The sequence below is a fragment of the Heterodontus francisci genome, chromosome 1, assembly GCF_036365525.1.
Source record: "Heterodontus francisci isolate sHetFra1 chromosome 1, sHetFra1.hap1, whole genome shotgun sequence".
NCBI classification, from domain to species: domain Eukaryota; kingdom Metazoa; phylum Chordata; class Chondrichthyes; order Heterodontiformes; family Heterodontidae; genus Heterodontus; species Heterodontus francisci.
The window spans coordinates 270,881,844-271,008,745 of record NC_090371.1 but is presented as its reverse complement, the minus strand read 5'-3'; the positions used below and the strand labels follow the sequence as shown (position 1 = coordinate 271,008,745).

At 43.8% G+C, this 126,902-nt stretch overlaps 3 protein-coding genes across 5 annotated transcripts; 1 reads left to right on the top strand and 2 right to left on the bottom strand.

The window, feature by feature from the left end:
• Positions 1–6,115: 6,115 nt before the first annotated feature.
• Positions 6,116–61,353, bottom strand: helq (helicase, POLQ like). Of its 2 annotated transcripts, XM_068044821.1 has the most exons (18): positions 60,592–61,353; positions 56,955–57,762; positions 53,701–53,879; positions 50,403–50,603; positions 45,706–45,778; positions 41,644–41,741; positions 38,519–38,617; positions 37,696–37,841; positions 34,636–34,875; positions 30,993–31,134; positions 22,940–23,044; positions 18,815–19,040; positions 18,004–18,161; positions 15,779–15,877; positions 10,580–10,753; positions 9,159–9,272; positions 8,356–8,490; positions 6,116–6,645 (listed from the first exon to the last, which is right to left on the bottom strand). In XM_068044821.1, exons 1-18 carry the CDS (start codon positions 60,808–60,810, stop codon positions 6,538–6,540), a joined length of 3,324 nt encoding a protein of 1,107 aa, XP_067900922.1. In that variant the 5' UTR covers positions 60,811–61,353; the 3' UTR covers positions 6,116–6,537. The 2 variants fall into 2 exon arrangements, with proteins under 2 accessions (XP_067900922.1, XP_067900931.1); XM_068044830.1 differs by lacking the exons at positions 56,955–57,762; positions 60,592–61,353 and having other exon boundaries at positions 50,537–50,603; positions 53,701–53,786.
• Positions 61,354–61,458: 105 nt separating this feature from the next.
• mrps18c (mitochondrial ribosomal protein S18C) lies at positions 61,459–85,866 on the top strand. 2 transcript variants are annotated; one of them, XM_068044791.1, is made up of 7 exons: positions 61,459–61,564; positions 65,539–65,600; positions 67,819–67,902; positions 70,120–70,177; positions 71,108–71,167; positions 74,955–75,054; positions 82,263–85,866. In XM_068044791.1, the coding sequence occupies exons 1-6, from the start codon at positions 61,534–61,536 to the stop codon at positions 75,029–75,031; spliced, it is 372 nt and encodes a 123-aa protein (XP_067900892.1). In that variant the 5' UTR covers positions 61,459–61,533; the 3' UTR covers positions 75,032–75,054; positions 82,263–85,866. The 2 variants fall into 2 exon arrangements, with proteins under 2 accessions (XP_067900892.1, XP_067900882.1); XM_068044781.1 differs by lacking the exon at positions 82,263–85,866 and having other exon boundaries at positions 74,955–75,116.
• abraxas1 (abraxas 1, BRCA1 A complex subunit) lies at positions 77,065–119,378 on the bottom strand. The gene is made up of 9 exons (XM_068044770.1): positions 119,246–119,378; positions 108,420–108,510; positions 103,979–104,015; positions 97,945–98,011; positions 93,955–94,148; positions 93,705–93,824; positions 87,986–88,070; positions 83,240–83,354; positions 77,065–81,421 (listed from the first exon to the last, which is right to left on the bottom strand). The coding sequence occupies exons 1-9, from the start codon at positions 119,333–119,335 to the stop codon at positions 80,976–80,978; spliced, it is 1,245 nt and encodes a 414-aa protein (XP_067900871.1). The 5' UTR covers positions 119,336–119,378; the 3' UTR covers positions 77,065–80,975.
• Positions 119,379–126,902: the final 7,524 nt, after the last annotated feature.

The window sequence follows — 126,902 nt, the reverse complement described above, 5'->3', positions numbered from 1 at the left end:
GATCTAAATCACTGGATTATGGTGTTTGGATCAGTCAAACTTTATTTTTTAATTACACAGTATTATAGGCATGGTATTTTCAGGTTAATTTCCATACGTACTTCTATGGAGATTGTACATCAGTGATTATCATATCTTTGTTTAAACATGTGATTAATTTTATCTCATGCATTTCCCTAATGTCCTAAATGAAGTAAGCTGTGTAGCAGTACCAGGGAGAGGCGAGGGCAGTGTGGTTAGATGGTGTCTGGAGAATGATGCTGGGAGAGGGGGAGGTGCACTGGATGTGGTAGTGGGGTGGGTGAGAGGGCAATGTTAAGATATAGTGGCGCAGTGGTTAGCATCGCAGCCTCACAGCTCCAGGAACCCGGGTTCAATTCTAGGTACTGCCTATGCAGAGTTTGCAAGCTCTCCCTGTGACCGTGTGGGTTTTCGCCGAGTGCTCTGGTTTCCTCCCACAGCCAAAGACTTGCAGGTTGATAGGTAAACTGGCCATTGTAAATTGCCCCTAGTGTAGGTAGGGAATATGGGATTACTGTAGGGTTAGTATAAATGGGTGGTTGTTGGTCGGCACAGACTCGGTGGGCCGAAGGGCCTGTTTCAGTGCTGTATCTCAAAATAGAAAAAATAAAGATATGGGATCAGTGAATTGGAAGCGTGGGAGTTTTGAGGAGAGAGGGGTGCTGTGTGTGGGAGAATTAATCATAGAATTAGAAAAAATTCCAGCAATGAAGAGGCAGTTTGTTCCTTCATATCTGTGCCAACTGGCAGGGACCCTTCCAGCCTAATCCCACTTTCCGGCTCTTGATCTGTAGCCTTGTTGGTTAAGGCACTTCAAATGCATAACCAAGTACTTTTAAATGTTATGAAGGTTTCTGCCTCTACTATTCTTCCAGGCAGTGAGTTCCGGATCCCCACTACCCTTTAATTGAAAAATTCCTCTTGAATCCCCTCTAAACCTCCTATCTCTTACCCAAAATCTTTGCCCCCTGGTTTGGGACCCCTAAACCAAGGGGAATTGGACCTTCCTATTATTCTATCAATACCCTCATAATTTTATACACTTCAATTAGGCCTCCCCTCAGCCTCCTCTGTTCCAAAGAAAACAACCCTAGCCTATCCAATCTTTCCTCATAACTAAAATTCTCCAGTCCAGGCAACATTCTCATATATCTCCTCTGTACCCTCTCTAGTACAATCACATCTTTCCGATAGTGCAGTGACCAGAACTGCACACAGTACTCCAGCTGTGGCCATAACCAGTATTTTATATGGTTCCAGCATAACCTCCCTGCTCTTATATTCTATGCCTCAGCTAATAAAGGCAAATATCCCATATGCCCTGTTGACCAACTTTTCTACCTGTCCAGCCACCTTCAGGAATCTGTGGACATGCACTCCAAGGTCCCTCTATACTTCTCTGTATCCTACCATTTATTGTGTATTCCTTTGCCTTGTTAGCCTTCCCCAAATGCATTACCTCACAATTCTCCGGATTGAACTCCATTTGCCACTGTTCTGCCCACCTGACTAGTCCATTGATATCTTCCTGCAGTCTACAGCTTTCTTCTTCATTATCAACAACACAGCTAATTTTTGTATCATTTACGAACTTCTTAATCATATCCACTACATTCAAGTCCAAATCATTGATATATATACCACAAAAAGCAGGGGACCTAGTACTGAGCCCTGAGGAACCCCACTGGAAACAAGCTTCCTGTCACAAAAACACCCATCGCCCATTATCCTTTGTTTCCTGCCTCTGAGCCAACGTTGCCTTGGATCCCATGGGCTTTTGCTTTTGTGAACAGTCTGCCATGTGGGACTTTATCAAAAGCCTTGCTAAAATCTATATATACTACATCATATACACGAACCTCATCACCCCTCCTTGTTAGCTCCTCAAAAAATTCAATCATGTTCGTTAGACATGACCTTCACTTAACAAATATGTGCTGTCGTTGATTAATCCGTGCTTTTCTAAATGAAAATATTTTTGTGTCTCTCAGAACTTTTTCCAATAATTTACCAGTGAGATTAGGCTGACTGGCCTGTAATTACTAGGTCAATCCCTTTCTCCCTTTTTAAACATTGGTACAAGGTTAGCTATCCTTCAGTCTTCTGGCAGCACGCCTGTAGCCAGAGAAGATTGGAAAATGATGGTCAGAGTCTCTGCAATTGCTTCCCTTAACAGCCTAGGATACATTTCATCCGGACCTGGGGATTTATCCACTTTCAAAGATAATAAACCCCTTAATACTTCCTCTCTCTCTATGTCAATTTCATCTAATACATCACACTCCTCCTCCCTGATTGCAATGTCTGTATCATCCCTCTCTTTTGTCAAAACAGACACAAAGTATTCATTAAGAATCATACCTACATCCACCACCTCCACACACAGGTTACCTTTATGATCTAATAGTTTTCTTTAGTTATCCACTTGTTCATTATGTATTTATAAAATATTTTTGGGGTTTTCCTTGATTTTGCTTCCAATATTTTTTCATGCTCTCTCCTTGCTTTCCTAATTTCCTTTTTAATTTCACCCCTACACTTTTTATACTCCTCTAGGTTTTCTGCAGTATTGAGCCCTCGGTATTTGTCACCAGCTTCCCTTCTTTTCTTTAGCCTCTCCTTTAAGTCTCTTGACATCCAGGGGGCTCTGGATTTGTTATCATCCTTTTTTCTTTAAGGAAACATACTTTCTCTGAACCCTCATGATTTCTTCCTTAAATGCCTGCCACTGATTTACCTTCAAGTAGCTGTTTCAGTCCACTTTAGCTAAATCACATCTCAACTTAGTAAAACTAGCTTTTCCCCAATTGAGAACTTATATTCCTGGCCTATCTTTGTCCTTTTCCATAATTACCCTAAATCTAAATGAATTATGATTACTGCCACCAAAGTGCTCCCCAACTGATATCCTTTCCACCTGTTCAGCTTCATTCCCTGAAACTAAGTCCAAAACCACACCCTCTCTTGTTGGTACTGGCTAAAAAAGCTAAGAATTTAGCTCCCTCTGTGCTTTTCACACTAATTCTATCCCAGTTAATATTAGGGTAGTTGGAATATTCCACTCTTACTGCCCTATTGAACATAAGAAATAGGAGCAGGAGTAGGCCATTTAGCCCCTCAAGCCTGCCCTGCCATTCAATAAGATCATGGCTGATCTGTCACAGGCCTCAACTCCTCTTTCGGGCCTGCTCTGCATAACCCTTGACTCCCCGAGATTTCAAAAATATATCTACCCCCTCCTTAAATACATTTAGTGACCTAGCCTCCACAACTCTCTGAGATAGAGAATTCCAGAGATTTACCTACCTCTGAGAGAAGAAATTCCTTCGCATCTCAGTTTTTTATTTTTTATTTTATTTAGAGATACAGCACTGAAACAGGCCCTTCGGCCCACCGAGTCTGTGCCGACAATCAACCACCCATTTATACTAATCCTACACTAATTCCATATTCCTACCACATCCCCATCTGTCCCTATATTTCCATACCACCTACCTATACTAGGGGCAATTTACAATGGCCAATTTACCTATCAACCTGCAAGTCTTTGACATGTGGGAGGAAACCAGAGCACCCGGAGGAAACCCACGCAGACACAGGGAGAACTTGCAAACTCCACACAGGCAGTACCCAGAATTGAACCCAGGTCGCTGGAGCTGTGAGGCTGCGGTGCTAACCACTGCGCCGCCCTTAAATGTGTGACCCCTTATTCTGTAACTATATCCCCTAGTTCGAGATTCCCCTACCAATGGAAACATATTCTCAACATCTACCCTGTCAAGCCCCTTTAGAATCTTATATGTTTCAATATAAGATTCATTGAATTATATTGTTTTTGCACTTCTCAGAGATTCGCCTATATATTTGCTCTTCTAGCTCCCTCTGTTTGGGGGTCTATAGTACACTCCCAGTAGTGTGAATCCCCCAGTTTTGTTCTTCAGTTCAACCCAAATGGTCTCATTTGATGGTCCTTCCACCATATCATCTCTCCTAACAGCTATAATTATTTCTTTAATCAATATTGCGACCCACCCCCCCCCTCCTTTTTATCCTTTATCTCATCTGAAAACTCTAAGCGGGAATGTTGAGCTTCCATTCCTGCTCTTCTTTCAGCTATGTCCCAGTAATAGCTATAATATCATGAACCCATGTGTCAGTCTGTGCTTTCAGCTCATCTGTCTTATTCCTCAGACTTCTTGCATTGATGTATATTTCATTTAGCACTGCCAAACTCCCTTGTTGTCTATTTCCTTGCCTTTGTTTCCTCTGCCTTCCAAATGTGCTTACTAATTTTCTGACTCCATTTCCAACTTTTCTCCCTTCTGAATCTACTCTCATGTTTCCAACCCCCTGCCAAGCTAGTTTAAATTTTCCCCAATAGCATTATCAAAACTCCCTGCAAGGATATTGGTCCCAGCCCTACTAAGGTGTGACCTGTCCGGCTTGTACAGAGCCCACCACCCCCAGAAGTGGTCGCAATGAGTCAGGAATCTAAAGCCCTCCCTTCCTGTACCATCTCTCCAGGCACATATTCATCAGCTCCTCCTATTTCTATACTCACTAGCATGTGACACCAGGAGTAATCTGCAGATTACCACTCTGAGGTCCTGCTTTTCAAACTCCCTCCTAACTCCCTAAACACTGCCTGCAGGACCTCATCCCTCTTTCTGCCTATGTCATCGGTGCCGATATGGACCATGACCTCTGGCTGTTCACCCCCTCAGAATGTCCTGAGTGACATCCTTGACCCTGGCACCAGGGAGGCAACATAGCATCCTGGAGTTAGGTCCTGGCTGCAGAAGCGGCTGTCTGTTTCCCTCACTATCAAATCTCCTACCATTATTGATCTCCCACTCTTCTGCCTCTCACCCTATGCAGCTGAGCCACCCATGCTGCCATGTATTTAGCTCTGCGTGGATTCCTCAGAGGAACCATCACTCTCACCGGAATTCAGAACTGAATACCATTTGGAGAGCGAGATACACTCTGGGGGACTCCTGTACTACTTGCCAGGTCTTCCTTGACTGCCTGGTGGCCACCCATTCTCTCTCTGCCTGCACACTCTCAAACTGCATGCTGACCACATCCAGAAATGTGCTAACCACAAAACGCTCAACTTCGCAGATGCACCATAGTGATTCCAGCCACCACTTAAGCTCCCAAACCCAGAGCTCGAGCTGTGTTAGCTGGCGACACATTCTCCACATGTGGTCACCCAGGCCACGAAAAGCATCCAGGATTTTCCACATGGCACAGGATGTGCATTTCATGGGGCTGAGGTGCCCTGCCATGCCTTTACTTTCTATGCCATTAACTAGAAACACATACCAGCTACTCACCAATCGGCTCCTTCCCTGATTGTGACGTCACTATAGCTATTTTGCAGATGTTGCTTTTGTTGTTGGTGATTTCATTGGAGGCTGTCTCCCCCACCCCCCTTAGTTGCTGAGCTCAGTCTCCCCCCCCACCCCCAGGTCTGCTGACGCATTGCTGCCGGTGAGTCTCTGGGCTACCTCTCTCTGCTCCGTTTTAACCTAATCGGGAGAGGGATGTGGGCAGGGAGAAAAATAGTGGAAAAGGGGTTGTGGACTACCACTGAGAAAATCAAAAGGGTTTTTGTGCTGTAGACAGCAATGACAGCAGGGAATGTGGGAAATAAATGATGCTTACATAAGGAGGGAGGGGAGCTAGAAGCGGTGAGATATGGTGGCAAAGAACAGCAAAGGGTACTCAGCTTCATTTGGATTCTTTCTAATTGATGTATCCTCTATGTCTCCCACTAATGTACTGTGGATTAACCGCTTTAATTCCCTTACTCCTTCTCTTTCTTTAACCTAGTTGATCATTTTCCAAGATTGGACCAATTCTTTACTCTGATATTCGAGATGCGTTTACCTCATATTGTATTGTGTGCTTGTAAAAAAGCTGTCACCCACCAAAACTACTAGACTGCCCCTTCCAGTGAGCCAGATGGGTTGGAAGCACAAGCTCTCTAAACCAGTGCATTGCACTGCAGGCTTCTGCAGCTTTAATATCAACTTACATTTTTATTTCGTTCCCCAAAGCCCTCACTAAAAAATTCCAATAAACAATATTAGAAATTTTCAGTCTTTTATTGCACTTGCTTTTTTGTACTTTTATAAAAGGAATGTATATAAAGGATTGAATAAACAAACCTAATTATTTACTTGATGGTACTTCAACACTCTTTCTACACTAACAAATCTGTGGACTGTGGTTTACATATCTCAAGTGGTTGTATTTATGCACTCAGACAACTGCTCTACTAAATCATTCAACAAGATAGGCTATTTAATCTAAAACTTGGTCCAACCACTAATGCAGTTACAATCATGTAATTGTCTGCAGTAGATACAGACAGTCTGATGCAGTCAGTCACCAGGCAGTCTCAGCAGATACGGGCCGTAGTAGGATATCAACGGGCAGTATCAGCAGATACAGTCTGTAGCAGTAAGTCACTGGGCGGTCTCAGCAGATACGGGCCGTAGTAGGATATCAACGGGCAGTATCAGCAGATACAGACTGTAGCGGTAAGTCATCAGGCAGTCTCAGAAGCTCTTCTACTTCTTCTTGTAAAGCTTCAGCTTTCTCATTTAGCAGCATCTGTAAACAGATAACAATTAAGCATCATTTTAAAATAAAAATATAAAAATCTGGAAATGTACAAGTCAGTCAGCATCTGTGAAGAGACGAGACAGGTTTTGATGTTCACTACACTGTTCATCACGTTGTTCTACTGACAAAGTTAATTCAAACCCCCCGAATGATCTTGACAGTGTTTGTTCCTACAATGAACACAGTATTGCAAATGCTGGTAACTTGGGCTTTTCTCAACTGTACTTTTGCAAGTGGACAACTGCAGGGTTCGTTTATTGATTTGGTTTAAAAATGTTTCCCCTTTTTAATGCATGCTACAATGGGGTAAATGCAATTAGAAAGAGTCTGACTAGAGGTTCAGTTTATTTTGAGATCCTATTCTTTGAATCATTGACCTCTATGTAGGTACAAACGTTCAAACTTCAGCACACATTTAACCCATTTTCAGTACAGATATGGAACCACTATTCTTTCTTCACCTGCAGTCAACTTGTTTCCACGCCTCTGTAAACTGAGGGTGACTCTCCCTGGGAGAGGGTACTGTATTTTTTCTCATGCTCATACAATAAGGACTTTATTACATTAGATTTTTTTATGCTGCACATACACTTGCAGCCATCTTAATTTTGCAGTAACCAAACCTCACTCAGATTTGGCTGCTCAATCTCTGCTGAGGCTCAAAAAAGGTGACTCAGCAATGTGTCAGAAATCAGCAACTGTGTATAATTATTAGTTTACTGGTATCAGACCCACCGGCCGTCCATGTCTCCGCTATAAAGACGTCTGCAAACGCGACATGAAATCGTGTGACATTGATCACAAGTCGTGGGAGTCAGTTGCCAGCATTCGCCAGAGCTGGCGGGCAGCCATAAAGACAGGGCTAAATTGTGGCGAGTCGAAGAGACTTAGTAGTTGGCAGGAAAAAAGACAGAGGCGCAAGGGGAGAGCCAACTGTGCAACAGCCCCGACAAACAAATTTCTCTGCAGCACCTGTGGAAGAGCCTGTCACTCCAGAATTGGCCTTTATAGCCACTCCAGGCGCTGCTTCACAAACCACTGACCACCTCCAGGCACGTATCCATTGTCTCTCGAGATAAGGAGGCCCAAAAGAAAGAAAGAACTCCATCTCAGAGAACCATGTGCATCATAAAATCACATAATGCTTATCTATTTAGTAGCACAACACCATGATGTTCTGGAATGGAGATGGAACTTTGAAATAATACATCCAAATTTGTTATAGCAGAGCTTGGGAATAAATGTGAAGGTGCTCATGGTGCATTTGGCTGCATGTGACACAAGCACATAGGTGTGGGAAAGCTGGGTTCATGCATTTATCTGCTCAGAGCAAGAGGTGGCTAATTAAAGAAAGTACTGGCATTCATATAGCACCTTTCACAACCTCAGGATATCCCAATACACTTCACAGCCAATGAAGTACTTTTGAAGCGAAGTCACTGTTGTGATGTAGGAATTACAGAAAAATGCAAACCTGTGATGTCATTGGAACTCCTGAGGTCATTTCCTTTATAACTGGGAGTGTAACTAGTGACAGGAGAACTATATGTCTGCCATTGTGGTACTCCTTCATGGCAACAGTATCCTTAAGCATCATTCCACACTCATATCTACTTAAATGAGAAACCAAAGTACTCGACTGATCACAATATTAATTATAGTCCAAACAATGACGTGAAGCTAGAAAATGGTGCTTACTTTAGCAGAGGAAACAATCTGATTAGCTTGGCGTCTGGACATATGTTCAATAGTCTTGACCAACACTTCAGGGTTTGCATTAGCCAGATAAGACAAAGATTTATAACCAGCATTGTACAACTGTCGAGCACGAGCCTACAAATCAAAACAGTTAAATAATTACACACAGCATTACACATTACTAATATATTAATGCTTTTCTGACTATTAATCAGCTTTACTGGAGTTCATAAAGGATGTTGATTTATGAGGAGTTGCAATTGGATGACTAAACGAAAAACCTGACAGATTGGAAATACATAGCAGATCAAATCAGCGTTAGTGGAAAGAAAAAACAAGTTAATGTTTCAAGTGTATCCCTGCTGTTACTTACACAACTACCGTAGTGTGCTAGAATGTAGTCATTTTAGAAAAACGTTACTTTGTTTTTGACATTTTTATTCCAATTCCACCCTCCGTTTAGTTCCCTGCATTTGTACTGTGATTTTGGTCAGCACATTTGAGCCTCTGGCCATGCACATAGACAGTAAATTCATGCCTTTGAAAACAATTGTTTAGCAGTGTGGAAAGTTAACTACTGTGCAATTTTTCCTCTCTCCTTCATATCACCTTTCCAGTACTTCCAATTTTCACCTGACAGGGTAGAATAACCCCGTGTCTCCAAGCTTTGCTTTTTCCTTTATGTCCAAACACAAATACCTCATCACCAAATGTGCCAGATACTTAATTTGCTGAGAAAATTTCATCCTGGTCTTATAACTAACTGCAGCATTTTAGAAAAAGAATATTGCAGATCTACAAACCTCTAGGACGCCTGATACTTCCATAAGGGGGACAAGTTCTGGTTTCACACAGTATGACAGTTTATAAGTAAGGTCTGTAAAGAGAGCCTGATATGCCCAGAACTCCTCTAATTCCTGTAGACAGTAAAACAAAATTTAAATCAATCTTAGTTAAAAACAAGCACTATACTTTATGTATATATGCATATATGTGCATAAGATGAACCAAAAACACCATTGTTGAAATTCTTTCCTCTACTCCTGAAACTCTCATCCATGCCCTTATTACCTCTAGACTTGACTATTCCAATGTTCTCCTGGTCAGTCTCCCCCATCTTTCATTCGACATAAACTTGAGCTAATCCAAAACTCGGTCGCCTGTATCTTAACCCGCACCCATCGCCCCTGTGCTTGCTGACCTACTCTGCCTCCCGGACTGACAACACCTCAATTTTAAAATCCTTATGCTTGTTTTCAACCCTCTCCATGGCATTTCCCCTTTCTATCACTGTAATGTCCTTCAGTCCTACAACCCTCCAAGATATCTGCACTCCTCTAATTCTGGCCTATTGCACATCTCCAATTCTAATCGCTCCACCATGGTAGCTGTAATTTCAGCTGCCTTGGCCCTAAGCTTTGGAATTCCCCCACTAAATTGCTCTGCAGAGCAATCCAATCAGTTCCATTCCCCAGCTCTAGCCCCGTAGCCCTGTAAGTTTATTTCCCTCAAGTGCCCATCCAATTTCCTTTTGAAATCATTCACTGACTCTGTTTCCACCACCACTGTAGGCAACGAGTTCCAGGTCATTACCACTCCCTGCGTAAAAGAGTTTTTCCTCACATCCCCCCTGCCTCTCTTGCCCAAGCCCTTAAATCTGTATATATAATGTATAAAAATAATATAATCAGCATTGGTGTTTTTGGAGCATGTTACAGCAAAGATATATGATATTAAGTGCTTTATGTTATTTTTTGAATAGCTTCCTAAAAATTCATGGCAATAAAAATAAATTTATACTCTAATGCAACATAGAAACAGGAGTACGCCATTCAGCCCCTCCAGCCTGTTATGTCATTCAATTAAATCATGGCTGATCTGCTGATCAAAAAAGAAAATTCTGTCCCAATGTGGTTCTGCCCAACAAGGACTCATAGAAGAGCAAGTACAGGCAGTGTTAAAATACAACATGCCAAAAAGTGCAGAATATATGATGTCCAAACTTCTTTTTAAATAGGCTGACTAGGTTGCTCATAATGTTGTTTAAAAGGTTGGAATTTAAGATGTTATTTTCTAGTTCTTTCACTCTTTACAATTAGATTTCTTTTACTTCTGTCAGGAATCTTTGAAGTTTATCAATGAAGATGCACTTAGTGCATTACAGAAGATTTTCGATTACAGAAAAAAGTAAATTGGAAATATTAAATAAAGGTTATACAAATACCTCACAGAAATGCAGCACACTAGAGGAGAAAGCTGCTGCTGAACTCAGCAAACTTTGCATAAAGCCACGAGACATGTTGAACTTCTGTGCCACAGCCCACATGTTCATCTCTTTGAAAAGGGAGTACAGCACCAAGGATAGGTAGAACCGGGCTACGACAAAGCCATCTACAGTCTACAGAAAGAAAATTGCAATAGAATACTTGCAACTGACACAACCATTTGTACTTCTCAGCAATTATGTTCTAGTGATAGTCTGTAGAGATGCTATCCTGCTCCTGAATGGGATATGTCATGAACTATAAACTTCACTTCTCTGTACAAAGTTTATTTATATACATAGTAAGTCACATTGTTAACAGAAACAACAACTTGTATTTATATTAAATGTCTTTAATGTAATAAAATGTCCCGAGGCACTTCAGGGACATTGGGCTGGATTTTACCTTCGACGGACAGGAATTCGCCACCGACGTGAAAGTTGGTGGCGAACCCGCTTCCGCCCAGCTCGGGGATCTGTCCCGCATTTTATGGGTCCCCAGGCATTAGTTGTCCCGAGGCGGTCCCGCCTCAGTGAGCTACCAGCCAATCAGCGGGCCGGCAGCTCTTAGTCCCAGCAGCGTCACTGGGAGTGGTGGCCACTGCTGGGATGGCAGCCCAGCCGAAGCCATGTATCCAGGAGGAAAGGTAATTAGGGGCATGCTTCACCAGGGGGGTTGGTCCTTTCTTCGTGAGAGTGGAGTGGTCGTTTGGGGTCCCGGGGGTGGGTTGGGAGGTGGGGGCAGCCCTCAATTGGGCACTCTGTGCCTGATTGCCATGACCGCCCCCCCCACCCCCAGGGCGCGGAAAGGCTGGCAGCTATCGCTGGCGGCCTTTCACGTCCCCAGCACGCCCACTTGCCACGGGTAAAAATACCCATGGAGGCGGGCAAGGGCCCTTAAGTGGCCACTTAAGGGCCTTGATTGACCTCGGACGGGCAGGCCATTTCCCACCCCCTACCTGACGCTGTAAACTTGGCCGGAGGCGGAAGCGGGGTGTGTAGGCCTCCCGGAGCCTCCCGCTCAATTTTACGCCGCCCCCACGCCACCATCCGACCAGCTGGGGCGACGTAAAATTCAGCCCATTATAAAACAAAATATGATGCTTAGCCACATAAGGCAATATTAGGTCAGACGAGCAAAAACTTGGTCAAAGAGGTAGGTTTTATGCATGTGTCTTTAAGGAGGAAAGCAAGGTAGACAGGCAGAGGTGAAGGGAGGCAATTCCAGAGCTTGGGCCTAGGTAGTTGAAGACACAATCACCAATGTTAAAGTGAGGAAAAATTGGGGATGTTCAGAAGACCGGAATTGGAGCAGTGCAGATAATTCGGAGGATTGTGGGGCTGGAGGAAATTAGAGATAGGGAGGGCGCAGGTCAAGGAGAGATTTGAAAATTGAGACGTTGCTTAACCAGGAGCCAGAGTAGCTCAGTGAGGATTTGGTGCGAGTTTGGACAAGGGTAGCAGAGTTTTGGATGACCTCAAGTTTACACAGGGTAGAATGTGGGAGACTGGCCAGGAGTGCAATTGAATAATCAAGTCTGTAGGTAAAGGCATGGATGAGGGTTTCAGTAGTAGAAGAGCTAACGCAGGGGTGGAGTAGGCCGATGTTACCAAGCTGGCAAATATTGGCAATAGAGACGTCATGTACATGTGGTTGAAAGCACATCTTGGGGTCAAATATGAGACCAAGGTTACGAACAGTCTGGTTGAGCCTCAGACAGTTGTCAGGGAGAGGGATGGAGTCGGTGGTGAGAAAGTGAAGTTTTATGGAGGGATCAAAGACAATGACTTCAGTCTTCCCAATATTTAATTCGAGGACATTTTTGCACATCCAGTACTGGATGTCAGACGAGCAGTCTGACAATTTAGAGATTGTGGAAGGGTTGAGAGAGGTGGTGGTGGTGAGGTAAAGCTGCTGTCATCAGTGTACATGTGGAAACTGACGTGTTTTTGGAATGTGTTGCTAAGGGGCAGTGTGCAGATGAGAAATAGGAGGGGCCTAAGGATAAGGGACACCAGCGGTAACGGTGTGGAAAAGAGATGAATTAGATACAAGAATCTTATTCCACAACAAAAAAAGGAATATGTTTAGACACCAAAAACTGAATATTTAAGTCACTTGAATCAACTGCAAAGTATTAAAACTCAAATTTGAGCTGAAATTTTAACTAAAAGCTAGAGCCTGGTCAAAGCCTGGGACTCAATTTATGAGCAGTCAATGTTAGAGATATCAGCTACTGAGGGTGATTCAATTTCAACATTTAATTTTTTTTTAAAAGCAAAATACTGCGGATGCTGGAAATCTGAAACAAAAACAAGAAATGCTGGAATCACTCAGCAGGTCTGGCAGCATCTGTGGAAAGAGAAGCAGAGTTAACGTTTCGGGTCAGTGACCCTTCTTTGGAACTTCAGAACTCCAGTTCCGAAGAAGGGTCACTGACCCGAAACGTTAACTCTGCTTCTCTTTCCACAGATGCTGCCAGACCTGCTGAGTGATTCCAGCATTTCTTGTTTTTGATTTAATTTTTTTTGTTCATAACATATTGATTTGTGCTTTTATTCTCATTTGTAAGCAAACATAAGAGTAAATAGTCAAGCCAGATTATGTCCACTGAGTTTACGGGGGGGGGGGTGGGGGGGTGGGGGTGGAATTTTATGCTCTTCCCTGCGACCAGGTTTGGAGGCAGGGAGAGCATATAATCAGGTGGGATGGTGATGGGGGGGGAGCCTGCACCTTCCCGCTTCCACCAAAATTAAGTCCGGAGCGGGAAGACCTATGAACGACCTACCCTCCCTGCCGTCAATTGAAGTCCTTAACTGGGCAATTAATGCCTCTGCCGCAATTAGCCGTGTGGTGGGCTGCCCTGTCGCTGCAGGCGAAGCACAGCAGGAAAAACTGTGCGGGCTGCTTTCCAACACCAGTGGCGGGGGAGGGGGGTGGCCCTTGTTAAAAGGCACTTAATGCCTGAACGAGGGACCCGGCATCAGGAATGAAGGGCCTGCTGACAGCCACCTCCCTGCCCTTGCTACCGAGCCCCCTACACCCCCCTCCCCCGTGGCCCCCACCCTGTGAGACCCCTCTCGCTCTGACCTGATTGTGGCCTGGGTCCAGTGCCGCCCCTAGGCCTGGGGTAGGTGCTCCACCGAACTGCCGGTCTCTGATTGGCAGCTCGGAGGGTAGGACTTCCGTCGCTAGGGTCCTTGATCCCGTGGAAGGCCTACTGATGTCCACTTAGGTGCCTAATTGGCACTTGATTCAGCGGGCTTCCCACAGAACAGGCAACACGGTGTTCCCAATGTCGCTTTCTCCGCATGTCGAGACCCCCATCTCCTGGGTAAAATCCCGGCCGACATATGCTTTGGGAAGATCACCTGGACACTCTGACTATTAGGCCTTTGATATTAGCACTAATTACATTATTGTCCTAAGCACTTTTAAGAAAACCAAATCTGTTAGTGCTGTTATCCTACCACTCTACAGAAAATGCTCAATGTTTGTCAATCAAATTATTCTACACTGGCAAAATACAATCTGAAGTCATGTAACAGTTGTATCCTGATCATAACTAAAATTGAGGGTCATGTATTATTTTAGTTGGGGTGTATTTGTATCCTGCTTAGTAAAATAGAATTGCAATGGGTGTATTACAGATTACTCTAGTTTTCAAATGTTATGGAAATCTCAATAATCCTTTTCCTTTAGAAGGTGAATTCCTATAGCCTGTTATTGGTTGAAACCCAATTACCAGCATTGCAGTTTTCCTCTTAATCCCCCTGAACTGTGTGGCAGTTCAGATCTGAATTCCAAGTCAATAAGTTAGGGATGGAGACCATTTATTTCATAACAAAACTGAATTTCAACAAAGGAGAAACCATGTTCTGTAAGAATCCCTGGTTAAGGATGAAAGAACTACATTTTAAATCGAGCTTTTCACATCCTTAGGACATCCTAAGTCATTTCACAACTGATGAAATACAGTCACTGTTGTGACACATTGGTGCACAGCAAGGTCCCTGAAGCAGCAAATAAGATAAATGATCAGTTAATATGTTGTTACATTAGTTGAGGGAGAAATGTTGGCCACAATACTAGGAGATCTCATTATTCTCTGAGTTCTATGAGATCTTTCATGTTCACTTCTCTTTGTAATACGCCATTCACTGTAACACTATGCAATGGTTTTCAGTTTGAGTCTGGGCAGCCGAGTAGCAGTACAGAAATGCCTAATGTACCCTCTAATTTTTTTTTGTACTGTGCAGGTGATTTTTTTTTAAGCGTGTGGGCCCTTTAATTTTTTTTGAGGGGCTCTGAATGTGCGGTAACTTAAAGGGGCTGACATGTGCAGCCTGCATGGGAATATCTGGATTGCTGCGCGGATGAGCAGCTTAGAGGAAACACTGGACACACCTTTCCCCAAGCGCCTTGAAAATATAGACCTTTGGACTGTATTCAAACTGTTCACTTCAAGAAAAAGAAATAAAGGACATCCCAAAGCACTTTACAATAACAGCTTGCATTTATATTGCACTTTTAATATGGTGAAATGTCCCAAGGACTTGACTGATTGTACTGGTTATCAACCAATCAAGTACTTTTTGAGCTGTAATGTTGGTAAATGTTGCACCAATTTGTGCACAGCAAGTTCACATGTACAGCGAGTAGATAAATGACCAGAAAATCTATTTGCGTGATGGTGGTTGAAGGCCAGGAAACTGGGAGAATTTCCCTCCCCTTCTTTACATAGTGCCATCCATCTGAGAGAGCAGACTGGGCCTTGGTTTAATGTCTCACCTGAAAGACAGTACTCTAGAGTGGAGTTTAGAACTATAATCTTCTAACTCCAAGGTGAGAGTGCAACCACTGAGCCAAGGTTGACACCTTACAAAAACCTCGTCATATGGTGATTTAGTAACTTACAGTATCAGCAGCGAGACCATCTGAAACAAATAAAGTGCCAAAAGAGATGAACTTTTAGAGCATATTTTTTCTGGCTGTGAGAAAGGTTGGGGAAAATCTTCTTTTAAACTTTCGGGAATCGACTTTTGTGAGGAATTCACAAAGGACAAAGGCACTGGATTCTCAACAAGGGGAAATTAGCCTGCTTGGATGCAAGAGCAATATCTCCTAATACATCTCAAGAGGGCAGACTTTAGTCTTACCTTCCTGACTGCTTGACCAGACGCCTTCTTTGTAAGGAAGCTCTCTGGTACACCCACAGTGGTAAAGACCTTCTGTTCAACTACATCCAACTGATGAAACTAGAATTAGAATAAAATATTTGTTGAAATTATTCTTCAGCAAACTGCTGTAACGTTATCACAAGATTAAATATTTCTCTGCATTTCACCAGGGCCAAAGAGACAACAAAAGCCCAATCAAAAACACTGATAACGGGCTCTAAAATTTGGACGTGCAGTGGATCTCTCAATAAAATTGTAAGTATATACACAGACTACTGTAAGTGAGAGAGCAATCTGGTACAAGGGAGTCAAGTGTTCATACAATACTGCCAATATAATTTCTACTCTATAATGTTTGAAGTTTTCCAATAATGTTGAGTGGAATCTTATTTTTTTTTGATTAGTTCTTGGGATGTGGGAATCACTGGCAAGACCAGCATTTACTGCCCATCTCTAGTTGGCCTGAGGAAGTGGTGGGGCTTTCTCCGTGGACTGTTGCAGTACATGTGGTGTTGATGCTCCCGTATGGAATTCCAGGATATTGACCCAGCGACAATGAAGAGCATTACATGTTCAAGTCAAGATAGCGTGTGATTTGAAGGGGAACTTGATGGTGATGGTATTCCTTCTTGTGAAATAACAGAGCAGTTTGTGAGAAAAGACGAGAGCAGCCTCATTACGACATTACATTTGATACTGTTAGTTCAGGATTTTGGGCTTTTGGCCACTGGACTTAAACTAGAGTAAAACTGGAGTAATTGGTCCTGACAACAGGTATCAGATATCATCATCCATATCTTGAGCCTCTCTCTCCCCTTTACACACATGCATTTGTGTGTGTATACCCACATTTATATTCTCCACACATTATTTCTTGAGCAGCTCACAGCCTACACACCGACTGTCCACAAAAGTTCCTTTTGTTGTTCAATAGCTAGATGGCAGGCTTAAAGAAGCAAGTTATTTAATGATGCACAGTCAAATCAATGGATGCGATAATAAGGATGTGGGGATCAGGCTGTGGACGTTGCGAGGCTATAGAAAAAATGGCAGTAATTTTCCTCCCAATTTTCTACTTTTTCCCTTTCTCCTGACTTAGGTTGAGTTAAGCTTATTCAGGGACTGTTCACCCTTTAGTACCTCACCCAGTACCCATATTTTATCTATGAGTCCATGAGTGTTTGAGGCAGAAACTGTGTCATTATTCAAGATTAGATTGATAGGTGGATGAAGGAACATTGAAACAGGATGGGTAACTGTGATTTGCTCATGTAGAGCGTAAATGTCGAGCATAGACTGGTTTGGTCAAATGTTTCTGTGTTGTAACCTCTATGTATTTCTATGTAGTGAATGTCAAACATTTATAAAAATAAAAAGGTACACAACTCCTCTTCTCACATTGGACCCACAGCAAAGCTTTAAGAAATTCTGACATCTAATGGTGACTGCTAGTTCTTTCAAACTAAGGTATTATGCACAGTAATGCTCAGTGAAAAACATTTGCAAATGCTACAACAATGTGTCAATGTCTTTGTGAATTGTTTATCCAAACTATAATCTTCATGGAATATGTATGTACAAGTGTAGAAAAATTATGAGCTCCATCAGCTGTCTGAAGTGTACAACTGTGGATTTCCTGAACTCTCTCAGATGGTAATACTGCATCAAGTGATACTGTAGAATTGAGGCATTTCAATAAATAAGAAATCCATTGTGCCTGTGCCAGCTACACAAGTTACTTACTCTGATCCTATTTCTCTTCTCTTTCTCTGTATCCTTTAATATTTTTCTTGGAGTGTTTATCCGATTCCTTTTTAAATCCTATTGATTTGGCATCAGTAGCCACTAGCAGTACAGCATTCCATGTTCTAAAATTGCTTTGAATGAACAAACTCTTCCTTTATACTTCGCTTAGTAATCCTAACATTAAACCCGCTTGTTCCCAACTCAACAGTGAAAATAATTCATTACTTATGTCTCAAACCTTTCAAAATTCCTATTAGATCCCCCTTAACTTTCTCTGTTGCAGCAAACGCTGCTTTAGTTTTTCAAAGTCTCTTGTTCCCGATACTTAACTGAAGAACACACAGACATTTTGTTCAATTTTGTCCTTATGAATAACGAGTAGGTATTGAGATGTGGATACTGATTCAAATATAGTGTCTGTGTAACCGTGAATGGTACACCAAATCCTCATGCCTTACCTGCCTAAAATAGACCATCCAATCTGGAGTGCATTGGGATACCATATCATAGGGTGTCACCAGATAGATGAGGTGAAGATAGTTACCAAGCACTAATCCCTCCAAACTCTTCTTCAAGTCCATGTTCAAAGTATCACAGTAAGCCAAGTCTATTGATCCTAGAGACAAACAAATATATCAGAGAACCTTTCCAGTACAGAGAGGTGATCTAACTGAAATGTATGAAATTCTTAGAGGGCTTGACAGGGTAGATGAAAAGAGGCTGTTTCTTCTGGCTGGAGAGTCTAGAACTAGTCTCAGGATGAGGTCAGTCATTTAGGACTGAGATGAGGAGAAATTTCTTCATTCAGAGGGTTGTGAGTCTTTGGAATTCTCTACCCCAAAGGGCTGTGGATGTTTAGACGATGGGTATATTCAAGACTGAGATCAGTAGATTTTTGGGCACTAAGGAAATCAAGGGATAGGGGATAGGGTGGGAAAGTGGAATTGATGTAAAAGTTCAGGCATGATCTTATTGAATGGTATAGCAGGTCCGATGGGCCGTATGGCCTATTCCTGCTCCTATTTCTTACATTCTTATGCACAGAGACTTAAATATGTACAGCAGATCCAGACTATTATATAGTAGGAAACCTATCCAGTGAAGACTCAGTTAAGTGCACAACGCTTGTCAAAAGAACATTCTCCTTAAAGGAAAAAGAATGCTTTCACAAAAGTGAGTTCGTTGCACTTCAAATCCAAGATTTAAAATTTTTAGGTATTGCCAAATAAGCGAGAGGTCAGTAGCTCAAAATGGGAGTGGCTGGCTCACCTTTATAAGTAGCATGACCCAACTTTGTGACTTCCAGCTTGTGGCACATTTCTTCCTCATCGCTACTACTTGATATTTTTCCCTTTATTAAACCTTTTTCCATCAACGGTTCCAGTGCCTGTTCTATGACTTCCAAAAAGCTTTTCCCTTTGAAGAGGTGTTGCTGCTGCACACCAAGCAGAGTGCCAGCCATGAACTCAACAATTTTATCAAGCGTCTGGGCAATCTTTGGAGGGAAAATAATACAAATTTAGGTAAACAGGTAATCTGAACTACCAATTTCTAAACAACTGAAAATGATACAATGTTGCTACACATCACACAACATTTTTATTTGGGTTTTCAACAGAAGAAAATAGCAATTTGACACACTAAGCTATTGATTCTTTAGAACAACTGAATGAGCCATTTAACATAACATACCGCAAACGGTTAATCTTAACTGTTGTATAAATGCGCTGTTTACAACTACAACCTGAAAAGATTTTGGAAGTCTCAGTGTATAATTAATAAATAATATTAAAACCTGTTTCATCCCAAAGCAAAACCTAAGTGTTCTATTACCACAATGAGGTAGACAGCTTAAATCAAGATTAAACTAAGTATGATATCCAATTGGGACACAAATAGTTTAAACAAAAACAAAGTCAATGGGGTACAGACATTCTTCCCATACACAAGCCACATAAATAATAAATCCTTAAAAATAAAGCTTTATTGTGTGAGCATAACATAATGCTACCAATATTATAGTTATGCAGAGACACCATTTGAACAGTATTTTCAGTGTGATTTTCAGTGATTAAAACAAGTAATTCAGTTCCCCTGCTCAATCCCCAAACAACTTCATTTTTGTTGACAATGAGGTGCCGTGATTCCTTCATTCTGCTGGAAAAGCAATATAACCTGAACTACCATTTTCTATATAGCTGACAAAGATACAATCTTATCTCATGTTGCAAAATATTTAGTTCTTTTGTTCAGACAATAATCCTTGTTGAACAATTCTTGTTGAACTTGGTTGCTACTGATCTGGCAGTCAATGTGTATATTACAGTTACGTTATAACAAAAAGGAAGTGGAAAAGCCAGTTAAACATAGATTAGTTAGCTTAAATTTGGCAGTAGGCAAACTGCAAGAAGGTCTAGCAATTTCTCCTTGACCTTCAACAGCACCATATAAAAGATGCAGTGCAGCAACTCACTAAGGCTCCTTCAACAACACCTTCCAAACCCGTGACCTCTACCAGAAGCTGCAGGGGAACACCACCACCTCCAAGTTTCCCTCCAAGCCACACACCAACCTGACTTGGAATTATATTGCTATTCCTTCACTGTGGCTGGGTCAAAATCCTGAAACTCCCTTCCTAACAGCACTGTTGGTGTACCTACACACAAAATACTGCAGCAGTTCAAGAAGGCAGCTCACTACCACCTTCTCATGGGCAATTAGGGATGGAAATAAATGCTGGCCTAGCCAGCAACACCCACCTCCCGCAAACGATTAAAAGTCTCCAAACATCACCATCAACATCACTGTGACCACTGACCAGAAGCTTAACCAACCATATCAACACCATGGCTTCCTGGGTATGGCAGAGCCTGGGTACAATGTGATGAATAGCTCACCTCAAAACTTCTCCACCATCTTCAAAGCTTAAGTCGGGAGTGTGCTAGGACACTCACTGCTCTCCTGGATGGAAAAGGTGCTCAAACACTCAACAAGCTCAATAATAACCAGGCTAAAGTGGTTTGTTTGATTGGCTCCCGGCCACTGGACTCAATATCCACCCCTCTACCACTAGTGTACGATCTACAGTCCACACTGCAGTGACTCCCCAAGCTTACTTCAACAACATTTCCCTGCCTTGTGACCTCAACACCAAGTGAGACAAGAGCAGCAATGTCATGGGAACACCATCAGCTCTATGTTCCCCTCAAAGTCACTGACAAACTGACTCAGATACATATCGCTGTTCTTTCATTGTTGCTGGGTCACTATCCTGATATTCCCCATTTAACACCATTGTGGGAGCACCATCACTACAAGCACTGCAGCAGTTCAAGGAGAAGTTCCACAATCACCTTCTCAGCACAATTAGAGATGGCCAATTTACATTTTACAATTTATATAAATGACTTGGATGAAGGGATTGAAGGTATGGTTGCTAAATTTGCTGATGACACAAAGATAGGTAGGAAAGTAAGTTGTGAAGAGGGCATAAGGAGGCTGCAAAGTGATATACATAGGTTAAGTAAGTGGGCAAAGATCTGACAAATGGAGTATAACGTGGGAAAATGTGAAATTGTCTATTTTGGCAGGAAGAATAAAAAAGAAGCACATGATCTAAATGGTGAGAGATTGCAGAACTCTGAGATGAAAAAGGGACTGCGTGTCCTAGTGCATGAATCGCAAAAGGTTAGTATGCAGGTACAACAAGTAATTAGGAAAGCTAATAGAATATTATAATTTATTGCAAGAGGAATTGAATACAAAAGGTAGGGAGGTTATGCTTCAGTTATACGGGGCATTGGTGAGACCACATCTGAAGTACTGTGTACACTACTGGTCTCCTTATTTAAAGAAGGATGTAAATGCGTTGGAAGCAGTTCAGAGAAGGTTTACTAGACTAATACCTGGAATGGGTGGGCTGTCTTATGAGGAAAGGTTGGACAGGCTAGGCTTGTATCTGCTGGAGTTCAGGAGAGTAAGATGCGACTTGATTGAAACATAAGATCCTGAGGGGTCATGAAAGGGTGGATGTGGAAAGGATGTTTCCCCTCGTGGGAGAATCTAGAACTAGAGTTCACTGTTTAAAAATAAGGGGTCACAGATTTAAGACACAGATGAGGAGAAATCTTTTCTCTCAGAGGGTCATGAATCTTTGGAACTCTCTTCCTCAAAAGGCGGTGGAAGTAGAGTCTTTAAATACTTTTAAGGCAGAGGTAGGTAGATTCTTGATAAACAAGGGGGTGAAAGGTTATCAGGGGTAGGCGGGAATGTGGAGTCGAGGTTACAATCAGATCAGCCATGATCTTTTTGAATGGTGCAGCAGGCTCGAGGGGCCGGGTGGCCTACTCCTGCTCCTAATTTGTATGTTTGTAAAGGAAATCCCAAAGTTTTCTATAGACATATAAACAGTAAAAGGGTGGTAAAAGGAGGAATGGGGCTGATTAGGGACCAGAAAGGGAATTTACACATGGAGACAGAGGGCATAGCTGAGGTATTAAATAAATACTTTGCATCTGTCTTTACCAAAGAAGAAGATGCAACCCATGCAATGTTGAAAGAGGAGGTAAGTCAGACACTAGAGAGGTTTAAAATTGATAAAGAGCAAGTATTAGGTAGGCTGTCTGTACTTAAAAGTGGATACTGAGGGAAGTGAGGGAGGAAATTGCACGGCCATAATTTTTCAGTCTTCCTTAGACCCGGGGGTGGTGCCAGAGGACTGGAGAATTGCAAACGTCACACCTTTGTTCAAAAAAGGGTGTACAGATAAGCCCAGCAACTACAGGCCAGTCAGTTTAACTTCAGTGGTGGGAAAACATTTAGGAAAAATAATTTGGGACAAAATCAATAGTCACATGGACAAAGGCGAGTTAATTAAGGAAAGCCAGCAAGGATTTCGTAAGGGAAAATCATGTTTAACTAACTTGCTGGAGTTTTTTAAGGAGGTAACTGAGAGGGTTGATGAGGGCAATGCTATTGATGTGTTGTACATGGACTTGCAATGGAGTACAGTAGTTAATCAACTGTTGCCTTTACAGCTGCTGTAAGCAAAAGAAAACCCTTAAGAAAACTATAGCATTCACAAGGGTGCAAGACATTAACCTAACATTCCTTTCTTCACTATTTTAGCCAAGATGATAACCTCTTTATTTTAAATGGGTAAATGCCTCTGCTAAAATAACAGAGAGAGGAACTTAGGAAAGATATATTAACCATTCCGCACACAAGTAATCCATGATGTAAATACTGGACTATTGCTTCTTATCATCTCCTCACAAGAACATGGTTTTGTTTGACTGGACAGATGGAAAAAAAATGGAAATTGTTATGATTTATTACTAATTTAAGTGAACAGTGCCCATATACTGTTTCATTTTTACAGTATGTGATATGTACCTTTAGCCCAATCAGGGATAGCAGCAAATCTTTAATTCCTTTTTCATTGTCATGAATGAGATTGCTGTAGCAACCTTCTAGAGGTCTACTTATTAAGTCTGTAACCTGTAGATGAAGATGCAAAAACATACAAGTTGTCACAATTTGATAAACGCTAAGCACCATGTAACAATGTATGTGTGACTGGAGTTGTGATTTGTGATCCTCCACAATTCCCAACCTTGGTTAGCCATTCAGCGGGAGACATCAATGTAGTTTTCCTGATAAAGGAAGATGTTGAGTCAACTCAAGCTCCTTATGTGCACCTCTTGTTAACCAGCTTGGTAGTTAGTAAAGCACTGACCTAGGGATAGGTCTCTCAATAGTAAAAAAACACATGGATAAAAATGGCATGGAGTTTATGCTTTGGGCACAATTGACAATCCGGAGGCAAATTGTGCCCAAAATTGTGCTAGTTTTGAGAAGTGTTTTTTTTTTCACTCAAGTTTTTGCTCAAACATATTTGCATATCACCAAATGTAAAATCTGCCATGAACCGGTGCAATCGAGCAGCATTTTAGAACATAGTTTTTTTGAGAATTGCTTTAAAAAGTATTCCTTGATATATTTAAGAGTGGTAACTTGGTGCAGTTTGATTAATACAGCTGAAAATGGGTTTCACAAAAAAAGCATTCTTAATTAGGGTCTAGTCTACCTTCTGAGTAATCCAATTTTAAATAACTGAAAATGATGAAAAAAATCTATACAGAACCATTTTCTAGTTATATTGATGTACAGTAATCAGTTTCTTAGTAAGTTAAAACAAATTATATTCAAAAACTTTTAAATGTACTAATTAGTGTCCTTGCACCTAAAAAAATGCTTAATTTTAAAAGCCTCCTTGAAGGCCCAGAAATGGAGGCTGCCTCAATCTGAGGGCGTGACTAGTTTTGTAGACGGGACCAGCTTCTAGCACAATGTTTTTTGAACTAGCTCAACAGATCGCGGAAACTCAATTTTCGCTGGACATAATTTGTGCTTGAAATTCTACTAACTTTGGCACTGGTTTGACTGATTTTGGCGAATTGCACTAAAGAAAACAGTGCAATCTAGCAGAAGCTTCAGGCCAAAAGTTTTAAATAGGAGGAAGGTATTTTAGATTAGTTTAGAGCTGCACATTGTTACAATTCAGCTTCCACTATAAAGCTTGCATTTAAAAGTAAGAACATAAAAACAGAAGTAGGCCATTCAGCCGCTCAAGCCTGTTCTGCCATTCAGTTTGATCATGACTGATCTGTACCTCAACTCCATTTTCCCACCATGATTCCAAATTCCATAATACCCTCACCTAACAAAAATCTATCGATCTCAGTCTTGAAGATTTCAATTAAATCCCAGTATTCACAGTTTTTTGGGGTAGAGAGTTCTAGATTTCCACTACCCTTTGTGTGAAAAATGGCCTAGCTCTAATTTGAAGATTTTGCCCTCTTGTCTTGGAAACCCCCACTATAGAGTCATAGAGTTTCTCCATATCTACGATACTAAATCCCTTTATCATTTTAAATACCTAAACACCTTAACTGAACAATCCTTAAACAATCTACACTCAAGGAACTACAAGCCCAGTTTATGCAACCTGGCCTCATAATTTAATCCTTTAAGCACTGGTATCATTCTGGTTAATCTGCACTATACCCCTTCCAAGGCCAATACATCCTTCCTGAGATTTGGTGCCCAATCCAGATGGAGTTCTTCAAAAATGAAGCATCACTTCACTTTTGAATTCCAACTTCCTTGAGATGAAGCTCAAAACTTAATTAGCCTTTTTTGCTTACTTTTGTAACTGTGCTTCTAGTGATTTGTGTAGGTAGGCACCTAAAACTCCATTGCTCCTCCACAGCTCCTTGTCACTCATCATTCAGAAAATATTTGTCTTTCTTGGATCCAAAGTGGATGATCTCGCACTTCTCCAAAATGAACTTCACCTGCTACAGTTTTACCCACTTGCTTAGTCTTTCATACGAACATACGAATTAGGAGCAGGAATAGGCCACTCGGCCCTTTGAGCCTGCTCCGCCATTCAATAAGTTCACGGCTGAACTGATTACTCCACATTTCCACCTACCCCCGATAACCTCCAACCCCCTTGATTATCAAGAATCTATCTACCTCTGCCTTAAGAATATTCAACTACTCTGCTTCCACCGCCTTTTGAGAAAGAGAACTCCAAAGACTCACGACCCTCTGAGAGAAAAAATTTCTCCTTCTCGGTCTTAAATAGGTGAACCCTTATTTTTAAACAGTGACCCCTAGTTCTAGATTCTCCCAAAAGGGGAAATATCCTTTCCACATCCACCCTATCAAGACCCCCTCAGGATGTTATATGTTTCAATCAAGTCGCCTCTTACTCTTCTAAATTCCAGCGGATACAGAGCCAGCCTGTCCAATCTTCCCCCGTAAGACAGCCCGCCCATTCCAGGCATTGGTCTAGTAAACCTTCTCTGTACTGCCTCCAATGCATTTACATCCTTCCTTAAATAAGGAGACCAGTACTGTACACAGTACTCCAGATGTGGTCTCACCAATGCCCTGTATAGTTGAAGCATAATGCTCCTACTTTTGTATTCAATTCCCCTCATGATAAACAATAACATTCTATTAGCTTTCCTGCTGTACCTGCATACTAACTTTTTGCGATTCATGCACTAGGACACCCAGATCCCTCCTCATCTCAGAGCTCTGCAATCTCTCACCAATTAGATAATATGCTTCTTTTTTATTCTTCCTGCCAAAGTGGACAATTTCCCACTTTCCCACATTATACTCCATTTGCCAGGTCTTTGCCCACTCATTTAACCTATCTATATCCCTTTGTAGCCCCCTTATGTCCTCTTCACAAATTACTTTCCTACCTATCTTTGTGTCATCAGCAAATTTAGCAACCATACCTTCGGTCCTTTCATCCAAGTCATTTATATAAATTGTACAAAGTTGAGGCCCCAGCACTGATCCCTGTTGCACACCACTCGTTACATCTTGCCAATCAGAAAATGGACCCATTTATGCCTACTCTCTGTTTCCTGTTAGCTAGCCAATCTTCTATCCATGCCAATATGTTACCCCCTACATCATGAGCTTTCATTTTCTGCAATAACCTTTGACGTGGCACCTGATCAAATGCCTTCTGGAAATCTAAGTACAATACATCCACTGGTTCCCTTTACCCACAGCACATGTAACTCCCTCAAAGACCTCCAATAAATTGGTTAAACATGATTTCCCTTTCACAAATCCATGTTGACTCTGCCTGATTATCTTGAATTTTTCTAAATGCCCTGCTATGACATCTTTAATAATAGCTTCTAACATTTTCTCTAAGACAGATGTTAAACTAACTGGTCTGTAGTTTCCTGTTTTCTGTCTCCCTCCCTTTTAGAATAAAGGAGTTACATTCGCTATTTTCCAATCTAATGGAACCTTCCCTAAATCTAGGGAATTTTGGAAAATTAAAACTAATGCATCAACTATCTCACTAGCCATTTCTTTTAACGCCCTAGGAGGAAGTCCATCAGGACCCGGGGACTTGTCAGCCCACAGCTCCAACAATTTGTTCAATACCACTTCCCTGGTGATTGTAATTTTCTTGAGTTCCTCCCTCCCTTCCATTTCCTGACTTACAGCTAATACTGGGATGTTGCTTGTATCTTCAATAGCGAAGACCGATACAAAGTATCTGTTCAATTCATCTGTCATCTCCTTATGATCCATTATTAATTCCCCAGACTCATTTTCTACTCAATGCTCACTTTAACTCTTTTCTTTTAAAAATATCTATAGAAACTCTTACTGTCTTTTTATTTCTAGCTAGCTTTCTCTCATACTCTAATTTTACCTTCCTTATCAATTTTTTCATCATTCTTTGCTGTTTTTTATATTCTGTCCAATCTTCTGACCTGCCTCCCACCTTTGCACAAATATAGACTTTTTCTTTAAGTTTGATGCTATCTTTAACTGTTTTAGTTAACCATGGATGGTGGGTCCCACCTTGGAATTTTTCTTTCTCATTGAAATGTATTTATTCTGTGTATTCTGAAAAATCCCCTTAAATGTCTGCCACTGCATCTCTATTGAGCTATCCCTTAACCTAATTTGCTAGTTCACTTTAGCTAGCTCTGTTTTCATGCCCTCATATAATTGTCCTTATTTAAGTCTAAAATACTAGCCTTGGACCCATTCTTCCCTGCCTCAAACTAAATGAAAAATTCAATCATATTATGATCGCTGCTACCTCGGGCGCCTTAACTGAGGTCATTAATTAATCCTATCTCGTTGCACAATACCAGGACTAGTATACCCTGCTCTATGGTTGGCTCCAGAACGCATTGTTCCAAGAAATTATCCCAAAAACTTTCTATATACTCCTCACCTAGGCTACTCTGCCTATCTGATTTTTCCAGTCTATATGCAAGTTAAAATCCCCTATAATTATCGCTGTACCTTTCTGACATTATTTCTTCCTTTATACCCCATCCTACAGTGTGGTTAATGTTAGGTGGCCAGTACACCACTCCCAAAAGTGACTTCTTGCCTTTATGATTTCTCATCTTTACCCAAACTGCTTCTACATCCTAGTCTCCTGAACTTAGGTCCTCCCCCTCTATTGCACTAATACCATCATTAATTAACAGAGCTACCCCTCCACCTTTTCCTAGCTTCCTGTCCTTCCTAAATGCCATGCACCCTTCAATATTCAGGTCCCAATCTATGTCATCCTGCAGCCATGTCTCCGTAATGACTATCAGATTGTACTTATTTATTTCTATTTGCGCTCTCAGTTCATCTGTTTTGTTTCGCATGCTACTTGCATTCAGATACAGAGCCTTTAGTTTTCTCCTTTTATTATTTTTGTAACCTCTAGCCTTATCTGTTGATTTACTCTTAGATTTGTACAGTCTGTCCCTTCCTGTCACAGTTTGTTTATCACTTCCCATATTAATACCTTTCTCTCTTGCCTTGTCTCTACTCCTTGATTTACCATATGTTCCCAAATTTGATCCCTTGCCCCCACTATTCAGTTTAAAACCCTCCCTACTTCCCTAGTTATGCAGCTCGCTAGAACACCAGCCCCAGCACAGTTCAGGTGTAGACTGTCCCAATGGTACAATCACCACTTTCCCCAGTACTGGTGCCAGTGCCCCATGAACCGAAACCCACTTCTATCACACCAGTCTTTGAACCACGCATTAATTTCTCTAATCTTATTTGCCCTATGCCAATTTGCACATGGCTCAGGTAATAATCCAGAGGTTATTACCTTTGAGGTTCTGATTCTTAATTTGGTGCCTAGTTCCTCATACTGACTATACAGAACCTCTTATCCTTGTCCTGCCTATGTCGTTGGCACCTACATGAACCACTATGACTGGATTCTCCCCCTCCCACTGTAAGTTCCTCTCCAGTCTTGAGCAGAAGTTCCTCTCCAGCACTGAGCAGATGTCCCAAACCCTGGCACTGGGCAGGCAACACAGCCGTCTGGACTCTCGCTCTTTGCTGCAGAGAACAGTATCAATCTCCCGAACTATACTGTCCCTTACTACCACTACATTCCTTTTTTCTCCATCCACTTGAATGGCTTCCTGTACCATGGTGCCATGGTCAGGTTGCTCATCCACCCTGCAGCCCCCCTCTCATCCAAACAAGTTGAAAGAACCTCAAACCTGTTGGACAATCACAAAGGCTGAGGCTCCTGCACTCCTGCCGTCTGGGTCCCCTTAGCTGCCTCAGCTACAGCCACACTCTCCTGTTCCTGACCACTAACCAAATCAGAAGACCCTATCCTAAAGGGTGTGACCGCCTCCTGGTACAAAGGCTGGAATTTTACAGTGGATGGATGGGAGCCAGACTCCGACGTGAATCCACCTCCGCCTAGCCTGGGGATCCGTCCCGTATTTTACGGGTCCCCGGGCTTTAATTGGTCCGAGGCGGAATTTCCACCCACTTGAGGAAGGAGGTCCCACCTCAGTGAGCTGCCGGCCAATCAGCGGCCGTCAGCTCTTAGTCCCAGCAGCGCCACCGGGAGCGGTGGCCACTGCTGGGACTGCAGCCCAACCGACGCCATGGATCGAGGAGGGAAGGTAAGTAGGGGCATGCTTCACCAGGGGGATCGGTCCTTCCATGGTAAGGCTGGAGTGGTCGTTTGGGGGGAGGGGGGTGTCTTGGGTCCCGGGGGTGGGTTGGAAGGCGGGGGTGACCCTCAATCGGGCACACCGTGCCCGACTGCCATGACCTCCCCCCCGCCCTCCCGGGGCGTGGAAAAGCTGGCAGCTATCACTCGGTGGCCTTTCATGTTCCCAGCACACCCGCTTGCCATGGGTAAAATACCCGTGGAGGCGGGCAAGGGCCCTTAAGTGGCCGTTAAATGGCCACTTAAGGGTCTTGATTGGCCTCAGGCAGGCGGGCCATTTCCCAGCCCCCTCCCCTCGCCTGACTGCCGTAAACTTGTCCGGAGGCGGAATCAGGGCAGGTAGGCCTCCTGGAGCCTGCCGCTCAATTTTATGCCGCCCCCATGTCATCATCCGACCCGCTGGGGCGGTATAAAATTCCGGCCAAAGTGTCCAGATAACTTTCCCCCTCCATGGTGTGTCGCAGTGTCTGCAGCTCGGACTCCAGTTCAATGACTCTGAGCTGAAGCTCATCGAGCCGCAAACACTTACTGCAGACGTGTTTGCCCTGGATCACACTGGCATCTAGAAGCTCCCACATGCTGCAGCCATGACACATCACCTGTCCTGCCATCCTTAATGTGTTTTAATTAACTACTTAATTATTTTATTCAATTATTTATTTTATTTTCCTTTTATTATATATTTTATTAAGCTTACCACTAGTTCCTTTACTATTTTAAATGTTAGGATTAGAATGGACCTTAATCACTTATCAGATACTCACCAAACAGGCAGCTTCTTCCCAAACCAATCACCTACCCGCTTGCCTGTGATGTCACAGCTTACCAGGTACTCACCAAACCGCTCCTTCCACTGCACCGAAGCAAGATCAAATAATAAAGGGTTAAAAGAGTATAAAAAAAAGGAAAAATGGAAAACCTCTGCCCCCTTCACCAAACTCACCACTCACCAAACTCGAATCTCCACACTCAGTTTTTAATCTGCACTCCTTGAGTCTAATAGATGTTACCCATGATAATAAAGCTTTGCCAATACTAATAAACCTTACTACTATTAGTAAACCTTACAGATACTGATAAGCTCCAATGATACTTAATACAGCTTATGTATTAAATTGTCCTAATTTGAACTAATACACTCACTACTGGTCTCTCTCTCACTCTATTATAAATTATAAAATTCGCTTTAGCTTTTAGTTTATATGCTAATAAATCGATCAAGTGTTATGCTATGTTTGATTTAAATTAAATTAAAAGCTTATCTGTATACTGACCCCAGTGGCTCTCTGTTTCCCTGCTCTCACTGTCGATTGTGATGTCACTTTATGATTTTTCCCTGCTCCTCTCTCGCTTTGTCTGTGTCCGGCCTTTCAATGTCCCTTTGTAACTTCCTGCTCCCATCGACGCAATTTCCTGTCCCTCTTAGTATAATTTGGAATCTTGGATATTCAACTCTCTATTCCCTCATCCAAGTCATTAGTGTATATATAGTGAAATATCTGAGGCCCTAGATCAGATCCCTTGGGAATTTCAATAGTCATATCCTGTAAATCAGAGAAAAAAAACCCTCATCTCAACTCTCTGTCTCCAATTAACCAATTAATGACAGTCTCCCATGTGCCTTTCCCACAGTTGCATAGTGACAATTTGAGAATATATAACCTATCCATTTTTTTCAGCGGGGTGCAGTGTGGAGGAATGCTGATCTCCCAGTCCTGTCTGAGGCTTTGAATTGCAGCTTAACTGAAACATATATTTTCAATTTGGATTTTGGGGATTAGTCTTTGAACATAACTATAGATGTGAAACCATAGAGTGCACCCAAAATACAATTTGTGCATGCATATGTAGCCTTCATTACAGTAAAATGTAATTTTTTAATGACATTACCAGCTTTTTGTCTTGCTCTTGTGTTATCAGAATGCTCTCTCCTTCTGTATCGATACCAGCTCGGCCAGCTCTACCAACCATCTGTTTGTACTGACTTCTCTTTAGGAAATCTCTGGCAACGTAAGGTGATCGCAGAATAACCCTTGAAAAAAATAAATAAAAGCAGCAAAATTGGAACAATTTGGACTATTAGCAATTGATTGTCTCAATGAACACCTGACAGTAACTTGCTCAAACAGCTCTCTCTCCCCAGTCTAGGCCTGCAGGTTTCATGCCTCACAGCCTAAGGTTTCCTCTTCCCCAACACTTTGTCCCAAGCTCTCCCAAAACTGATGCTGAACTGATTTTCAGTCGTGACTCACACCTGGAGTGGACACAAAGTCTTTTTTATTTTAAATTTACTGCTTTCTGTGGGTGTAAGTAGAACGCCACTATTTTTGCTGGGTGGGGTTACCATTACCGATGGTGCAGTTATTGTGCTAAGCTGCTGAGTTTGCTTCAAGTGCTGCTTGTCCCAGTGCTCAGTGGATCATAATATCATAAGAAATAGGAGCAGGTCATTTGACCCCTCAAGCCTGCTGCGCCATTAAATAAGATCATGCCTGATCTGATTGTGGCCTTAAGTCTACTTTTGTGACTGCCCCATAACCCTTGACTCCCTTGTAGATCAAAAATCTGTCTAACTCAGCCTTGAATATATTCAATGAGCCAGCCTCCACTGCTCTCTAGAGAAGAGAATTCCAAAGATTAACAACCCGCTGAGAGAAGAAATTCCTCCTCATCTCTGTCTTAAAAGGGAGATTCCTTATTTTGAAACTGTACCCCCTAGTCTACATTCCCCTAGAGGGGAAACATCCTTCAACATCTACCCTGTCAAGCCCCCTCAAAATCATTTGTTTCAATAAGATCACCTCTCATTCTTCTAAACTCCAATGAGTATAGGCCAACCTGCTCAAGCTTTCCTCAGAAGACAACCCCATCATCCTTTATGTGTAGCACAGTTATGTTCAGTACCTGATCGGTATTGAATTAGCTGCTGTCAGCTTGAACTGATACAGGGAATGCCGATATTGGTACCTAGTGATCACTTCTAGAAAAGCAAGTGTGCAGATGCCAGACAAGCATGGGATCAGACTATGCCAAGTTGGCTTCCATAGCTTGGTGGCATTCACTGTCTGCATTCACAGGAAATTACTTGGGAAAGACATTAGGAGGGCACGCTCACCAACAGAAATCAGCATGACTCATCATTTTGAGATTGGGTAAATACAAATTTTTAAACCAATGTAAGTACAGAATAGTTTTTTTCCAGCTTTCTTTCCCTTCCGAGCATTTCCACTCATCCAAGATTGCTGGGTTGACATTTGGATGAAGTCAGAGAGTAGGTGCAATGTGCTCAATGATAATTCAGCATATTATTTGTAATCTAACCATCCATCTCATTGTTACAGTGTTAGCAAGAATTGATATACACACACAGACATACTTCAAACAGTTTTAATAAGTCTCCATCACAGGAGGCTCACCAAGAAGGTAGTGATGATTCACATCCAATGTTCAATCTGTAGTTTTTTAAATGATTTGAAACAATCCTTAACTCCAGTTTGAGCACACCAATTTCCTGCTCTAGTAAGGCTAAACCTGAGGTAGAGCAATTGGCTCCATGCTCCTAGCCTTCCGTGTCTCAACCTTTTACAGGAAGCATCCCTCGGTTGCTGAAAGATTCTACAGTTTTCAAAACTGTGTTTCAATTAAAAATTATTGTCATTAAGTTAGGGTGGGTAGCTTGGTCTTGGCGAGTTAACTTCAAGGATCTGGGTTTAAACTGAGCATAGAATGATGGATAAAATTCTCATCTCTTAATTGGCTATGAAAATCTTGCATAAAATGAGTTTGGGCAGTTTCAATTTAATTCATAGTGGGTATCGGACCATTAATCTCCAGGGCTGAATTTTACTGGCCCTTTGGGATTGGGCGGGGAGGGGGCTACCCGACATCTTCCTGCCACCATGCCACTTTGCCAAAGGATGGAAAGCTGCCAGATCAGCCACCCGCTGGAAGGCCAATTGAGGCAATTAAGGGAAACCTCGCGTCTCCATGGGCATTTTGCCCAGGCAGGAGGGCCTGCCGCCACATGGGGAGATTACCCAGTGGAAAGGGCGGCACAGTGGTGCAGTGGTTAGCACCGCAGCCTCACAGCTCCAGGGACCCGGGTTCAATTCTGGGTACTGCCTGTGTGGAGTTTGCAAGTTCTCCCTGTGTCTGCGTGGGTTTTCTCCGGGTGCTCCGATTTCCTCCCACAAGCCAAAAGACTTGCAGGTTGATAGGTAAATTGGCCATTATAAATTGTCACTAGTATAGGTAGGTGGTAGGGAAATATAGGGACAGGTGGGGATGTTTGGTAGGAATATGGGATTAGTGTAGGATTAGTATAAATGGGTGGTTGATGTTCGGCACAGACTCGGTGGGCCGAAGGGCCTGTTTCAATGCTGTATCTCTAATCTAATCTAAAAATTTGCCAGTTTCCCAGCGGTCTCCGGTGGGGGGAAGGGTGCCCTCCTTTAGAAGTAAAGGCACAGCCTACCTTCAGCAAACCCCTCCCTCTCCCCAATCGGCACGGTTTATCCCTCTTTGAGGATGCCCAGTCATTGAAGTGCCCTCATCCGGCAGCTGCAGCCTCAGCAATGACTACCACTAGCTGTGCGCTGCTGAGTCTACTGAGCTGTCAGCCCTCTGATTGGGCTGGCAGCTCTCTGGGGCTGGCCGCCATCCTTAATAGGTTTGCATCCTTAGCAGCAGCCACTTAGTTAGCTGCTACCATCAAAACAGGACCCCAGGCCCCACAGCCTGCTGAAGCGGGGTTGCCTCCCACCTTTGGCCCCGGTGGCGGGACTTCTGCCACTTCAGAAAATTCCTGCCCACAATTCTGCAATCTTGACCAGAGAGGCCAAAAGGATGGCTTGTATGGGAAGAGGAAAAAAAAAAATCACACTGATGAATTTGCAACTGATTGCTGGGGCAGAGAAAAAGAGCTCTGCTCTGCATTAGGTTTATGCCGTACTGGTCTAAAAGTGGCATGTGCTAAAACAAGATTCCCCCAAGTCAGGAACTTAATCCTTTCATCAGTTATAGAGTCATAAAGTCTTAATGCACAGAAGGAAGTCATTTGGCCCATCGGGTCCAATCACCAAAATCAGAAGGAAGCCTGAATCTATGCTAGTTTTTTTAAAATCTCCTTACCCTCCAGAAGTTGACCACTATATTGGGATGCGGTTCTATAGACAATAATAGATCTCCAGATCATGCCCAATTGATCATGTGTTAGCCTGGGGTTGCCGATCTATTCGACTATGGAGACCATCATTACTGGACAAATTTTGTCCTGTTGTAAAGTGCACAAAAATGAATGTCTTGATTATTACAGGTAGACTGGCTCCACATTTAATTTGCCTGCTGGAACTTGACCGAAATATGAAGAATGGCCATCTGGAAAGCAATATGTCCTTCTGAAGCAGACCTTAAAATGTGAATGTGTTAAGACGAAAGAAAAATCGATAAACGAAATTGTACAACTGACCCAAAAAGTTCCACCTGTTCAAACAGCACTTTTTTTCCAATGGTACATTAATGATTTGGCACTGACCTCCGAGCGGGTAGGTTAACACCAGCAGCAAGTGTTGATGTACAAGTAAGCAAGCAGAGTATTCCTGCAGAATAGGCCCCCTCTATAAGCTTTCTTTCATCATTTGTCAGCCCGCTGTGGTGGTACGCTAATCCGTATGGCACAGTGTCACGTAAAATGGGGCATATCATACCGTTTCCAATGTTTTTCAATTCTTCAATAAGAGCACACTTTTCTTTCTCCTTTAGGGTTTTGAATGACCTGGGGAAAGCAGATTATTGAGAAGATCAAACATGCATACATGAGTACTTGAGCACTATTTCAAGATAATTTAATTTTAGCACTTAAGGTATCCTTTTGACTTACTACAGCGTTTATACTTGGAAATATATAAAAGTTAAAACACAGAAACAGGCCATTTGGCCCAACCAGCCCATATCAACGTTTACCCTTCAGATGAGTACATAGTCCTAATCATACTTACCACCCTGTTACCAGATTCCTTCATCCTCTTATTCAAGCTAATCTTGAATGTTGACATAGTTTCTGCCTGAAGTAAATTCCACAGCCTCACAACTGTCAGTGTCAAGAGGTTTTTCCTGCTCTCTGTTCTAAATTTATTTCATTTAAACCTGTATGTATGTATGGCTCCTTGTTTACAGACACCTCCACTACTGGAAAGAATCTGTTTCTATCTACCTGTCCCATCCTTTCAAACAATAGTAATCATTCAGATCAGATTATGTTAATATCTCAAAACCACTCCAAGGCATTTTTATAATAATGATTAATCTGACGTCGTTTTGGTTCAGCGTTTTTATCCAAGTATTTTCTTTCTTTCTTTTGGGCCTCCTTATCTCGAGAGACAATGGATACGCGCCTGGAGGTGGTCAGTGGTTTGTGAAGCAGCGCCTGGAGTGGCTATAAAGGCCAATTCTAGAGTGACAGGCTCTTCCACAGGTGCTGCAGAGAAATTTGTTTGTCGGGGCTGTTGCACAGTTGGCTCTCCCCTTGCGCCTCTGTCTTTTTTCCTGCCAACTACTAAGTCTCTTCGACTCGCCACATTTTAGCCCTGTCTTTATGGCTGTCCGCCAGCTCTGGCGAACGCTGGCAACTGACTCCCACGACTTGTGATCAATGTCACAGGATTTCATGTCGCGTTTGCAGACGTCTTTAAAGCGGAGACGTGGACGGCCGGTGGGTCCGATACCAGTGGCGAGCTCGCTGTACAATGTGTCTTTGGGGATCCTGCCATCTTCCATGCGGCTCACATGGCCAAGCCATCTCAAGCGCCGCTGACTCAGTAGTGTGTACAAGCTGGGGATGTTGGCCGCCTCGAGGACTTCTGTGTTGGAGATACGGTCCTGCCACCTGATGCCCAGTATTCTCCGGAGGCAGCGAAGATGGAATGAATTGAGACGTCGCTCTAAGTATTTATTAGTGAGGATACTGGTTGCAGTTTATGTTCTCATGTGTTGATGTGCGAAAAATTAATTATTGTAATGCTGTTACTTTCAGATGAGACATTAAATCAAGGCATATCTTCACTACAACTTCAGAGTTGGTGCGAAGTGATTTCTTTCCTGATTGGAATCTGGACAGAAGTAATGTGAGACTCTCTGGAACAAATAATTTCACATTACTTCAGTTTGAATTGCATGGCGTGTAACTGCAGCATGATGTCAAATGTGCCTAAGGGATTCCTTAAAGCATCTGGACACTTTAAAAACCTATCTGAAATTATTTACATCTTTAGACAATGTGATCTATATTTTATATACATATAAAATGTGCCTTTGCACATCCCTTTTCTGGATAATAGAACTAAAATTTCAGCCAGGGTCGGTGAACAGGGAAACGTCTCCCTCTCAGATTGTTAACTGCAGTCTAAATGCTAATCCACCAATATCGCCAACAGTAATCCTGGACTCACGTTGGAACATTCCCTCCTGTTGTACAAAATTAATTAGGGGCACCTGCTGTAGAAGTCAACAGGTAAAGATCAAAATCTGGCCCTAAAAATAGCATTTCAAATATGGTTCAAAATATAGTAAAAACACCTGACAATAACATTCCCAGTTCTTCAAAAGGTGATATTAGCATTTTGGCTAATTTTGAAAACATAACAAGTTATTATGCAAACCTATTTGCATTTATCTTCATTTATATATTTTTTATAATGCCGGAGATTTTAATTGAAAGTGCAACTTGCTGAATTAATAAAACTAATACACAAAGATGCTGAAAAAGTATCATAGTTTAGGTTATGATATTTTGACTAGAAACTGGCCTGAACCAGTCGCATAAATGCCGTGGCTACTGCAGCATGTCAGAGGTTGAACATTCTGTGTCAATTGGCTCACCTCCTGACTCCCCAAAGCTACTTTACCACTTGGTCAGGAGTATGATAGAATACTTTCCATTTGCCTGGATGGGTATAGATGCAAAAACGCTTAAGAAGCTCGAAACCACGCAGGGCAAAATAGTCCGCTTGATCAGCACCCCATTCATCAGTTTAAACGTTCACTCCCTTCATCACCGGTATACTGCAGCTACAGTGAATACTATCTATAGAATACACTGCAACAAGTGAGCAAGACTGCACCTCCATCACATATAAGGACAAGGGGAGCAGGTGCAAGGAACCATCACCACCTTCAAGTTCTCCTCCAAGTCACAGACCATCCTACTTTGGACAGATATCGCTGTTTCTTCATCGCTGCCGGGTCAAAATACTGGAACTCCCTACCTAATAGAATTGACCACATTGTCAAGAAGAAGGCCCATCACTACCTTCTCAAAGGCAATTAGGGATTGGCATTAAATGCTGACCTTCCCAGTGATGTCTTTATCCCAAGAATGGATAAAAAATGCCACCCATAAATCCCATAATAATAGGCATGAACATGAACTTGGGTTAGAAAACCAAACTGAATTAGTTCAGAACAGAGCATTTGATCCAAAAAGGCATGACTGCTTTGTATTATTAATATTTTGGTTATACATGTGTAGCAGTTGTTAGAAAACATAATAACTGAAATTCTAGTGTATGAAATGTACTTGCAGTAATTATGTACATACTTGCTTAAATACTTGCACAGCATCTTGCTCACATTTTCACAATTCTTTTTCGTGGGACAGAACACAAGACAGGAATGCTTTGGAATAACTTCAGTCACCAGTGCAATTAAGTGATCTGGATCAATCTTCTCCATATTACTTGAATACTATGAGGAGAAAAACAAAACGAAAAGAAATTATGCCATCTTGTCCCTGAGATGTCACTTAACCCTTTTAGCTCCTTACAATTTCTATGATTATTTATCCTATTTCCATCATTACATTGGTACCAAAATTGATGGTCTGGACAAATTTATTTGATATATAACTGACACATAATTAATTCCTTATATTCTCAGATGTATTTATATATGTACCAAATCTATTTATGCACTAACCTACCTTCACAGGGTGAAGAGAACACTTAGTTATATATATCCAATTTTTATCTATGAGCAATGCAATGAGAGATTAACTAGCAAATCTAAAATATATACATTTGGATACATTGCAAACTACTCTGACACCCTTTTTGGCAGCTGATTACACAGTGGCATTGCCAGATACCCAGGACCAATCTAAAAGCTGCATCATATGTAATATGCACATCTGAAAGTGGTTACCAGGTTATTCCCTCAGGCTAGGGATGGCATGTAAGAAATTTAAAGGAAGCAGGAATGCAAAAATAAGTTCAAAAAGGAGTGGAGAGGGCTTCTATTTGTTTAGTAATATTGCACACAACAGTACTATGACTATAACTACAAGTTTGCTTTAGAGCTGCAATTAAGTAGCAGCCCAAGCACCTTTCCTTCTGAAAGATGAATCACTTGACATTGTACTATACCTTGTAACTTAATACACGAGAAAATGTAAAATAGTTTTCTGATTTGCTGTCCACTTCATAAATACTATCTCGAATTTTGACATATTCTTTTAACTGGACCTGAAAAAAATAATTTTAGTAATGTTTAAAAATGCAAAAATAATCAAGAACGAGAGGGCACAGATTTAAAGTAATTGTTAAAAGAAGCAAAAGCGACATGAGGAAAAACATTTTCACGCAGCGAGTGATTAAGGTCTGGAATGCATTTAGAGATACAGCACTGAAACAGGCCCTTCGGCCCACCGAGTCTGTGCCGACCAACAACCACCCATTTATACTAATCCTATATTAACCCCATATTCTCTACCACATCCCCACCATTCTCCTACCAACTACCTACACTAGGGGCAATTTACAATGGCCAATTCACCTATCAACCTGCAAGTCTTTGGCTGTGGAAGGAAACCGGAGCACCCGGCGGAAACCCACGCAGACACAGGGAGAACTTGCAAACTCTGCACAGGCGGTACCCAGAATCGAACCTGGGTCCCTGGAGCTGTGAGGCTGCGGTGCTAACCACTGCACATTGCCTGGGAGTGTGATGGAAGCAGGTTCAATTGAAGCATTCAAAAGGAAATTTGACTGTTATCTGAAAAGGAAGAATGTGCAGAGTTACAGGGAGAAGATGGGGGAATGGCACTAAGTGAATTGTGCATTCGGAGAGCCGGTGCAGACACAATGGGCTGAATGGCTTCCTTCTGCATTGTAACAATTCTGTAATTCTGTAAACAAAATGTTATTGCCCAAAAGTTCTTATATCCTGTTTATCCAGGGAGGGATATTAGTGATAGGAAATGAAACTTTTCACCATCTTAGTCATCAAGAGACAGTATCAAGTACTCCCAGGTCAGGTTTAACACAGCCAGAGTAAGGCTTCCTATACCCTGCTCTGACAACGTACATCAGCTTCCACTTCAGGCCCTTGCTGCACTAGTCTGATAATTTTTCATTGCCCACATCTCTCCAGGAGAGGTTGACAATTGCTGCCAAATGTGTGTTCTTGCTAATCCACTTGGAACTGGATTGTGACTGCCCAAACTCATTTCAAAAAGGGCCCTTACAGACATCAGACAGAGGAAACTTTCATCCCATCAGTCTGGGTTGGATTTGAACCTAGGAATCACAGGTGAGAGACCACTTTGCACCCAGTGTCCCTTCATCAGAAGTTTAATCTTTTACTGATAGCACTGTCACACATAAACTGAATAAAGTATCTTGGCAGCTGATGTTGGCAGGACAACACCGCCAAAAAAACCCCATCTATCTGAACCCTTGACTTTGGCTATTTTATTGTAATTGTTCTGTTGCACTCTTCATTAGAAATATTACACCCTCAGGGAGTCTTCAAGATAGCTGAATCCTCCTATTCAATTACAAAACATGCCTGGACTTTCACTGCTACACCTACCTATATAATTCTTTAACTATTATTGGAATATGCAAAAAACAAAGCTCAGATTGACAACTGAAGAGAGCAATAATCTGTGTTGTTCTATATCAAGATCATTCAAGATCATTCAAGTCTGATTTTGCCAATTACCAACCTCATTTTCCTGATTCCTTTGTGGATCAGCAAAACCTACTGTTACCTAATCTTTGTTTTTTAAAAAAGCTCTGAATTCTGCTATTTTATGTGTGGGAGATCAATCGCTGGATTTCCCCGTGGGCTTCTGAACCCTGCTATTAGGTTCAAATATGTGGGAAACAGTCATTCAATGAAAGTGGCCAATTAATGGCCAGAGAGGGGCTAGCCATCCAAATAAGGAGAGCAGGCAGGCTGTCATGGCAAGTAAATGAGAGAGAGGACACTTCAAAACTGAGGCATCCTCTCATCAACTTTTCCAAACTTTAAATTAAAAATGGTCTTTGCAGCCCAGCCACCACTGTGGGGGTGAGGGTGGGAAGGAGGGAGGGAAACCACTCTAAAGGGCAAACTGTGGCTGCTGCTGCATCCAGGCAGGCAGGGAAGGCTGCTAAGCTTTCGCCCTGGTCTGCTACCTGGAGCCTGCCGGGAAAATCAGTCAGCCTCCGTTACCAGGTCTTAATAGACCTTTATTTGGGTCAATTGGCTACCTGCAGCTTGTGGGTTTTTGTCAGGAAAAGGAACAGCATAGCAGTGATCACCCCAGTTAGCAATTTTTAATTTATGAAATACAAGCGGAGAAGGAGCAGCATCAATGTTGATGGGTCTCCAGGTAGATGAAGTTGAGAAGCTCCAGGCAGGGACGATGTGGAGATTCTCCAATACAAGGTGGTAATGCAAGCCTTCTGGTTCTTCTACCAACATGAGGTAATTAAAAGTCTCAATAGGTAACTCATTGTATTAAATGCAAAAAGAAAACTCCATAGCTCGTAATGATTACAGTAAGTCAGTCACAATGTAATTAATCCCATTTGCTAATTATATAACTAGCTTAGTGTCTTTTAATTTCTATTCACTACAATACTACAGTATTCACCCCCTGGATTGCTTTTTTGAGATTTAGCGATGCTCCAAATAAATACTGACACTCTCCAAATTTACCTTTTTGGAGGGGATGGCCCAATTTTCCCAATGGTTTTCCCCTGCTTTTAATGTTAAAAATAGAACCTGAAAAATGGGTTATCACATTGGTAAAACAAAATGATTTTAATGATCCTTGGTTATGCCTCATGTTCACTGTAACCATACACTGACATAATATATCTCCCATTTTTCCTTTCTGTTCTTGTACTTGTGTATTATCTATGCAGATGTAAGTTTTTAATTCTTTATTTAATGCGCTTGTTAAAAACTATTAAGGGCATTAAGTTACAAAGACAGGTAACTAGGGTATACTTTTCTATGGAGTCTTTTTGGGACTTTATGAAAGCAACTTCTTTAATAAAACATCCCACCTAATATTTGTTATCTGCAAGTCATCTCAACCAAGTACAGCAGTTAAATATTAATTGTTAACACAGATATAGCATGCAGAAAAATAATTTGGGATAAGAGAAACAGAAATGCATAGTCTAAATCAACAACAGACTGTGTGTCCCAATGAAATTTTAAATACAGAACATCTATGTGGTTTTATGGTTTTATTACTTTTCATCTTACTCACAGGTCGAAAGTTACTGGTGTAATGTTCTGCCTTCAGAAAGTACTGCAAATCACTCACATTATTCAGGGTTGCACTCATTCCAATGATTTGTGTGGTTTCTAGAAATGGGGGAAAAAATATTGAACAATGAAATATGCCTGCAGTGGCTGTCTTTGGAACTGGACCAGCTGGCTTTTGTCGTCAGATAGTTTCTTAGTTCACTTTCGAGCTTGATCTGTTATGAATGATTTAGACTGCTAATAGATGGTCACTTTGGGCATGTAATCTCTCCCTGCAGGCTTCTCTGCACTATACATTTTGAGATTACTGGTCTGGATCAATTGCAAGTTATTTTTACTTTTGAGTAACCAGGGTTATCTGTTTTCATTATTTTCAAACATATCATTTAGAGGAAGGTACATATTTCTGCAATTAACTATCAAAAATATCCTGGTGTAATCTGATGAGGACCGATATAACAAATTGATGTCTAGTAATGATCTGTTCCTGAGCACCAACCCAAAGCTAAAGTGACTGGCGTATTTTTAAAAATTTCCATTTCACATAAAAGTACTAGATATATGCCAGAAGATAAGTGCCTCTCATCAACTCTTGGGCTCAGATGCCAGTTAAACCATTTCACATTCACTCTTGCAGTTGGCGACAAGATGGACTCAACCTGACGAAAAACGCTTGTGTTACTTGCTTATTAAGTTGTTGGGTTCACTCATTTAAATACAGAACTATACCAGGACCCAGGTGGTAGCCTCTACTTAGCCTTGTCAGCCATCCAATATCCTTTAATTAGTAGAGCACGAGAAAGAAAATCAACTGCTGTACTTGCAGGCTCTTTCAGGAGTATTTTACCAAAGTTTTGTTCACTTAAAATGAGAAATTGTATAATTAATCTGTGACACCAATGCATTAACTTAAGTTTAAGGGTTCTTCGTGGTCTAAGCATAATCCAAAGGATATTATGAGCTACTTTGAAATTTTCAGATTACTTGTACTTTTTAAAATTTTGTCATGGGATGTGGGCATTGCCAGCATTTGTTGTCCATCCCTAACTGTCCTTGACAGCTGGGTGGTTTGCTTGACCATTTCACAGGGCAGTTAAGAGTCAACCACATTGTTGTGGGTCTGGAGTCACATGTAGGCCAAACCAGGTAAGAACAGCAGATTTCCTTCCCTAAATTACATTAGTGAACCAGATGGGTTTTTATGACAATCGATGATAGTTTCATGGTACAATTACCGAGACTAGCTTTCAATTCCAGTTATTTTTATTAATTAATTGGGATAAACTTATTAAACTTTTATTTTAGGAAGTAAAACAGATCGGGGGGGGGGGGGGGGGGGGGTGGAAATGATGTCAATAAAGAATGCCCTGCAGATCGCATAGGTAACAACCTTACCATAAGGAATTGGCGTAAGTCTATGTATATGGTGCTACACAAATAATTTTCTCCCTCCAAGTTAATATGGTAAATGCATTTTAAGAATATTTATATTTTTGGTAGATCACAATTTGTAATGTAATATGAACACCAAATCCCAATTATTACCTGCATCCAACAGCCTTCGACCATGAGTTCCAAGCATTTGTCTTGATGGGACACAAGTGTGTACCATGAAGCCTTTGGACCGTATCTAAACCCATTAAATCTACAAATCTCTCAAATTGTTGACACCAACAGATCCTGCAGCTCTGCTTCAGGATTTATCTGCTAATAAGGCAAAAGCATTAACAAAAGCTCTTTACAAACATCCCTCGGCCCACAAAATGCAAAGAGGGCAAACTAGCAAAGAAGAAATAGAAACATAAACAGGACAGTTGGCTGGGCTTTGAAGGTTAAATTATCACAGTTCATGGGCTGCAGGTTGGACACTGCTGCCTTAGATGCTTAGTTTTATAAACAAATCTTTTCACAGCAGCTGTAGCTGGGGAAGCATTAACACAGGAATATACAGGACCAGAAGAGACCATTGTCATCTACCGGCCGATACCAAAGTTTGAAAATGCAACGGTGTACTCAAATTCTCAGACTCCTAGGTCTTTCCCTCTCTCTGCCACAAATATGTTCAGCTCCTTCTTGAATTTCTAAGCACTACTCGGCCATTCAGAGTAGTCAGATTTGGTGTCTGGGTGTAAGGATCATTTATGCACCAGTCTTTTTAATGGTGGCTCTTTATAATGTCAGTCAGGTCATAAAGTAGATTGAAGCATAAAAATGGAGTTATCTATCAGTAGCAGTTAGAACCATAGAACCACAGAAAACTTACGGCACTGGAGGTCATTCAGCCCATCGTGTCTGTGCCAGCTAAAAAACTAGCCACCAATCTAATCCCACTTTCCAGCACCTGGTCCGTCGTCTTGCAGATTACAGCACTTCAGGTGCATGTCTAGGTACCTTTGAAAAGAGTTGAGGGCTTCTGCCTCCACCACCGATCCAGACACCCACCACCCTCTGGGTTAAAAGTTTTTCCTCATGTCCCCTCTAATCCTTCTACCAATCACCTTAAATCTGTGCCCCCTAGTAATTAACCTCTCCTCTGGGGGAAACCGGTTCTTCCTGTCTAGTCTATCTAGGCCCCTCATAATTTTGTACACCTCAATTAAGTCATCCCTCAGCCTCCTCTGCTCTAAGGAAAACAACCCTAGCCGATCCAATCTTTCCTTATAGCTGCAACTTTCAAGCCCTGGCAGCATTCTTGTAAATCTCCTCTGTACTCTCTCCAAAGCAATTTTGTCCTTCCTGTAATGTGGTGACCAGAACTGTACGCAATACTCCAGCTGCAGCCTAACCAGTGTTTTATACAGTTCCAGCACTGCATCCCTGCTTTTGCATTCTATACCTCGGCCAATAAAGGAAAACATTCCGCTTGCCCTCTTCACTCTATCTACCTGTCATGCCACCTTCACGGACCTGTGGACATGCACTCCAAGGTCTCTCACTTCTTCTACCCCTCTCAATATCTTCCCGTTTATTGTGTATTCCCTTGTTTTGTTTGCCCTCCCTAAATGCATTACCACACTTCTCCGAATTGAATTCCATTTGCCACTTTTCTGCCCACTCCACCAAGCCATTTATATAATTCTGGAGTCTACAGCTATCCTCTTCACTATCAACTACATGGCCAATTTTTGTCATCTGCAAATTTCCCAATCATGCCTCCCACATTTAAGTCCAAATCATAATATATACGACAAACAGCAAGGGTCCCAACACTGTGGAGTGTCACTGGAAACCGCTTTCCATTCGCAAAAACATCTGACGACCACTATCCTTTGTTTCCTGTCACTGAGCCAATTTTGGATCCAACTTGCCACATTCCCCTGGATCCCATGGGCTTTCATTTTTCTGACCAGTCTGCCATGTAGGACCTTGTCAAATGCTTTACTAAAATCCATGTAGACCACATCTATTGCACTACCCTCATCAATCCTCCTTGTTACTTCCTCAAAAAATTCAATTAAGTTAATAAGACACAACCTTCCCTTAACAAATCCATGCTGACTATCCCTGATTAATTTGTGCCTTTCTAAGTAGCAGTTTATCCTGTCTCTCAGAATTGATTCTAATAATTTACCCACCACCGAGGTCAGACTGACCGGCTTGGGGATGTTGTTGGTCAATGGTGGCTATTAGCAGTGTGATTCTAAGTGGGGAAAAGATTTAATAAAAGTTTAAAATCACAGGAGAGTTTTATAGGTGGTTCTTGGGTGTGTTGTAAAGTAGCAGGGGGAGGATCTTCCTTCCCAACAGCATAGGTTCTCAATTTATTCTAGGCGATCTGGGGAGGGAAAATTGGACGCATGATTCTTTTATGCCTCTTCGTGACTGCTTTGAGAAATTTTGGTCAGACCATCTGATCTCATCACACTGCAAAGATTGCTTTTGCCAAATTAAGAAATAGAGCTGTATGTGTTGTTTCTGACAGCAAGTTGGATATCTTCCATGCTCAAGAGACAAATTATCATGCAAAAGGCTAACCAGAGGCAGCTGTCAAGCATTCAGCAAGAGATATGAAGAAAATCAAAATGTAAAAATGTTGCGAGCTGCAAATATTAATATCACTTACTGCTTGTGTAGAGGATTTTAGACAATGCCATCTCTAGTACAGCCCCTCGACTTCCTTCACCAAGCATGTGCAGCTACATTAGAATAGAAAAAGCATAAGAATAACAAAGGGCTGGATTTAATTGCCACCCCACCCCACCCCACCAAGGACAGGCGGGGAACCCCACAGAATTGCAATGGGAGGTGAGGCCCGCTGCCTCCTGTCACCGCGATTAAGTTGAGGGTGGGAAAGGTCGAAGACGGCTTCCCCCTCCCAGAGACCAACTATTAGCGACTTGAGGGCCTCTTCCTGTGGTTGTGGTGGAGAAGAGACAGTTGCCCACCTCCTTCTGGAATGTGTCTTTGCAAAGCAGGTGTGGAAAGAGATGCAGTGGTTTTTGTCAAGGTTCATCCCAAGCAGCTCTGTAACACAGGAGTCTGTGCTCTACGGGCTGTTCCCAGGGACGCACACCGAGATAAACATCAACTGCTGCTGGAGGACTATCAATTCGGTGAAAGACGCCCTTTGGTCTGCCCGAAACTTGCTGATCTTCCAGCGCAGAGTTGTCCACGACTGAACGTTGCAGACTGGCACATTACAAGGTCCAGGACTACGTGCTGAGGGACGCACTAAAGCTTGGGGCAGCCGCAGCAAAGTCTCAATGGGGAAAGACCCCAGTGTAAGGTCCCCTCACCAAGCTGAACTGAGGGGCTGGATCCATGGAAAACCCTTCAGGCTGTATCTTAGTTTAGTTTAGTTTAGTTTAGAGATACAGCACTGAAACAGGCCCTTCGGCCCACCGAGTCTGTGCCGACCATCAACCACCCATATCTAGAAAATATTTGTTTGCTGCAAAAAGTACATGGCAGGTAAAATGAAATGGAAGGGTTGTGAGGCAACTCACTCTTGTGTTGAAGGAAACTGATCTCCTTTGCACTCTTTGTATTGTTGACTTGGTGCTGTTTTGAACTGTTTTGTAATGTGTTTTTTACGAATAAAGTATATTTTGGAAATAAAATTTTAAAAAGCCTCTTCCTGCCGCCACTGGAATTAAGCCAGCGGCTGGCTGGGTCTCCCCCATACAGGGAGGTCACCCAGTGAAATGAGGCGACCTTCCTGTGGGCTTGGGGGAGTCCTCCTCTGTGAACAATCCGTGGCCCATGGAGGGCCCCTGCTGGCAAACAAACACCCCCCCATTCCCCCTGCACTCATCACTGCCACACCCCAAACAACATCACCAGGACCTGCTGGACTTACCCTGGCGATCCTGCCTCACTTACCTTCTCTCCAGGTCTCCAGTGTTGGGGCTGCTCGCAGGCCCTCCTGTAGTAGCAATAGCCACTGCTCCCAGTGGTGCTACCAATACTACTGAGCTGCTAGTCCTCTAATTGGGCAGCAGCTCTTGGAGGCAGGATCCCCGACCTTAAAGGGGATCCCAGCACCAGGCACTTAAATGACTGAGTGGCATTGAATCATACCCGGGGGGCTCTGAAACGTTGAGGCAGGGTCCCCTCGCCTTTTTTGGCCCTGCTCCAGGAGCCCTGCCAGCTAATTCCAGCCCAATGTGTGCATTTAAATTGCATCTTTAACATAGAAAAATGACCCAAGACATTTCAGAAAGGAGAATAAATGGGCTTCATGCAAAAGTGGGGTGTTGGGGTGATTGGGTTTGAGAAGACCTTTAAAAGGCAGGGTGAGAGAGTGCAAGCTAGATGGTGGATGACGCAGAGAGTACAGTATCTCCCAAGAGATTACATGGCAACTGGTGGATGGAGAGAATTGAGGGCCTTGATGCTTTGTTGTAACATGACAGAATGGGACAGACTCCGATGGTCAGCTGGTCTTGTTCTGTCCATCTTTTTCAGATGCTTGCATGACAACTGACAACAGCAAAATAGATATAACAGAGGACAGAGTTAGAGGAATGACGATCTCGGAATGAGTAGAGAGCTGGAAAGGCTTTAGAATGTAACATGGGGTGAGACTGTAGAGGGATTTGTTAATGAGAATGAGAATTTTGAAATCAATGGGTGTTGGTAAATGTTGAGGAACAGGGAGACAATGTAACCCTTTGAGAATTGTAGTGATTGTCAAGTGGGACACAGTAGAATACAGGATGCAGGTCAGTAAAATTGGCAAAATTAAATCTAAGAGATTTAGAACAGAGAGAAAGAGAAACTTCATACAGAGAATATGAGGCTGTGGAATTCATTCCGGGATTAGCAGTTGAGATAGAAACTATATCAGCATTCAAGATTAGACTGGATAGGTGGATAAAGAAAAAAGAGGATTAGGGAATATGATAACAAGGTGGATGTAGTTGTGATTGCGACTATTTGTTTGTGTGGAAGGTAAACAGTGGCAAGGACTGGTTTGACTGAATGACCTGCTTCCATGTGGTAACTTCTATGGGGTTAATTTCCTCCGGGAATCTCCCACTCCACCACCATTACTTCTGCCGAAACTCTATGTAGACGCAATAGTGGGATTTCCACCAAAATTCTGAAGTTATTGCAGTTCAGTATAAAGGCCTGCTACCCAACCCGAACCCGACAAAATGTGTCGGGTTCTGGTCGCACTTCCGGGTCCAGCATTCGGACTCGGGTCGGGTCGGGCCGGATTGGACACGCTCTATCACCACCTCAGGTAAATGACTCTAAAGTCAATTTACTTTTTGGACTTTAAAGGTGGTTTTGTTAGTTACTTTAAGCTTGTGCAGGTAAGGAACAAAGTGAAAAACGGAAGGTAGGTTAACTGATGGTCAGGGTTGGGTCGGGCCGGGCACGAGAAAAAATGGAAGGACTCGGGCCGGGTCGGGCTTGGGGTCGGATGGGGTTCTGTCAGGCTTGGGTGGGGTCTCATTTGCAGACCTGAGCAGGCCTTTAGTTCAGTATAAGTAGTCCTGAGGAAATTCACTTCCTATGTATTTCCTGTCAGTGATTATGCTGCAGTACCACCACAAGCTGCAGGACGTAATCACTGTGCGACAAATTTACCTCTGCAGTTTCTATTATAAGCGTCAAAGTAGAAATTTGTAACAAGAAAAGTTAACAGCAACTGCACACAGTTGAGGATTTTTACTATACTATAGCTAAATATTATAACTACAATCCTTAAAGGCAGAAATACTAAATACTTGAAATTTGTTTCTTTTTTTTTCCCATGAAGGATTATGCTTTATTAGTACAGGAAAAAGGAAATATTCATGGTTGACATTCAGTCCCTGATGAGACCATAATTTTATAATTCTAAGTTTTCTCTTTCATCCACCTCTCTTTCAAAGGTTTCTCACCTTCTATATCCGTTCCAAATAGGGAAAAAGACTGTGTTGAATGCAAGGCCCTGCCATGTTCTATCTTGCACATATGAAAGCTAGACTCAAGCATTATGACTTTTAAATGGAGCTCTGGTAATCTACTTCTGAAAGAATTTTCTTTGTCTGTACTTTGGGGCCTGGATTTAAGTGAATATAAGAACACTTGTGTTTCTGCATGATCCCTTCGAAAGGAGTTGCGACATATTAATTGCAGCAGAATGAGACTGCTGGCTATATACGGCAGGCTTTTAGATACAGTGCTTGTGCAATTGGGCAGACTGAGGAAGAAGATAAAGCTGTTATCTTTAATAGCCTACCCATCAATAAATGAGACAGCTTTTGTCTCAAAATTAATACAAAAAGCCCATTTGTTTGCATAAAGACCTTGCAAGAGCTGCTCATCCTTATTTCACTCAGTTTAACCATTTGCCTTCAACCTTACAGCAATCAGACAGAAAATTTTGTGACAGCTGGCCAACTGCATATAAAAAGCCATAAAAGAACTAAGTTTGAAGAGTCTGAAAAAGAATTTTAAGACTAAAATACTTTGCAGTATTTTCAGGTCAGGAAATATTAGTGTGCAAGTTAAATATTGTTCTGCTATATTCATTTTACTTCCATGTAAGTTGCTGTCTTATAATAAAACTGACTGGTGCTACACCCTGAACTGTAAGATTTTTCTATTTAACAAAGACTGCGAGTATTTAAGCTGTGCAACCCATGTGCAACTGTGCTGCAAAGCAACTCAGAAAAAGGGTCATTGTTAATCATGTGGCATGCTAACCCATTAACTGCATGAATAAGGTTAGAAGATCTGCAACAAAGGAGCCACAAGTAGGCCTACAGAAGCTACTTTCTCCCCTGACCTCGAATAAAGAAAGATTAGGAGGGAGGCTGCATTGTAATACAACACTACATTACAATGGTAATGATGAGCTAAATTTTCACTAGAAATTGCAAGTTATAACTGGGAATTTAAAACTGCATACCTGTGTATCGTTGGCACTCAAACTAGGAAAAGGTGTAACACTTCATAAAGAGTATACCTGTTTCCCTCTATATTACTTCTTTGTAGGTTTATTTCCACCTTCCAGCATCCCCCGCCCCAACTAACCATGCAGCTCCAGCTACCAAGAAGCCTGCTTGCAGGAGCTTTGTGTGAGTGATTGGTAAAGACTTATCCCTCTTCCTTTTGAAGGGGGCACCTTGTCTCTGTGTTCTGCTTCCCTATGGAGTGCAGTTGAAGTTCAGTCAGTCAGTGCAGCTTTGAATGTGCATCTTTCCACCCACTCTATGGTGCTGTACATTGCTGTTTCAATGTGCTGGATCTCTACTTATTTTTGATCCTATAGACAAAATCAGTGAATTAGATAATCAATGTGGCAACAATCAGTAAGCTTACCTCATCTACTACAACAAGTCCCAAATTATTAATTCTTTCTGTTTCTATTAGGGAATTCACCAAACTATGGGCCTTCTCAATGGTGGCAATATACAGGGATTTCTTCTGTCTACGCTTGATTGGAGGGAACTTGCCTTTGCTTCCAGCATATTCTTCTACCAAGAAATTAAATTCTATTCCAAAAGCTGAAAGACCTCGCACCTAAAGGAAGCAAACAAAAAATGGTGTTGCTAATTATTGCTTCAAAGTTAACAGGTTATTAAATATAACAATCCTTTCCCCAATTTTCTCTTTTCCATGTTACTCTAATTAAGTACATGGGTTCAATAGTCTATGTACATGTCGAAGAAAATTAGCAATGCTAGTCCATAGTCAACCTCTCAGGTGTGCTTAGGGGATGTTGGTGTGCTGATGGATGAGGTTTGAGCTAGAGTGATTAACACAAAGCAGATGTTTGTGTAGCCCTCAGCCCCCATTATTTCTATTTTTGGTGATTGTATCATTCCTGCTGGAGGACACAAAGTACGAAGAAAAATTTTGGTATAAGCATGTTCTTGTATACCAACTATGATATTCTATCAAATTTGACCAGACTACAGATTACATATCGACTTACTCTGATGATGTACTACTATGTTTGCATTAATAAGATGAGATTTTGAATATGATTTATATCATATTAAGAATCAGGCCAGCAACCTAACTTCTGACAATGCTAATACCAAGAGATCCGAGATCACCTCCAAAGCTTCTCAAAGTATAAGTACAGTTCAGCACAAATATGTGGATCATCTGGGAGATTATTAAATTCCACTCTCTGCTAACATTAAAATGTAATCATCTGGGCTCTGTAGATGCATGTAGAGTAAAACTCAAAACTAGCAGCTTAACTCAAGTGGACAAGCAACTACCAGCTCTGCATTGCACTCTACGTGAACCAGTCTGAGATTGGTATCTTAAACAATATCTTAATTATAGAGGGTATGTAAACCCAAAGGCACTTGCATTGCTTGAAGGACAAATACATTTACCAATGTACTATTCATAATTACACAAAGGCAAATAAATCTATAGATCAGTAATCACTTTTATACAAATTTTTACAGAATAATTCAAAATGCATTTCTAATTTTTTCAGGTAAGATTTGGTAATAATAAAATGTATTTTGGCAACAACCACTGGCCTGAGCAAAAAGAAAGACTTGCATTTATATAGCGCCTTTCACTTCAGGACATCCAAAAGGACTTTACAACCAATGAAGTATTTTTGAAGTGTAGACACTGTTGTAATGTAGGAAACACAAGAAAGTGTGAAAGGACAGTCCTAGCAACTGCAGGCCAGTTAGTTTACATCAGTGGTGGGTAAGGTTTTGGAAACAATAATTAGGGAAGAAATCAACAGACATTTGGAGAGGTTCAAGTTAATTAAGGATAGCCAGCACAGATTTGTAAAAGGTAGGTTATTCTTGATGAATCTAATTGAATGTTTTGTTGAAGTAACAGAGAAAGTTGATGAAGGGAATGTGGTGGATGTTGCTTATATGGATTTTAAGAAAGCATTTGGTAAGGTATTACATAACAGGCTGGTTAACAAAACTGCAGTTCATGGAATAGGAGGGTCAGTGTCAAATTGGATAAAAAAATTGGCTTAAGGGCAGAAAACAGCGAGTTATAGTGAAAGGCTGTTTTTCAGACTGGAGGATGGTGTTCCCCAAGTGTCAATGCTGGGAACAATGCTTTTTTTCCCCTATATATAAATGACTTAGATCTTGAAATACAGAGCAGAATCTCAAAATGTGCCATAGGTACCAAATGTGGAGGTGTGGCAAACAATGATGATGATATGAACAGCCTGCAACAGGACATAGACTAGTGGAGTGGGCAGACTGGTGGCAGATGGAATTTAATATTGACAGGGGTGAGGTGATGCATTTTGGCAGAAGGAATAGGCAACGGCAATATATACTTAATGGCACAGTTCTAAAGAGTGTGCAGGTACAGAGGCACCTGGGGGTGCATGTGCATTGATCTTTGAAGGTGGCAGGACATATTGAGAGAGTGGTTTGTAAAACATATGGGATCTTGAGTTTCATAAATAAAGGTATTGAGTACAAAAGCAGGAAGGTTATGCTGAACATTTATAAGGCTCTGGCTAGACTCCAACTGGAGTACTGCATCTAGTTCTGGTCAGCACACTTCAGGAAGGATGTGAGGGTTCTTGAGAAGGTGCAGAGCAGACTTACCAGAAAGGTTCCAGGGATGAAGGAGTTTAGTTACAAGATTAGGTTGGAAAAGCTGGATTTGTTCTCCTTCGAACAAAGGACATTGAGGGGAGATTTAATACAAATGTACAAGATTATGACAGGCTTAGATATGGTAAACAAGGAAAAACTGTTCCCATTAACTGATGGTATAAGGACTGGGGCACACAGATCGAAAGTTTTGGGTAAGAAATGCAGGGGGAATATGAGGAAGAATTTTTTTATGCAGCTGGTGGTAATGACCTGGAACTTGCTGCTCACAAGAGTGGTGGAAGCAGAGACAATCAATGACTTCAAGAAGATGTTGGATGGCCATTTGAATGAAATAGACTTGCAGAGCTATGGGGATCGAGCGGGGGAGTGGGACTGACTGGACAGCTCAGTGGAGAGCCGGCATGGACTTGATGGCCCGAATGGCCTCCTTCTGTGTAGTAAATGACTCGATGACACGGCAACCAATTTGTGTACACCAAGCTCCCACAAACAGCAATGTAATAATGACCAGATAATCTGTTTTTGTAATGTCGATTGAGGGATAATTATTGGCCAGGATATCCGGAATAACTCCCCTAATCTTCTTCGAAATAGTGCCATGGAATCTTTTATGTCCACCTTCAAGAGCAGACAGGGCCTCGGTTTAAGGTCTCATTTGAAAGATGTCATCCCTGACACTGCAGCAATCCCTCAGTACAGCACTGGATTGTCAGCCTAGATTTTTGTGTTCAAGTCTCTGAGGTGGATTTTGAATCCACAACCTTCTGTCTCAGAGAAATGAATGCTACCAACTGAGCCACTGTTGACAAAACTGTGCTTTAAGAACTTAGTACGAATTGATTGACACTTGCACTAGAATATTCTTTAGAAAGCTGCAAATACAGTAACTGCGGGATCATTGACTAAGGCAGTTGTCTTATTCATGCACTGTCACAAATTGACGAGATTTCTTAATGACCAATTCCCTAATAATTCTTCTGTTATTTCAGAGTGCAACACTAACTTTAAAAAATGCACCGTAAGTTAATTAGCAGTTTTCTCACCTTTTCCTGAACAATAGCCACATATGGCAAAATAAACAGTACATCTTTCTTCCTACACAGTAGTTCCTGCATAATCAAAATCTCAGCAACCAGTGTTTTCCCACCACTTGTTGGCAGTGAATAAATTAGATTTCTTCTTTCCCGCACAGATTCTAATGTCAAGCAAGTATGTTGCCACACTGTGAAGTTGAACAAAAGATCATTAGAATTTTCACCAAAAATCATTTTAAAATTTCATGAATAAAAATACTTAATGCAGGGTTAAGATCAAGTTAGCATGAAGGCTAAGTAGCAGTCTTCATTTGCAAGAGGTCTTGCCGGTGTACATATTTGTCACTATAAAGGCTGAGTCTCATGGCATATTCTGTAAAGATAAAAATTAACCAGCAAATGCAACTGAATTTGCGAAAATGTTCTGTTGTATTGTTGATGAAAGCACAATGTTGAGAAAGAAAGTAAATCATGAAATATACAAAATAAAACATTCTCACTTTACTCCAATATTCACTTCCTTACATTATAAAAGGCATAACTAAGCTATTCATAAACAAAGTCTGATCATATTTTATTACTAATATTCATTATTTTCTCTGAATCAAATTCTATTTCTTGTTACTATTCTCACATCCCTTCCTGACGGCACTGACATCTAGCTAGTTTCTCTCTTGGCAGCTCTCCATTATCTTGGCCAACTGGTCTTCAGCCTTACGTGAGCTGATCTGACTGTAGAAGCAAAGCAGAAAATCCAAATGTTATCATCTCCAAACATTCACATATGCCAGATGTGTAACCTGAGGCCAGCTGCTGAGATGAGCTGACTTGCAAAGGTTGGGATTGAGACCTTCCAGCTATGCATCATTCAGTTGCTCACTCAATAAAATTGCTGAGCCAACCAAAGTACTGAAGGTTAATATTTTAACAAACATTAATGAAACATTTTTTACAAAGGAATACTACAGGTTCATGTACTTTAAGCTAACAACAAAGAAAGCGGCAGGTGTGATATTAATACAGTATCTCACCTATGGAAATGCTGTACTGGGTTTCAGTGCATGGGAACAGAATAGGTCAAATAGCTATAACAATGACAATATTGTGCTACTTTATATATGTATACATCTACAACGTAACCAACCTTTCACAACCTTCAGAGAAGTGTGAAGTAATGAATTTTGGAAGGAATAATGAGGAGGGACAATATAAAAAAAATGGTACAACTTGAAAGGGGTGCAAGAATGGAGAGAACTGGGGGTTCACATATGCAAATCTTTGAAGATGGCAGAACAAGTTGATAAAGTTGTTTAAAAAAAGCATACAAGATCCTTGGCTTCATTAATAGGGGCACAGAGTACAAAAGCAAGGAAGTTATGCTAAACCAGGGCTGTACAACCTTTTCGGGCGGAGGACCGCATTACGATTTTTGCTCAGCCCAGGGGCACTAAAAATTTATCTTACTAATAAAAACAACAACAAATGTGCATTTTTGTGAAGAAGCTTTAAAATGAAAAGACTAATTTATTGACTTACTTTCTCATCACTATACTTAAAACTCATTTAGTGATATACCTGGCTCGATGGACAGAATGGCCTCCTTTGATGTCATAAGTAAATGACCCTGGACACTCTCTCTCCCCCACCCCCCTTCCTTCTCTGTGTCTCTCTCTCTTTTCCTCTTTCTGTCTGTCTATCTCTCGGTCTCCCTCTCACCCTTCCCTCTGTCTCCTTCTCCCCCCTCTCTCGATCTCTCTCTCACCCCTCTCTCAGTCTCCTTCTCCCCCCTCTCTATCTCTCCCCCCCCCCCATCGCTGTGTCTCCAGTGTTCCTCGCTCCATGTTCCCACTCCCCACTCAGTGTCCCTGCTCAGTGTTTCCTGCTCTCCACTCAGTGTTCCCTGCTCCCCCTGTCCCCCGTTGCTCTCTCTTTCCCCCCTTTTCTTTCTCTCTGCTCCCTCTCTCTGCCTCTCCGCTCCCACTCTCTCTCTTTCTCTTCCCCTATCTCTCTCTCTCTCTCTCTCCTCTCTCTCTGTCCCCCCCTCTCTGTTCCCATTTCTCCCTCTCTGTCTCTCCCTCTCTCTCCCCCATTATCTCTCCCACAGTTTCAGAGTGGAACGCTTAGCGGATGGTTAGTAAGTTGTTTTAAAAACATCACTGGTAGTTCAAAGCTGACAGCTGCTGACATCAGGAACATCCATTTCCCAACAGGCTCGGGTTTTCCAGTGGGCTTTTTGAAAAAAAAGTCAGAACCCGCGGCAACAGAAAAAGAGTGGGAAATAGAATTACATAAATAGCTCTTTCAAAGAGCTGGCACAGGCATGATGGGCCGAATGGCCTCCTTCTGTGCTGTATGACTCTAACACACAACAGAGGAATGACTATGTCATCCCCACTTTTCCTTATGACCTTTATAGCTAAACAAAATATCTTAAAACTCTACTAATCTATACCATTTGTAGAGATTTTTGAACTGAAGTTATAACAAAATAAAACAAGTTGAGATTCATGCTGTGAGAACACTGTCCACGTGCTAGTATTAGATGCCTCCAGCACCTTTAATTTGAAAGATTGTGATCCGCCAATTTCCCCCTTTCCGCTTGTTGCTTGAGTTATGTATCATCCTAGTCTTCAGCACCATTTGCAAATGTGGCATGTGCATAAAAGCAAAACCAGCAGTAGGAAATTATTGCTCTGTAAGTTAACAACTAAAGTATTTATTGGTAAAACATAGATTTTCCATCAGGTGCTATAACTAAGATCTCTGTCAACATCAGATGAGTTGGTACCAAAGATATTGAAAAAGATACCATTGGAGGATTCACCTAGCTTAGGCAAATACTGATAAAATATTCCCCAACTAATACAGTACAGACAGATTTCAATGACAAGCAACCTTAATGGCACATAATTATCTAGTTTGATTCCAATTCTGTTTTTACAGTGTTACTCCTCTCTCTCAAACATAATATTGTTATTAAAGCTTGTTAGCATGTTGCTTTGCCGTTCTGAAATAAAAACAGAAAGTGCTGGAAATATTTAGCAGGTCAGGCAGCATCTGTGGATAGAGAAGCAGAGTTAACATTTCAGGTCTGTGAGCTTTCAACAGAACATTCTGCTCAGATTGGCTGCAAACGCCTCCAATAAGTACAGCCTTGCATTCAATATCCTAACCAGAACTCTTTCTAAAAATCACCACTTGTGCATTACACATCTTCTTTTCCATCATACAATACTTCAAACTTCTTTTCCCATTATATTTACCATAAAGTTCTTTGATGCCTTTGAACTGGAAAATCAGATCCTTGACTTTGCTTGGAAGTCCATAAAAAGGCCCCATATCAATGCCTGAAGTAGCTTCGATAGTTTGCATAGCAACATTTATTTCCTTAGAAAGAACAATCTCCTTCAGCTGTTTACTCTTGGATGTCTGTGGTGCTGGTGCCGCAGCATTTCCAGCCATTGTATTTTTCATCTGATCTTTCAGGCTCATCCGCTTACTTGTTCCAGAATTTGAAGTCCTTGATTGGTTTTGTATTTTGTTAAGATTTAGCGTTTCTTTATCCAAAATTGAAGGAATATCAGGGTGGTCATTGACACAGCAGTTTAATGCCCAACTTGTTTCTGAGTTTAACTCTTTGCTTTCATGTTTTATCAGTGGCGAGTCAAATTCTTCCATTACTGCAAGCTGTGAGCTTGGTAACTCATCTGGTTCATCTAAGTGTCCAGCATGCAATACAACCAAAGTATCAGTACAAAGCTGCTCACTTGCAATATTACTCTTGTTCCCACTGAAGTCTTTAAATGGTTTGCCAGTAGCAAGGTTCGCATCTTCTGCACAATGCTTATGCATTTTATTTTCATGGTTTTGTGAACAATTAAGCAAACTGGGATTCTGAAATGTTGTCAGACATTCCACAGAGCCTTTCCAGTCTTCCTTTTCATTTTCTGCTGGACTTGAAGTAAAAATGGGATATCTTCTTTCTGCATTTTCAAGCTGTGCTAAAAAGCAGCTGTCATCTGCAAAGCTATCATAGTCCCCAAAGAGGTCCTCCTGACTGTCACAGTCAACCTGAAAAAATACAGCAGCACATAAAAAGTTCACAATCAAAGAGGTACACAAAGTAATTTTGTGCTCATCAATAATATGAAAAAAATAAACCACAAGGAGGAAAGCTTAGAGGCTGAAAAGCTTTGGAGATCACAACCTAGCACTAATTATTCATTAATTTACAACTAAAATTTGGTGTAGAAGTCAGACCTTTATGAATATTTGCATCTCTTCTAAATATGGGGAACGGACAGCTACTCCAAACTTTATGCTCAGTATTACTCTTTGGCTGGGAAAATATTACTTAAAACTGAACAATCAATACATTCAAAGAAGAACACAAATAGAACTGCACTGCTTCATCAGACAGTTCACATCATCCTGTACTTCTGTCAATTACAATAAACTTAGCATCATAACTTACATGTGGCAGGAAACTTGGCATTTGTTGTGTGCTCTTTCCTAATTCCATTTATTTGTCAAAGATAATCTATATGTTGATGCAGCATTTTAAAGAAATAGATAATCAAATAGATTAATTTGTAATTAGTTTAGTTTAGTTTAGAGATACAGCACTGAAACAGGCCCTTCGGCCCACCGAGTCTGTGCCGACCATCAACCACCCATTTATACTAATTCTACACTAATCCCATATTCCTACCACATCCCCACCTGTCCCTATATTTCCCTACCACCTACCTATACTAGGGGCAATTTATAATGGCCAATTTACCTACCAACCTGCAAGTCTTTTGGCTTGTGGGAGGAAACCGGAGCACCCGGAGAAAACCCACGCAGACACAGGGAGAACTTGCAAACTCCACACAGGCAGTACCCAGAATTGAACCCGGGTCGCTGGAGCTGTGAGGCTGCGGTGCGAACCATTGCGCCACTGTGCCGCCCAGTTATATAATTATAATTTAATTATAATTAAGATATGCACCTTATATTCAATTTGACTGTATACAAAAAATAAATACATTATATATAAATATTTAATGTTATTTATTATAAAACAGTGACTAGTCTCAGGATTATAAAATTATAGCACCAGCTGGTGTTGCTGCAAACAGAACATTATGTGAACAATTCATTGCAATGAGGTCGAATTCAATTCATTCCCCTCTTTCCTGATAGCTGACAAAACCATTCCCCCACTGGCTGCAATTTCCCCCAAAGGCTAATCCTATCCCCACTGATCTGCATTCCCCTTTCGCAGCCCCCTTTCTTCCTCTCCCTTCTCTGTCCCCATCTCCCTCAGTCTTATATCTCCCCTCCCACTGTCTACTCTCCTTACCTTTGCCAGCTCTCCTCTCCCCATTCCTCTCTATCAAATTAGCTTTGCTATCCTCTTTCTCCCTCTCTCCAATCCTCCACATTGCACATTACATTGCACCCCTCCCTGTAATCTTCCTGACTTGAAACTTTCAAGTTGATCTTAACTACCCGTACCACAAGAGATCGAGCAGTATCTAGTACCACAATCTTATGCCTGCATGAACTTCCATCAACTTTTTCATTATAAATTCATATACCCACACCAACTGCTTGTGTAAGCTTGTTATACTGTGAAAATACTTCCCTGTTAGTGGAGGTACTGCAGTAACACCATTTTACAGGAGGCTGCAATCACATTTTGACAAGCTTACATTGGCAGATTCCATTATAAATGTGGATGGAGGAATTTATCATGGAAATATAAAAATAGTAGAATGCACAACTTTAAAATGGGAACTGAATTATGTCTGCATGCCCTGATCCAATTATCTGCACCCTCTTTCCTTTCTTCACCTTGCAGCATAAACTACAGTTATTCTTGACTCCCTGGAGGTAACTTTGACTGTGTGTGATAGAGTAAAATAGGTGATCGTGAATTGGCAACCCATTTTATGTGAAACAGGTTGCTGATTCATTATCATTAAGCTTAAATGCAAAGTCAAAATTACTCCCCTGCACCCAGTGTGTAACATATTGGGAGGTCAACTGGCATTTTTTTTATATATATATAATGAAAAATATTAAAGTTGTAAACAGTTTCAAAAATAAATGTTAATTGTCTCAGATTAGTGTCATTCGAAAATGGGTTGAAGGCAATGAACATTGAGAACCTGGACAGTATAGAAGATTCAGGCAGTGAAAGCAGGTTAAAAATGAGGGTGCTGGAGAGGGAGGGGGTGTAGGTAGAGGGATGACATAATTTTAATGGAATCTTAATAGTATTTTTTATTAAACATGGACACATTAGTGTTTTATGGAGGAATATGAGGCAACAAATATGCAGGAAGATGAGGCAAGAAACAGTGCTCAGCACATATAACCCTCTGAATTTAAACAGCAGGTATGCCACATCTGTATAAAACAGTGCTGGAAATACTCAGCAAGTCCGGCAGCATCTGTGGGGAGAGAAGCAAGTCCACATCTGTATGCCTCATGAGTTACCAAGCAGCCTCTACTCATTGATTCATTTTCCAAATACCACTATTGCTTGACATCCATCCTCTATTTCCCTGTAAAGCCATCTCGTGTATATCAGTAAATCTCTGCTGTAGGTCTTTTGTGCTTTTTGTACGTCTTTACATGTCCTTTGTATAAGCCAGTTAAACCTTGAACACCTCTTTTAGCTGGGCCATTGTTGCGTATGTTGTTTCTCTTTTACCAAATCTTTGTTGTGGATGTATATCTGTTGTATACCTCTATTTAATTAATTGTCTGTTATGTATATCTGTTTCATCTTTTTTACCCAAACTTCTTCTGTAATTTTGTGTTGTCCATCCCTTTACAAGTCTCTAATGCGACTCCACATATATGTGTATGTCTGGTAAACCTTCACTTCACTGTGTGCTGTAGTACCTGCTCGATGTAATCCTGGGTCAGTGATGCTGCAGGATGCACCTCCTCCTCTCCCTTCACAACCATTTCAGGAGCGCTCATGTGGTTATTGCTTTTTTTCTTGCTAGGCGGTGGTGTCTTGACACTGTTTGTTCTTTCCCTAATTCGCTTCCTGATAGAAATCCACTGATTAATATCCTGACTCTCGTTGGCCTGGTCCAAATCCATGTTGAGACACATTGAGTGCCAGAATAGTTCTGTCTTGTTTCTTGGTGAACCAAGGGACCTGGTTAAAGTCAATTTCCATTCCAGAGCATCTCCCCAGGAAAGCACAATCAGATTGGGATATTTTCACTCACCTTAGAACTGTCACAATCACACCCAACGTTTAGAGCACACAAGAGACCAAATCATACCCCTAATGATCACACTCCTGATGTTCACACTCACAGTAGAATAATCACCATCACACTCAGTGTTCACACTCACAATGGAACAGTCACCATCACACTCAGTGTTCACAATCACACTCCTGATGTTCACACTCTCATTAGAACAGTCACCATCATACTGTGTTCACAATCACCCCCCCCCCCCCAATGTTTACACTCAATGGAACAGTCGCAATTGCACCGGTAATATCTTCCCGCTGCGCTGACAGTTTAAATTCAAACGGTAGACGTTGATTGGTAGCTGTCGCTCTGTGCTTGGGTATCGAGCTTGCCGTTGTCCTGGACAGGCCAAATTACTCGGCCCGCCCCTCACTTGCAGCAAGCATCAGAACGCAATGACCATCGTCATATCCGTTTACGTCAGAGGAGGCGGGGCTCAGTTTTGTTAATGACGCAATTTCCGCACGGCTGCTGATTCAAATCGCAGACACCAGGCGCATGCGCAAATTGGCGGCCTGGTTTCCCCAGCGGGCGGGGTTTGCGCACGCGTGCCCCAGTCGCATGCAGCGGGATGCTGCGGGCGGCGAGGAAATGGCGGCCAGGTAACTGGTTCAGTAGGGGAATATAAATTCCTGAGACACTTTAAAGGGGGACGGGAATGTGAAGTTATTCTATTGTTTATAAGATTGAAAAAGTGATGATTTTTGTATATAACATTAGTTAGGCCTTAGTTACAGCGCTGTGCACTAAACCTTTATAGAAATCACTGGTTATGCCGCAGCTGGAATATTGTGCCTGATTCTGGGCACCAGACTTCAGGGAAGAGGTTGAGGCCTTAGAGTGGATTTAATAGAAAGGCTCTATAGTATCTGACGTTGCTGTGCTTGGAGCAGAGGTGGCTAAGTGGCGATTTAATTGGAGGTGTTGAAAATCGTGAAGGATTTTGATTAAATAAGGAACTTTTGTCTCCACTAACAAAAAAATTAATTTGGCAATTAAGGTAATTGTGTTAATTAAGGCAGTGTGTTATGATCTGGAATGCACAGACTGAAAAGGTGCTGGAAGCGGATTTAATAGTTAATTTCAAAAGGGAATTGGATCGATATTTGAGAAATTTGCAGGATTCTGGGGAAAGAGTGGGGAGTGGTACTAATTGTATAGCTCTTTCAAAGAGCAGGTACAACAATTCTATGGTTCTGCAGGTGTAGGAGCCCCACTGTAGAAAGGATATTAAAACCACAGAATGTGTGCAGGAAGTTCACCAGCATGGTGCCAGGGATGGGAAACTATTGCTCTGAGGAGGTACTGGATCTGTTTCCACTGAATCACAGCAGATTTAATTGAGGCTTTTAAAATTACTAAGGGTTTTGCTAGATGAATTGGATGTCTGGCTGCTAAGTCAGATATTGTGATGGGGATGTCAATTTGAAATCACAAGTGAGGAAAGAGTTTAGGAGAGCTTTCATTACCACAGTTGTTGGAATGTGGAGTGCTTTGCCACAGTGAATGATGAAGAAAGCATACATCCTTTAGAGGGAAAATTGTATGAAAAATTTAAAGTGAATGGAGATACAGGGCATGGTGAGAGTGGGGCATTTTGATTTACTTTGGGAATATTATAGGACTGTGGGAAAAGACTTGAACGCATGTGAGAGCAGCAGGGAGAAGAAGATCCCAAACAGTGACATTGATCACAAGTTGTGGGAGTCAGTTGCCAGTGATCGCCAGAGCTGGTGGACAGCTGTGAAGGCGGGGCTAAAGAGTGGCAAGTCGAAGAGATTTAGCTGTTGGCAGGAAAAAAAGACAGAAGCGCAAGGTGAGAGCCAACTGTGTAGCAGCCCCGACAACCAATTTTATCTGTAGCACCTGTCCCTCTAGAATTGGCCTTTATAGCCATTCCAGGCACTGCTTCACAAACCACTGACCACCTCCAGGCGCTTACCCATTGTCTATCGAGACAAGGAGGCCAAAGAAGAAGAAGAAGATGGGAAGAGAGTGGGGCAGTGGGATTAGTTTGGGTTGATATGGGGATGTGGGATTATTTTTGGATTGCTCCAGGGAAGAGTTATCACAGACACAATGTGCTGAATGGCCTCCTATACTTATAAACTTTTATAATTTAAGCTCTTGAGAGGGGTGTGATAGAAATTCAAAAATTGAAAATGCTGGAAACATACAGCCAGTCATTCAGGATTTGTGATGAGAACAGACTAGATAAAGTTTTGGATGTAACCCTTCATGAGTCCTGATCCTTCCTATTTCAGTGTTTTGCTTTTCATTTTTACTGCTGTGATTAAGGATTACACCTGAAATGTTGACTCTCTCCTCTCTCTCTGCAGATGCTTATTGATGTGTGTTTCAAGTGTTTTCATTTTTTTTTGTTTCCGAGTTTGGCAATATTTGCAGCTTTTTGATTTTTATTTGCAATGGAAATACATGTGTGTTGTACCTCAAGAAATATGAACCAAGAAGTTGTCTTCAAAGTCATCCATAAGCAGCTCTGATTCTCTCTGGTCCACTAGCCAATATTGATTGATGTGTGGCAAGTAGGAATCAGTACCCAGTTCCACTTTTTTAAATTCATGCATATTTTGAGGTTGATTGGAAAAAAAAATCTCTAATTTGGCATTAAAACCTTAGAATTCTCCCTAATCATGCTGAAAATTGGGTCCCAGGATGTACATACATTATATTTGAGATGTCCACTTGAACGTGTGTGTGTCATGTTATTTGTGTAAATCCTGCACCATCTGTGATCATGCTGCTACTGCAATGCATGTGTATTTCAATGCCAGATTTAGCAGGAAATTGAGATGAGTTGATTTTAAGCAATGATTATTGAGGTAATAAAACACCTAAAAGATGCTAAGGCTCTGAGTTTTGGTCAGTGCATCTATAGTATCCTTTGGGAACTGAAATGCATTTGTTCACAACAACAAAAGTTTGATATAAATCCTGGGGAGCAAACTGTGCCAAGAAATATTTTTGTTGCAGGCTCAACGGTTTGTTTAAAAACAAATTCCTTTTCTGTTAGTTTCAATTTTGTGTTCATTTGAATGGGGCATACTGCATAAGCTTGCCTGAACTTTTGGAACTAACATTTTAAAAAGTGCAGTTGGTGAACTGTAAATCATTGTGGGTTGTCATTTCGCTTAAGCGTAAATTGAGTTGCCTGTTTCTTGACTTCCCGTGATCCAAATAAAAACTTTTCCCTGCATTTCAGGGTGTTGTCTTTCCCAGCCCCCACCCTTCAAGGAGACCAGCCCTTTTGATTTTCCTTCCCTAGTGAGGTTACTGGAAGGAGCTGCATGTGTTCCAGAGCTATCCTACCTTTGAACATCATGAAACCTTGAGTCTGAAAAATGGGGCATTCTGCAACACCTGGCAACGTATTCAAAGTCTCTGGTGTTCAATCTAAAGTAAATGGTATAGGGTCTTAAGTAACATGGCGGTTTGGTTGCTTGTCTCTGGAACTTTTGTTAAAATTGCTGCACCTACTAAAACCATTTGTGTATGTTAGTATTTTGATGAAGTTTATGACTAAATAATGGCATCCAAAGTCAGTGCCCAATTTGTATGTGCTGATATCTAACAAAATGATTAAAGAAAACTTTTCTGCCTATGCCAAGTTCTTCCAACCTTGTCTGGCCCTAGAGGAAAACTACACCCTGCCATCTTTTAAGTGCTGTTTTGAATTGCAGCCTTTTCTCATTACCACTTGTGATGACATCATCTCCTTTAACAGTCTACCCCACAACTGTTGCCGTTTTGATTTTTTTTTTCACTCCCCTCATCAATTGCACGTGGTGACTCTCTGGGTTTACCACCTCACCCAGTACTATATTGGTCTCCTTCCACAACCAAATCTGCTTACTTTTCCACCATTGTCTAAAACCTCAAACTCCTCATCCCACCAGTTTCACTTCATCTGTTCTTCCATCTCCCACTGCTCATTAGACTTAATTTACCTACAAAGTTCACCACCAATTTGGAGATACTTGACTCTGGATAGAGTGCCTTTGAGGATTGCTTTGCTTTGAATTGGCTTTTATCGTTGGTCCACAATTGGGGCTCCCACTAAATTGAATGAAGGTGCTCTAAGATTTGAAATGGCTCCCCTGTCCCACAACTTGCATCATGTAGTAGCTGAGAAGAAGACTGGAAACCCAAAATGGATCTCATTCTTTGGTACCTAGTTTACATTTTGAAAATTTTCGTACAGCATGCTCAGGAACTGGCAGATACTAACCGTAAGGATAATGTTGATTTTCACAAAAGTCTGGACCTAATTCAGTAGTTACTTTGACAATTACTGCTTGTGAAGTGGCCCAGAACAAGTTTGCAAAATGGATTTTGTTAGTAAGTTAAGTATTTTGGTATCAAACTATGTTATATTGACAGCAGTAACTTGTTCGCAAATGTCTGCACATATGAAACCATGGTTTAAAATCTAAAGTTGAACTCCTGCTCCAAAGTGCAATGATTTTGAGCATTTGCAATTTAGCAACCCCCAAAGATCCACTGACAACAGAATGCTGATCTACAATTCACATTTCTCATTTTGTTTATTTTGTAGGGTACTGGCAAAAAGGGATCAGCACTCAACATGTTCCAGTTGCTAGTAACAATGCTGATATGGTAAGAAAGCATTATCTAATGTGAACAAATGTCACCAAGTATTTTTGGGTTCTAAAAGTTCATAGTGGCCTCAAAATGACAGTTTCCTAGGGGCAGTGATTGGATTATGTACTATACCAGAGAAATTCTGTTTTACAGATCATTAATGAGTGCATTAATGTTTTATAATCTCCGCTAATTTGTGGAACAGTCTTATTCCTCTGTATTGAAATTTGGTGATATTGCATTGGAGGTGGCAGAAGAAGGTAATGTGCTTTATCTCATTATTGTTAAAGGTAATTTTACTTGGTCTTTCCCAGTGATTGATGAGTAAATGTACTGAATAGTGTTAGTCAACTGTGCATGCTAGAAAATCTTTGGCTCAATTAATGGCTGCATCAATGTGTCTTCCCACTTTTAAAGATTTTTGTACCTGAAACCCCATCCACTCTAACCAACATCACTAAAACAGATAAATGAGACCATCTATCCCATTGCTGATTGAGGAACCTCCCTACACAGTTTACCTACATTACAAGAGTGACTCCACACCAATATTAATTGTCTGGGAAAGGCTTTGAAATTTGTTGAGAATGTCAAAAGTGCTATATAAAAACATGTTCTTTTCTTTCTCCCCTTCACTTTTATTAAAAAAAAACTTTCTTTTGTGAACCTCAACGTTTCAGGTTGATGACCTTTCATCAGAACTAGGAGTAGGGAATTCTAGCTGCTCATAAAAGTCAGTCGCATTTTAGAGGCCACACACAAATGAGGATCAGAGTAGGATTTCTTGCTACAATTTTGGTGCTCATCAAGGTGAATACGGAGGAATAGAACACTTTTCCACTCTTTCATCATCATACTTCCAAGTCAGATGTGATACAGACCATCTGAAAGGTGAAGCTTCCTCTATTCAGCCTCAGCCATGTGCCTTAATCATGGTTTCAGCATCAGAAGACCATTTGCATTCAGCTATCTTTGTACATTTGTTTCAGCGATTGCCTACTTACAGATGGTATTGTGCTATGAGTCCATGCCCACCAGTTGCTGGGTTGAGACTACCCAAACTCCTGTCACAACAAATGTCCAAAATAAAGTTGTAAAACTCATTTGCAATTGAAAAGTAGATTTTCTCTGAAGAGAGAAACTTCCCAAAATGTTTCATGTTTATCGACAATTTCCTCTGACAACCATCTGCCCAGCCAACTTAGTTAGCTGTATTTTCCTAAAGTTGTTTACACCCTTCCTCACAGTTAATCTATCTTACATAATATCCTCTCCATCACAAAGGCCATCGACTTTGTATGTCTCCATAACATTGCCTACCTTTGTCCCAGTATTTCTCCTGTGGAAACTCTTCCATGCCTTTTTCACCTCTAGTCTTGATTTATTCTAGTGCTGTTCTAGCAGGCCTACCATCCTCCACTCTAAAGTTTTCGATCGTTTGAGATTTCTGTTGCCTGAATCCTATTCTACACCAAGTCCTGCTTATTTCTCATGCCTGTCCTTGCTGCCCTACAATTTAAAATTTTCATCCTTGTGTTTAATCCTTCCATGATTTTGTTCCTCCTAATCTGTAACCCTACAAATTTCACATCCAACCCACTCTGCATCTGGCTGACTCTGGCCTCTCGTATATCCCCATCTCACTTTGCCCCACTATTGGTGGCACTGTCGTCAGCCAACTAAGTCCCACAGGCTGGAATTTCTTTGCTAAACCTTCAGTTTCCTCATCTCTTAAGACTTTCTCTTTGATCAATCTTTTGATCACCGCCCCTGCACACCAGAAAATAACACGCCAACTTTCTCTCCTTTACATCTACCATTTATCTAATAGTTTGTTGAAGATTTAAGTTATAATTGTCCTAATGGGGAAGAATACTCAGGTGAAATGCAATATTTCCTTGTATGTTTTCTATCTTATAACCAATGCTATGTTGTAAACAACTCAATTTTTTCTGAAAATAAAAGCAAAATACTGCAGATGCTGGAAATCTGAAATAAAAACAAGAAATGCTAGAAATACTCAGCAGATCTGGCAGCATCTGTGCAGAGAGAAGCAGAGTTAACGTTTCAGGTCAATGACCCTTCATCAGAACTGGCAAATGTTAGAAATGTAAAAGGGTCACTTTTTCCAGCATTTCTTGTTTTTCATTTTTTCTGTTGTATCTATGAATTGAGGGGAAATGGTTAGTGAAGGAATGTGTTTCAAATGTTCATAGTTTCCACTTTCTTGTAGCCAATAAAGTTAGAAAATCCTTACAAAGAGCCTCCCAAGAAGTGCATAATGTGTGGTGTTTCAGTGGACTACAAGAACGTACAGGTTTGTCCATATTATTCATTGGATGCTGGGGATAGATGTAAATGAGATTGAATAAATAAACAGTAGTCTGTTAAGCCATTGTTTTTGGCAAAGGATGGTATGTGCAATAAAATTCCACCAGTGTAGGTTAATGCTGCTGTTTTACTGTATTAGAATGTAATGATTGCTCTGTATAGCAGCTGTTTATCATAATCGTGATTCCAGATATCCTTGTACATACTCCCATTTATTTTATCTACTAGAAAAATATTAAATGGGAGACTAGATGGTATGGTGAAAGAATGTTCTCAATGTAACTGGGTGGGACAAATATCTCTTCTCTGGTGAATGCTTCAAGTATCCCAGTGGCAATAAATGCAAAGTATAAAATATCCCTGTTATACTTCTGGAGTTCTGGTTAAAAGTTAGTAGTTTGGATTTTGTGGTCAGTGGATAAGGAATGCTCCTGGCCGTTCACTACCCTGAGAGCTGCCCAGAGTTTTGTCGGGGCTTTTTAGCATACTCTTGCTGTCGGCTGGCGTCTGATCCAGTGAGGCGCCCTGTACAGGGGATCTGTGTCATGTATGAGCAGGGCAAAAAATGAGGCTCTTCTAAACAATCAGATTGAAGAGTCCTCACTGAGTCTAAAGCCAGAGGCTATCAATTGTACTTAAATCATGTACAGAAAGCAAAATAAAGATTAGGGAAGAAAGATGGAATTAAGGGACAGGCCAAGAAAGTAAATAAAATCTCCACCACTAACTAAATTCTGAAGGAATAAGACTCTACATTTGTAAAGTTAAATTTTCAGGGCCATTGAGGTTGTTTGGCAGTAATTATAACACATAATGCTATTAAAATTTACTTGCAACTTATTGTGCTAGCCTAACTTTTTTTCTGGCATGTTTAGCAGGTAAGTACAGCAATTTCATATCCTTGCATTGATTTCAATGCTTGGTCGATAGGCTAAGTCCTATTACAGCCTGGCAAGGAACAGGGTAAGTTGGACCATAACTTCCAGATTGCCATGTTTGTGCAAATGCGTACTCCGGAAGTTGCTGTCCCAATTTACTCCATAAGAATGGTGAGCACTGTTATTTCAATGTGAAATTGGGGTCACTAAATTAAAACATCACATTGATGTCCCTGTGAGAATGTTGTAGGTAGTGAATGTTTTGTTTGCCTATGCATTTCTTGAACTGAATGTCACCAAAATGTTTATCTGGTTTCAATTTTTTTGAAATCCTGTTTGGAGTGCCTCACTCTTTCCACGAGTGGAGAACACAGGATAGATGTCAGGGCAAGTGGTTTACAGAAAATAAACCTGAGTGGATAGCTCAGCATCTGTGATCTATTGACTACAGAGTGCTAAATTTTAAGGTCTGCAAAAAAAAAAAAATAGTTTATGGTCCAAATTGTACAGTTGAGCAGGGAGATTGGATTATTTGCCCAATTTGTGTGTGACACTTCCTTTGCTATAGCTGTTCCATGAATACGTCTCTTGCTTCTAATACATGTGCCTTATTGTCAATAGTTAATGCTAATATCAGGGAGTTCTACACAAGTGAAATACTGCAGATGCTGGAAATCTGAAATACAAAAATGAAAATGCTGGAAATACTCAGCATGTCAGGGAGATTCTGCAGAGAGAGAAGCAGAGTTAACATTTCAGGTTGATTTACCTTTAATCAGATCTGGGAGCAGGGAGTTCCAACTGCTCATACGTCAGTCCCGTTTTAGAGGCCACACACATTAAATAAGGATCAGGGTGGGATTTCTTCCTATGATTTTGGTGCTCATCAAGGTGAATACAGAGGAATAAAACACTTTTACTTCCAAGTCCGATGCAATGCCAACCATCTGAAAGGTGGAGCCTCCTCTATTCAGCCTCAGCCATGTGCCTTAATTATGGTTTCAGCTTTAGAAGAGCATTTGTAATCAGCCACCTTTGTGGACTTGTCTCAGCGATTGCCTACTTACAGATAGTATTGTGCTATGAGTCCATGCCCACCAGTTGCTGGGTTGAGACTACCCAAACTTGTGTCACAACAAATTAAAGTTGTAAAACTCATTTGCAATTGAAAAGTAGATTTTGTTTTTTCTGGAGACAAACTTGAAAACTAATGGCCTTTTTAATGGCTTTTACTTTCATTTAAACCAAATACAAAATGTTTGTTTGTATTTTAACCTTGTGACTGTATTCTTACACCAACACCGCTTCTTTTGTTTTTTAAAAAGCTTTTGTCCCAGTTTATATCTCCATATACGGGTCGCATTTTTGGCAGACATATAACAGGTAAGGCACCAGAAGAGTTTGAGTCTTTAGAACTCCAATGGAAAAAGTTCTTGACATTTCAAATTAACAAAGACCTACAGCCAGTGTCTGTGTGTTTGTGTTTTGAGAGGGACAGTTTACCTTGGGGATCTGTTGAGCTTCTTAATATAATAGGAATCTTCAATCACAATACAGAAACATGCCTGAAAGCAGGGAATTCCAATTAAATTCAGATATGGGCCTGTTATTTCAGTCATCGAGGTCTGGATTGCTTTTCTCGGAACAACGGGTGTTATTCATCGTATTCATACACTGGTTTTTACAGCCCGTGTTTACTCAAACAGCATTGCAAAACTCGTTTTGTTCTTGGAGAAAAAAAACATGCAATCACAGACTATACCATCTGAGAAATTGGAATTGCAGATGCTGGCAGGGATACTCTTCAGAATAAAATCTCAACCACCAACAAACATTGAGACCAGGAGAGAAAAACAAACTAAGAATAGGAAAGTGCACCAATAACCATTTACATTTAAAAAAAGGTACTGATTTAGCTTTAGTTATAGTTTAAATCTTCAACAAAAGTAAGACCAAAGATAGAATCAGGAGATGCCATTTCTTTCATAAAGTTGATTCAAACATGACCCTTGCGTATATTCACACCACACAACTTACCACAAGTACAAAACTGTTGGAATATTAACTCCACCTCAATTACAAATGTACAATACATGCAAGCTGACTGTATTTGAATATTTATTTACAGAATAGAAAGCCGATGTAAGTTGGTTAGCATGAGCAGGAATTGGAAACCAACTTTAAATAAACCTATTAAACATATATTTGGCAAATCAGTGGAATTTCCTGGTCACGATCTGTGATCAGCTGTGAAGAAGTTGAAGGATGTATCATGCAATAAACCCGTTGTTTTTAATTTTTCTGACCTTCTAGGCTTATGTGGAAAGAAACAAAGAGAGATTTCCAAGAACATCAAAAAAGCCCAGCAAATGGGTATGTGTTAACTCAAAACAAACTTTAATTTTAAAACATTTAATAACTTTTCCCAACTGCAATCTCCTGCTCTGGATTTTGCTTTGGGAAGGGGTTTTTCCCAAAGGGATGTTAGGGGGGAAAAAAATCAGTTAGAATTTTTTTTCTACATTTAAAGGTGCTATATTGCAAATTGTTTTAAAGACTTCAGTTTGTATTTTATTCCACGTGATTGTAGTTTTGGGACCAATATCAAAACAGTTTACTAGTTTGAATTGTGTCCCTTTATCCTACTCTTGTAATTTAATGTAGAGTAATGCTCTGTATTTACCTTTTTCCATTTCCTTAGCTACTACATCCCTCTGAGTATCTCTCGGGTGCCTTTTTTTCCAGGCTGAACAGCCCAAGTCTCTCCTCATACCTCCGACCCCTGACTCTTGGATCAGTCTCATGGTTCTTTTCCACACTGTGTCCAGAGCTTGAATATCTCTCCTATCACAGTAACCAGAACTGGACACAGTACTGGTGATAAAAACAAGAAATGCTGGAATCACTCAGCAGGTCTGGCAGCATCTGTGAAAAGAGAAGCAGAGTTAACGTTTCTGGTCAGTGACCCTTCATCGGAACTGACAAATATTAGAAAAGTCACAGGTTATAAGCAAGTGAGGTGGGGGTGGGGCAAGAGATAACAAAGGAGGTCTAGATTGGACCAGGCCACATAGCTGACCAAAAGGTCACGGAGCAAAGGCAAACAATATGTTAATGGTGTGTTGAAAGACAAAGCATTAGCACAGATTCAGTGTAAATACACTGAATATTGAACAGCAGCAAGTGCAAACCTGAAAAAAAAGTGGGTAAGCAAACTGAACAAACTAAGATGAAATGAAATAAATGCAAAAAAAAAGATTGTAAAAAATGTAAAAAAGAATGTTTTTAAAAAAAAAGGGAAGAAAAAATAACTAAAAATGAAAGTAAAATGGGGGGCTGTCATGCTATGAAATTATTGAACTCAATGTTCAGTCCGGCAGGTTGTCGTGCCTAATCGGTAGATGAGATGCTGCTCCTCGAGCTTGCGTTGATGTTCACTGGAACACTGCAGCAATCCCAGGACAGAGATGTGAGCATGAGAGCAGGGGTGTGTGGGGGGGGGGTGGGTGTTGAAATGGCAAGCAACCGGAAGCTCAGGGTCCTGCTTGCGGACTGAGCGGAGATGTTCCGCAAAGCGGTCACCCAGTCTGCACTTGGTCTCCCCAATATAGAGGAGACCACATTGTGAGCAGCGAATACAGTATACTACATTGAAAGAAGTACAAGTAAATCGCTGCTTCACCTGAAAGGAGTGTTTGGGGCCTGGGATAGTGAGGGGAGAGGAGGTAAATGGGCAGGTATTACACCTCCTGCGATTGCAGGGGAAGGTGCCATGGGACGGGGACGAGGTGGTGGGGGTAATGGAGGAGTGGACCAGGGTGTTGTGGAGGGAACAATCCCTTCGGAATGCTGACGGGAAGGGAGGGGAAGATGCGACTGGTAGTGGCAACATGCTGGAGGTGGCGGAAATGGCAGAGGATGATCCTTTGGATATGGAGGCTGATGGGGTGAAAAGTGAGGACAAGGGGGAACCCTGTCACGGTTTTGGGAGGGGAAGGGGTGAGGGTAGAGGTGCGGGAAATGGGCTGGACACGGTTGAGGGCCCTGTCAACCACAGTGGGGGGGGAAACCTCGGTTGAGGAAAAGGTCATATCAGAAGCACCGTCGTGGAAGGTAAGAAACTGGGAGAATGGAATGGAGTCCTTACAGGAGGTAGGGTGTGAAGAAGTGTAGTCGAGGTAGCTGTGGGAGTTGGTGGGCTGATAATGGATATTAGCAGACAACCTTTCCACCCTTCTCTCACCTTTACATGGTCCATCTCTGACACTTCCCTTCCTCGACTTCTCTGTCTCCATCTCTGGGGATAGGTTGTCTACTAATATCCATTATAAGCCCACCAACTCCCACAGCTACCTCGACTACACTTCTTCACACCCTACCTCCTGTAAGGACTCCATTCCATTCTCCCAGTTTCTTACCTTCCACGACGGTGCTTCTGATATGACCTTTTCCTCAACCAAGGATTTCCCCCCACTGTGGTTGACAGGGCCCTCAACTGTGTCCGGCCCATTTCCCACACCTCTACCCTCACCCCTTCCCCTCCCTCCCAGAACCGTGACAGGGTTCCCCTTGTCCTCACTTTTCACCCCATCAGCCTCCATATCCAAAGGATCATCCTCTGCCATTTCCGCCACCTCCAGCAAGTTGCCACTACCAGTCGCATCTTCCCCTCCCTTCCCGTCAGCATTCCGAAGGGATTGTTCCCTCCACAACACCCTGGTCCACTCCTCCATTACCCCCACCACCTCGTCCCCGTCCCATGGCACCTTCCCCTGCAATCGCAGGAGGTGTAATACCTGCCCATTTACCTCCTCTCCCCTCACTATCCCAGGCCCCAAACACTCCTTTCAGGTGAAGCAGCGATTTACTTGTACTACTTTCAATGTAGTATACTGTATTCGCTGCTCACAATGTGGTCTCCTCTATATTGGGGAGACCAAGTGCAGACTGGGTGACCGCTTTGCGGAACATCTCCGCTCAGTCCGCAAGCAGGACCCTGAGCTTCCGGTTGCTTGCCATTTCAACACCCACCCCCCCCACCCCTGCTCTCATGCTCACATCTCTGTCCTGGGATTGCTGCAGTGTTCCAGTGAACATCAACGCAAGCTCGAGGAACAGCATCTCATCTACCGATTAGGCACACAACAGCCTGCCGGACTGAACATTGAGTTCAATAATTTCAGAGCATGACAGCCCCCATTTTACTTTCATTTTTATTTTTTTTTTTGCATTTATTTCATTTCATAGTTTGTTCAGTTTGCTTACCCACTGTTTTTTTTTCAGGTTTGCACTTGCTGCTGTTCAATATTGTGTATTGACACCTAATCTGTACTAATGCTTTGTCTTTCAACACACCATTAACATAATGTTTGCCTTTGCTCCGTGACCTTTTGGTCAGCTATGTGGCCTGGTCCAATCTAGACCTCCTTTGTTATCTCTTGCCCCACCCCCACCTCACTTGTTTATAACTTGTGACTTTTCTAATATTTGTCAGTTCCGATGAAGGGTCACTGACCCGAAACGTTAACTCTGCTTCTCTTTTCACAGATGCTGCCAGACCTGCTGAGTGGTTCCAGCATTTCTTGTTTTTATTTCAGATTTCCAGCATCTGCAGTATTTTGCTTTTATCACAGTACTGGTGATGTGGTCTGACCAAAACCCTAGTTTGATCACAACTTCCTCTGATTGTACTGTCTTGGCTACAAAGCTCAACATTCTATTGACTTCATTGATCAGACATGTTAAGCGTTGCGTCTGAGACTCCTAAATCTCATTTGGCTTCCTTCTTGGCTATTTCAACAACATACCTTTAGCTTCCTATGCACAATACTTTGCATTGATATGTAATTAGGTTTTATCTGTGACTTTCTGCCCCCTCATTTTATCCAGTTCATTCTGCAACTGGAGTTGCTTCCTGATTTCACCATACTGAAACTGTTGTCGTCCCAGCATTAAGCCCTGTGGCACTCCACTCCATACTCCCCTCCCTTACACAATTCATTCAAATATTTGAACAACCTCTGGGAAGTTAGAGCTTAAGATCTTTCCTCCCCTCTTACGTATTTGCCTCATTCACCTGTTATAATAATGAGATATCATGTTGAGTGCTGTGGGGAATTCTTTTTGTTGCTTTTAGTAATCATTATCTCCTCCTTTGCAGGATTTATGTCAGTCACATTGAAAGACCCTGCTTTCCTAAAGGATCCAAACATTTGTGATTTCAAACTTCAAGAATAACCTTCAATCAGTGACTGTTTATGGTACAATGCTCTGAAGTTTCTCAGTAATATTCCAAGAATCAATAAAGTGGATTAAATGCTGATCAATGGGAAGATTTGTTCCACACAAATTCTCAATGCAAAAGAGAATGTGTTTTTGAGATAGTTGCAGTTATTTATACAGCTACATCACAATATTGTAGTATAGTCTTTCTCACTTCAAATATGAGAATAATTTTACTCCAGTTTTAAAAGGTTGTACTAAAATAGCAATCCAGACTGATAAAGGGATAGTCCATTCAGCCTTTCAAGCTTGTTCAGTTCAGTTACACCGTGAATGATCAGAACTGCAACTCCATTTACTTATTTGCTCTGTATCCCTTGATACCCTTACTAATAAAAATTGATCTGTCTTAAATTGCAATTGACCCAGATCCATAGCCTCTTGGGCCATTGGGTTCCAGATTTCCAGTACTGATTTATGTGAGAAAAGTGCTTCCTGATTTCACTTCTAAATGGCCTAGCTTTAATTTTATTATACACAGTTGTTCTGGATTCTCCAACAAGGAAATAGCTTTTCTTTATTTACCTTATCAAATCCTTTAATCATTTTAAACACCAATTGGATCATTCTTCAACTGTTTAAATTCATGAACACAGGCCTCATTAATGTAACCTATTTAACTTCATAATTTATGGACATACTTTTGCTATTCCACAGTTCCTAGTTGTCTCAGCATTTAGAAAATATTTTGCTTTCTTTCTCTTCTAAAGTGGGTAACTTCAGTTCCCCACATTGAACTCCACCTGTCACAATTTGTTTGTCTGTCTGTCCTTTTGCAACTTCCTCCTCCCATCCACGTGACTTACTGTGCCTTCTTGGTCCTTGAGATAATTTCCAAACGAGAGAACCTGTAGACATTGAAATTTTTTTTAAATCAACCAGTTAACATTAGAAATGAGACTAGTAATCTGTAGGCCATGAATGCATATTTAAATTATTGGGTTAATTAGCCTCCTTTATAAAATCAACAGGATTTGCCAGGAATCTGAGTTCCTAGATAAAGTCTGAAACTGAGCTATGATTGTCAAATCTTGTTTAGATCAAACTAGATTTCTTGTAATTGATAAGCTCAGTCAGCTGCCTGGATAAAATTACGACTGTTGAAATGTTGGCGATATTTTGTGAAGGCAAAGGAAGTATGAATGCAATATATCTCTTATCTTGTGTTTCTGGGTGAGGTGTTTTTGGATTATCCCCCAATTTAGCACCTCATAAGTGAAGAGCCCTCATCTAATTAGAGCTTCAAAACTTCATTCCGTACAGAGTTAAAAGCTGTAGAGCTACTACACTGCGTAACCCACAATTTTGGCTGACAATACTGTTGTGAACTTTCAGTTGAGATGGACAGTCTGTAAGGCTGTAATCTTTCTATCTCATAAAATGTAACAAATGAAGATCATAAGGGGTAAACTCGGGTACAATTGTTGGCATTCATTAAATAAACATAAGACCATGTTTACAAAGAATAGTACAGCACAGGAACAGGCCATTCGGCCCTCCAAGTCTGCACTGACTTGATACCTGCCTAAACTAAAACCTTCTGCACTGCCGGGGACTGTATCCCTCTATTTACAGTTCTTTTTTCCAAAAGATGTGACTTGCCACAGTCGCGTTGATGTAGCATAGAGGTAGATAAGTAGATCCTTGAACTAGTGAGCAGTGAACATCACTTGATTGTGTGACCAAGTATGGATGTAGATTTCAATACCAGGACATTGTGGTGAAGGTGGTGGCTTGGAAACATTAAGTGTTGGGAGTGGGTGCTACAAGTAAGAGGTATTATCACAGTAGAGTCATCAGTTGGGCACGAAGGAGATCCTGGCTTACCAGAGAGGCTATAATTTGATTCATGTTATTTAGTTCACGAAGATAGCCAGGGACAGTCAAGTATCTTCAGATTTAAGGGCTAATTTAAAAAAAGAATTCTTGTGAGGAGCCAACCATTACAAATAAACACTGCAAATTGAACAGGAAAATAGCTAAGCATATAACAGCCAAAGTATAAATGTTTAATTTCTTTTGCAAAGAAGAAAAATTTCACACTGGTTTTACATTGATACAGTAGTATATTTTCAACAGCATTATAGGAGGGCATATTGATGACAAGACTATGTACACTTGTAGTTTTACACATTTCAGGATTGGGGTGAACATGGAGGTGGAGCTAAAGGTGATGCATCCTGACATGAAAGTAATACACCCCCCCCCCCCCACCTTAAGATTTTTATGGGTGGGCATACTTTAGCTGCAGATCACTTATGGTATGCTCCCATCATCTGTAAACAACCAGACCCTTCCTCTGTAAAGGTAGTTTGTGGGAGAAAACTTGTTTAGGATTCTAGTTTCCAATGCTTGCTACTGACCGCAGTGACTTTTTTGTAGTCTCTGCAACTCCGGTAACATCTCTGTGCACAAACCTTGCAGATAGGTTAGTGAGTTTGAAGGAATGTTAATGCTGGTCAAAACCTTCCCAAAGTGGTTGGATTCAGGGCATAAGCAGGTAATGTATATGAACATACCACCCAGGCTGCATCCTATTCAGCATTCATCAGACAGAACATTGATGAAGCTTCTATGTTTTGCTGCTGCATTTTGTGTCATGAACCTCTTGTGCTTGCTAATTGGTTGGGATGGGATAAGACCAGGAATCTGTATCGGGCCTTCGCTTTTCACCATATGTATCAATGACTTGATGAAGGAATAGTGAGTTGTATATGTTTGTAGATGATAAAGTTAGCAAGCACAGTAAGTTTTGTAGATGGGAATAGGAAGTCGCAACCGTAGACTGAGTAGGCAAAACTATGGAAGCTACAGTTCTACGTGAAAAGTATTAGGCCACTTGCTTTGGATCCAAGAATGACAAATCAGAATATTTTGTAACTAGTGAGCAACGAGGAGCAAAGTGATTTAGGTGTCCACATAATCACTACTTTTTGTACTTGTGCATTAGCTTTTAATCAAAAACACTAATGGAAGTTTGGCCTTAATGCGGGTTGAAATTCAAAAGTAAGTTATGCTTCAGCTGTGCAGAACCATAGTCAAATCCCATATGGAGTACAGTGTCCAGTTTGGGGACCACACCTCAGGAAGGATATGTTGATTTTAGAGCCGATACAGCAAAGTCACTAGAATAATACCAGGACTTCGATTATGACAGCTTGCACAAACTTGGCTTGTATTCCCTTTTCGTTGAAAGGATGAAGGGTGACCTAATAGAGGTTAAACAATTAAGGGATTCGATAGGCTAGATACAGAGAAGCTATTTCTTCCAGTGGAATAAATCCAAAATGAGGACACAATTTTAAAATTGGACTTAGGCCATTCAGGAGTGAAAGCAGGAAGTACCTATGCACAGCAGGGTACTGCAAATTTGGAATTCTTTAACTGAAAAGTCTCTGGCTGCTGGGTCAAGTGAAATTCAAGATTGAGGTGGAGAGATTAATATGTAAAGGTATCAAAAGATTATGGATCACAGGCAGTGGATAAAGGACTTCCACTTATATCTAACTATGATGGAACCAGGGATCTCCTTTGCTAGAGACTCATTGCTTGGAGGGCTTTGTGATGGTATATTACTACTACTCCCTATAAACTGCTGGGGGTGCCTCCAGCTGATACCCAGTGATCTAAATGAAGAGTGACCATCTGAGACCCCAAAGCACCTCCTACTTGCCTACTAAGCCTCCATGAGAGCTGAAATCATCTATGACTGCATCTTGGAATTTGGACCTCTAAGCTTCTACCGCAGCAATGGGAGCATTAAAAGAGATGTCCTTACTGTGTCCATTGTCTGTGTAACTGAGGTTTCCACTGCAGCTGCTACTGGTATTGTGCAGAATGCACTCCAGACAACAGTTGGTCCAACCTACACTACCTTCCAATACTACATTCCACCCAATAGCTTCTGACTGAACTAGGCCGATAAAGTGTGTATATTCAGACAATTTTTAAGATCTCCAACTGATACAGCTGGCCCTTCAGTCCTGCCGCGACTACTCCCTAATTAGTGTTCAGTCCTTTGTCTTGTTTTCTTTTATGTTCTTTTCCAGTAAAGTCTGTACCTGATCCAATTGGGGTGGTGACAGTTCGTGCTCAGATGAGTCATGCTGTATATACCTCAGTGACATCATCCGAAAACACGTCAGGTTGCACATCTACGCTGAAGACACCCAGCGGTACCTCACCGCCTCTCTCAACCCCTCCACTGTCTGTGTTGTCAAACTGCTAGTCTGGCATCCAACTCCAGATGAGAAATTTTCTCCAACTGAACACTGAAAAGACTGAAGCCATTGTCTTTGATCCCTGTGACAAAATTCTGTTTCCTAGCCACAGATTCCTTCGCCCTTCCTGGCCATTGTCTCAGGCTGAACCAGACTGTTCGTACCCTCTCCATCCTATTTGAATCTGAGCTGAGCTTCTGACCCCATATCTCCATCACAAAGACCACCTACTTGCACCTCCATAATATTCACACCTGCCTCAGCTGATAAAATGCTGATCCATACTTTTGTTACAGCCAGACTCAACTATTTCAATATTCTTTTGCCCAGTCTCGCCTCTTCCATCCTCCATAAACTTAATTTCATCCAAAACTTTGCTGCCCATATTCTAACTTGCACCAGGTCCCATTCATTCATCATATCTGTGCTGCCTGATTGCAGTGATTCCTGGTCTAGCAATGCCTTGATAAAACTGTCATCCTCATGTTCAAATCCCTATCTCTGCAACCTCCCCCAGCACTACAATCCTCCAAGAACTGAGTTCTTCCAGCTTTAGCCTCTTGCGCATTCACCACTTCATTTGCCCCACCATTGGCAGCTGTGTTTTCAGTTGTCTAGGCCCTAAGCTCTGGAATTCTCTCCCTAAACATCTTCACCATTGTCTTACTCTAAGAAGCTCCTTAAAACCATCCTTCAGGTAGCTTTCGGTCAGCTGGCCTATCATCATCTTTGGTTGATGATTTTTGTCCAATTAAACTTCCGAAGCGCCTTGGGATGCGTCAGCAGTGAGCTTCACTTGTATCCAACAACGTCTTTAAGCCTAACTTCAGAACATCATCGTCCAGCAGCAGCCATTCTTATAGCCTTTGAAAGATGTCAAGTCAGTATCAAATTATGGCCAGTTTTACATTTTGGAATTAACCTGAGATTAGGTTGTTTGTAGATGTATGGTAAGACAGTTTTGTTTCAGCAAAAATAGTGATTTTGCACATCATAGCCCCTGTAAACTTGAAAAAAAAAACTAGGTTTTCATAGATTTGTCAGCTCCTCCAATCTGTAACTTGGTTTTGGCTTGTGCACTTGAACGTTAATCAGTAGTAAGGGTGAAGTGCGACTGTTCCATGTGTCCCCACTGCAGGAGCATGGAAGAAGTTACCCACTGGTCTTAGATGACCATATAGCAGGACGCTCCATTTTAGAGGCTTATTGAGAAGTTTATTGGAAGTGGCCTGGAGTACACAGTACTAAAATTGGGTGCCAAAGTAGTGGAATGGAAGAAAGGAGCAAAAAAAAATCTGCTTTTCAAAAGCTAAGGACAGAAGAGAGAGATTTAATCTCTTTAGTTTGAAGTCAGATTTAATCCTAGGCACTAGTAGTGAAAAGGCATTATTCCAAACCATTCCTCAATCTCCCCATCACAGGTGCATTGATTCTGCAAAACTTTAGAATTGTTTATGCCTCCAATATAGCCGTTGGATATCTCAAACAAGGTGACGTCACCATAATTGAGTTTAAAAAAACAAAGTACTTTACTCTCCTTCTCCCCAAGGCGCAACATGCTTTCCATCTGAAGAAAGGCTAGCTCCCTTTTCAACGTTTGTGTGGAAAACGATTTGGCACTTTGCATTTCTCAAGTGGGGACTGCTTTATTGCATTTTAGGTCTGAATATGTGGAAAGTTCAGAATGTTGGTGAAGCTGAAGGTGCTACATCATTGCTGTACTGATCCAATGCATCTCCTTCATTCTCTGATCCAGTCAACCTGATGACTGATTCAGTTTCACTGCCCTCACTGTCTCTACTTGATTTCCTGGCCTGTGGCCAAACTGTTCTCCGTTTCTTAACCCGACTTAGGCGACCAAGACAGTTTTTTGCCTTCCGTTTGCATGTAATCCCAGAAGCATTAGCCCTCTCTGAGGATGACGTATGGATACTTTTTCCTGAGACCTGAGTGAGAGTGTCCTTTACATTCATCCTGTTGTCTTCACTGTAACATTGAACTGGCAGAACTTGACCCTTTCTTGTAATTGATACAGACTGCAAAAGTTTTGAGTTCGGGAAAGCTTTCTTCAAAGCCTGACATAAGTGTATGTTCTTTTCTATAAGGTCACGATTCTGGCTGTCTCCTATATTTAAAAAAAAGAAAAGATTAACATACAAAATATGCCTGCACTTATGCCAGTTATGACCAACAAACGAGCAGAAAGTCGCACTAATATGGTGGATGCGGCTTCACTTTGGAAAATGTAGTTCAAGTTAAGGACCCACTTGGTGCTGCATAAATTCCCCAATGTATAAATACATAGGAAAAATATTTGCTCCAATGGTACCTTACACTAAAGGTATAATAATTGCTTGTATTTTCAAATAGGGATCATAAACTAGAAATTAACTTTTCTACCATAAAATGAAAGACTTGCATTTATATAGCGCCTTTCATAATCTCAGGACATCCCAAAGTGCTTTACAGCTAATGAAGTACTTTTGAAACATAATCACTGTTGTAGTGTAGGAAACGTGGCAGCCAATTTGCCAATACTAGTTAATCCCTCATGATGTTGCATACAGCGTGTCAAAACCAAGTGTAGTCTTCAGGTGGAGCAGGGTCAGAGGATGGGGAAAAATTAGACCACAGCACGCAGACTTCCCCCACTTTAAAGACAAAGATTCTGTCCTTATTTTTACATATCCATTACAAATTCCTATGCCCATATGTATAATGGAAATTGCTTATGTAGACTTGTCATGCTGTAATTACAACCTCTTGACAATGGTGGCTCTGCTGCACCTCCAGTGGCAGAAGGGTATAATTACAGTATGACTGGTTTCCTTGAATAGTTTCCATAAATGTGGACATAGGGATTTTTAATGGGAAAGCTGACAGGAAATATGTACAGATGCATTATTTTCTAAATCTATTATATTTAGTTACAATTTTAATTTTCTCCCTTTCACTTTCTTCCCCAGGGTGCCCCAAATCATGTCAAGCAGAATTCTGGGTACTTCACCCAAGTGGCTACACTTTATACTTGATCATTGGCAGGCTACTTGATCGTATCGACCCATTAGAGTTAAGTCCAACCTTGACTCCATCTCAAGTCACAAGCATCGCCCGTAGAAGTTGTTGAATAGCGATGGGGAGTATTGTCCGATTTTTCTCTTCCTTAATATGGGGTTGTTGACATTAACAGTGGCGCAGTGGTTAGCACCGCAGCCTCACAGCTCCAGGGACCCGGGTTCAATTCTGGGTGCTGCCTGTGTGGAGTTTGCAAGTTCTCCCTGTGTCTGCGTGGGTTTCCTCCGGGTGCTCCGGTTTCCTCCCACATGCCAAAGACTTGCAGGTTGATAGGTTAATTGGCCATTATAAATTGCCCCTAGTATAGGTAGGTGGTAGGGAAATATAGGGACAGGTGGCGATGTGGTAGGAATATGGGATTAGTGTAGGATTAGTATAAATGGGTGGTTGATGGTCGGCACAGACTCGGTGGGCCGAAGGGCCTGTTTCAGTGCTGTATCTCTAAACTAAACTAAACAGTAGTAGCCCCAATATCACCCTGGCTTAGACTAGTTAAGCTACCACAGATGAAGGATCAAACCAGCAACCTACTAGCACAAGCTATTAAATATTAGGTTAATATTTTTTCCATTTCCATGAAAATAACTTAACAGGTAAATGCATTAACACATATGGCCCATGACCATCCTATAATATCCTAAATATCTTAATAAAAGCAAAATACTGCAGATGCTGGAAATCTGAAACAAAAACAAGAAATGCTGGAAATACTCAGCAGGTCCGGCAGCGTCTATTGAGAGAGAGAAGCAGAGTTAAAGTGACCCATCATCAAACCATCAAGCTGTCATTAAGTTAACTTCTAATTCTAATATAAAAAAGTAGTGTGTGCTAGAATATATGTATTTATCCTAGTACTGACAGTTCCTACCTGGAATCAGTGCGCGCAGCCTTTTCTTCTCGGATACTATCTCCCTGAGTCGTCGTACATCAGCCAGCAAACATTCCACTGAGCGTTCACTCTCTTCTACCTTTAAACAAGTGGTCTATGACAAGGTGGGATTTAAGTAATGAAAACGTGGAATTTATTATCTATATATGTTGAAAGTTCTTGAACAAAAATGCATACCTAAAGCAAAAATAACATTTCAAAATGTCCTAGATTATCAATCATGCAGTACATATATATTGGTATATCTCATGAGTGTGAGGATATTGGCATCAGAGTCTCTTTCTTATTGGCTCTGATTGGTATATAATTATCTCTCTGCTTGTATTCTACTCTTCATCAACTCCTCTCTTTTTCTCTCTATGTCTGGCACTCTTTTCCTGCTCACCCGTCATGGAGATGTGGAGGCAGAGTTGGTGTTTCAAACCTTTAACAGCCACAGAAATGATCCCACCTCTACATAGGAGCCGTGGGCTGAGGCGTGCATCATTCTGTGGCATTCGCATGAGGGAGTGATATGCGTGCCAAGGTGTGGGAAGTAAACAGATTTGCCTAGAGTGATAGACAGGTGGAGAGTATGGGAACAGGGAAGAAAAACATTGGTCCTACATAGCCATGTGAGCAAAAATGCATTGTGGTCATGTGATTAGCATGAACTAATAAGATGTGTGGTACAAAATCTATATTGATATTGAATAGACAAAGAAATCTATTATAAATGTTCTATTAAAAAAAATTACTGACAAAACCCGTGAAGGTTTGGCAAACACAGAGGACTGTAAGAGACTTCAAGAAGACAAACAGCTTCATGGAATGGGTAGATACAATTTAAGAACATGAGAGATAGGAGCAGTAGACCACAAGGCCCATCGGGCCTGCTCTGCCATTCAATACAATCATGGCTGATCTTAGGCTTCAACTCCACTTTCCCGCCTGCTCCCCACATCCCTTGATTCCCCAAGACACCAAAAATCTATCTCAGCCTTAAAGAAAGACTTGCATTTATATAGCACCTTTCATGACCACTGGATGTCCCAAAACATTTACAACCAATTAAGCACCTTTTGAAGTGTCACTACTGTAATGCAGGAAATGTGGCAGTTAACTTCCACAAACAGCAATGTGATGACCTGATAACCTGTTTAATGTGGATAAGGTGCGTGTAAAAACATGAAGGATATATTCAATAGGAAGACTATGGATAAACAGGGAGATCTAGAGGGTCAAATACAAAATTTCCTGAAAATGCAGGTGGGTAAAGTCTTTAAAAAGTGTAAGAGCATTCTGGATTTTATAAATACAAGCAGAGAGTACAATAGTAAACTATAAACGTGTACAAAATGCTTGTTTGGCTACAGGTGGAGCACAGCTTGAGTACTATGTGCAGTTTTGGATGCCTGTTATGAATTAAAACCATGCCCTATGTTGAGGCCTTCAGCCAATCTAACATACTGTTTTCCCCTTCTAGATACAGCAGACATGGAATTATAGAATTTTGCAGCACAGGAAACCATTTGGCCCACTGTGCAAGCTCTTTGAAAGATATAATGAGTCCCACCCACCTGCTGTTTCCCCTGTAGCCAAGCAAATTTTTCATTTTCAAGTATATATCCAATTCACTTTTGAAAGTTATTATTGAATCTGCTTCCACCATCCTTTTAGGCAGTGCATTCCCAATCATAACAACTCGCTGTGTGAAAACTTTCCTCATCTCTCTTGTGGTTCTTATTCAAGATTGCTCAAGACAGTAAACTAATTTTTTTAAAATCCTTCACATATTAAACAGTGGACCCTTTGCACAGTAATAAACTGAGATTTAAAAATTTGAACACAATGCAATTCAGATGTCAATATTTTTCTGCTTGGAATGCTATCTTCAGTTCAGAGAGTCACCAATAGACAATGATTTTACTGTGTTAAGATCCATACAAAGAATATATTGTGATTGGAAAATAAAACCTAAAAAATGTAAAAAGAGAGTTTGTGCAATTCAATCAAGAACTTGCATTTCTACAGTACTACTTTCTGTAGATTGAAAAAGGGAGGAACAAGAGGGTGGAGGGGTTGCGGGTGAAGGAATAGAAGGGGCAGGGGATAAGGAATAGCATAAGAAAAGTGAAAACTGCAAGGGAAGTGCTGGGGTGAACAGAATTAAAGAATACACAGTTGGCATGAAATAAACTGAGTGAAAAGAACTTCATACTAGCTGATCTAAGTTTTTTTTCCAGTATTAACACTTGCTACATGTAATAACTGCACTATACAAGTACATTTTCAACTGAATAATGTTCAAATATTTTATCTGCAGAATCATCTTCTTGTGCTCTTTGTCAGCCAAAGAATGACAGTTGATTTTGATCCTGTAAAAATTACATATTGATGCCTCTTCTTTAGATCGGGATATTTTTCACTGATGTGTCTGTTTTTTCAAAAATTCAATTGGCCTGTAAATCCTGAGTCCACAATCCTGGCAATTATGCCAAGATTAGACGAGCTGTCGCCCTCCAGCATTGACCTGCCCAGAGTATGCTGGTCAGGGACAGCGCACATTATTTTCATTCCCCCAACTGATGCCTGTTCCACAATGGGTACATGCTGGGCACAAGGCAGCCCCATGCTGTTGGAGAGGGCAGGGGAGAATATCCTTGGGGGGGGGGGGGGGGGAGGGAAGGAGAAACAGCAATGACTAAATCAGAGGTGATGAATGGGTCTGCCTCCTTCCAAGAACCTACTATGCTCTTCAAAATCACTTCCACCTTTCCTCTAACGCTTCGCAACCTGAATATCTAGGCATGGCAGGACACAAAACAGAATATGAGATAATTAATTCACTACCTCCTTATTTGAATGCAACTTCCCATTTTAGAGTGGTCATTTCTGCCCTCCACCTGACATGATGGCAGGAAATGAGTTGGCAAAAGTGATCAGGGTACAGGTCTCCTGTGCTGCCCAACCAGCCTTGTACTAAAGAAGCTGATACAAAATGTTTTAAAATTATTTTAATCTTCAAGGCTCTAGCTGGAGCTCCCCCAGTACAGTACACTCGCTTCCTTCTGGAGCCTGACACATCTCATCTGATATGTGTACCAGGTGCAAACATGCGTCAAATGGCATTAGAGCCAGAAAAGTAGGAACTTTCAACACCAGCAGTCTCTGCACCGGCTTTGTTAGAGCAAGCAGAGGCATATCCTGATTGAAGTGGAGTTTCTGATTGTTTCACTGGAGTTATGGTGGGAGTCCACTGGAGTGACCGATTAAATTCAGCTCGTACATTTTAATGAATTTTTTCATGGTGTATCAAGTTTACTTGGCACTTAGGCTTCAACTACTGAGAGGGCAGATGCTCCCACACTCACACTCGTGCCCTTTTAGCTGGCTGGCAGGAGTTGTTAAGTGTGATGTTTCTGATATTCCCTAGTTTACAATGTTATGCTGGTTAATTTTTAGGAGGTAGTTAGTTGGTTGGGCAGCACAGGAGACCTGTTGGTTCCCTGACACTTTTGCCAACCCATTTCCTGCCATCATGTCAGGTGGAAGGCAGAAGTTCCCACTCTAAAATGGGAAGTTGCATTCAAATAAAGAGGTAGTGTATTAATGATCTCATATTCTGTTTTGCGTCCTGCCATGCCTAGATATTCAGGTTGCTGAGCGCTAGGGGAAAGGTGGAAGTGATTTTGAAGAACAGAGCAAGTTCTTTGTAAAGAATTTACAGAAAGCTCATTTCTCAGATGATTTTGGTGATTTTTTTTCCCCTAATGCCTTTGAGAACTGCTTTACTGCCTACCTCTGTGCCTTTTGTTGTAGGGATGTTATTTATTTCTCCCCCCCACCAACACCAACCCCCCACCAATTTTTCCCCCTACACTGAGGTGAATGAGGCCAAGGGTAGGACCTCAACCACTGTCACAGCCGAGATCAGCTAATTACTCAGCATGGCCCAGGGATCAAACCTGGGAATTTCCTTATCTGTTGGACTGATTGGGGTGTCTAGGACAAGGGGATGTATCCTTCAAATCAGAGCCAGGCCATTCAGGAGATAAATTAGGAAACACATTTTCACACAAAGGGTGGTAGAGGTTGGAACTCAATTACAAAAAGCAGTAGAAGATATGCAGCCAAGGTAGGTGGATGGAATTAGGATAGATCAGCCATGATCTCATTGAATGGCACAGGAGGCTCAAGGGGCTGAGTGACCCACACTCCTGTTCCTAAACAAGCTGAACTGTCAGGGAGCCATTCTTTGCATCTATATCACTTCGATTTTTTTTCTGTTTATACTGATTTGCTTGAATCATACCAGTAACAACTTCCTCTGAGCAAGGCAGCAAGACTTCACTCTTATTCTACTTTCTTTAACCAGATTTGGATACAGAAGAGATGTCAAAGATCATAGGACAGTTGTCTTGGAGTGCTGAGTCCATTTCAAAGATGGGAAAGAGAGAGATTGAACATCTCATTTTAACACTGAACAAGTAAATACTAATCACGATACAATTCATACTGAAAACTGAATACAAAGGGGCTGTTTATATTTGGTTAACCATGGATACATTCTAAATAATGACACTGCACATTGTGAAAGGAAGAATAGAATTTCACACAAATTACCAATTTACTGGAAAACAACATTCAGACAACTAAAGCAATAACGTTTGAAGCCAGCCTCAGAGCTGTTATTAATGTTGGAACAGTGTATTTCAACAAGCCTATGATTTGCATCCCAGTTACCTTCAATTCCTCCTGCAGTGTACTAGACACGCCTTTAATTCTCTGAACCTCTTTTAAGGACCCTTCTTGATCAAAAAACACAAGTCTGTGAGGGGGAAGAAAACAGCAGTTACATCCATTGCAATTAACAATTTCTCTCACCCATCTGTTCATTTCCACCTCTCAAAAATATCTTTTTCTGAATCTCTCTTAGTGCTAGACTAAGAAGGAGCAGTGATATTTTACTGCTCGAAGAAGGGGAAAGAGAACAAATAGTGTACCCTCCCCCCAAGGGAAATGTTTTGATCAATCTAAATGCACAGCGGCTGCACATTTCAGGTCTGCACTTGGTATTGTCTTGGGTTCAGCAACATCGATCACTCCCATAACTGGACTCCACATTCCATATGATCTGGAGAATACCTTGACCACTCAATATCCAATTAAGTGATTAGATAAGTGTCACCCTGGGCTGTAACAATAAGACGCTGTGTTGTGTGGTCTCGCAACTCACTGAAGGACAATTCTCCCATCTTCTAGTAGCTGGACCGATGAGCACTCTAGTGAGACATGGCAAATTGTAAACAAGCACACTGGTTTAATTTATATTCAATACGTGACTGAACAAGAATATGGTCCCCAACGAAATTAAATCTATTTCCAGTTGCACCTTGTAACATTGATAAGAATTCAGACAACACAGCCCTTGATATGGCCCTAGCTTTACAAGTATTCACTGAACTGACTTTAGGAAAAGGAGAGGTCCCTGCCTCTCTGTTTTAAACTCCAACTCTACTGTAAATTTTACAGCACGAATGTGCGAAAGCCAAAGCCATAATCTCTGTCCAACTCTCGTCCCGCCTCTGCACAAGGATTGGCTGATTAAGCTGCCAATCGAAATTGTCAGTTTGGTGTGGGGGGACATGGCAATGCATTTTCTAGCAAGCCAGAACTCAACAAATAGAAGCAATTCTAATATTACAAGTGCAAATGTCTCTAAAGTGCACTAATGAACTCTAGTCTAATATGATAGGCTTGAAACACAATTCTGCTAGCCAATGGGGCGGCACAGTGGCGCAGTGGTTAGCACCGCAGCCTCACAGCTCCAGCGACCCGGCTTCAATTCTGGGTACTGTCGGTGTGGAGTTTATAAGTTCTCCCTGTGTCTGCGTGGGTTTCCTCCGGGTGCTCCGGTTTCCTCCCACATGCCAAAAAACTTGCAGGTTGATAGGTTAATCGGCTGTTATAAATTGTCCCTAGTATAGGTAGGTGGTAGGGAAATATAGGGATCTGGTAGGAATATGGAATTAGTGTAGGATTAGTATGGATGGGTGGTTGATGGTCGGCACAGACTCGGTGGGCCGAAGGGCCTGTTTCAGTGCTGTATCTCTAAACTTCATTTATTCCCAGTTTAGGGTCCTAATTCATATCAGGAAATACTGATTAACACCTTGTGGTCTGAATATAACTGAAAAGCATCTTAATATAAATTCACCTGAAATCCCTTCTAAGCCAAATAGCCAAATGGTTCAAAATGTGACACCCATCACATCCATTTTGGTTTTTGGGGCATTCAGACACCAGCTAAGGTCAAGACTCAACTATTTCTCTTGATACCTTTAGTTCAGTCCTGTGAATTATCTGCAATAAAGTCACTGGATTAACCAATGGAATGCCTACTGTAATGTAACATAATTTAACAATTTATTTTAACAATGCCATCACTATAATGAGAACCTCAATTATCGACCATCCCATTGATCCACCAGAAATATTTACAGGAAACAACATATCTTCACTGCACAGCTTCTTTTATGCATGTAACATCTCCTTATCTTGGTGAATAAAACAACAGAATTTTTCTTTTGTTATTTGGATTGTACTCTTCTTCATTCCCATATTTGGCACATTGCAGATGATGTAGGCAAGGCCAAAATTTGGAGACTCAATTATCTGTCATTTCTAGAGAGTGAAAAGCTGCAATTTAAGTGGTCTTACTGCCATTTCTGTTCCCTGAACCCCTCAATTGAATTGCCGTCTCCATCGACAATATTACAACACATACAATGCATATCAACTAATCAATGCTGCTGGATTTACCTCATCTTATTCTTTTTAATCATGGCATGCCCTGCATTATGGGTCTAAACCTTAGTTTATCAATGAAAAAAGTTAAAATAATAAAAAAGTTAAAGCATAGAATAAGGTAAATAGCAATAAGAGATTCAACTCAGCTAACTAGACCAGAAGATCTGCTTTCACTATGAAAATATCTAATTTTCCTTATTAATTTCCAAACTAATATGTATTTCAAAAATATTTCTTATGCAATCTGACTTAAAGCTGCAACAATTATTTCAATTTTATCGAATAAAGTTATTCAGTAAATCCAAATTTAAAAATGTCAGAACAGCCTACATCCAGTAGGTGGCAGCAACACAACTTCTGGTTCACCAATGGAACAGTATACCGAATGCTACTGACTCAGAACCAAATGCCCTTTACAAGTGTGCTTCAGTCAGTACAAACACACACACTGCCCTACGTTGCAATACTTAGCAAACTACTTTCCTGAACTGATCCTGAATCAAACATTTATTGCTTCCAAGCTTCTTTAAGGTTTCAATCTTTGTTCAACAGTACTTGTGTAATCAAGAGGTTTGTTCCCTATTCCGCACTTGTCCTGCCAGAACTGACATATTACAGAACTACGTCACTTTGTAAACATTTCATTCAGTTTCAAAACAGCACAAAGGTGAATGTCTGAAAATGACCGATTGTATTTTTCCAGGTATTTAAATAATCAGCTTCAGAACATTTTACTTGTTTACATTGGCACAGTGGTTAGCACTGCAGCCTCACAGCTCCAGCGACCCGGGTTCAATTCTGGGTACTGCCTGTGTGGAGTTTGCAAGTTCTCCCTGTGTCTACGTGGGTTTCCTCCGGGTGCTCCGGTTTCCTCCCACAGCCAAAAGACTTGCAGGTTGGCAGGTAAATTGGCCATTATAAATTGCCCCTAGTACAGGTAGGTGGTAGGGGAATATAGGGACAGGTGAGGCTGTGGTAGGAATATGGGATTAGTGTAGGATTAGTATAAATGGGTGGTTAATGGTCGGCACAGACTCGGTGGGCCGAAAGGCCTGTTTCAGTGCTGTATCTCTAAATCTAAATCTAAAAATTTGCACTGAACAGGATAATGCACTCCAAAAATATTAGCTTGCCTGTGAAATTGTGACAATAACTTGCTCTCTAACCCCAGGTGTAAAAATAAGACTTAAGAAACTAAACTGTTGCACATTCACCTCTGAATGGACCAACTAAACAGAGTGAAGAGAACTATCTATTGGAGACTCTGGAAGCAGTGTAGGGGAATCACAGAATTGTTATAGTGCAGAAGGAGGCCATTTGGTCCATCATGTATGCACTGGATCTCTGAATGAGCAATTCAAATAGTGCCATCCTCCCATCTTCTCTCCATAACCCAGCACATCCTTCCTTTTCAGATAACAGTCTAATGCCCTTTTGAATGCTTCAATTGAACTGGTGTCCAGCATACTCTCAGGCAGTGCATTCCATATCCTAACCACTCGCTGTGTGAAAATGTTTTCCTCATGTTGCTTTAGCTTTTTTTTGCCAATCACTAAATCTGTGTCCTCTCATTCTCCATCCTTTCATGGGTGGGAACAGTTTTTCCCTAACCATTCTATCCAGATCCCTAATGATTTTGTATAACTCTATCAAATCTCCTCTCAGCCTTCTCTTCTCCAAGGAAAACAGTCCCAACTTCTCCAATCTATCTTCATAACTGAAGTTCCTCATCCCTGGAACCATTCTCGTGAATCTTTTCTATACTCTCTCCAATACATTCACATCTTTCCTAACGTGCGGCATCCAGAACTGGACACAATACTCCAGCTGAGGCTAAACTAGTGTCTTACATAAGTTCAACATAACCTCCTTGCTTTTGTACTCTATGCCCCTATTAATAAAGCCTAGGACATTATATGCTTTATTAACCACTCTCTCAACCTGTCCTGCCACCTTCAATGACGTATACACATATGCACTCAGGTCGCTATGCTCCTGCACCCCCTTTAGAGTTGCATCCTTTATTCTATATTGTCTCTCCATGTTGTTCCTACCAAAATGAATCACTTCACATTTCTCCACATTGAACTTCATCTAGCACTTGTCCGCCCATTCTACCAACTTGTCTATGTCCTTTTGAAGTTCTACACTATCCACCTCACAGTTCACAATTGTTCCAAATTTTGTATCATCTGCAAATTTTGAAATTGTGCCCTGTACAACAAGGTCTAGGTCATTAATATATATCGGGAAGAGCAAGTGTCCCAACCACTGATCCCTGGGAAACTCCACTACAAACCTTCCTCCAGCCTGAAAAACATCCATTCGGCACAACGCTGTTTTCTGTCAATCAGCCAATTTCGTATCCATGTTGCTACTGTCTCTTTTATTCCATGAGTTATAATTTTGCTCACATGTCTGTTGTGTGGCACTGTATCCAAATGCCTTTTGGAAGTTCATGTACACCACATTAACGGGAATTTCCCTCAGCAACCCTCTCTGTTACCTCCTCAAAAATTCTAGAAAGTTAGTTAAACATGAATTTCCCTTAACGATTCCGTGCTGACTTTCCTTAATTAACCCGCATTTGTCCATGTGACTATGAATTTTGTTCCAAATTATTGTTTCTAGAAGTACCCCATCACCAAAGTTAAACTGACTGGCCTGTAGTTGCTGGGCTTATCTTTACATCCTTTTTTGAATAAGGGTGTAACATTTTCAATTCTCCAGTCCTCTGGCACCACCCCTGAGCCTAAGGAAGACTGAAAAATTATGGCCAGTGCCACTGAAATTTCCACTCTCACTTCCCTCAGTATCCTTGGATGCATCTCATCCAGCCCTGGTACTTTATCAACTTTTTAAAGTATAGACAGCCTATCTATTACCTCCTCATCAATTTTACATCCTTCCCTGTATTAATTACCTCCTCTTGCACTGTGGCCTGGGTAGCATCTTCCTTTGTAAAGACAGATGTAAAGTACTCATTTAATACCTCAGCTATTTCCCCTGCCTCCATGTGTAGATCCCCCTTTTGGTTCTAATTGGCCTTACTCCACCTTTTACCACCCTTTAATTATTTATATGCCTATAGAAGACTTTGGAGTTCCCTTTTGTTAGTTGCCAGTCTCTTTTCATACTCTCTCTTTGCTTCTCTTATTTGCTTTTTCACTTCCCTTTGAATTTAAATTCCACCATCTGCAGTGGTGAGATTTGAACTCTTGTCCCCAGGGCATTAGCCTGGGTCTCTAGATTACTAGCTCAGTGATGTTACCACAATGCTACTGTCTCCCGTCATTCCACAAACTGAAAGCAGTTTTTTTTTTAAAACTTAGAATTGCTGAAATTCTGTTCAGTGTATCCAAAAAGTATAAAGCTTTGTATCAGTCGATTATTTGATCCTAAATATGATGGAAAAATGATGGTGTCATTTATTGAGGTTACTTGATAGGTGATGATGTCATATTAATACTTACGACTCAAGGCAGATCTTAATCCCATTACCAAGCAGAAGTGCCATTAAACCTCTCCACCAATACCTCTTCCCTGCCCTATCCAAAAAAACCCTGAAGCAGCCTAGAGCATTATGGTCATATTCCACAGTATCTGTTTCAGTTACTGCAGCACATAGGACGAGATCAGCTGTGTTTTCTACCTGTGTTTCTTCATTGCGCGACAATAGCCCTCAGCATTACTGGATCCAGAAAATGTTTTGTAGTCTTGTTGTTCGGACATTCCTAGATTGGTTACTGATATAGGTATTCGCTGAATAAAACTACACAAAAAGATAAATGTTAGCTTCAGAGGTTATTAAAAAATGGATTATAAAATGTTTCTATTTGCTACATTTCTCAAACTTGCACTGGCTGGCAATACTGTTTGAAATAACTCTGGGCACTGCTTACCTTTCCTGGGGTTTATACAGCGTGTACTCCAGACTGTGCGTGGACCCATTCTCTCTGCTTAACTTGGTAGTAAAGAGAAAGAACACCAGCTGTTGGTTTTTCAGATGCTTCTGAAGTGTCCTGTGAAGGAGACGTTCTCGGAATGTCATGGTCTGATTTGTGTTACGTCTGAACTTATACCAACCAATAACATTCTAAGGGGGAAAAAGTACAAGTAGATTTAGATCTAGACCCAGGTTAAAAGGTGGGAAAGTGTGGAACAGCAATATCACTTTTAAAATTTAAGTCTTTTACCAAATAAGCTGTTAATACAATAAGCTGAGTCAATAACTAAACATGTTACCCAGCTGTTAACCATCTGCAAGCTCGTCACCCAGCAGTTAACTACCAGTATGTAAGTCACCTGACAGTTAACTACCTGCACGTAGGCCACACAGTCGTTAACTACCTCCATGCATGTCACCCAGCAATCAACCATGTCACACAGGGCTTAACCAAACGCGCAAACGTCACACAGCAGTTAACTCCAATGTGCACATTAAACAGTACAATTCAGCAAATTTCAATTAAAACTTTAATAGTAAACATTCACTAGTGGACCCTGTGTTTTCTTTTAAACGAACAGTGCAGCAAACCTTGATTATAATGAAACCCCTTAAAAATTGTAAACATTATTTTTGGTTAATTTCACGTCAAAGCTACAAAAGGTAACACCTTCCTACTTTGGCCACTAAATAGCAATATTAGGCACTCCTAGGTCAACGTCTGATGTGAAGTAAAACTCTTCTCAGTTATAACAATGTGCCCTAACTGCATCCTGAGAACTTCTGTGGCATTTCAGAGGTTAACTGCCAATCAGTGCAACATTGTGGGCTCTCTTGTGCTCTGGACCCATGCCCACTAAGAGCTGTTTTGAAATAAAAGGCTCTCATTGCTCGTAAACAGAAGAATCTCATCCATCAGTCTAGGCAGGATTCAATGCCAAATTTGAAGCTGCAACAAGAAATTCTTCCCCTTATTTTAAATATTCATTCTTTTCACATAACTTTTCTTTGTTTGTAACTTATCCCTGGCCTTTGGTCCACTTAAACACTCCATAAAGAAAACAGCTGTTTTGAATCTCTCTTGGTCAATTGCAAAGGTGTGGCCTCAGACATTGGCTGGAACTTGGGGGACTGGGGGGTGGTGGTTTCCCTTGCTCATTCAGCAACTGATGATACATGGTGCAAGGAGGTTTAGGAGAGGAAATATCTCCAAAACGATCAATGAAGTTCAAATTTGTCATAGAAAACCAAAATATCCTATACCCTCTCCACCCCTTAATGTTGGGTATAGGATACTCAGGGGAAATAGAACCTCCAGCCACATGCACTGCTCCAGGATTATCTCAGCTTGATCCCAACTGACTGTCCAGTTCTCATCTGTGGCTCTAAAAAGCCACTTGTGCACAGCACTAGCCACCCCCCCCAGACCACCACGACCATAGCTCCTGAATTAAAATGGTGAGGGTAACTGGTGATGAAAGCTACTAAGATGATACTCAGTCTCCCAGTGCATAAAGAATACAGAGGTGATCAAAGCAAATGAGAGATGGCCCATCTCAGTCAAACCCCATTGCAACATCAAGATGTGGACTGTTCTTAAGACATTAGTGCAGCACAAAGATATTGGCATCCACTGCAGAAAGACACAACTACTACATGTAATCATATAACACCTTTAACATAGAAAAATACGAAGACATGATACAGAGGGAAAAATAAAAAAAGGAATGGGCGCCAACCCTTTATGGAAGTCAGGAGGTTGTTTGATAAAAATTGGTTTTCAGAAGGCTTTCAAAAGTGGAGGAGAGATGGAAGGATTTGAGGAGGGTGTTCCAGAGACTGGGACCAAGGCAGTTAAAGGTTGTGCCACCAATGATGGGGAAAAGAGCGGGAGATGTACACAGAAAGCCAGAATCGGAAGAATGCAGGGTGCATGACTGGAGGAAGTTGCAAAGATCAAGTAGGATGCAGCCCATCTCCAGTTGTCAAGTTTCATGTGTGGTTCAATCAAGATGTGTGAGGTGGATAGCAACACCTGGGAATCGCTTGGGTGACTGAGGAGCTTTCTTTTGGATCACACCAATCACCCTAAACATGAATATTATGACAGATGGAGGTTTCTGGTCCAAACCTGAATAGCAATTGTCCAGAAAGCAAACTACCATGAATTTAAGAACCAAAATGTTTCAAGATCAAAAGCGTAGCCTAAAGTTAAATTGGATCAGCTAACACAGGCCAGCTCACTAAGATCCACAATTGATGTTCAACTATCAGAGATTCTGTTAGGTATCTGTTCCATTCTGAACAGTGTAATCTAATTTCCCCCCCAAAAAAGTGTCAAAGACTGTCTTAGGACAATGCACTTAGTTTAAAGAAAGTTGCTACTCTCTTCATGGCATATATGCCCACAAACACTAAAGACAAAAGACATTAAAGAACATTTTGCAGACCTAGACCATGTTATTGCAGCATTTGTGCCATATGGAAATGAAAAATCTATATTGTTGGGTAATTTAAACAGTTGTATTGAAAAGGACAACCAGACTGATAATCAAATGTAATGATTGTCAACTAACCATCATTAGCACACTAGACATGGTGGATGCACTCAATTTTAAAACTGGCATCTTACCAATTTAAGCATAACAGCCAAAACCACGCAGGGAGTTGACTCCTAGACTGATCAGTGAATAGATTCATCTAAGCATCTTGTTAGTCATTACATCCCACTCATGAATTCAATATCATAAATTATCCTAGCTCTTTGGTATCAACTGCTGTAAAGATACAGACCTCTGAAAATAGCTCAGTTAAGCTTGAAAGAATACATTAAAGCAATTGTGAAAGTTGTCATTCCATTCAAAGTGTTTGGAGCACATTCAAGAACATAGTTTAACAGACTGTGTCTGAAATAAATCAGTGCTATCACCACCCAGTGGTTTGAAGTAGATGACATGCTGATCCAGGCATTCCTTAGCAAACAGCACATGGCATATCCTGAACAGCCTAACAACTATATGTTTCAGGGGGAAAAAAGCTGCACAACTTGCAACTAACTGGACTAAATTTATAAAGATACAACACACCGGATGAAAGCTGAAGAACTTCAATCCTTTGCATGTCACCAAGAACTACATTGTGAAACCACGCTGATGTGTGCCAATTGCCAATTCCTGATCTCTTATTTGAACAGTGATATAGTCAATTGATTAGGTGAACATTTTAGCAATGCTCTCAATACCTCACATCATTGCAGAAATCAAGAGCCGACGTTTGGTAATATCCAGTAACATTCCGTAATGTTAACATCATCCTGCTTGAATAGTATAATACATTTTGCTCTGAATGTGGCATTCTTTGTAGCCAGGCAGATGCCAGAAAATACCACAAACATGGATCATTATGTTGTCTGGCATTTTCAGCCAAGTGTATCTGGCCACTTCTAGTCTGGACTGATTGCATCAATATTTGACTCAAATTGTATGCCAATTAAAAGATGGGTTGATGGCAGCATAATTCTGACAACATCTTTAATCCATTCTCTATCTGGAATGGTGTGCCAACCTCTCATTGTGCACAGTGCCATTTTAGAAATTACCTATTATCAATGCCATATCCAACACCACAGAGAATTGTAGTCATTACTGGGCTAAACAACCAACCAACAGAATTTACAGCTCCTCACCCAGATGTATGCAATTCCTACAGCAATTCCATATAAGTGACATTAAATCAGTTAAAAATTACCAACACTTCAGTGTGTTTACTTAACATATTATTTGCTAAATTCCACCACTGATGACTTTTTTGTTTATCTGCATAATTACCAGCCAATTTTAAAAACTATCAAATATACAAGATATACAATTAAGATATGAAAGATTTGTTAAAAGTCAGTCCAATATAAAAATTGTATCATCTTTGCATCAGCTGTTCTTGACAATACCTTTTCCTGATTTAACAGTATTTTCTGCAATGCTGTCTCGTCCACTTCACCAGCAGAATTATAAAAACTGTAAAAGACAGACAGGACATTGGTAACATGACTTTAATTTACAAAGTACTGTATACCTTAGCTTCTGCTTTCTAACAGTTTGGTTTTCTATCTTTATTTTGGCACAATGCCCTTACTTACAAAACTTGGCACTACTTATTTTATAACACCACTACTTTCAGTAATTTTGACAAGACAAAATGACATTGTAATGACCCATTTAACAGAACAAGGTGAATCATTTCTATGTTTAAAAAAATTATCTGTACCTGCATGCTAAAGTAATTTAGTAAATGGGTGAATACTTGTATCAATAAGATTTGGTCTATGGTGGACACTGCAAACACATATATAACATTTTGAGTCTTTGTTACTTCCATTTCATGCCGTCAAGATTTAGTAGCACTTTTGTGATATTGTGATAGCAAAAAGTGTAACCTGTTTTTATTGCTTTTGGTAGGTTGCATTAACGTCTGCTATACAAACTTCTCACCATTGGTGGCACTATGGCTCATGTTTCCCAGGTCCACCTTTTAAGCCTGTTACAACAAACACAGCTAACGATTTTTCATTTTCCCCAACCAGCTGTGAACAAAGATATGGTAATCTTGTGGTTATGGTACTGGATCAGCAACCTAAAGGCCAGAAGTTCAAATCTCACCATAGAAAGTTATTAAATTAAAGCCAATAAATTTGGTAACTTACAGGCTGGCACTAAATACCCAACAGTGCTGCCAGCTTCCTGTAACAACTCAATTGGCTCACTAATGTCCTTGAGGTAAGGGACCTGGCACCCCTACCTGGTATAGCTACATGTGATTCCAGTTCCACAATACGTAGTTGATTCAAAGTCCTTAGGGCAATTAGGAGTGGGCAATAAATTGCACCGTGCCAGCATCACTGACTTCCAAAGGGGAAATAAAAAGTCAAAAAAACTTTTTAAATTGTCAATCTCTGCCAATGCAACAGTCATCAGCTACAAGATGTGTACAAGAACAATTTTCCAACTTTTCCTTGATCTCTCCCTCTCTAGAGAAGTGCTCTTCTTTCATTCACACTACATCTTGATAACAGGATCAAAATAGGAAACTTACCATGTGGAGAAAAATGCAAACCTCGTTAATCTGTGATGCAGCCCATTACAGCACCATGCGGTGTGTCGCCTGAGATGGCAAACCCATTCCCATTTTACATTTCATTGTCACACCCCTTAGGTTAAGTAGAACTTTAGTGTTGGTCAATGATCAGGGACAGGAGGGTGTGACTGCGAGTCAGGCGAGTATGGGGATCCAGCATACAGTGATGGAAGATCCTCAGCCCTTGACTTTGACCAACAGGTACGAGGTACCTGCTACCCATGTGGATGACAGCAACAACCACAGGGTGGATCAGCCAACTGACCATGACACCATGGTCAGGATGCCATTCAAGAGGGGGAAGTAAAAAGGAATGTGGTATTGACAGGGGACAGTATAGTGGGTGACAGATACTGTTCTCTGAAGCTGCGACCAGGAACTCTGAAGGTTATGTTGCCTGCCCGTGCCAGGGTTAACGACATCTCCTCACAGCTGGAGACTAACTTGGAGTGGGACGGAGAGGATCCAATTGTCGTGGTCCATGTAGGAACCAACGACATAGATAGAATTAGGAATGATGTTACGCTGAGAGAGTTTGAGGAGTTAGGGTCCAAATTAAAATGCAGAACCTCAAAGGTAATAAACTCTGGTTTGTTACCTGAGCCATGCACCAACTGGCAAAGGGTCAAGCAGATTAGAGTGGTGTGGGAAGAAGGGGTTTTGATTTATGGGGAACTGGCACCAATACTCGGGAAAGAGGGAGCTGTTGGGATGGGCTCCACTTAAATCGGGCTAGTATCAGTGTCCTGGTGAATCATATAACTAGGGATAGAGCTTTAAATGAAAAGAGGGGGCTGGGGGAGGGTTCAGGTGAAGGAAGATTTCGAAACCTGAAGAGAAAAGTCAAGGCAATAGAACAGTGTAACAATTAGGGTAAAGACAAGCAAAATATTCGCAATAAGATAGATGACTAGAAGCACAAATAAAGATAAATAAATGGTTCAGATCGAATCACCATTACAAAGACATGGATACAAGGTTGGGAATAAATATTCCTGGATACACATTGTTTCGAAAAGACAGACAGGATGGTAAAGGAAGAGTAGTAGCCCTGTTAGTAAAGCTTGACATAAGGACAGTAGGGGAAAAGGATCTTGGCTGAGAAGATCAGGGAGCAGAATCAGTATGAGTGGAGATTAGCAATAGCAAGCATCAGAAAACACTGGTGGGAGTAGTTTACAGACCCCTGAACAGTAGTTATACCACTGGACAGAGCATTAAGCAAGAAATAATTGGAGCTTGTAACAAAGATAATATAATAATCTGGGGGACTTTAATCTTCATATAGAGTGGACCAAACAAATTGGCAAAGATGGTCTGGAAGATGAGTTCGTAGAATGCTTTTGGGGCAATTTCCTGTAACAACATGTTGTGTAACCAACTAGGGATGAAGCTATTTTAGATTTAGTATTGGGTAATGAGGCAGGGCTAATTAGTAATTTCATAGAAAAAGACCCTCTGGGAAAAAGTGATCATAATACAATTGAATTCCATATTAAGTTTGAAAGTGATATAGTCCCAAACAAGAATCGTAAACTTAAAGCCAATTACATAGGGGAGAACTGGCTAACGTGAATTAGGTGAATAGGCTAAAAGGTATGGCAATAAATAAACAGTGGGAAATATTTAAAGAAACAATTCAAAATGTTCAACAAAAATAGATTGCATTAAAAACAACAAAAACTCAGCAAGAAAGATCCATTTGTGGCTTACTAGGAAAGTTAAGGATAGTATTAGATTAAAAGACGAGGCTTATAATGTTCCAAAGAATAGTAGTAAGCCTGAGGATTGGGAGTGTTTTAGAAACCAGAAAAGGGTGACCAAAATGTTGACAAAAAGTGAAAGAATAGAATGGGAGTAAACTAGCCAGCAATATAAAAAGAGATTGTAAGAGCTTTTATAAGTCTATAAAAAAAAGACAGTAGCTAAAGGTTGGTCCCTTAGAGGCAGAGACAGGAGAATTTATCATGGGGAACAAGGAAATGGAAGAGACATTTTATAAATATTTTGTGACTGTCTTCACAGTAGAAGACACAAATTACGTACCAGAAATAAAGGATAACCAAGGGGCTAATAAGAGTCAGGAACTAAGATAATTAATATCAGCAGAGTATGATCAAACAAAGTTAACACGATTTTACGAAAAGAAAATCGTGTTTGACAAATTTATTGGAGTTTTTTTGAGGATATGTTTCATAGGGTAGATAAAGGGGAATCAGTAGATGTAGTATACTTGCAGTTCCAAAAGGCATTCAATAAGGTGCCACACAAAAGGTTATTATGCAAGATAAGGGCTCACGGAGTTGGTGGTAATATATTAGGAAAGGGAATTGGTTAATGGACAGGAAGCAGAGAATGGGGATAAATGGGCATTTTTGAGTTGGCAGGCTGTGACTAATGGAGTGCTGCAAGGAACAGTGCTGGAGCCTCAGCTATTTACAATTTATATTAATAACAGATGAAGAGACTGAGAGTAATACTGACGATACAAAAGTAGGCGGCAATGTAAGCTGTGAGAGAGATACAAAGAAGCTGCAAAGCGATATAGACAGGTTAAGTGAATGGGCAACAATATGACAGATGGAGTATAATGTGGAGAAGTTTGAGATTATTCATTTTGATAGTAAGAATAGAAAAGCAGAATATTTATTAAAAGGTGTGAAACTTGTAAATGTTGATGTTCAGAGAGACTTGGGCATACTTGTGCAAGGAACACAGAAAGTGAGCATGCAGGTGCTGCAAGCAATTGGGAAGGCAAATGGCATGTTGGCCTTTATTGCAAAGGAATTGGAGTACAACAATAAAGAAGTCTTGCTGAAATTGTCTAGGGATTTGGCGAGACCTGGAGTACTGTGCACAGTTTTGCTCTCTACATCTCAGGAAGAATATACCTGTGTGGAGGCAATACAGTGCAGGTTCACTAGATTGGTCCCTGGGATGAGAGAGTTGTCCTTTGATGAGAGGCTGAGTAAATTGGGACTACACTCTCTGGAATTTAGAAGAATGAGAGGTGATCTCATTGAAGCATAGAAGATTCTGAAGGGGCTTGACAGGTTGGACACTGAGAAGTTGTTTCCCCTAGCTGAGGAATCTAGAACATGGGAGCACAGTCTCAGGATAAAGGGCTAATCATTTAAGACTAAATGAAGGAAAATTTCTTCACTCAGAGGGTTGTGAATCTTTGGAATTTTCTACCCAAGAGGGTTGTGGATGCTCCATCATTGAATATATTTAAGGCTGAGATATTTGGTCTCTCGGGGAATCAAGGGAACAGACAGGAAAAGAGAGTTGAGGCAGAAGATCAGCCATGATCATACTGAATGAAGCAGACTTGAACATCCATATGGTCTACTCCTGCTCCTATTTCTTATTTTCTTACATCTGAATTATTAGCCTTATTTTAGAATTGAAACAGTATAAAACAGAAACTTGATGTAGATCCAGCACTCTCTTTTATCCTGTCACGCTCACGAAAGGAACAGTTATGAACTAAAGTGAACTGGTGAATTAAACTTCAAAAAATGGACACATTTTGCTGCAGACAAGATGGATTAAGAGGTCAGGTGGCCCCTCCTGTATGCAAATATACATTGTGACCATTGGAGACCAAACTCACCATCATGTCTGGACTAGTCCTGGGGAAGACACATTAAAATGTTAAACAGGTCATTCAATGCCAAATGGCTCCTAACTTCAAGAACTGGGCTGACAAAGACCTCCACAGACAGAGTGACTCTGCATGCAAAACCAAGATAATAGGTGGGAAATAACACCACTTTATCAAAGTAAACCACAGTCCAACCTCATTGTTTAACAATGACCCCATGTTCAAAGACACTGAATGGACACATCAGGGGAGAGCATCTATGGTCACCTGAACAAAACACAGCCTGATCAGGGTTTTTCTTAAAAAAGAGATTTCTCAGAGAGAGAGAGAGCGCCAGCCAACAAGGAAGCTGAGACATCCTTTCGAACCAAGACAAAGACCCTACCTGCAACACCTTTAAACCACCAAGGCAGAGACTCCAAAGGTGACCTTGAAAACTCCCTATTTGAGAAATTTTAACAAGATTGTCCACCGACTTTGACTGAGTCTACAATAAAGGAATTTGCAACACTTCAGTGAACCAAGACAAGGAACATCAGGCCTGCAACACCGTTAAAAATTTCTCCCAGAAAACCAAGAATGTTTCAAAGTGAACTCTCTTTACAACAATCCGACTTAAATGCATGCTATCCTCAAATCTCTGTCGTTTCTTATGTGTGTGCATTTGTATACCTGTGTGAGTGGGTGAAGTTGAGAACATTTTCAGGTACTATTTTAATAAATTGTTCTCTTTCTTTTGAAGCCTACGAGAAAACCTGTTGTTTGTCTGTTTATTTGACCCTCAAAACACTCGGGGACTAAAACACTGTTTTAAAAGAAAAACACTATTGTCAGTTGGGAGGTGAAAAGTGGAAGCCATGCATACCAGTTCCCACCTGTCCATAACAATCCAAAAACAGCATAGGTCTAGTCACCAGGGAATGCCAGTACCATAACTAATGTATATATACATACAAGGTATTTCCTTTTACTCAGATTTTCCCCATTAGAACATACTGAAGTATTAACACAAAGAGATTTTGTTTCCACAGTACCAAGTACAAATTTCATTTAACTGGCATTAATACATTCCACAGATGCAGTCTGAGCTTACTAATAAACTCAAACAGAAGACCTAGTGGGACTATTGGTTCCATTAACCTTTTATGTGTGAATCAAGTGAAAAGTGACTGAGCAATTCCCACTGGAAACAAGGTCGTAAAATTCTTAGGTGTGAGAGTAGCTATCAACTGAGCTCACGTACCTGAATAGCCAGTAACATGGAATATGTTTCTGTATATCTAGAGGGGAAAAATACACATTAAAGTTCAGAGGGGAACAATAATTTTCACATGTAATACCAGCTTCCAGGAGGGAAACTGTACATACTAAAAAGATCAGAGGGGATTAATGTTTTTCATCTGTAATATTACTTCCTTTTCCCTTAAAGGCCATTCACAGTTGCACTGAGGGAGCTCAATTAATATCAGCAAACAACACTACACAAGTTACAGGGTGCTTCACAACCCTTAGGCTGTTGGGTTTTGTAACTCCAGGTCTTTTTTCCCGACAAGGACAACAGTGCTCACCAAATATCTAAACATATACAAAAACAAATTAAAGACAGTTAACGTTGGATAAATGTGCTGAATGTTTCGAGAGGTACATATGGTGAGACCTGCTCTTTAACCATCACATATTGGTGAAAGTCAAAACAACAAACTATCGCATCAAGAGCAAGAACTGACATAAAAGGTAGAGCTCCAAAGTTTGTGACTTAACGGGCATTTTGCTATATAATCACAACACCATAACATCTGATTCAAGAAGTGTAAATGTTACTTAAAGCTCCCATTTGATTGAAATACGGATGCATTCTCTGAAAATTGTGTAGCTTGGGAATTCTACTGGTCAACCAAGACAAATTATAACAAAGATAAAGTCATGAACAAGAATGCAGCTTTCCACCATTCGAGATGCATTTCATTAAAGCCTCAATGTAGTCTTGGAATTGATTTAAGACAAGAAACTATGAGGAAGATAGAATATCACCAATACCACTACAAAGCAGTGCTACAGTCTCTTCCTAGTCCCCTAATGTGCTTGGGTCATACAGCTCAAAGTCAAGACCTGTCCCATGTACTTCACCAATGTTAATCTGCCTTGGCTGTTGTAACTCAAGAATGGTTGGGAGATTGACTCCACTGAGCCCCACCAAAATTTTCTTCCTCTCCCCTCTCTGGCTCTATCACAAGGTGACAAGCAACGTCCTACAGGAGCACAAGGGGCAATGTTGGAGATGTTTTGCACCGCTCCAATAGTCCACACACTCCCATGAAGGCTTGCTGACCCACATTGACTCCCCGTCCAACAGTGCCTGAATTTAAAAATTATCATCGTTGTTTTCAAATCCCTCCATATCTTTAACACCCTACAACCCACCGAGATGTCTGCACTCTTCCAATTCTGGCCTCTTGAGCATTCCAGATTTTAATCACTCCACCACTAATACCATGTCTTCAGCTGCCTGGGCCCTAGGCTCGGCAATTCCCTCCCTGAGCCTCTCTCTCTCTTCCTTTAAGACATTTCTTAAAATCTACTTAGTTGACCTAACCTTTGCTTACTTGTCCTAATACCTCATAGATCGATGTTAAATTTTGTTTGATAATGCTCCTGTAAAGTGCTTGGGATGCATTAAAGGCGCTTTATAAATGCAAGTTGCTGTTGGTATCGACTCGCACTGAGATATGGCTCCAGACATCCTGCCATATTTCTGCCTGTTCTTCATGCCTGAGCCTAGACTGCAAGGGACAATAAGCTAAAAACAGTGCTGGAAATACTCAGCAGGTCTGGCAGCATCTGTGGAGAGAAGCAAAGTTAACGTTTCAGGTCAATGACCTTTCATCATAATTGGCAATTGTTAGAAATGTAATAAGTTTTAAGCAAATAACGCGGGGGTGGGGGAAAAATGAACAAAAAGGAAGGTGTTGATAGGACAGAGGGTCAGAGAGATTACCTGACAAGGAGGTCATGGGGCAAAGGCAAAGAGTGTGCTAATGGTGTGGTGAAAGACAAAGCATTATTGCAGAGAAGGTGTTAAATGACACAATAATGAACAGCCCTAGCCAAAAGCATAAATATGAAAAAACAGTGGGCAGGCACATGGTAAAAGAAAATGATGAAACAAACTAAAATAAAATAATATAAAAGGGCCAGTCATGCTCTGAAATGATTCAGCTCAATGTTCAGTCGAGTAGGCAGCGACTTACTTGTACTTCTTTCAATTTAGTACACTGTATTTGCTGCTCACAATGCTGTCTCCTCTACAGTGGGGAGACCAAACGCAGATTGGGTGACCGCTTTGCGGAACATCTCAATGTTCAGTCCAGTAGGCTGTAGCGTGCCTAATCGGTAAATGAGGTACTGTTCCTCGAGCTTGCGTTGATGTTCACCGGAACACTGCAGCAATCCCAGGACAGAGATGTGGGCATGAGAGCAGCGGGGTGTGTTGAAATGGCAAGTGACAGGAAGATGTTCCAGTCACTTCCAGAACATTGAGTTGAATCATTTCAGAGCATAACTGGCCCTTTTTTATTTTATTTTAGTTTGTTTCATCATTCTTTTTTTTTACCATGTGCCTGCCCACTGTTTTTTTTTCATGTTTTTGCTTTACCTTTATCCCATGACCTCCTTGTTAGCTAATCTCTCAGACCCTCTGTCCTATCAATGCCTTCCCTTTTGTTCTTTCCCCCCACTCCCGCTTTATTTGCTTAAAACCTATTACATTTCTAACCTTTGCCAGTTCTAATGAAAGGTCACTGACCTGGAACATTAACTCTGTTTCTCTCTCCACAGATTATGCCAAACCTGCTGAGTATTTCCAGCACTTTTTGTTTTTATTTCAGATTTCCAGCATCTGCAGTATTTCGCTTTTATTTGAGGGATAATGAGCTATTTGACCATAGGGGACACCACATCAGAGCTTGATCTTGCCCTGAGCTGACATCTTTCCTTGTCCTGCACCCACACGTGCATGAATACAGAAGCCATTTGTAGCACTTGTACAATTACTCAGATGAGATTAGCTAATGCAGCAAAGAGCAACAATCAAATCTGGGACTTGCTACTCTGTATGGCTAGCTACCACAAAACATTGTGCACTTACCCACTAAGCCATTGCGGGAGACTTAATTGGGAAATTATTTTAGTAGAGTCACATAGCTATATACAGGACTTTATTTGGAAGTATTTTTTATCTTTCTCTTAAATTGACTTGTTGAGAGTACATTAACACATATATATTAAGCCGTAGTATGTTTTGATTGCAGGATGCTGTTGAGAAAGTGCATTGTTCTGTTTTTAATAAATACTAAAATTAATTCACATCATTCCAAAACACAGAAATGTGACTAATCCTAGTTAAGAGGTTTACACGTTGTCATGCATGAGGCACCTGCCAAGAATGAGGCACATTAATTTTGTCATGAACATTGATTTTAAACTGTTACTGGAGTTAAGTAAGGACTTGTTAGACAGAAAGGCCTTGGCTGGAAAAAAACATTTGTATATTGGAAGGACAAAGCAGCCATTCCCTGACACATTCAACCCACAATGGACTTTTGATTACCAGACGTTGAAGGTGGGGGAGCTCACATTCCAGGTTGACTGCTAAGATGGCCAAATACACAAATGGACATGGTTAAACCATATAGTCACATGACTAACCTGCTGGGCAACCTGAGTTTTTTTTGAATTTGTACAAACAGTTTGAATAGAAAGTCTGTTTGCTCCTGGACTGGGAAGATCTCTCTCCTGTCTGCTCCTATCTCTTTCTCTAAATCCACTGAAGACACATGAACCCCAAGAGGGAAAAGTCTCCTACAGCGAACAAGGTTTAAGAAGAATACTGGGCCCCAACGAAAAGCAAGATCTACCTACAATCAAGGACTCTACAGTGAGCTCGAAGAACCGTAACAACAACTCTTCAGATATTGTTTAGTTTAGTTGAGATACAGCACTGAAACAGGCCCTTTGGCCCACCGAGTCTGTGCCGACCATCAACCACCCGTTTATACTAATCCTATACTAATTCCATATTCCTACCACATCACCACCTACCTATACTAGGGGCAATTTCTAATGGCCAATTTACCTATCAACCTGCAAGTCTTTGGCATGTGGGAGGAAACCGGAGCACCCGGAGGAAACCCACGCAGACACAGGGAGAACTTGCAAACTTCAAACAGGCAGTACCCGGAATTGAACCCGGGTCGCTGGAGCTGTGAGGCTGCGGTGCTAATCACTGCGCCACTGTGCCTCAAACTTTTCCACTTTATTTTTCTTCTGCTCTTTTCTGTCTCTATTTGCATGTGTGTATTGCGCATGCATGCTAGTGTGGGGTGCGTTGTGTATCCGTAGGCGTTAACTGAATTAGTTTAATAAATTTCAACTTTTCTTCTTTAATCCTAAGAAAGCCTGTTTCTGCTAGCTTCTTTGCCTTATAATTGGAAAATGGTGAACAAGGATTCACCAAGGGGGAGCTAAAAAAGTGTGTTTAAAATTAAACCCTGTTACAGTAAGACCAGGTGAAGGCAGAAAGGGAACCCGAGCCCTCTTTCTCACCTGATCAGAACAATATTAACTGAAATACAGTTGTCTTCTTTTACCACTACATTGCAAAGTGCTCTGCAGATAAAACAACTCACCTATGGTATGCACCACCTCAATGTCATCCAGCTGGGAATCAGTAATACTGTTTTTTGCTTCTGCTTTGATTTCCCCAAGCAGAAATCCTTCCTGCGAAGAGAAAATCAGAAAACACAGATTTTGCAAGTTTTCTGTTGTTACATCACTGCTCTAATGTTAGCATGCATTATTAAAAACAGAAGAGCCAATGTAAGCAGTGCAGCCTCATTGCCTATCTGGAGAGGTATACATATAGTTCATATATTTTGCAGCCACCGTGGGTCTTTAAACCAGCCCGAGATCTCTTGCTATTGCTGCATCTTCTGAGGATCCCGAAGTACCAGCCATTTCTCAGCCTGTCCGAATGCAACAGGTAAGAATGAATGTTATATCCACTCCTTGCCACGGTCTCATTAGGCCTGGCATAGTGGTGACAAATCCTCTATTTAAAACATGGTTTGTCAATTTCTTACAGGCAATATTTGTAATCAAATACTTGAAATCTCAGAGTACAGTCCACTCCATTTACAGCGGGCACGCTGATGGTGACAATATTTGCCCGCTATGTGCAGTGGGTGCTGTAAACAAGAAATGTAAAGAGTGCTTTGACTCAGAAAAGCACTTGCTCCCTTCCAAAGTCCATGCAAAAGCACTGGGATGGGGGTCCTCAAGTACCTGCCAGCTGATTGTTTACTCCACTGACTCTCTAATCAATAGTGACTCCTCAGCAAGAAAAAAAATTGTTCTGGAAAGTGCTGCAGGGAATGTTTGATCAAGCCCAGAGCGGGCGGGGGGGGGAGAGAGCGGGCGGAGGGGAGGGGGGGAAGGGAGCGGGCGGAGGGGAGGGGGGGAAGGGAGCGGGCGGAGGGGAGGGGGGGAAGGGAGCGGGCGGAGGGGAGGGGGGGAAGAGAGCGGGCGGAGGGGAGGGGGGGAAGAGAGCGGGCGGGGGGGGGGGAAGAGAGCGGGCGGGGGGGGAAGAGAGCGGGCGGGGGGGGGAAGAGAGCGGGCGGGGGGGGGAAGAGAGCGGGCTGGGGGGGGAAGAGAGCGGGCTGGGGGGGGGAAGAGAGCGGGCGGGGGGGGAAGAGAGCGGGCGGGGGGGGGGAAGAGAGCGGGCGGGGGGGGGGAAGAGAGCGGGCGGGGGGGGGAAGAGAGCGGGCGGAGGGGGGGGGAAGAGAGCGGGCGGGGGGGGGAAGAGAGCGGGCGGAGGGGGGGGGAAGAGAGCGGGCGGAGGGGGGGGAAGAGAGCGGGCGGAGGGGGGGGGGAAGAGAGCGGGCGGAGGGGGGGAAAGAGAGCGGGCAGTGGGGGGGGGGAAGAGAGCGGGCGGAGGGGGGGGGAAGAGAGCGGGCGGAGGGGGGGGGAAGAGAGCGGGCGGAGGGGGGGGGGGGAGAGCGGGCGGAGGGGGGGGAAGAGAGCGGGCGGAGGGGGGGGGGAAGAGAGCGGGCGGAGGGGGGGGGGAAGAGAGCGGGCGGAGGGGGGGGGAAGAGAGCGGGCGGAGGGGGGGGGGAAGAGAGCGGGCGGAGGGGGGGGGAAGAGAGCGGGCGGAGGGGGGGGGGAAGAGAGCGGGCGGAGGGGGGGGGAAGAGAGCGGGCGGAGGGGGGGGGGGAAGAGAGCGGGCGGAGGGGGGGGGGGAAGAGAGCGGGCGGAGGGGGGGGGGAGAGCGGGCGGAGGGGGGGGGGAAGAGAGCGGGCGGAGGGGGGGGGGAAGAGAGCGGGCGGAGGGGGGGGGAAGAGAGCGGGCGGAGGGGGGGGGAAGAGAGCGGGCGGAGGGGAGGGGGGGAAGGGAGCGGGCGGAGGGGAGGGGGGGAAGGGAGCGGGCGGAGGGGAGGGGGGGAAGGGAGCGGGCGGAGGGGAGGGGGGGAAGAGAGCGGGCGGGGGGGGGGAAGAGCGGGCGGGGGGGGGAAGAGAGCGGGCGGGGGGGGGAAGAGAGCGGGCGGGGGGGGGAAGAGAGCGGACGGGGGGGGAAGAGAGCGGGCGGGGGGGGGAAGAGAGCGGGCGGGGGGGGGGAAGAGAGCAGGCGGAGGGGGGGGGAGGGAAGAGAGCGGGCAGGGGGTGGGGGAAGAGAGCGGGCGGGGGGGGGAAGAGAGCGGGCGGGGGGGGGGAAGAGAGCAGGCGGAGGGGGGGGGGAGAGCAGGCGGAGGGGGGGGGGAAGAGAGCGGGCGGAGGGGGGGGGGGAAGAGAGCGGGCGGAGGGAAGAGAGCGGGCGGAGGGAGGGAAGAGAGCGGGCGGAGGGGGGGGGAAGAGAGCGGGCGGAGGGGGGGGGGAAGAGAGCGGGCGGAGGGGGGGGGAAGAGAGCGGGCGGAGGGGGGGGGGAGAGAGCGGGCGGAGGGGGGGGGAAGAGAGCGGGCGGAGGGGGGGGGGAAGAGAGCGGGCGGAGGGGGGGGGAAGAGAGCGGGCGGAGGGGGGGGGGAAGAGAGCGGGCGGAGGGGGGGGGAAGAGAGCGGGCGGATGGGGGGGGGAAGAGAGCGGGCGGATGGGGGGGGGAAGAGAGCGGGCGGATGGGGGGGGGAAGAGAGCGGGCGGAGGGGGGGGGGAAGAGAGCGGGCGGAGGGGGGGGAAGAGAGCGGGCGGAGGGGGGGGGGAAGAGAGCGGGCGGAGGGGGGGGGGAAGAGAGCGGGCGGAGGGGGGGGGGAAGAGAGCAAGCGGGGGGGAGGGAAGAGAGCGGGCGGGGGGGGGAAGAGAGCGGGCGGGGGGGGAAGAGAGCGGGCGGGGGGGGGAAGAGAGCGGGCGGGGGGGGGGAAGAGAGAGGGCGGGGGGGGGAAGAGAGCGGGCGGGGGGGGGAAGAGAGCGGGCGGGGGGGGAAGAGTGCGGGCAGGGGGGGGGAAGAGAGCGGGCGGGGGGGGGGGAAGAGAGCGGGCGGGGGGGGAAGAGAGCGGGCGGGGGGGGAAGAGAGCGGGCGGAGGGGGGCAGAAGAGAGCGGGCGGAGGGGGGCGGGAAGAGAGCGGGCGGAGGGGGGCGGGAAGAGAGCGGGCGGAGGGGGGCGGGAAGAGAGCGGGCGGGGGGGGGAAAGAGCGGCCGGAGGGGGGGGAAGAGAGCTGGTGGAGGGGGGGGGAAAGAGAGCGGGCGGAGGGGGGGGAAAGAGAGCGGGCGGAGGGGGGGGGGGAAGAGAGCGGGTGGAGGGGGGGGGAAAGAGAGCGGGCGGAGGGGGGGGGGAAGAGAGCGGGCGGGGGGGGGGAGAGAGCGGGCGGAGGGGGGCGGAAGAGAGCGGGCGGAGGGGGGCGGGAGAGCGGAGGGGGGGGAAGAGAGCGGGGGAGGGGGAAGAGAGCGGGCGGGGGGGGAAGAGAGCGGGCGGGGGGGGGGGAAGAGAGCGGGCGGGGGGGGGAAGAGAGCGGGCGGAGGTGGGGGGGGGGAAGAGAGCGGGCGGAGGTGGGGGGGGGAAGAGAGCGGGCGGAGGCGGGGGGGGGGGGGAAGAGAGCTGGCGGAGGGGAGGGGAAAGAGAGCGGGCGGAGGGGGCGGGAAAGAGAGCGGGCGGGGGGGGGAAGAGAGCGGGCGGGGGGGGGAAGAGAGCGGGCGGGGGGGGGGAAGAGAGCGGGCGGGGGGGGGGAAGAGAGCGGGCGGGGGGGGGAGAGAGCGGGCGGGGGGGGGAGAGAGCGGGCGGAGGGGGGCGGAAGAGAGCGGGCGGAAGGGGGCGGAAGAGAGCGGGCGGAGGGGGGCGGAAGAGAGCGGGCGGAGGGGGGCGGAAGAGAGCGGGGGAGGGGGAAGAGAGCAGGCGGGGGGGGGGAAGAGAGCGGGCGGGCGGGCGGGGGGGGAAGAGTCCTCAAATCGGGGACAACTACCAACCGCACCCCCCATCCCCAGATTGGGGGACCGCCCACCTCCATCCCCAGATTGGGGGACAATCCCCCCAATCCAATCCCATCCCCAGATCGGGGACAACCCTCCCATCCCATCCCCAGATCGGAGGACAATGCATCACAGGTCCAGGGGCCCAGACAGGGGGATCTCCTATCGTCAGGGCCCACACGTGGATCTCCTATCCCCATCGCCCAGACAGGGGGATCCCCTGTTCCCAGGGCCCAGACAGGGGGGTCTCCTATCCCCAGACAGGGGTATCTCCTATCGCCTGGGCCCACAAGGGGATCTCCTATCCCCAGGGCCCAGACAGGGGGATCTCCTATTCCCAGGGCCCAGACAGGGGGATCTCCTATCCCCAGGGCCCAGCCAGGCGGATCTCCTATCCCCAGAGCCCAGACAGGGGGATCTCCTATCCCCAGAGCCCAGACAGGGGGATCTCCTATTCCCAGGGCCCAGACAGGGGGATCTCCTATTCCCAGGGCCCAGACAGGGGGATCTCCTATCGCCAGGGCCCAGACAGGGGGATCTCCTATTCCCAGGGCCCAGACAGGGGGATCTCCTATCCCCAGGGCCCAGACAGGGGGATCTCCTATCCCCAGGGCCCAGACAGGGGGATCTCCTATCCCCAGGGTCCAGACAGGGGGATCTCCTATCGCCAGGGCCCAGACAGGGGGATCTCCTATTCCCAGGGCCCAGACAGGGGGATCTCCTATCGCCAGGGCCCAGACAGGGGGATCTCCTATCCCCAGGGCTCAGACAGGGGGATCTCCTATCCCCAGGACCCAGACAAGGGGATCTCCTATCCCCAGGGCCCAGACAGGGGGATCTCCTATCCCCAGGGCCCAGACAGGAGGATCCCCTATCCCCAGGGCCCAGACAGGAGGATCCCCTCTTCCCAGGGCCCAGACAGGGGGATCGCCTATCGCCAGGGCCCAGACAGGGGGATCTCCTATCCCCAGACAGGGGGATCTCCTATCCCCAGGGCCCAGACAGGGGGATTTCCTATCGCCAGGGCTCAGACAGGGGGATCCCCTATCCCCAGGGCCCAGACAGGAGGATCCCCTCTTCCCAGGGCCCAGACAGGGGGATCGCCTATCGCCAGGGCCCAGACAGGGGGATCTCCTATCCACAGACAGGGGGATCTCCTATCCCCAGGGCCCAGACAGGGGGATTTCCTATCGCCAGGGCCCAGACAGGGGGATTTCCTATCGCCAGGGCTAAGACAGGGGGATCTCCTATCGCCAGGGCCCAGACAGGGAGATCTCCTATCCCCAGACAGGGGTATCTCCTATCGCCTGGGCCCACAAGGGGATCTCCTATCCCCAGGGCCCAGACAGGGGGATCTCCTATTCCCAGGGCCCAGACAGGGGGATCCCCAATCCCCAGGGCCCAGCCAGGCGGATCTCCTATCCCCAGAGCCCAGACAGGGGGATCTCCTATTCCCAGGGCCCAGACAGGGGGATCTCCTATTCCCAGGGCCCAGACAGGGGGATCTCCTATCGCCAGGGCCCAGACAGGGGGATCTCCTATCCCCAGGGCCCAGACAGGGGGATCTCCTATCCCCAGGGCCCAGACAGGGGGATCTCCTATCCCCAGGGTCCAGACAGGGGGATCTCCTATCGCCAGGGCCCAGACAGGGGGATCTCCTATTCCCAGGGCCCAGACAGGGGGATCTCCTATCGCCAGGGCCCAGACAGGGGGATCTCCTATCCCCAGGGCCCAGACAGGGGGATCTCCTATCCCCAGGACCCAGACAAGGGGATCTCCTATCCCCAGGGCCCAGACAGGGTGATCTCCTATCCCCAGGGCCCAGACAGGAGGATCCCCTATCCCCAGGGCCCAGACAGGAGGATCCCCTCTTCCCAGGGCCCAGACAGGGGGATCGCCTATCGCCAGGGCCCAGACAGGGGGATCTCCTATCACCAGACAGGGGGATCTCCTATCCCCAGGGCCCAGACAGGGGGATTTCCTATCGCCAGGGCTCAGACAGGGGGATCCCCTATCCCCAGGGCCCAGACAGAAGGATCCCCTCTTCCCAGGGCCCAGACAGGGGGATCGCCTATCGCCAGGGCCCAGACAGGGGGATCTCCTATCCCCAGACAGGGGGATCTCCTATCCCCAGGGCCCAGACAGGGGGATTTCCTATCGCCAGGGCCCAGACAGGGGGATTTCCTATCGCCAGGGCTAAGACAGGGGGATCTCCTATCGCCAGGGCCCAGACAGGGAGATCTCCTATCCCCAGACAAGGGGATCTCCTATCGCCAGGGCCCACACGTGGATCTCCTATCCCCAGGGCCCAGACAGGGGGAATCTCCTATCCCCAGACAGGGGGATCTCCTATCGCCAGGGCCCACACATGGATCTCCTATCCCCAGGGCCCAGACATGGGGATCTCCTATCGCCAGGGCCCAGACAGGGGGATCTCCTATCCCCAGGGTCCAGACAGGGGGATCTCCTATCCCCAGGGCCCAGACAAGGGGATCTCCTATTCCCAGGGCCCAGACAGGGGGATCTCCTATTCCCAAGGCCCAGACAGGGGGATCTCCTATCGCCAGGGCCCAGACAGGGGGATCCCCTATTCCCAGGGCACAGACAGGGGGATCTCCTATTCCCAGGGCCCAGACAGGGGGATCTCCTATCGCCAGGGCCCAGACAGGAGGATCCCCTATCCCCAGGGCCCAGACAGGGGGATCTCCTATTCCCAGGGCCCAGACAGGGGGATCTCCTATTCCCAAGGCCCAGACAGGGGGATCTCCTATCGCCAGGGCCCAGACAGGGGGATCTCCTATCGCCAGGGCCCAGACAGGGGGATCTCCTATCGCCAGGGCCCAGACAGGGGGATCTCCTATTCCTAAGGCCCAGACAGGGGGATCTCCTATCGCCAGGGCCCAGACAGGGGGATCTCCTATCGCCAGGGCCCAGACAAGGGGATCTCCTATTCCCAGGGCCCAGACAGGGGGATCTCCTATTCCCAAGGCCCAGACAGGGGGATCTCCTATCGCCAGGGCCCAGACAGGGGGATCTCCTATTCCCAGGGCCCAGACAGGGGGATCTCCTATTCCCAGGGCACAGACAGGGGGATCTCCTATCGCCAGGGCCCAGACAGGAGGATCCCCTATCCCCAGGGCCCAGACAGGGGGATCTCCTATTCCCAGGGCCCAGACAGGGGGATCTCCTATTCCCAAGGCCCAGACAGGGGGATCTCCTATCGCCAGGGCCCAGACAGGGGGATCTCCTATCGCCAGGGCCCAGACAGGGGGATCTCCTATCGCCAGGGCCCAGACAGGGGGATCTCCTATCCCCACAGGGGGATCTCCTATCGCCAGGGACCACACGTGGATCTCCTATCCCCAGGGCCCAGACAGGGGGAATCTCCTATCCCCAGACAGGGGGATCTCCTATCGCCAGGGCCCACACGTGGATCTCCTATCCCCAGGGCCCAGACATGGGGATCTCCTATCGCCAGAGCCCAGACAGGGGTATCTCCTATCCCCAGGGTCCAGACAGGGGGATCTCCTATCCCCAGGGCCCAGACAAGGGGATCTCCTATTCCCAGGGCCCAGACAGGGGGATCTCCTATTCCCAAGGCCCAGACAGGGGGATCTCCTATCGCCAGGTCCCAGACAGGGGGATCCCCTATTCCCAGGGCACAGACAGGGGGATCTCCTATTCCCAAGGCCCAGACAGGGGGATCTCCTATCGCCAGGGCCCAGACAGGGGGATCTCCTATTCCCAGGGCCCAGACAGGGGGATCTCCTATTCCCAGGGCCCAGACAGGGGGATCTCCTATCGCCAGGGCCCGGACAGGAGGATCCCCTATCCCCAGGGCCCAGACAGGGGGATCTCCTATTCCCAGGGCCCAGACAGGGGGATCCCTTATTCCCAAGGCCCAGACAGGGGGATCTCCTATCGCCAGGGCCCAGACAGGGGGATCTCCTATCGCCAGGGCCCAGACAGGGGGATCTCCTATCGCCAGGGCCCAGACAGGGGGATCTCCTATCCCCACAGGGGGATCTCCTATCGCCAGGGACCACACGTGGATCTCCTATCCCCAGGGCCCAGACAGGGGGAATCTCCTATCCCCAGACAGGGGGATCTCCTATCGCCAGGGCCCACACGTGGATCTCCTATCGCCAGGGCCCACACGTGGATCTCCTATCCCCAGGGCCCAGACAGGGGGAATCTCCTATCCCCAGACAGGGGGATCTCCTATCGCCAGGGCCCACACGTGGATCTCTAATCCCCAGGGCCCAGACATGGGGATCTCCTATCGCCAGGGCCCAGACAGGGGTATCTCCTATCCCCAGGGTCCAGACAGGGGGATCTCCTATCCCCAGGGCCCAGACAAGGGGATCTCCTATTCCCAGGGCCCAGACAGGGGGAATCTCCTATCCCTAGACAGGGGGATCTCCTATCGCCAGGGCCCACACGTGGATCTCCTATCCCCAGGGCCCAGACATGGGGATCTCCTATCGCCAGGGCCCAGACAGGGGGATCTCCTATCCCCAGGGTCCAGACAGGGGGATCTCCTATCCCCAGGGCCCAGACAAGGGGATCTCCTATTCCCAGGGCCCAGACAGGGGGATCTCCTATTCCCAAAGCCCAGACAGGGGGATCTCCTATCGCCAGGGCCCAGACAGGGGGATCCCCTATTCCCAGGGCACAGACAGGGGGATCTCCTATTCCCAGGGCCCAGACAGGGGGATCTCCTATTCCCAAGGCCCAGACAGGGGGATCTCCTATCGCCAGGGCCCAGACAGGGGGATCTCCTATTCCCAGGGCCCAGACAGGGGGATCTCCTATTCCCAGGGCCCAGACAGGGGGATCTCCTATCGCCAGGGCCCAGACAGGAGGATCCCCTATCCCCAGGGCCCAGACAGGGGGATCTCCTATTCCCAGGGCCCAGACAGGGGGATCTCCTATTCCCAAGGCCCAGACAGGGGGATCTCCTATCGCCAGGGCCCAGACAGGGGGATCTCCTATCGCCAGGGCCCAGACAGGGGGATCTCCTATCCCCACAGGGGGATCTCCTATCGCCAGGGCCCACACGTGGATCTCCTATCCCCAGGGCCCAGACAGGGGGAATCTCCTATCCCCAGACAGGGGGATCTCCTATCGCCAGGGCCCACACGTGGATCTCCTATCCCCAGGGCCCAGACATGGGGATCTCCTATCGCCAGGGCCCAGACAGGGGTATCTCCTATCCCCAGGGTCCAGACAGGGGGATCTCCTATCCCCAGGGCCCAGACAAGGGGATCTCCTATTCCCAGGGCTCAGACAGGGGGATCTCCTATTCCCAAGGCCCAGACAGGGGGATCTCCTATCGCCAGGTCCCAGACAGGGGGATCCCCTATTCCCAGGGCACAGACAGGGGGATCTCCTATTCCCAGGGCCCAGACAGGGGGATCTCCTATCGCCAGGGCCCAGACAGGAGGATCCCCTATCCCCAGGGACCAGACAGGGGGATCTCCTATCGCCAGGGCCCAGACAGGGGGATCTCCTATCGCCAGGGCCCAGACAGGGGGATCTCCTATTCCTAAGGCCCAGACAGGGGGATCTCCTATCGCCAGGGCCCAGACAGGGGGATCTCCTATCGCCAGGGCCCAGACAGGGGGATCTCCTATTCCCAGGGCACAGACAGGGGGATCTCCTATCGCCAGGGCCCAGACGGGGGGATCTCCTATCGCCAGGGCCCAGACAGGGGGATCTCCTATCGCCAGGGCCCAGACAGGGGGATCTCCTATCGCCAGGGCCCACAGGGGGATCTCCTATTCCCAGGGCACAGACAGGGGGATCTCCTATCGCCAGGGCCCAGACAGGGGGATCTCCTATCGCCAGGGCCCAGACAGGGGGATCTCCTATTCCCAGGGCCCAGACAGGGGGATCTCCTATTCCCAAGGCCCAGACAGGGGGATCTCCTATCGCCAGGGCCCAGACAGGGGGATCTCCTATTCCCAGGGCCCAGACAGGGGGATCTCCTATTCCCAGGGCCCAGACAGGGGGATCTCCTATCGCCAGGGCCCAGACAGGGGGATCTCCTATTCCCAGGGCCCAGACAGGGGGATCTCCTATTCCCAGGGCCCAGACAGGGGGATCTCCTATCGCCAGGGCCCAGACAGGGGGATCTCCTATCGCCAGGGCCCAGACAGGGGGATCTCCTATCGCCAGGGCCCAGACAGGGGGATCTCCTATTCCTAAGGCCCAGACAGGGGGATCTCCTATCGCCAGGGCCCAGACAGGGGGATCTCCTATCGCCAGGGCCCAGACAGGGGGATCTATTCCCAGGGCACAGACAGGGAGATCTCCTATTCCCAGGGCACAGACAGGGGGATCTCCTATCGCCAGGGCCCAGACAGGGGGATCTATTCCCAGGGCCCAGACAGGGAGATCTCCTATTCCCAGGGCCCAGACAGGGAGATCTCCTATTCCCAGGGCCCAGACAGGGGGAATCTCCTATCGCCAGGGCCCAGACAGGGGGATCTCCTATCGCCAGGGCCCAGACAGGGAGATCTCCTATTCCCAGGGCCCAGACAGGGGGATCTCCTATCGCCAGGGCCCAGACAGGGGGATCTCCTATTCCCAGGGCCCAGACAGGGGGATCTCCTATTCCCAGGGCCCAGACAGGGGGATCTCCTATCGCCAGGGCCCAGACAGGGAGATCTCCTATTCCCAGGGCCCAGACAGGGGGATCTCCTATCGCCAGGGCCCAGACAGGGGGATCTCCTATTCCCAGGGCCCAGACAGGGGGATCTCCTATTCCCAGGGCCCAGACAGGGGGATCTCCTATCGCCAGGGCCCAGACAGGGGGATCTCCTATTCCCAGGGCCCAGACAAGGGGATCTCCTATTCCCAGGGCCCAGACAGGGGGATCTCCTATTCCCAGGGTCCAGACAGGGGGATCTCCTATTCCCAGGGCCCAGACAGGGGGATCTCCTATTCCCAGGGCCCAGACAGGGAGCCCGTGGCTTTGACCTGTGGTTCCAGCAGCCAGTTTCACAGCTGCAGCGCCGCCGGTTTGGCCGAGCTGTCCGCCCGCTTCGGCCCCACGTACTCACCGTGTCCGAGTCCGCGTTGAGGTGTTGGAAGGCGAGGGAACCGAAAAGGAACCCGGACACGGCACCTCCAGCCTGCTCCCCCGCCGCCATGGCAATCCGAGGCCGGGGCGCCGCGAACGGGCGACCGAGCGTGCGCGCCCTCGACACGCCAGGACGTGCGCGCACCTGTCGCCGTGCGCGTGCACGCAGGCCCTCCCTCACCCTGCGCGCTCCCCAGCAGCTGTGGTCCTTGTTGCTCCTTCTTGGATCCACTTGGACAGCTTCTCGCCCACCGGCTCAACCCGGAGCAAACCCCCAGCGATAGCGACCCACACACCGGGTGCAACCGGCACCGGTAGGGCCTCCCCTCCGGTTAAACCTTCCACCCATCCCCTGCATGGTGAACACCTGCCCATCAGTCTAGTAACCCCAGCCTGAGGTCCAGGTTCCCTTCATCCTCTGTCTGGGGAGTTATCCAGTTCTCTCTATAATGCATTACACTCTTAAATCGCTACACTGCTCCATTCTGCAAAATGGGTTTGCAAACCTGTCTCCTGGAGACTGACATGCCACAAAAAAGTGATGGAAAGTGTCATCAACAGTGCCATCAAGCGGCACTTGCTTAGCAATAACCTGCTCAGTGACGCTCAGTTTGGGTTCCGCCGGGGCCATTCAGCTCCTGACCTCATTACAGCCTTGGTTCAAACATGGACGAAAGAGCTGAAGTCAAGAAGAGGTCAGAGTAACTACCCTTGACATCAAGGCAGCATTTGACCGAGTATGGCATCAAGGAGCCCTAGCAAAACTCAGGTCAATGGGAATCAGGGGGAAAACCCTCCGCTGGCTAGAGTCATACCTAGCGCAAAGGAAGATGGTTGTGGTTGTTGGAGGACAATCATCTGAGCTCCAGGACATCACTGCAGGAGTTCCTCAGGGTAGTGTCCCAGGCCCAACCATCTTCAGCTGCTTCATCAATGACCTTCCTTCAATAATAAGGTCAGAAGTGGGGATGTTCGCTGATGATTGCGAAATGTTCAGCACCATTCGTGACTCCTCAGATACTGAAGCAGTCTGTGTAGAAATGCAGCAAGACCTGGACAAAATCCAGGCTTGGGCTGATAAGTGGCAAGTAACATTCGCGCCACACAAGTGCCAGGCAATGACCATCTCCAACAAGAGAGAATCTAACCATCTCCCCTTGACATTCAACGGCATTACCATCACTGAATCCCCCACTATCAACATCCTAGGGGTTACCATTGACCAGAAACTGAACTGGAGTAGCCATATAAATACCGTGGCTACAAGAGCAGGTCAGAGGCTAGGAATCCTGAGGCGAGTAACTCACCTCCTGACTCCCCAAAGCCTGTCCACCATCTACAAGGCACAAGTCATGAGTGTGATGGAATATTGTCCACTTGCCTGGATGGGTGCAGCTCCAACAACACTCAAGAAGCTCGACACCATCCACGACAAAGCAGCCCTCTTGATTGGCACCCCATCTACAAACATTCACTCCCTCCACGACCGACGCACAGTGGCAGCAGTGTGTACCATCTACAAGATGCACTGCAGCAATGCACCAAGGCTCCTTAGACAGCACCTTCCAAACCCACGACCTCTACCAACTAGAAGGACAAGGGCAGCAAATGCATGGGAACACCACCACCTGCAAGTTCCCCTCCAAGTCACACACCATCCTGACTTGGAACTATATTGCCATTCCTTCACTGTCCACCAGCCCTACAACCCTACAACTCTACCAATTCTGTCCTCTTGTGCATCCTGATTTTAATTGGTCCACCGTTAGTGTCCGTGCCTTCGGCTGCAAAGGCCCTAAGCTCTGGAATTTCCTCCCTAGAGCTCTTCACCTCTCTACCTTCCTTTTCTCCTTTATGAGTCTCCTTAAAACCTACATCTTTGCCAAGCCTTTGGTCATCTCCCCTAATAGCTCCTTATATGGCTTGGTGTCAAATGGACACTTGTGGAGACCGTCCCACCTTCACATTGAGGATACCCTCCTTCGTGTTGTGTGGCACTATCACCGTGCTAAATGGGATAGATTTCGAACAGATCTAGCAATGCAAAACTGGGCATCCATGAGGCGCTGTGGGCCATCAGCAGTAGCAGAATTGGATTCAACCACAATCTGTAACCTCATGGCCCGGCATGTCCCCCAATCTACCATTACCATCAAGCCAGGGGACCAACCCTGGTTCAATGAAGAGTGCCGGAGGGCATGCCAGGAGCAGCACCAGGCTGCTCAAAATGAGGTGTCAACCTGGTGAAGCTACAACACAGGACTATCTGCGTGCCAAACTGCGTAAGCAGTTCTGTCTATAGATAGACAGAGCTATGCGATCCCATAACCAACGGATCAGATCTAAGCTCTCTAGTCCTGCCACATCCAGCTGTGAATGGTGGTGGACAATTAATCAACTAACTGGAGGAATTGGCTCCACAAATATCCCCATCCTCAATGATGGGGAAGCCCAGCACATCAGTGCGAAAGATAAGGCAAAAGCATTTGCAACAATTTTCAGCCAGAAATGCTGAGTTGATGATCAATCTCGGCCTCCTCCTGACGTCCCCAGCATCACAGATGCCAGACTTCAGCCAATTTGATTCACTCCGCATGATATCAAGAAACAACTGAAGGCATTGGATACTGCAAAAGCTATGGGTCCTGACAATATTCCGGCAATAGTACTGAAGACCTATGCTCCAGAACTTGCCGCACCCCTAGCCAAGCTGTTCCAGTACAGCTACAATTCTGGCATCTACTGGCAATGTGGAAAATTGCCCAGGTATGTCCTGTACACAAAAAGCAGGACAAGTCCAACCCGGCCAATTACCGCCCCATCAGTCTACTCTCAATCATCAGTAAAGTGATAGAAGGTGTCATCAACAGTGCCATCAAGCAACACTTGCTTAGCAATAACCTGCTCAGTGATTCTCAGTTTGGGTTCTGCCAGGGCCACTCAGCTCCTGACCTCATTACAGCCTTGGTTCAAAAGAGCTTTGGACAAAAGAGCTGAACTCAAGAGGTGAGGTGTGAGTGTCTGCCCTTGACATCAATGCAGCATTTGACTGAGTATGGCATCAAGGAGCCCTAGCAAAACTGAGGTCAATGGGAATCAGGGGGAAAACTCTCCGCTGATTGGATTCATACCTAGCGCAAAGGAAGATGGTTGTGGTTATTGGAGGTCAATCTTCTGAGCTCCAGGACATCACTGCAGGAGTTTATCAGGGTAGTGTCCTAGGCCCAACCATCTTCAGCTGCTTCATCAATGACCTTCCTTCAATCATAAGGTCAGAAGTGGGGGTGTTCGCTGATGATTGCACAATGTTCAGCACCATTCGCTACCCGTTCAGTCACTGAAGCAGTCCGAAATGCAGCAAGACCTGGACAATACCCAGGCTTGGGCTGATAAGTGGCAAGTAAGATTTGCGCCACACAAGTGCCAGGCAATGACCATCTCCAACAAGAGAGTTTCTAACCATCTCCGCTTGACATTCAATGGCATTACCATTGCTGTGTCCCCCACTATCAACATCCTCGGGGCTACCATTGACCAGAAACTGAACTGGAGTAGCCATATAAATACCGTGGCTATAAAAGCAGGTAAGAGGCTAGGAATCCTGCGGCGAATAACTCATCTCCTGACTCCCCAAAGCCTGTCCATCATCTACAAGTCACAAATCAGGAGTGTGATGGAATACTCTCCACTTGCCTGGATGGGTGCAGCTCCAACAACACTCAAGAAGCTCGACACTATCGTGGACAAACCAACCTGCTTGATTGGCACCCCATCCAGAAACATTCGCTCCCTCCACCACTGACTCACAGTGGCAGCCGTGTGTACCATCCATAAGATGCACTGCAGCAACACACCAAGGCTCCTTAGACAGCACTTTCCAAACCTGCGACCTCTACCAACTAGAAGGACAAGGGTAGCAAATGCACGGGAACATCACCACCTGCAAGTTCCTGTCCAAGTCACACACCATCCTGGCTTGGAACTATATCGCCGTTCCTTCACTGTCGCTGGGTCAAAATCCTGGAACTCCCTTCCTAACAGCACTGTGGGTGTATCTACCTCACATGGACTGCAGTGGTTCAAGAAGGCAGCTCACCACCACCTTCCCCAGGGCAATTAGGGATGGGCAATAAATGCTGGCCTAGCCACCGACACCCACATCCTATGAATGAATAAAAAAAATAATTATGCTCCTGTGAAGTGCCTTGGGTATTAAAGGTGCTGTTTAAGTACAAGTTGTTCTTGATCAGGCTTCAGTGAAGCACCTTTGATGCCTTGTGATTTTTATTTATGTTTAAGGTGCTGTATGTTTATAAGTTGTTGATGATATGTCAGCTAATTACAGCTGACTATCATGGGGGAATGACAGAGACCATGGAGGGATTTGGAGGCAAAGGTGAGATTTCAAATTCAAGACATTGTAGGTCAGTGGGCACAGGGTTAATGTGACAACTGGCTGGGATACAGGTAGCAGAGTTTGGATGAACTCAAATTTGTGGAAGATAGGTAACAATAGCAGAGATCAGCAGCGGATAAGCTGAGCCAGGGCGAACAAGAACGGTGTTATGGAGGTGGAGGTAAGTGGTCTTTATGATGGAGAGGATATGGGGTTGGAAGCTCAGTTCTGAGTCAAAAAGAATGCAGAAGTTGCGAACAGTTTGGTTTAGGCTGACTCAGTGATCAGGGAGGAAGATAGAATCAGTGGTGAAGGAATGGAGTTTGTGGCGAGGACCAAAGACAATAGTTTCAGACTTCTTCATGTTCAATTTGAGGTAATCGCGACTCACCGAGAACTGGATTTCAGATGAGTAGTTCAACAAAACAAAGGAAACTCAGGGGTCGAGCGAGCTGGTGGTGAGGTAGAACTGAGTGTCTTCAGTCTTCAGCGTATATATGGAACCTGATGTCACATCTTCAGATGATATTGCCTAAGGGGCAGCATGTAGATGGGAAATAGAAGGGAGCCATGGATAGATACTTGAGGTCTCCACAGGTAACAATATGAAAGTAGGAAGAGAAGCCATTGCAGGAGATACTCTGCTTACAACTCAATAGGTAAAAGTGAAACCGGCAAGGGCAGTTCCACACAACTTGATAAGGAGAGGCATTAGAGGGGTAAGTATGGTGTGGGTCACTGTGACAAAGGCTGCAGACAGGTCAAGGAGGATGACAAGGGATAGTCACAGCTGCATAGGATGTTATTTGTGACTTTGATTGGAGCAGTTGCAACACTGTGGCAGCGTTGTCAAATAGGATTTTGATGCTCACCAAACTTCTGGCGATCATGTCACCACGTGATACAAAATATAAGCAATATTAATAAAACAAATGCACAATCTTTTGAAACATAGAAAATAGGAGCAGGAGTAAGCCATTTGGCCCTTTGAGCCTGCTCCACCATTCATTATGATCATGGCTGATCATCCAACTCAGTAACCTGTTCCCGCTTTCACCCCATACCCTTTGATCCCTTTAGACCCAAGAGCTATATATATCTCATTCTTGAAAACATACAATGTTTTGGCCTCAACTGCTTTCTGTGGTAGCGAATTCCACAGGCTCACCAATCGCTGGGTGAAGGAATTTCTCCTCATCTCAGTCCTGAAAGGTTTACCCCATATCCTTGGACTAAGACCCCTGGCTCTTCACTCCCCCACCATCGGGAGGGAACATCCTTCCTGCATCTACCCTGTCAAGTCCTGTTAGAATTTTATAGGTTTCTATGAGATACCCCCTCACTCTTCTGAACTCCAGCGAATATAATCCTAACCGACTCAATCTCTCCTCATATGTCAGTCCCGCCATCCCAAGAATCAGTCTGGTAAACCTTCGCTGCACTCCCTCTATAGCAAGAACATCCTTCCTCAGATAAGGAGACCAAAACTGCACACAATATTCCAGGTGTGGCCTCACCAAGTCCCTGTATAATTGCAGCAAGAACCCTGCTTCTGTACTCAAATCCTCTCACTATGAAGGCCAACATACCATTTGCCTTTTTTACCACCTCTTGTACCTGCATGCTTACCTTCAGCAACTGGTGTACGAGAACACCCAGGTCTCGCTGCATATTCTCCTCTCTCAGTTTATAGCCATTCAGATAATAATCTGCCTCCCTGTTTTTGCTACCAAAGTGGATAACCTCACATTTATCCACATTATACTGCATCTGCCATGCATTAGCCCACTCACTCAACTTGTCCATATCACCCTGAAGCCTCTCTGCATCCTCCTCACGACTCACCCTCCACCCAGTTTTGTGTCATCTGCAAATTTGGAGATATTACATTTACTTCCCTGATCTAAATCATTAATGTATATTGTGAAAATAGGTTTGAGGTTTAAACCATCAGCGCTCAAGACCGATACCCTCTCTGCCAGAGCCAGGAGAACAGTTTCAAAAGGGTTTTGCAATCCAACTGTTCAGCAAAGGGTGTATACAAAGGGTGGTGACAATCTGTGAACTGAAGAGTTCTGCTTCTGACAGAGTGCTCCAGTTTATTTCATAAAAACAAATCGCTTTAAGAGTAAACAGTCTCTATTTTATCAGAATCAGGTGAGGGTGTCTGCCCTTGACATCAAGGCAGCATTTGACCGAGTATAGCATCAAGGAGCCTGAGCAAAACTGGAGTCAATGGGAATCAGGGGGGAAACTCTCTGCTGGTTAGAGTCATACCTAGCTCAAAGGAAGATGGCTGTGGTTGTTGGAGGTCAATCATCTGAGCTCCAGGGCATCACTGCAGGAGTTCCTCAGGGCCAACCATCTTCAGCTGCTTCATCAATGACCTTCCTTCAATTATAAGGTCAGAAGTGGGGATGTTCGCTGATGATTGCACAATGTTCAGCACAATACGACTCCTCATATACTGAAGCAGTCCGTGTAGAAGTGCAGCAAGTCCTGGACAATATCCAGGCTTGGGCTGATAAGTGGCAAGAGAGATTTGCGCCACACAAGTGCCAGGCAATGACCATCTCCAACAAAAGAGAATCTAATCATTTCCCCTTGACATTCAATGGCATTACCATTGCTGAATCCCCCACTATCAACATCCTAAGGGCTACCATTGACCAGAAACTGAACTGGAGTAGCCATATAAATACCGTGGCTACAAGAGCAGGTCAGAGGCTAGGAAACCTGCGGCGAGTAACTCACCTCCTGACTCCCCAAAGCCTGTCCACCATCTACAAGTCACAAGTCAGGAGTGTGATGGAATACTCTCCACTTGCCAGGATGGGTGCAGCTCCAACAACACTCAAGAAGCTCGACACCATCCAGGACAAAGCAGCCTGCTTGATTGACACACCATCCACAAACATTCACTCCCTCATCCACCAACGCACAGTGGCAGCAGTGTGTACCATCTACAAGATGCACTGCAGCAACGCACCAAGGCTCCTTAGACAGCACCTTCCTAACCCGCGACTTCTACCACCTCGAAGGACAAGAGCAGCAGATGCATGGGAACATTACCACATGCAAGTACCCCTCCAAGTCACACACCATCCTGACGGAACAATATTGATGTTCCTTCACTGTCGCTGGGTCAAAATCCTGGAACTCCCTTCCTAACACCACTGTGGGTATACCTACCTCATATGGACTGTAGCGGTTCAAGAAGGCAGCTCACCACCACCTTCTC

Bases quoted from the DNA above. Each gene is read 5' to 3' on its own strand.
- abraxas1 (XM_068044770.1), bottom strand. From the start codon at position 119,335: ATGGCGGCGGGGGAGCAGGCTGGAGGTGCCGTGTCCGGGTTCCTTTTC. The intron at 94,149-97,944 runs GTATTGTCAAGA...TTTCCCCCTTAG, and splicing joins TACTGTTAAATCAGGAAAAG to AATGTTATTGGTTGGTATAA. The intron at 88,071-93,704 runs GTAGAAAACACA...TCCCCCTCACAG, and splicing joins CGCGCAATGAAGAAACACAG to ACTTGTGTTTTTTGATCAAG.
- helq (XM_068044821.1), bottom strand. From the start codon at position 60,810: ATGTGTCTCAACATGGATTTGGACCAGGCCAACGAGAGTCAGGATATT. The intron at 50,604-53,700 runs GTGAGAAAACTG...TGCTTCCTTTAG, and splicing joins TGGCTATTGTTCAGGAAAAG to GTGCGAGGTCTTTCAGCTTT. The intron at 41,742-45,705 runs GTAAGTGATATT...CCCCATTTCTAG, and splicing joins TAAAATCCTCTACACAAGCA to AAACCACACAAATCATTGGA.
- mrps18c (XM_068044791.1), top strand. From the start codon at position 61,534: ATGCTGCGGGCGGCGAGGAAATGGCGGCCAG. The intron at 61,565-65,538 runs GTAACTGGTTCA...TTTATTTTGTAG, and splicing joins GGCGAGGAAATGGCGGCCAG to GGTACTGGCAAAAAGGGATC. The intron at 71,168-74,954 runs GTATGTGTTAAC...CCTCCTTTGCAG, and splicing joins CAAAAAAGCCCAGCAAATGG to GATTTATGTCAGTCACATTG.